Source organism: Pseudomassariella vexata (genome assembly GCF_002105095.1).
Source record: "Pseudomassariella vexata strain CBS 129021 chromosome Unknown BCR38scaffold_7, whole genome shotgun sequence".
Taxonomy (NCBI): Eukaryota; Fungi; Ascomycota; class Sordariomycetes; order Amphisphaeriales; family Pseudomassariaceae; genus Pseudomassariella; species Pseudomassariella vexata.
The window spans coordinates 557,885-689,137 of record NW_024467962.1 but is presented as its reverse complement, the minus strand read 5'-3'; the positions used below and the strand labels follow the sequence as shown (position 1 = coordinate 689,137).

The following is a 131,253-nucleotide window of genomic DNA, read 5'->3' as shown; positions in this document are numbered from 1 at the left end:
CCCAGCTGTTTTTCTTGAACCGCGATAGCATCGCGCATTGCAGCAAAACACCTCGTTGACCTTTCGCTTCCTTTGATCCGCCCGCCACCCCCTTGTCCTATCAATTAGGACTCTCCTGCCTACTGGCCGATACTCAACCCAGCTTCAGTCATCATGTTCAAGCTCGCACGCAGCCGGGCTGCTACTTCGGCGCTTCGATCAGCCGCGAAGGTACTTACCGCATTAAGCTATCATCTCGATATGCCTCGTAGCAGTGGCTGACTTTGTTTCTGAAATTACAGCCGCAAATCACATCCACCCTTAGATTCCCGGGCATTGCCCAACAGCAGCGGAGAAGCCTGAGCATCCACGAGTATCTGTCGGCCGATCTTCTGCGCAAGGTATAGATAACATGACCCCCGGTCTGCTTTTTCGGTACACGGCTCTAATATGCTTCTCTGCAGTATGGCATCGACGTCCCCAAGGGCGCAAACGCATCGTCGCCTGCCGAAGCCGAGAAGATCGCCAAGGACATTGGAAACGATGACATGGTCATCAAGGCGCAGGTCCTTGCTGGTGGCCGTGGAAAGGGTAGCTTCGACAACGGCTTGAAGGGTGGTGTGCGTGTCATCTACTCACCCACCGAGGCCAAGATGTTCGCCGAGCAGATGATCGGCCACAAACTCGTAACCAAGCAGACTGGTGCGGCCGGCCGCCTCTGCAACTCCGTCTACATCTGCGAGCGCAAGTTCGCCCGCAGAGAATTCTACCTCGCCGTCTTGATGGACCGAGCCTCCCAGGGACCCGTCATCGTATCTTCATCTCAGGGTGGTATGGACATCGAGGGCGTCGCTAAGGACAACCCCGATGCCATTAACACGACCTATATCGATATTAACACCGGTGTGACGGATGAGATTGCGCGCGACATCGCCACCAAGCTTGGCTTTAGCGAGCAGTGCATCGAGGACGGCAAGGACACCATCCAGAAGCTGTACCAAATCTTCCTCGAGAAGGATGCCACTCAGATTGAGATCAACCCCCTCTCCGAGACCTCGGACCACAAGGTTATGTGCATGGACGCCAAGTTCGGTTTCGATGACAACGCCGACTTCCGCCAGAAGGAGATCTTCTCGTGGCGCGACACCACTCAGGAGGATGCTCAGGAAGTACGTGCTGCTGAATCCGGACTCAACTTCATCAAGCTAGATGGTGATATTGGCTGCTTGGTCAATGGTGCCGGTCTTGCCATGGCCACCATGGACATCATCAAGCTGAACGGCGGCCAGCCCGCAAACTTCTTGGACGTTGGTGGCGGTGCCACTCCCGCGGCCATCAAGGAGGCCTTTGAGCTCATCACCAGCGACCCCAAGGTCACTGCCATTTTCGTCAACATTTTTGGTGGTATCGTGCGATGCGATGCTATTGCCCACGGCCTCGTTAACACCGTCAAGGCACTGAACCTGAAGATTCCCATCATTGCCAGACTCCAAGGAACCAACATGGAGCAGGCACACCAGCTCATCAACGACTCGGGAATGAAGATCTTCTCCATCGATGACCTCCAGAGTGCAGCTGAGCGAGCTGTGCAACTTTCCAAGGTTGTGAAGATGGGTAAGCCTGCACATAATCTACGGCACGGTGACTATTGGCTAACAACGACACAGCGCGGGATATTGACGTCGGCGTCGAGTTCAGCTTGGGTATCTAAGGATGGCAATAGACTTGGTTGACTGTACTAACGTTTCCAGAAACGAACTCCTAGGATGTGCGATTAGGGAGGCTGTGACATAGAGATCAGCGGCAGCCTGTGCTCATTGCATGCATGCATTTGGTTTCGTTCTTGCATTGTGCGCAATGAACAGCATTACATACCCCTTTAACTGACTTTGTTCCCAGCCTCGTGATCTCTACACTTTCGTGTTGGCCCTCCTCATGTTTCATTTTCGTTTTGCTGCCATCTCAATGCAATCTTCCCATGATTTAATTGGCAGAGGGTTCAACACCTTCTCATTGCCTTTTTCCAAGATCCAAATCGATATGCCCAGAATCCCTTGGATGATGACGTCCCAATGCTCCCCGGCAGTTGAGTGCTGACTTCTATTCGTACCATTGCAATTCATCTTCACCCCTAAGCGACAGCCCAGCTTCCGCACCGCCGCACCAAGACGTACTGGACCATGACACACTCATCAGTCCGATTCCAAGCCGCAAATACTGTCCGGCCGATTCCCCATGCGATGATTCCCGCCGTCCAAGCCCCAGCAGCAAGAAATGAAATTAACAACATCCAGTCGACCCCAGCAACGACAACCCTCCGTACACGGCCGCTCCCCAAGAACCCCTTCCATTTCCGCATCACAACCAGCCCGATCGCCCTCGCCCTATCCCACGGTTCCACAACATTAGTCACAGCAGTCCCCCCACGCACCATCGTCGTATGCTCACTACCTCCCTCCGCCACACACGAAAGGTCCTTCGGAACAACACCATACCAGCGCTGAGATAATTGCCAATCTTCCTGTTCCCTTGCGCGGTCCAGCTCGGCTTGGGTGGGTTGCCGCGGTATGAACGGGGTTCTGGGCGGTGGCACGGCAGTGGTGCTGTGGATGAAGACGCCGAAGGGGCGTTTACGTGGGTTGAGGATGAGTTCGTGCCAGTAGATTCTCGCGGGGTAGGGGGTGTAGGTGTTGATTGTTGGCCAGGTTGAGGTTGTGGGGGTGGTGGTATTAGTGGTGGCCATGGTAGGTGGGTTTTGCGGAGACTAGGGTGCAGGTTTGGTTATGAGGGCGAAGCTCGTGGTGGTGGTGGTTGGAAGGTTGGTGCGCCGGCAGAGTCTGGATTGGATCTTACTGCAAAGTTCGCGAGGGCAGGATATGATTGTCACAAGATAATTTCACAACAGTGATACTGGTTATCGATCTTGGACGTGGTTGTGGCGGTTGGAGAGTTGGCATGCCGGCTGCCCAATTTGAGGGCAGGATACGATTGTTACAAGATGATTTCACAATGGCGACTTGCGTGTCACGATGTTGACACTTTGGACAGTTGGGTGGTGGACGTTACTGTTAGTCTGGAAGTGAGCATTGCAAAGGCAGAGAACCGAAAAATGCCAGTCTGTGGTGAATATCGCCCATATTACTACCATTTGCGCGTAGTTATCCTCCAAAACATGACCGGACAGTCGCTTTCTCAACGTGAGACCTGACTGAGCTGGACCGTTGAAGGCTGACAATGGAAAAGGGGGAAACAAACACTAGGGACATGGTAGAGTGGGCGACTTTCATCTCTCTCATATTGACTGTAGCTATCGGTTTTAGAACAGTGCTGAAAGAATCATAGGACACACATGACCCCAGGACTGAGCTTGACATGGTCATTTTGAAGGTCTCGTGTACTACTCGCAATGTTTGGAACCAACATTATGCAAGATGATGATTTTGCACATTTTCTCCGTAGTGCCCTTTCTTTGTTCAGGGGCCAGCATTATATCCATGTGTCAGTCAGGTAAGATCTTGGGACAAAGGCGAACAATGGGCAGCATCGTTCCCTTGCTCAGATGGACTAGGTCGTCATTCGCTTTCCTAAACAGGCCAGCCATATACGTAGTACACGCGGGTCAGGCTTGCCATTATTCAAGTTTCAACTATGGACCAGGAAAGACCACTGCCTCGTGAAGAATTGCAGGTGCAATTGCACACCAGCTCGAGACTTCCGAACGTATCCGTGACACGCAACACAACACCTCTGCTCGGTGGTAATGCAGTTTTCCTGAAAATCAATACGTACGTTAGTTCCAAAGTAGCAAAGGTGCCCGACCTCGGAGTGAACGGGGTCCATACGGGTGCCTCGAAAAAAAAACAAGGTTGCCGGCCCGTCTGTCAAACTTTGCAACTGCCGTGACATGCCATCCTATGCAAGTCGGCACCGCGCTGCATTCCTAACTGCGGGATGTCCTGCATCGTTGAGGCGTATACCCGCAAATGAAACATCTCGCAGCTAGCGGCTCGAGAATACCACGGTGGTGGTTACGGCTACTACCTCGCAGCGGCGGAGCTACATCTTACTCATATTTACCCGGTGTAAGTCACATTCGACCCCAATACCTAGGTATGTTCTGCAACGACGTATGCGCTTTCCAGCCCCCCACGACTTCGCCTCGCGCTACTCCTTTGCTATAGAATGCAACTTGGAGTCGCTGTGGTTGCACAGTGGACGCGCGTTTCCGTGTTCAAAAGCTTGACAGCTTCCTAGGTTTTTGCTCCGTAAGACTTTGACTAGCCCAATTCAACCGACGGCAGCCAATGATCGCGAGGCGGCGCGTTGCGTTACCGTCATCGTCCGCGTTGGTCGGCATTGATGCAGGAGCCGCGTTCCGGGCTGCTAATAATAAATTCCTGGATAACCAACGACATACAGTTCATTTCGTCAAGTATGCTAGTGCAACCCAATGTCCACATCATAGCCACATTGTGTAGAGGCTTCGTGGGGTGGATAGGAATGGATCGTCGCGACCGAACAGATAGGAACCTGTCACGGTTTATCGCCCCCGTGGTCCAAGTCAGCTTTCTGCGTTGTGCGGGACGAATACGCACATGTTACCGCCCGCAACATCCGCAGGCGGCCGCATCTCTCTTTATTAACTGCAGTTGGGGCTCTGGCGCTTTTCGGGGTGCGTACGCACATCTAACCTAGAACTTGAGGGAGAAGTGGTTGGACATCAGCATGTGGGCGCGATTAAATCGCTTCCGACATGGGTGAGTAAGTTGTTTGCTGTTCGACACGAATTGGTTTTTCATCTGGGGACTATACAATAGTACAAAGTCACAACTATATAAGGTATTTCCTACTGCAGCAGGCGATCAACCCAGCTCTTCCGCCTCTAGTTCTCCTACTGGTATTTACAAGTGCTCCAAGTTCTTACGCTTTGCGGGCTCTCCGCAACCTAACACGCAAAGGTCCCAGTCATCTCCCACCTTCATGCAATAGCTTCAGCTATACATTGAAAGTATCTCTCCTAACAACAATCCAACATGTCACCAAGATCAGACCTGCAAACCTGGTGGCGATCACAGTTCGTCCAACCAACCTCAGAACCCGCCGTAGCCGTGTGCCCGTGTGCGTCTTGCTTCAGCGGCGTAGGCTATACAGCAGCAGTACGAAACGCGTCGCTTGAATCTGCAAACAATGATTACAGGACTGATAAATAGGTCTTTATAGTCCAGAACCATCACCCCCAAGCAATACCTCAAGATCTCTCGTTTGAACCGGCGGCTGAGCATTGACAGCCTGGACTCGGATATGGTGCCGCTTCGCACGGCTGCTCAGTCCACGCCAAGGTGCAGTTCGGAAGAATAGGTTGAAGGTCTTGACCCAACCGACTTGGTCATGGAGATCAGACTCTGCGACGTTCGTACACATATGCGAAGAGAAAGGTCGCCAGACAGGAGGAAGTCACATGTGCGGGCTGGTGCTTAAGGGGTTTTCTCTTCAGGGCCAACTGATACCTTGAGCTGCTTGCGTAAGTAGGAACGAGCCAGGGAACAGAACTAGGCGTTACGGTTAGAATTCAACCCAGGTTGGGAAGGGCACTGAGGTGGAGCTTGGGGAAGTTGGGAAATCACTGCCGGCCGGGTTAGGGGAAATACTCCGGGAATGCCCCACTATCCCGGACATAGCTCCGATTGCCCCCCTCGCTTATCGGCTTCGTTGCATCATAGTCTGCGGGATGGTCGAATAGTGACATGTTTGTATCATCTGTACTATCTCTAGATTGGAGTCCTAGAAACCAATGCGTGTTTTGCAACTTCCTCAATTGCATTGCATTTGTCTTTGGAATTACTGCTTCTTCTAGCGCCTTTAGTTGCGTCAGTAGATTCAAAATCAGCATCGGCCGACTGATGTCATACCGACGAAAAGTTGGTGAACGTGGCTGCAGACCATACGCGAGCGTCCTTCGCGTAGTTCACCTCTACGGTTTGTCTGACCCGTTCGTAGGCACACGCTGCTGAAATGGCACCAACTGTTGATCCCGCTATCATCGAGGCGCTGGGTCTTGACCCGGCTGCTACCAAGATTGCATCCCATGGAGGATCCGGTTTCGCATCAACGTCCAAGCTGTCGTCTAAGGTCAACGGACAGGATGTGAACTACTTTGTAAAAACTGGGACTGGCGCGGATGCGGAACTGATGTTCAAAGGCAGGCCAGCTACTAAAGCAGACGGAACAGCTTAGCTAACTGTCTGCCAGGAGAACATGTTTCACTCAACGCTATCCACTCGGCAGTCCCAAATTTCTGCCCAAAGTCTCACGCACATGGCTCCTTGAGAGACTCTCCCAACATATTCTTTCTGGTAACAGAATTTCTCGACCTTGGGTCCTCAGAATCAGGAGGATCGGGCCAGTCCTTCGCTCAGAAGCTGGCTAAACTACACACTACCCCAGCCCCAATACCAGAAGGCTTCAACACCCCGATGTTCGGGTTCCCAGTAACTACTTGCTGCGGCTCTACCCCCCAAGACAACTCGTGGAACTCCTCATGGTCAGACTTCTACGCCAACAACCGGCTGCGCAGCGTCCTCCACGCGGGCATCAAATCAAACGGCCCAGACGTCGAGCTTTCCAACGCCACCGAGAAGACTGCGAGTGTCGTCGTTCCACATCTGCTGGGAGAGGACCGGCTTCGAGGGGTAAAGCCGGTGGTTATCCAAGGCGATCTATGGAGCGGTAACCACAGCCGGGGCCGGATCGCGGGGAAAGGGGGCGCGGAGGAGGTGGTGTATGACCCCTCTTGCGTCTACGGCCATTCTGAGTACGAGCTTGGGATCATGAAGATGTTTGGTGGGTTTCGTAGTGATTTCTGGAAGGAGTACGAGGATTTGGTGCCGAAAGCTGAGCCCAAAGCTGAGTGGGAGGATCGGGTGGCGCTCTATGAGTTGTAGGTGAATTTTGGCTCGCGAAATTTGATAGATGGCTGACCGCAGATGAAGGTATCACTATCTAAATCACTGGGCGCTGTTTGGTGGGGGTTACCGAAGCGGGGCGTTGGGGATCATGAAGAAGCTCATTGCGAAGTATGGCAATGCGTGATAGCGATTACCCGAGTACTGAGTTGCAACGCTTCTAGATGTATCCTTACCAGAAATTCTATATACTCAAGGCAGCGAAGGAAGCACGAGGGACTGCAGCTGTGCACGACAGAGAGCCCGGCTGAGATGCGACGAAACATATATTCATCACAATGAAACATTGCTCATGACTTCATGAACTCAACATAAGTGACTATGTTCCATCCGTACAGTGACTGTTATCTCGTGGGAGGTTGATACCCCGCCATCAAAGAATTGTTCGGGGAAGTGAGATCGCACGTGTGGTAGTAATGGCCAGATCGCATACCAACACCGCATACCAACACCCATTTTTATTCCACTGACGTCCTTCGTGACACCTCCCACCTCTTCCCCCGTACTTGTTCTCAGGCCTGCCCCAAGTGGGTAAGAGCTCGTACGGCAGCAGAATGAATGTTACGAAACAACCTGAATGCAAGTAGCGTATCGTGAGACCCTTCTAGCTGTCTCATATGACTCTGCTGGCCGTCGCCCACCAACGAATGGAGATTGGTCTGGCGGTTCGCCGGGACCATACTTTTTTAATCCTTGAGGCGAGCTGTTTGGGGCACCTACAAATGGACTACGTGTAGTACGTGCAGAGAAGAAATCACGTTTGAGCATGATAGATAATGTTGCAGGTCGCTAGAAGTAATTTCGCTAAATGGGTTCAAATGTAGATGAACGAAACTCGCCAGATTAGGTGGATGGTTTCAGTGAGATACAGACTATTAGAATTATCATAAAATTCTCGTACCAGAACCTCTCCGGTGGAGAGGATCGCTAATCTAGCCGGAAACAGCATTCCTGCTCTGGGGGGGCCGACATGATAGCGTTTCACTTCACTGCTTCGCGTTAAATTAAGATTGAGTACTTGAGTACCTGACCCAGCCATATTCATGTCCTATGCAAGCCTCCTAACCGGCTACTGGAAATATGACCGTGGGGGAATCAGCATCGAGTCTTCTCTCTTCATGGAGTCGTATTGTGCGGTGAGGCGTAGAACCTTCACCCACGAAACGGATGTGTACACTACTCTCATCGAAAGAATGATCAGTAAATATGCGTACCAGCTGGTCAACAATCCCTGGAAACGTGCAGGTATCGAGGCCCGCAGGTTACAAAAGTATATATCCAATAGCCGAGAGAGTGGAAGGGCGTCCTCCCACGAAGAACGGCAAGTCTTTTTGAAAACTTGGCCGCACTTTCGAAGTTCATCAATGATCTTTTCAGCCTATAGTATTAGTATTCGACTCCTAATGTATCCTGAGATCGGGGGAGGGGAGGGGATTGGGGGTTTTGAGAGAAAAGCCTTAGAGTCCTGGTTAGGGAAGTAATTGCGAATAAACCCCTGCCCCCCCTAGTCCCCCCCTAGTCCGTCTACAGCAAAAAAATATTTTTCAGGGATTTACTTTCCGTACGGTTAGGAAATCCCTTACTCGACACTTGTAAAGCCTCTCTGGTCGGTTGATGCATCGAAGGGGGCTTCCGCCCTGGTGTGCTTATGGACGAGTAGGCCGCTCCTACCCCTTGAATGGCGGTTTTACAGAGAGCCTCAAGTTGTTACGCTTCTTTCTTATAATTTACCTGTTATGTGATCCCCAGCGAGGCTGAGCGCAGGCGGGCTTGCCGTCCATGCCGTGATGTTCAGCCGGGAGTCTCCGGGTGGGTCTGCACTATATCGGCCCCGCTTAGGCGCTATCGCCGATTTCTCAACCTCCACCCTCCTCCCAAAACAATTCTATCGACCTGGCGCATCTGAAGAACTCCCCAAAAGACCAAGCTTTTTCAAGTCTACATCATGGAAGACCAGAAAGCGGTCATTGTAGGAATCAGCGGTGCATCAAGCAGCGGCAAGACGACGCTCGCGCGCCTGCTCCGTGACATTTTCCCTAAAACCTTCATCCTGCACGAGGACGATTTCTACAGGTCTGAGAATGAGTAATAGCACCATTCCTCACCAAGCAATCACATCGTGTGTGCTTAAATATCATGCCAGGCTTCCCACGAGAGACGGCCTCCTCGACTGGGACTGCGCCGGCTCTCTCAACATTCCCGACATGACGAAAGCGCTGTCGCACATCCGCGCCAACGGAACGTTCCCAGTTAGTCTGACAACCACCCCGTCGCGCACCGAGCACGGCTGTGGCGTGCCGCTTTGGGAGTGTCCTTCGCTGACTGGAGATTGTGTTTTTGTGCAGCCGTTTGTCGACTCCAAGGAGGACCAGAATTCGGTGGGCGCGTGTCCTGTGTCGGATGCTAAGATCGCGGAGATGAAAGCCAAGGTCCGGGACTGGGTGCAGCCCGGCCAGTCAGGGTACGAGGTACTAGGTGATGGAAAGGAGGGAAGCGGGTTGAGGATATGTCTACTTGATGGGTTCCTGCTGTACTCCCTGGAGATGCAGAGCGTCATGGATCTGCTCGATGTGAAAATGTTCTTGTTGGTGAGTCGAGCCAAGGCGACGCAGCGGAGGGAGGCGCGGGATGGTTATGTCACCCTCGAGGGCTTCTGGAAGGACCCCGAGGGGTATGTGGATAAGATTGTGTGGCCGAATTATGCGGACGCGCATGCGTGGTTGTTTGAGAAGGGGGACGTTGAGGGGACGTTGAATGAGAGGGTGTTGACGGAACGCGGGATATTGGCGCAGACGGGAAAGGGGTTGGATATTGATATGGAGATAACGTTTGAGTGGACCGTGGAGACGTTGATGAAGCAGCTTGAGGCATTGGGAAAGAGATGATGGGAATCTGTGTGCGATTACGCTTCATCGTGCATGGCTGGCATACATCGCCTTGGCTGCTCAACTTGTCGTTCAGCACCATCACCACTTGTCACGGCGCTTCACTGAAAGCTACAGTGTTGTCTAGTTACTTGGAATCCCCTTTTCAATCCTCATGGGTGCATTCATTCGGCGACCATCTATCTTCACTCCAGCAACGTAAGTTCCAACACTCAAGATCTCCCACCACCAATCATGCTTTCGTCTGTAATTCCAACCATCACACTATACTTTGGATTAACCCGATTACGCACGACGGAAGACCACTCTTACAGTACCACTTACCCATTACCTACCAACATGAAGTCCTAACACGCACTTTCTCTCTCCCTCGCCGCCCTGTTCACCAACATCGCGGCCTCCCCTCGCTCCTCAACCTCCCTCTCAGACACCCTCCTCAATGTGCCACCCTGGTCCCAGCATCTTCAGCCCAGGTAGCTGATCCGGCTCCCTATACGTGGAACACACCGAAAATCCTGGATTCGCCCTCATCGTGCTGACCAAAAACAGCCACTGAAAGCGTGACAAGCCCGGCAACGGCAAAACACGCCAAGTTTACCGAGAACGCCGAGATCCTACGTTGTAACAATTGTCTCGAGAAGGGTGTCTGCCACGCGTGCAAACTGACCAAATTCGCCCACCTCGAGAACAACGACGACGGCAACCCCTTTCACTCGTGCACTGTAGTTCAGTCCGCACCTGGACCCGCCAGCCTCAAACCCCGGGTTCGTGGCAGATCCCCACAGAGCGCATCTCGCAGCTCGCGTGGGTGCCGCTCATTTCGGCAGTGGAGGGGAAGGTCGGGGTGGGGTTGCCTTGTGGCGGTCGTGATGGCCTAGAAGGATATCCATCCTTGTTGGACGGCGGTTATTGTGGAGACTAACCGTGCTTACCCACAATTGCAATGCGGTCCCATTTGCAATGAATTCCCCCTCCCCAACACGACTTCTCAACTTCACTTGCAATCTCTTAATAACCACAACTTATTTTGCAATGGAGCTGGAGACAGAACCCGATGATATTGAGCAGCGCATTAGGCGTGCTGCTTCTTTCGTTAATGAAGGCAATACACAAGCCGCTGCGGCCTTGCGCTACGGCATCCACCCTTCCACCCTCTCTCGCCGCCTCAATGGCACCGAATCGCACAAGAAAAGCGCTGAAAAGCAGCAGAAATTACTGCCAGAGCAAGAGCGCGTTATTGTGGACTGGATACTTCACGAAGAGCAATGTGGCCGCGCCCCTTCGAAGCGTTACGTGGCCGCTTTCGCTACGGAGATCCTGAAGGCGCAAGGAGACCCTACGCCTGTTGGTCCTACATGGATCCAGGGCTTCATATCACGGAATCCCGAGATCCATACCAAAATTGGGCGCCGTGTGAAGGCATCTCTGATAGGTACGACCAACTCGACGAAGACAGGTGACTTCTACCCTCTCGTCGATCAAATGCGCCATCAGTTCCCCATTCAGCCGGCCAACGAGTACAATATGGACGAGAAAGGTGTGCAAGAGGGCGAAGACGTACAGGGTACCGTCGTAGGGCACTCGGCTGATCGGCGCACACACGCTGCGAAGTCTGGTGCCACTACACCCCCGCAAAAGCCACCGCTAGTTTATGTCTACACCCCTAAGAAGGCCCAAGACCTTGTAAATCAGTTACGGGTTCTAGAAGACCGTGATGGGCCCGTTTCGAGGGACATTCGGGTCCTCCTCTCTAAGGCGGCCCGGACAATCTCGCGGTACTCCGCTGAGATAGCCAAACTACGTATGGAGAAGGAGCAACTATCAATGGAATTAGAGAGATATGCCCCGGGCGTCCGACAAGCTGTGGGACCTGACCCTAATGGCGTCTTCCATAGCCCCACAGCCATACGTAGTGCGCAAGACAAGCGTGAGGAGCAAATGCGGCCTATGCCATCCGATGAGCTGTTAGGAACTGATGCTTTTCTTGAAAGCCAGCCGCCCCCGAAAAAAAGAGCTCGGAAGAATGCATCTATAATTAGAGAACCCCCAAAATGAGTGTGTTATGCTGTGCAATGCAAGGGTGAGGTGTCGTCGGGTTTTTGGCGTTCGGTGTTGCAAATGGGGTTGAGCACGGTTAAGGAAGTAGGGAATATGCTGGACGGGGCGATTTTGAAGAACCGGTTGTGAAGGAGATGAGGCAGAAGACGGGGGGAAAGGGGGCCGTGACACTTGCAGCCTAGTGGACGTGGGAGGGGTGTGCGGCGCCGGCTTTCGGGGAGAAGTGGAAGGTGGATGGTTGGAGGCCAGTTTCAGTTTATGAAGAAGAAGGACGTGCGGTTTGGAGTATATTATGGGCGACGTGACATTATAAGATATCATCATCACCGAATGTCATCGCTATCCTAAACATATGTTGGTATGTGATTTCTCCTAGTTCTCGGCTCTAGTCTTCACGATTGACTACAGGATGTTGTCCAACCTCATCTGGAAACGGCTTCCTTCCACAGACAACGTAACTAAGTGAAATGTTAATAACAGCACCATGGTTGAATGAGGGCAGACGATGGTGAACTTACAACGGCCAAGTAATATGAATTTTTTGATCATGAATGTTGCCCTGAACCAGTGACACTATCTGCTGAACAGCATCAGGCGACATGCCTAATCCCTCGTCCCCCAGCATCTTCGGAGACATGGCCTGTACCGCCTCGGTAGATATAACTTCGGCAATTTCCCCCATTTCCTTCCGTCTTCGACCAGCAGGCCACGGATTGCCCGGAACTTTGATCTTCTTCTCGACGACGTCGACGAAGCCTATCTGCATGAGGTATTCCTTGTATTTCCGCGAGACTTCGATGTCGCGCCCTCTAGCGGCAGCGCCAGCTTTGATCAGGAAATTCCACTTATGCAGCGCTGTCCCCCGGTGCGAGTAGTCGTCCGAGTCGTAGTCGACCTCGGAATCTTGGTCTACACGTCGACGTGTTAGTTTCAGACGTTTGCGGCACGCCGGAGTGTACCGTCTCTCCACCTACACTCGATCCAACCACCGGGCCTGAGGGAGTCGTATGCCTTTCTCATGACAGAACGGTGGTCATTGAAACACGTAAACATTAGCCGCAAGTGCACAAAGTCGAATGGTCCTTCCAACGTCCACTCTTCTTCGACGTCTTCCCGGATAAACTCGAGGTTTGGGAGCTGCCCATTCATGTCCGGCTGGATCAGGCTGAGATCAGTGCCAATGACCTTGGCCTGGGGGTTCAGTTCGGCAAATTCGATCGCCCAGATGCCTATGCTCAACGGTCAGATACCGAGTGAGTTCCATAGGTACCGCAACAGGGAATGGACAAGCCGCTCACCTGTTCCAGTTCCAATATCGAGCACTCGAGATGGCTTGTCAACTGGAGCCCAATGCAGAGTATCGTTCATCACCATGCGCCATAATGAATGCCCCAGGTCCAATCGATCCTGCTCGACCGCATCATTTGGCAAGTCATACTTGTGTTGCTTGTACGCCTGGAAAGTCCGACCATGTTCGCTATACGACAACGGATCCGGAATCGTACTGCCCTTCTCGTGGGGATAATGGCCAACCGAGTCCACCTGGTCCTCGATATGTAGCGGTGGTGACATGTTGGGTAAGCTGTCGATATTTGAGAGAACCGGCTGCGAGGACCTTGCGAACTGAGGAAGTTGACTTGTCGACAATCCACTATCAACAACTAGTGGATACTGAGGGGTACTGAACTGGCTATGGAGCTCAGCGGGCCACATGTAGGCCGCCGAGGCCATGTCCTGGTCAAAAGACTCGGGATCCAGCATGGCTCCATCTGGGTCCACGAGATGGCCTTGGCCGGACTATGGTACGACGTTAGTTTCTATTTTTTTTTCTCATGAATCATTGGTGGGTGGGTTCGCCAGCAAAAGTACGACGTACACCAGTTGCTTGTGGGCCGAAGGGGAAGGGATGGCCTTCCATCGTATGACGCTCTGCTACAACTTGACTGTTTCCATACACGACTGATCGAGTCGCACTTCTAATAAGTGCAAAACTGAGGGGTAACGGACATCAATCTTTCTTACGTTATCTTGGTTGCCATGAAGTTTATGTTCGGGTTGCTTAAAGGGGTAGGATCTGCGGGAATTTCCGTTTTATCCAATATGACTGGAAAGCAGTTGCCACTGGCCGCTGCGAACTTGCTTACCTGGCGCTGCTTGGAGCTACCTCGCGATATTGAGCCAATCAGCCGATTTCCAGAATTTCAACCCAGTGTGCTTGGGATTTCAAAATCTGACCGACTTCTTTCCACAAGTGCGGGTGTTGAGAACGCGAACCTGGCCGCTTCGACGGCTCTCAAGACTTATATCGATGGAGAGGAACTCGGCGCTGTCTTGGTCGGACGATGGAACTGACGTTAAATTAGGAATGAGAAGAGAACCTCGAGACTCACTTCCAATAAAACTGCTAAACAATGCGTTTCGAAACCCAGTCTTGGAAAGCAGTGTTTTTTTCGAATTTGAACTGCTGGGCTTGAAAATACCATTTATATAGCATCCTTTACGGGCTCAAGCCTTGGGCGGGCCAATCTCATCTTCAATAATGAATAACCACAATCGTTCCTCACGCTGTCGATCAGCGATGAATCTGTTGAAATCTGCCAGATTAGTACCAGGCATCTCCGTGATACTAGGATAGCCTGCGAACCAGGAGACATCGCGACAGATGCTCCAGGTCGCAGTCTGACACTCGGTGCCTGCCAAGGATGAAGTTATGCAATGGCTTAGCAACTTCGGCATGCGGTGCGTCCTTCAGGATGGCGCGTGTCTGTGCCCAGCTCACAAAGTGTCCTGCTGTTGGGAACGAGATATTGACAGCGCCTCGTGGTTACAGGGACCCCGAGGTGAAGGTGGCGGCTCCGGTGTTGTTGTCCTGAGCGAGACCGGTTCGAGGCGTTGCCGTGCCGCAAACCTAGCGCGGGTTCTGGGCCGTACCAGGGTTTCGAACCAGGCGGTCCTATATTGTTGCATGCTGTGATTTTTCGTCATCAGCCATTTGTATCTCTTTCCCCGCCGGAAAAGTAAAGGGCTTAAATCAGGTCAAATGGATAGAGCACCGCATCGTCATCATTCAGATAAGTCAAGACAAGCTTGTCCTTTAACAAGCGCTTCAACCAATCATCCCACTTGACTGCCGCGTCCACTCTCTCGAGCTTGGCTGTTTTCCAAAGTCCGTTCCAGTGGAAGATGTATACGCTGTGCCAAGCCCTGCGCGCATCGCGGAAGGCAGGGAAAATCTGACCAAACCTGTGGGAGCATAATTCAGAAGTGCGCCCTCGTCTGCCCAACGAGGGTAATCGTACACTGTCGGGAGAATGATGCTGTCGACATAGACATTGTCTGAAGCGAGCTGGGCGTTGAGCGTCAGGTCGGGGAAGCGGGCTTCGATCTCTGGGGCTGAGTTGAACTCAAGGATGGTTCGTAGGCTACTGTAAATCCTACCAGAAGGGCTGAAGGGAGGATATGAATCATGTTGAGAGCAACCTCAGGTAAGCCTTGGAATATGAACGAATGTCGGGCTGCAGCTTGCATATGAGGTATTGCCGGCTGTCTTGCCGATTTCGTATACAATGGCTCAGGATGCTGAAATTCTTCCGCAACCCCAGCATAATAGTGATGTTTATGGTCCGGCAATATTGTCTCTATCTTTAGATGTGTCACCCTGAGTCTCACTACATTGGTACAAACTGAGTCTCCGAACAAGTTTGTAAGCCAGATTGTTTGACGGTAGATCGTCCATCCAAGCCTTGAGTCAAGCTGCACCGCGTTCGGTCTTGATTCCTCTACAATATGAGCAGGAAAAATATACTCCCACAAGAACAGTCTTTTGGAATGGGAACGAACTCGCCGGCAAACTGGCAGATGATCGTCTATACCTCACTGCATCCCGGTTGTAACACATGTCTGATATTAAGGATCCCAGTTATCCCGAGTCATGAACCCGGGGGAAAAAAGAACAAGCACTCGACCCCGCGCTTTTGATATAAATTGCTTAGTTCTTGCGTTGAGTGGATCGGGAGGCCTTGGCCGACGAATCCTCACGCCCACGTGTGCGAGTACGCTCAAGTCCAACCCTAGAGACCCTAGCAGCTTAGACAAGTTCATCGGCTCCCACTCTTCTGTCAAGTGCGGTTATCCCAAGCAAATTTCTTTCTTCATAAACTGTAGAGAAACTTGTTCGAGTATTGCATTGTTCATTTCGCTTTGTGCTGTTCCTATAAGTGCTAGTTAGGTTTTGTTCAACCCCCCGGAACCTTCAAGCCATATGAAAATGTTAAAGGGAGTTGGCTATATTTCCGAGAGCCGCCTCCCAGAGGCAGGCATCGGGGGAACCCGAAAGCACTTCTCAAAGCTTCAGTTCAAGGGACCCTATCTGCTAGCCTGCAGAGGATCTAGATTTTAAAGCGGGAAGAAATCATCTCCTTCCACAGCTCAGGCAGAAAGCGTTAGGATTCCATCGCATTAATCAAGGGGACAAGCTGAGAACTTGCAAGGTTAAATAAGGGATGGTTTTATTGCACAGGCTCTGCTTATCTTCCTCACTGATGAACCTGATGCTGCACGAACTGATAATATTTCACCTTGGCGAATAGTCCACGTAGGGTTTCCCGAAGCTCCTGATCTTTTCTCAAGGCAATGCGACCGGTTAGACATGAGCTGTTTGGCGGCAGCCTTGATACTCCGTCGCTCGTTATATTATGGGCCCGGACGAGGGTGGCAAATGTGCCCAGTTCAGCTAAGCCATCATATCGCTCTAGGTGCCCATACGAGTTCAGATAAATGTTGGGAATAGCAACTGGTTCTCACAGTCGAGGGCAGAGATCAAAACCAATTCCCTAACTGCAATCGAGAGATCCTGCGAGCCCAACTCCCAAGCAACCAGAGCACCTTCTCGAAGTTCCCAGGAGTAAAGCTCGCCGAGGTATCGAGCAGATTTGTTGACTTCATGCCCTCCACCATTTTCAACCTCCTAAGCTGCATGTGCCACCTAAAGGTGTGAACGAGCTCAAAGTTTGATCTCTCAACACCCGTTATTGTAATGCCCCTTCACTAGGGTCTAGTTAAGCTACGTCGTTAAATATAGACTGACCCTCACACAGACAACTATGATAAAACCCAGAATACGCTCACCCAAGCATCCGAGCGGCTTTAAGAATGCATGTAGCCGACGACCAACGTCTCTCGGAAGTTGTTTGATGCCCATCTGATAGCAATTAACCACTCGTGGAGCCATGAGCAACGATGCGGCGTAAATAATGACTTAGGCAGGTTGTTAACTAAGAAACTTCTTGGGATGACGTTCCCTACATGCAACCTTCAGGCTAAGTATCTACTTCTTCAAATGCCAGGGGAGCTGTCCAAAGAAGAGATGATGTCGACCCTTGTCGAATTGTCAGAATACATCTAAGCCAAGGCCTTCTCGAACTCATATGCTGAAATTGAGACGAAAGAGGAGCATACAACTACTCAACTGGTCATGTCATCAGTTTTCGAATTGCCACGAGGCTAGCTACATGGGGCCTTTTCTTGCCATCGACGCTGCCAACATCGAAATCCAGAGTTTGTTAGGACCTGTCACAAACAGAAAGGATATCAGACATAATCTTATAGTCTCGGGTTGAGGGTTGTCAGGGGCTAGGGCAAGGGGCAGCCAACAAAAAAGGTATAAGAGAAAAGGGTGAGGTTTTCATTCCCAACGGTGCTCGAACACACAACCTCCCGATTCCACAAACCGAATCAGCAAAACCAACAAATCATATATATTTATACTTGAAAAATGCACGCCATGCTCGACGTATTAGATATAGGTCCTCTACTATAGAGCACACCGTTTATAGGGTATTTACTTGTGGTACTCTCGTTCCTCATCGCTTCTGGGCTATTTCTGAGGACTTGACCATCAAGGTGATGCAATTCTGGCCGCAGAATCTTTGACATTAGGCCAAGACAGAGCTGTCCGCTGTAGAAATTGTTCTCTACATCGCCATCTTTCCAGCCGCCGCATCTCTACATGACGCTTCTCGCCCTGTTCAGATAGTTCCCTCCCTCTCAACCCTGGATCACGGCAAATAACATACCTTGCCATTTTTAAGAACGCCCCAGACCAGCTGCCATCATATCAAATAGATTGTTAAGCTCTGATGAGATGCTGCAAGCCCCTAAGCACGATCCACATGGTCCAGACACGACAAAACGAACTTCTACAACACACCATCATCTTCTGACGAGAGTACGCAAGACCTAGGAACGAATCTTTTTGGGTTTAAATCTACGATACAATGTGCATCGGCTTTCTACTTCCAATGTTCCCCTGGGAAACCTTTCCCTTAGGAGTCTCGTCAATATCACGATCGGCAATTCTTGGTAGCATTGGAGGGAAGCCCGAAGTCAGGAGCGAATGTTAAAACTTGTATGCCTCTGTTCACCTCTCCTATTTCCCCTACCGCCACTAGGATACGCAACCAGAAAGTCTAATCCAACCGCCTCCCTTGTGTATCATTTTGGCGAACGGCGCCCGACCTCTTTAGACCGTGCCTTCGCTGTCTGGCCTGATCCATTCCAATGCCACGAAGCACATCCATCTCAAAACCAAATCATGACTCTCATGATCCGTGTGTTCCCCGCGCCATGGTCCAAGGTCCAGCCTTGGTCATTGCACAGAGGGGCACATCCGGACCAAACCAAAGGCGCTTCCGCGACCGCGGTGGACCTACTCCTATCTCAAAGTTAGTGTAGTCCCGGGTTGAGACTTCGTGCTTTAGGATTACAGTCGCTGTCTTGGAAGATCATTTCGTGTGCAATAATGGGTTAATTGCAGTCAATGAAAGTACGGAATGATCCTTGATTGCACTCGATCTATTTAGCCTCGCGCTTTAGCACCATAATACCGCAGTCTCAAACAGTGGCATGTATTGACATCTCAGCTAGACTGCCGATGGAGCCAGTGAAGTCCGTGATACTGACTGAGTCTATGAAGCAGGGACAACCGAAACTTTCGTTATCTGTAGCATCAACTAAACATATATGTACGCGAATGAAAATTGTAGATTACTAAACGCGTAGTGTGGAGAAGTGGGTACGTTGTTGCGGTGCCCAACCCATGTGTTGTGCTGCTGCGCCTGAACTCCGTTTGAATACTCATCATCTATCACTGCCAGGTATTGGATACTGTGGCAGCGGTTGAGCAAGACGCTGGTACAGTGTACGTGTGGTTGGGATCTGCCTCCCAGGTAACACTTGAATCCGAGTTCACAACGATGTACTTGTACTGTAATAACACGGGTTAGCAACGCTGCTTTTGGGGGTGCTAAGCATCGAGAGCAACGTCTCTCCAGCAGTGGCCAAATTAAATCTTGCCGTTTAAAGAGACCAGAAACAGGGAGATAGGCAAACAAAGAAAAGGAGAAATGCGTACTTGAATCACCACGCCAGCTTGCAAATTTATGGTTGCTTTCCAGAGAGGGTTGCTGGAGGTGTACGATGAAGCACTCAGCGCAACGGCGTTATCAGTGTTCCAGGAGCCGAGAGCCGCAATGTTTCCAACAATTTTGACGGTCTGTCCAAAATTGGTTGACTTGAGCTCATTGAATGTAACTGCGACTGAAGTCGGCGTTGTGCATGCTGATGTCGTAGTCGTAGTTGTCGGCCTTGTGGTAGTGGTTGTGGCCGTCGTAGTGCCGGTCCCGCTTGTGATGGGTGTCTGGCTGGAGGGAAAAGTTGTCGATGTCGCCGTCGAATATGTGCCGACGATCGAAGTTGCGGAACAAGTTCCTGGTACCGAGGTTGCCGCAGCATTCCCGTCTGCCCAACCTATGGGGACGATCCCGGCACGTCTGGCCACGCAAGTCAACAGAGAAGCGTAGCTCCAGGTGAGGTCACGAGCGCTTAGAGGCGTTCCATTATTACGATCGTACTGCTCAGCCAAAGACCCATTCGAAGACGCATATGTTGCGACGGTGTTGACAAACCCTTCCTAGATTGATAAACTTAGTCAGCACTAGATTGGTCCTGTAATGCACGGATAGGGCGGCGATGTCAAAATCCATTTGACAGCAACATAGAATCCATGAGATGCGGAGGCTTATTACACTTGAGAGCACTTACAGCGTATGTTGAGACTGCATTGTACAGTGTCGTGTACGTCGAAGATCCCGACGCGTACGTTCCCGTCGCGGTCCCAGAAGACAAGGCTTGAAAGAATGCGAGGGACGTGGAAGTTACTTCGATTGACCCTTGTTGATTCCACACGTACAATGCATCATATAGCTGTTCAGCTGCCGCCAGTGTGTTGAGGTACCAACTTGAAACAAGTCAGTCATTGAGTTGGGGAAGCTTCAGGGACGTACTCACGGATTTCCGTTGTAGTAGGTGTCCTCGGGATATCTTCCCACTGCGACGGCACTACCAGCTGCTATTCCAGAATTGATGGTGTAAATTGATCGGAACGAGTCCACAACCACCTTGTGGGAGGCAAGAGCGCGGTCGCTGCAGGGCTGGAACGAGGCCGCATCGCAGCCCAGAGCTGGGTCGAAGCCATGGATTGAACTCAGGATGACATTTGCATCTTTGGCGGATCGCCCATTATTCACGTTGATGTTGGCAAGCGTATAGCCACTAGAAGATGACCAGAATGTTTGGAGGAAGCAGAGAACTTGGGGTGCTATCGCATCGCAGTAGCTGCAAGAGCTGCCAAGGGCCTCGGCCAGATTGCTTCCTTCGACCAATGCTCGATGTTGAGCAGCGACAGTGAAAAAGGAGCTTCCGTTGACCTCTTCCCATAGATCGAATCCAGTCTAGGCCAGTTAGCTCGGACATTCTTATTCTTGGTTTGATACAAAACCCACTTGGTTCCAGTACTGTGCAACATATGCGAGGTCGTTCCGAATGACGGGCCACACCACCGTGCTTGCTGTTGATGTGTAGCCGTTCGCTATGAGCCACTTGGAGTACGTGATCATCGCAGTTGCTCTCAATGCTGGCCCATCTCGCTGAGGACGGCCCCAGGCGTCAGTATAGGCACTAAAGTCATCGTTGTACTTGGGCTCTCCTAGACCACTGCCGTCAGACAGTGAACCCGATGGGTTCGATACCGTCTGAAGACGAGCTTGGCCGGCGATGTAGTTCTCAATTTCGGTCTGTAAGGTTGCATCGTAGCTGTTCACGAAGCGATCCACTATCGCCTTGAACACGAGAGCGGCATCCCGAGTCCAGTGATAATAGTAGTCAGGATCAGATTGAGAAGGGCTGGCGATGACCAGACCTGAACCGACTCCTGAGGCGTGACATCCGGATGGCCCAATGTTGCACAGCAGTTGCTCAAGTGCAATGGGCTCTTCGGCAGCCACGAAGGAGTCGACATCTCTCTTCAGGATTTCAGCCTGAGACCTCACCCTAGATGCATCCGGGCGGCCCAGGACAACCTGGAAGGCAAAACTGCCGAGAAGAAAGAGGGAGGAAAAGGCATGCATGATGGGCTGGGCGAGGGCGGTGCCGTTGATGCTGGCAACATCGGGGGTTCCCCGCGCGACCTCCATCTTGACTTATATAGACACAACTCCTGATGGGAGACGAATGGTCAACTTTGCACCCACTATACGTCGTTCGGTTCTTTCCGCCAATAAACTGACAAGCTGGGGTATACGGCCGTGGTAGACGCAAAGGGCCGAAAGGACGTGAGGGGTAAACCCCGGCATATCCTTGATAGAGACTGGTTGACGCCTGGGTGGTTGCCGAAACGGAAATCTCTCGAGAAATACACCATCCAATATAGATCCGCTACTTTGTCAAGCAAGCTCCTCGGAAGTCTTATGACATTTTTGGCACTAGACAAGCGCCCGCCTGCCCCCTGGCACACCTGGAACTTGAGGAATACTACAGTGCAGGCGGAGTGTGGTCGGAGTGGTCACGGTTCTGACAGGCCATTTTGGTTAGTCCATCGTGAATCGGGCCGCTTAGCAAACAAGACCGATTATATACGACGTGCATTCCAATTGTTCGGCATGTTCAAGAAAGGAAAGCAGTGCCCGCGTTGGTTGGATGCGGGGAAGGTACAGGGGTAGAGCTGGGATTCCCCACAGCTGGCCCCAGACTGATGCAGCCCGCCATGCAACTTCCTTACTCGCGGTGCTACTACATAAGTCTGGTCTGCGGAATTGGGAGCAGGCACATACTACAGGTACGACAGGGCTACTCTCCAATTCTGGTAACGCAGGTTGATCGCGATAATGTTGGGGAGGCTCTAGATAAGTATAGACGAGTGCATTGCTCAGTATCTGGTCCTCTCTGCTGCTGCTTTCGGAAGAAGAGATCGAAGGCAGAATTCTTTGGCCGAACCGAAGATCTACTGAAGAGAGAGGGCCGATATCAAGGTGATGGTTGAACACATGAATTCAAAAATGCGGCATCTCGTGTGGATGGAGACGAGAATGCACCACTGTTCACTCGTGATGATGCTTGGGGGGTGTGGGTGACTTGATTCCTCTTCTTTACGCAATCTTATTGCTCACAGAATTACTAGGTTTGTTCGTGCCTTCGAGACGAAGTTGAATACTGTTGTGCGGACCCATTCATACGTGACGGACGATAGTGTGGACTCGGCATCCATGACGCACTGCACAATTTGGGAAGCTGCTCGAGTTCACACAGACAACGAGTTGCCGCAGAGAAGAGTGCTCAGCAGAGACTCGCTACCATCCAGCGGTTGCTGTCCAACGTTCCAGTCGAGGTAAATGCTAGTAATAGCGAGGGACAAACACCACTTATTCTGGCAATCCGACTGTGCGAGGAGGCTATAGCCGAATGCTTACTTGCGTACTATGACATCGATGTAAACTACGAAGACAAGTTTGATGGTGCTCTCATATGGGCAATGTTTCGCGAACAGGATAAAGTGGTTGAGCTCGTACTGCGCTGCGACGACATCAGCTTGACGACGCCGGATCGATACGGATGGGTTCCCGTCGAGAGTCGAAAGCACGACGGGATCCCCTAACAGCCAGCGCCTTGTCATGCTGGACGATTAGTGCGTGATGTACATCTACCGCGCAGAAGAACTGGAACTGGAATACGACGTGAATTTACCGACACGCGGTCTCTCGGTTTCGGTCAACCAGGACTCGAAGCTCCTCATGAGCTTGCAGGACGGTACCTTGCAGCTGCGCGATCTTGCGACCGGGAAATTGGAACGGAGATCAGAATAAGTGGTACCTGCTGAGAAGTGATTTGGGGGTGTGAAAGATACGCTTTTGGTGAGAGGGAATCAAGGTTCGGAGAAATCATGAAGTGATGCCGCTTGCTTGGCCGTGGCAGCCGTGGCTAATGCGAGCTTTCTTCATAGGCGGCGAAATCAGCATTTAGGACAGAGATGCGGGATGACTAGTCGGACACATGGATGGGCATCCTCCGTGGACTAACAGTGTCGCCTGGAGTCCAACTGATCAGTACTTGTTTGCTTCGGGTGGTGACGATGGAAATCTGAAGATGTGAGTTCCCAGTCTTGGAACTGTGGTCCTCCGGACTTGGACTCTACTCGTTTTTGATGGCTGAAATATGGGTGTCAGCTGGAATTGTAAAGAGGGCCTTCGTGATAGAAAGGGATTCAGTGACATGGTCAATTGGCATTTCGTGTTCGAAGAGGAAGCTTCTGAGTAGTTTCTGCATATCATAATCTAGCCAAAGCCTGAGTCAATACCCAGAGGAAGGGGGGTGCGCATCCTGCTTTGGCTCCAAATGACAAGTTCGACAAGCTATGTTATCTGCAAGGGAAGGCAACCCATGATATTTAAAGACAAATTTTGTAGACTCGAATGGCCCGAAGGACGTGGCGCAGTAGGATAAATCAAGACCAAGACGCGTGAGGCGAGAAAGGGGGGCGTCTGGGCCTGCCGCTACTTGGGTACCTACTGATTGCTCTCGTCGCATCTTACATTTGGGTGCAAACTGTTGATGTACGGCATCTCTTTTTGGGAGAGCATCTAGCATTTGGGTGTAAATTGTTGATCCAAGGTTTCTCTACTAACTAAGTGTTGCTCAATAGTTCTAATTATTTCACTAGCTGGATATATAGACTGGGGTTATGACGATAGTGAAGCAACTTCTTTGTGTATTCGACTCTGCCTAGAACACTGTGCCGTGCCAAAGCCTCGTGATCTCTAAGCGTAGGCAAAGTTTTGTCCTTGTTTGCTGAGGAAGGCTTGCAATGCCTCGGTCACAACTCTGGAATAAGGAGGTTCCAGACTGGTGCGATAATATTGTAACAAGCTCAAGCATAACAGCCATCCTCTGAGAAGTTTCGGCAAATCGGCCGGACGCTGGGCAACTCTCGGTCCTTCTACAAGCTATGTTGCTGACTTGAATGTAACAGTATAGCGGCGACTTGCGGATGACACAACTTGCAGCGCACAAGGGAAAAAACAGATGCCGAGACATGCAAAAGTAGCATGCAATAATGCCTAGCATAGTGCGACACCTTCAAGTGATGGATCACTGCACGTAACTACTTTAAATCATATTCAATCCAAATACGGCGAGCCGGTGCCAAGTCTACGCGAGTGCTATTATGATGTAGGCATGCCATGGTTATCCTCAACCTCAACGATCAATGATCTCGGTGAAAGGTACGGAATATGGCGCCTTCGGGTCCTCTGTTCCACGCAGGCTCAAGCTCTTGCGAGCGAACCTGGCTTCCCAAAAGGTCGATTGGTCTGGGATCTGTCGATTGGAAATGTACATCATAGAAAGAAGGTTGATGGCTCCATGAAGTGATTCGAGCTGCCGTGGCGATCGACTCTGAACTCCCGGAGGAGCAGAGGACTGTCAGGCACAGATCCGGGAATTGTGATGAAGAGGAAAGAAAAAAACCTGAGAAAATTCGTAGGAGCAGAAAATTGATGTAGGCACTCAGAGTGGGTCCGTGCTGAGTAACACACGTGACTTAGCTCTTTTAGTGGGCATGCAATGCTGACCACCCTACACGAGTGGATGAACTGATTTCGAGACGACCGTCGCGACCCAACTTCAATGCTTCAATTGATTGTCGCGGCAAACCTTAGATCAACCATCTATCTCAACGTCGCTGTACAACAACACTTAACATGAATGCGGTAGCGCTTGAGGAGACGAATCGTCTCCGGGTTTCCCTGGGCATGAAACCCTTGCCCGTTCCAGGCGCACCCGGTCCCCAATTCAAAGAGGCGACTCCTCCCTCGGACGACGGAGAGGAGGCGGCAAGCACATTGGAAACGCGCCAAGCAGCCGCCTACGACAACTACATGAAAGTGAAGGACGCGGAGGACGAGAAGAAGCGACGCGAAGAGAAGAAGGCGGCCATCAAGAAAGCGCGCGATGCATCGAAACGTTTCGAACGCCTGGAAGGCAAGGGGCTCGGCGAGGCTGACGACGAGGTCGATGTCGATGCCAAGTCATGGCTGAAGAGCCAGAAGAAGCGCCAAAAGCAAATCGACAAGGTACGAAAGATGGAGGAGGAAATGGCTGCTGCTGAGGCGGCTGCGGTAGCAGCGGTGCAGTACACATCCAAGGATCTGGCTGGTGTCAAGGTCGCCCACGAGATTACGTCTTTCGAAGACGGAGACGAGCAGATATTGGTTCTGAAAGACTCAAATGTGGTTGGGGAAGATGATGAAGAAGGCGATGAGCTTGAGAACGTCGAGCTACGTGAACGGGAGAAGCTGAATGAGCGACTCGAGCTCAAGAAGAAGAAGCCGGCGTACGACCCACATGTTGTGGAAGAAACTGGCGAGATTAACATCTTGTCGCAGTACGACGAAGAGATCAGCGGAAAGAAGAGCAAGAAATTCACCCTAAATGCCCAAGGAACCGGTAGCGCAGAAATCGACGCGATTGGCGGGCAGCCGCAAAACCGCAAATTGCAAATGATCAACCTCGACATCTTCCAAGACGACCAACCTGCCTCAGATTATCTGGATTACACGGGTGTGAAGGTCAAGAAGCCGAAGAAGAAGTCCAAGTCCACGAGGCAACGCCCTATTGACGAAGATGATATACTTCCGCTGGAAGCAGAACCGCAAGATCAGTATATGGATATTGATTCAGGTGCTGGCTTTGTCATCGGTAAGAAGCGGCGGGTTGAGGACACCGGATTCGTCGATGATGAGGATCTTCAAGCGACACTAGCTGTTCAAAGACGGGATGTGTTAAAGAAGCGGAAGAGGACGCGGCCCGAGGACATTGCGCGGCAGCTCAAAGAAGAGGCAGATACGCTTGTTGCAAAGAACGAGGCTGAAGAAGCTCAAAAGGGTGGTCTCGTTATTGACGAGATTTCTGAATTTGTCTCGGGTCTTAAGAGAGAAGACATAGAAAAACGCAAACCTCGCACGTCCAAGACACCCAACCCTGAAACTGGCAAAGCCATGGACGCCGATTCCGATGAGGATGAACAAATGAAGGACGCTGATGAAGTGGAGGAACGCCAGCACGAGATTTCGACCCTAGCGGATATCGGAACCGCCGGGGTAGAAGAAGAGAAGACCATCGCATCTGGTATCGGCGCCACGCTGAAACTTCTAAGGGAACGTAATTTGCTTAAGGAAAGTGACTCTGGTGAAAAGAACGAAAAGTTGCGTCAACAGGCAGCCTTCCTAGCAGAAAAGAAGCGCAGACAAGAGGAGATCGAGCAACTGGCTCGCGACCAACGTGAGCGAGATCGCACGAGCGGCAAGCTCGACAGGATGTCGGTCCGTGAAAGAGAGGAGTGGGCGCGACAGCAGAACAACATGCGTGATCAACAGACCTCCCGACAGATGGTGGATCTTTTCAATAAGAGCTACAAACCCAACGTGGAACTCAAGTACCATGACGAGCATGGCCGCTCACTAGACAAGAAGGAGGCATTCAAGCATCTCAGTCACCAATTCCACGGCAAGGGAAGTGGTAAGGGCAAGACCGACAAATACTTGAAGAAGATGGAGGATGAGAAACGCCGCGAAGCTCAGAGTATGCTTGACGTTAGCCAGGATGTGGGTATGAGCTCTGCGACTGCTCAGCAGACCAAGAAACGGAAGGAGGCTGGAGTACGACTGGCCTAGATGGCTTTGATCAGGGCTACCCAAAGGTGCTTACCCCCCGAACTGTACTACAAACCACAGTATTAATAATGAAATGCTGACACCAAGTCTCAAGCTTCTTCCTGTGCCACTGTTTGCGACCTTGCACCATCCCATCACTCTTCCCTTTTGCAAGTTCTGCCGAATAAGTATGAAGTCATACTTCGACTTTTATTGATTTGTTTCTTGGTCGTCCACATCATGGCTTTTGACTACTACGATGCGTTTATCCTTGGTCTTCCCCGGAAGTCTTGCCAAGCAACCAGGACAGCATGCATCTGGCTGTCCTTGATATGGCATGCTTGAAGTCCCAGACAAGCTTCGAAACGGGTGGCTAGAATGGCTTCAACTAAACTGGGTATCTTTAAACCTGATGTAAGTTCTTGATGCGCTGAATGACATAGGTATCATCGGCTACGTCTCTATTTCACAGTTAGAGGGTGGATGTTCTCTGCTAGAGCTGCAGATATTCAACCACAGCTCATGCAAACTCGAGTCCACGAGTGAACCACATTAGCTCAGCTGTCACCCAAGGTTGTTGTCAACTTCATCAATGTCACTTTGACTATGCAAAGATGCATAGGTCCCAAAAATCCATGAACTCATCGCAACGAAGAGTTGAGGCACGCTGGATAGTTCAGTAGTAAGACCATGTCTTTCAGCTCTGCAAACACCATCCGTTCGAACCTTGCATCGTGCAGTATTCGGATATGATCAAAACGGTACATTAGAAAAGGAATTTAGTTCTTGGGTCAATGGTGGCCCTCTATAAACAGTCAAATGGGGGGAAGGGCCGCGGAGAGGTTTGTATTCTTTTTTATTTTGTGTTTTGTCTGTTCCTCCTTTTTCTTTTCTTATGGGTTGTATCTTCGAAACCAAGAATGTTTCTTCAACGCTGAATCATTGATGAAGTCTTCCAATTTCCACCCAGTTCCGTCTAGATGGCATTGGGATAATGTTATAATTTGCCGGCGAGTACGGCCTGCAACAAATTTATAAGTGCACCGGATGGGCCTTGTCGATTACCACCAAATTGGTATTGCGAAAAAGGAGGAAGGTGCTTCTTTCTGGATGAGCACAATCTACGACTACTCATTTACATCACAATGATATCGGGAAAAAAAGAAGGAAGGTACACTGGGTCGATTACAGGTCGGTGGAAGAACTACCTTTGCCATTTTCTTCCACTGTAGTTTCACATCCGGTTCTCAATACAGCCTACACCATCTATATCTTTGACCCGATTTGACTTGGAAGACACCTATGATACCTACACCTAAGTCAGTATCGCCCCCGACTGCAGGGCAATATCTACTTCGAGATATGGCAGTTCAGCCCAACTCTACACCTAGTTGCGTGATGTGTTCCAATGATGGAATAACTTCATTACCTCTGTTATCTTCAGTGTCTCCGTTACCTTTATCGTCACCTTCAGTGCCTCCGTTACCTTCATCGCCTCCGATACCTTCATCAACCGATTTAGCTCTGCCCCCATCTTACGAGCGAAGCAACAAACCCGAAGGAGCCAACACAGCAGTCACGCAACCTAGCGCTCCCATTGTTACCCGATTCCCGCACGTCCTCAACCTGTACGCAAAGAAAGCTGATTACAAACAATTCGGCTTCCTCGCCGAAACCAAGGGAAAGCCTCTATATGCTGTAACACGGCACTGGGGTTGGAGTAGCAACCCGCCCTTAGTTCTGCACAGCGGCCCGGACCCCAAGTCCCCCGCCCTGGCAGCCGCGGACAGATCATTTTTCACTTGGAACTCAAAAGTCATCCTCAAACCACTCCCCAGCTCCCCAAGAAAGGGCGACACGGAGAAGGTGAACGTACTGTCGCCCGACCTGGCTTGCGAATTCTCCATCCATGTCAATGCTCCTGGAGAAGTGGGTGGAAAAGTGGGAAGAGGCACAGGCCGCGAGCGCTTCGTTTGGCGTCGCTCATTGGGCCTCGAATTCCAAGCGCTGGCTGGTTGGGCGTGGGGGTGGACGCTCTTCCGCGTTAACAGCGGCGGAAGCGACGCGGCGCAGAGCACGGGTGATTCCTTGGGCGGGAAGGAAATCGTTGCCGTGGTGGCGGCGTGTCCACTTGATTCAGCCAGGTCTAAGAAAGCCAAGTTTGAGTTTCTAGGCACCGGGAAGGGGGAACTAGGGGAGCGGTGGGCCATGATAGCACTCATGAGTGGGTTGAGGATTTTGAAAGTAGACCGACTTGCCATTCAAGCAATCTCCAAACGTCAGAATGACGCGGCCGTAGGCGTGGGCGTGGGCGCGGGCGCGGGCGTGGACGCAGGCGTGGGCGCGACTGCTGGGATTAACATACAGGACTCTGCGAGAGGCGGAATCACGGGATGATGGATCGGCCTTCAATGATGAGTTCCTCCAGGCGCAGTTCTGCGGCTATGTATTCCTCACACATGCCATGGCCTTCCATGGCAATGAGCTCGTCCGGCATATGATTTCTTGAGCAGTGTTGAGTTGGTTTTCACACAGATTGTTTGAGAGCTGGAAGCTGGTGTAAGCGAGATAGATTGCATTTGTGGTAACATTGAATAGAAGCAGTTCATAGCTGTCACTTGCCCTAAATGGGTTCTGCGCTCTGCATAAGTACTGAAGCCATCAAGGTGTTCGAGAGGCAGCTTTGAACTAGGTTCGAATACGGGTATATCTTTCTGCTGTCTTGATGTTCTTACTGCGTCAAAGTCGGCCATTCAGCCAGTGGAGATGTCGTTTTGACAGGCTAACGAGGATTTGAGTATGTAGATCATACTACTCATTTCTCATTGTGCAGAGGCAAGTGTTGTTTGCTTCGTTAGGAAGCGTAATTCACATTTCACAGCTAACTCAAGGCCAGGTAGGTTTCAGTGTAGTGTTCCATCATACAGCTTGATCTCATATGTGACAACTAACGTACAGGCATCTGTGAAGACTTTAATGACTACTGGGACAGGGCAAAACCCACTCCTTTCACCGAATGAAGTTCCGGCAACTAGCTCACATGGAACTCAGAATGTGTAACTCTTGACACACTTTTGAGCTCTGGTTTGGCAGCCCATGAAATACCCGATGCTGGAGATCATCGGAGATCATCACAGTAAATACGACACGCCTGGAGGTCAGAACAATAGTGGTATCATGCAACGACAAAATCGGATCACAAAATATTTGGAAAAAGGTATTTTGTAAAGAGAGACTTTATACCTACCCAACGCCAGCGCCCCCCAAAAAGAGACAGGAAGACCTATTTACCTCTTCAGTGTTTTTGCTTTCATCTTCTACTCCTCCTCATCATCACTAACATCATCCGGGTCATCAAACAAAAGCCCCACATTCACACTCTCCCTGAGCGATAAAGGCGACGGCTTCCAACTCGGCACAACAAGCCCCGGGCGAGAAGCACATCATTGAAGTCGCAACCGATCTGTCCAAGGTGCTTTATACCGCGGTTCCTGCGGGGGGCCGGGAGGACAGTCGGGCTCATCAGACTATGCAAACTCGACGATTGGGGTGCGGGGTGGAGACACAACGGGGCTGGTTCCGGTTTAATGTAACGAGGCGGAAAGGAGCACTGAAGGAAGGAGAAAAAGAAGAAGAAGGGGGCTTTCTCGAACCGGGCGCGGAGTTCGCGGCCAGAGGCGCCGGGGCGGGTTTGGACAGGTGCGGTAGGACATGATGTTGAAGGTTCGACTTTGGCTGCGTTCGAAATTGGGACTTCCTGTTTCTGCATTAATACACGCAGCTACTAGGGTAACTGCAGGTGTATACCTATGGATACGTTCATCTCCTTTAATAGAATATAGTTCCACTGTTTTATTATGTTTGTGATTAGGTGCAATTACTACTGTGTTTAGTTCTCGTATAGGATTATTCCAATAAGATATTCAAAAAGTTATAGCATATTCTACCGGCTGAAGTCTTTGGAATTCATTAGTGAGTCTATGTCAACTGTCAAAGTTGTTGCTGTTGTGTCGGATGGGAGAGTTGGCATTGGGTGGGACGGGGATTGTCTTTAAACATGCCTGTTGGGTTAATCAGTCTGTAGTTGGAACAATAGTTTAATAATCTTTGTGATTTACCATGGTGATTTCACATGGTTTTTTCATCACAAGGACCCCTTTTCATGGCCGTGCCGGTCATTGTGTCCATTGAGTGTGCCTTATTATATGATGTGTTCTTTGTTGGGTAAGGAGGTCTAGGCATCGTATCGTCACTTGGTACAAAGAGACTCAATCATTGCCAGACCCTAAAGCCGCTGCACTTCCCAGCGTCAACGAGTGTCACCGGAAGTTGCTGTCACAGCCTCAGCGAATCGCAAACCCTGCATGTTCAACATGCTGGCCAAGCTGAGTACTATTTGGATGAAGAGCGTGGATTTTGTGTCTCGCGGCTGCAGCCCACGAGGTGAGCATAGGCTCAACTGCTTTAGTCGCACATACCACAAGCAGCTAAGACTTGGCTTGACGAGATATCGCGAGCGCTTGGTCCGCTGCCCACCGCCCATCGGCTGTTCTGAGGCTTCGATGTCGAAGATGCCCCGCGTCAGAGTGAAACGCGCTTGGTGCCGAAGTCGACAACGGGTAATGCACGAGCAAGTCGTCATCGGGGGGGAGGGGAGGGGGGGCCAAGAGCGCATCTTTTTCAAGTCATCTAGTCCGGCGGCCAGCAAGGCAGGGTTTTTGGTCTTGTCCATCACGTTCAAACGCATGCTAACAAAGAATCCACTGGCCCGGAACGCACAAAACGCCAAACATGTATGCCCATACCCAAGCGGCGAGACAGATTCTCGAACCTGAGCCACATGGGCTATTAATAATATGTGACTTTTTCAATATACAATTGCTCTGTCATAGATGGTGGTCAGATGCCATCCCAAACGCCTTGACTCCTAGTCAATGCACATCCATCCCCTCCTCCCATATATTAGCCCTCAATCCAGACTTTTGTACAACAAGAGCTTTTCAATCCTCGTCTGCATGTCCAATTCGTCAAAGTTGCACAGGTGATATCGCGCGCGACTCAATCGACAGCCTGCATCTTAGGCGCCCGATCCTTGTTCGCGCCCGCGTCACCATGGACTAACATATTCGCGTACGTTTTCGTGGACTCGCGATGCCGTGAGGTAATGTAGTACGTCAGGACCAAGATCGTGACCATGGTGGCTATCCAGAGGATGATGAGTAGCCCGGAGCGCCGCGGGCGCGGGCCGTTGAAGTAGGGCGAGTAGATCTTGGAGGTTTTGGGCGCCATTGTTGTTCGCGATGTTAATCAGCTGCGAGTGATATGCAGTACGATGGTGAGACGTTGGCATAAGATTTCACAGAGAACTGAAGCGACTGGAAAATGGGTTGGCCGTTGCGAAAGCTAGGCTTGTGTGATGTTCAGATGTTCAATTTAGAGCTGGAGCCTTGAGGTACTTACGGAGGTCGGCTGGGTTAGGGTAGAAAGTTGGCAGCGATGAGGCGCGCTCTTGGCAGAATCCTAGCCAGGCCCCGCTTGTCGCTAATGTAACGGTAACTTGCCCCTAATCAATCTCAACTGCAGATGGTGGTTCTCATCGAACGCCGTCACCAGCACGTTAGGAACTTTTATCATCCGTATTGAGTCGCCTGGCGTGTCACTCAATCGACTTCAAGACAGGCATTCGGTCCATGTGCATTATTTTCGAAACAAATACCGGAATTACTCGAGATAGGTCGAGTAGGTACTAGTACGCTTTGCTTGAAGTCTTCATCCCGAAGTCCATCTCGCAAGTCACAGCCCACTGCGCCTGGCAGCTAATTACACCAATCTCAATCACGACAGCTTATGACGACTAAACTGCAGCCCCAATTGCGGAGCCCGAAGTAGGCAACAAGAAGTTACCCGTGCCAATTATGCCGCTGCTTCCCCTCGCTCCTGTCACCAGGCTGATATCAACACTCTTGAAGCTGCTGTTGGTCCACACGGTACTGGAGTCCCAGCTGTTTCCACTGCTGGTCTGTCCACTCAGAGACACCTGGCTGGCCTGCGCGGTCGTCTTCTTGTTGACGGCCGCGATGTTGGCCTTTAGGGTCGAGATTGCTGTTAAATGGATTAGTCAGTTGGACCCCGTCTTTCTCGCTTCTCGTGAGTAGGTGTTAGACGACATACCTGTCTTGACGTTGAAGCCAACGTCGGTGTTGGACCATGCGGTGTTGCGGCTGAACGTGAAGGATCCGGTTTGCGAGTCTAAGATGACCCAAGTCAGCGATTGCCATTCCTGGGCTCGTTTGCGAGAGCAAATGCCAGTTGATGACCTTCAGTCTCCAGAGGGTCAGCTTACTGTCCGTGAAGCCCTTGGCGGCATTTCCGAAGGCGATACAGTTGGTAACTATGCGAAAAAAGGGGGTCAACTCTTTTCAGAAAACGCGGGCCTGGAAGAACAGGAAGGTTTCTCGAAACACATACTGTTGTGGTTCGCCGGGCCAATATCCCCGGCATCGCCGCCACCGAGCTTAAACCCATTACCATCACCTTGGAAGTCGGAGAAACCCCATCGATTGAATCCATTGGCCCAGGATATGGTGTCCACGATAGTCACCTTGGACTTGAACTCCCTGTTTACTTCTCGTCAGTTCATCCGATTCTGGTCAGAACTTTCGGCAAGTCCCAGAGGACAACATACCAAAGATCTAACCCATCGTCCACATTATCCCAAAGTCTGGCATTCCGGATGATGTTCCCCTCACCCGTACCCTCCTTAAGCGCAAACCCATCAGCACTCTCGCCGTTCTTCCGCGGGTCGCGGTTACGGTACGAGTCCAGGTACACGACCTCGTTGTATTCGGCAGCGCCCTGGATCTGGAACCCGGACTCGTAGTTGTCGTGCGTGCTAATGAGCTCGTAGTAGTTGTGGCCCGAGTCGCGCGAGTAGACTCCATACGGTCCGTTGATGATCTCGAGCTTGTAGAACTTCCAGTAGTTGGCCTCGGCGATGTGCAGCACGCCCCGGCTGCCGTCCGGCACGGAGGCGTCCAGGTCCGCCGGCGTGTAGGGCAACGCCTCGCCGTCGATGATGACCTTCTCCGAGCCGTACGCTGTCAGCGTAATGGGCGCCGAGGCCGTGCCGCTCTTGGTGATCTGGATATTGGTCGTGGGCTTGTAGGTACCCGCACGCAGGTAGATAGTGTCGCCTGCCGCTGCTGCGGTGACGGCTTCTTGGATGTCGCCGAAGGGGCTGGCGAGGGTGCCGGTCCCGGAGCCGCTTGGAGAGACGTAATACTCTGCCGCGAAGGCGGCTGGCAGGCCTGCCAACAGGAAGACTTTGGTATACATGATAAAGACTGATTATTTACTTAACTATATTGTGGCTGGAAACAAGCAGGGACCGAGGAAATGGGATGCTTGTGAGGCGGTGCAAACAACATTCTTTCACCCATTGTGTCAAGAAGTCCATCGACTTATACTTAAACAGCTCTGCCAGACCATTTTCTTGGATTCGTCCACCTTGGATCCATCCATTCCGCCAAGACTGGCACAATTTGTAGAAGATGAGGTTATGGCGGAATGTATTTTCGTACCCCACGCACAACCTAGTTCGCGTTGCCGGAATGGACTCTTTCCATTCGTGGAAGAGTTCATCCTTGCGGCCCGGCTGCAACACCGCCAGATAGACTAACCTACGGGCGGTTCCTCCGATTAATGGGAATTCCGGGCAAGACCTCACTGCTCCTACTGGTGGTCCTACGTTCCGTGTACTTTGCCTCCGTGATATCATTTTGGGCCAAGCTTTCGGGATTCAGAGCGCGGCATAATGGCTGGACCCTCGTGCTTGCTGGCAGTCACTTTGACTAACACATGCCAAGCTTGAACTAAGCTACTTGAGTATACAACCCTGCAGGGGATCCTCACGGGTCGTAGGGGTCTGGCTTATACGGGAATCAAACGATACCAGTTGAGGTTGGGTCTCTTCTAGAAAAGAAAAGGTGCTTCAAATTCTTCAAACAAGAGCTCAGGCTGGGTTTGCTGAAGGACGTTGTTCATATAATTGTAAGAAGCGTTCAGGTTGAATTTCCAAAGAAAAATGTCCTTTTCTCCTAGCACGTATACTCTACTCATTGCCAATTTTGACAGCAAGGAAAGTTTCGGAGACCACCACACGAGAGAAAACATCTTGCAATCAAATGAGTTCGGGCCGTTCAATTGTTGCCGATTACCCTCGTAGAATTGCGGGTTCTTCATTACATTGCACAGGTCCTCGATGATGTTGTTTTCGTTTTCGGGGACCACTCGCTGGGGACATTGCTCTTCCGTTGATGGAGCTCGGTGAAAGTTCACATCAGGTTGTCGGGCAGGGTGGCCAGTGAGAAGAGGTTGTTTAGGATGCAGAGCTTGGAGCTAGGCCGTCACCATATGGTTTATACTCCATCTCCAGTAAACCTTCAAGTATTCATCGCTGTGTTTCAACTTTCCAACGATGTGACATGAAACCCGTTCTGGCTGCTATCATTATAACGGTGAAATCTTTTTCATCTGTCCTGTCGGCGACTGGAGTAGCCCAATCCCCCAGCTATATCTTGACCGAATGTTGAATTATTCGGCATTTCTAAACGCGTGTGTGGATCGAGGAAAAGGGGCTATGGGACCAAGTCAGAAATAAAACCGAACTGTTATGGGACATCCACCGCGACTTGTCTCTCTTACGTTAGTGCTAGCTTGAGAAAATCCCCTGAAACGTTGCCGACCAACTTCGTGATATTGCTATAGTATTGTTAACTCTATGTAAGCGGGTTTTCTTACCTGCTCTGGGAGGTTTCATGAAATCTGTTCCATGTTTGGTGCCTTAATCCTCACGGATGTATTTCATGTCGCTTTGATCCAACTGGGTTACCTTAAATTAAGGGGTAACCCAGGGTTTACGTAACGTGTAATGTATGCAGGACTAGACTGTAGGAAACAGTTTGTCTAGTCTCAATCAAAATACGTAACATTTATTCGACTATGGTGCGCTGCAGTCCACACCGTCAACCGCGAGGTTGGGCCTGCCATCCTATCGACATTGCTTTGGGCAGGAACAGAGGCTGGAGTACATGCACTGCGTCTGAATCGATGCCGCGTTGCGAGCCCGAGCCAGGTGGGCTGTGAGGCTGGCCATGAATATGAATAGAAGACAGCCTATTCAGGAGATTGTTATATTGTCGGACTTGCTGGTCGAAGTAGGAGCGCAACGCGAGGAAGCATTTGTGCATCTTATATTCGGAGATTGGGCGCCGCAGCACTCACTGGGTCCAGCGGGCGCTGTGCCTGGATGCCATGATCAATCAGAACAAGACCCAAAGAAGTCAGTTGCCACGGCGCATTGTGAAGCTACGGCTATGTTATTGTTTACGGAACGGGGCGTCTACAAGTACCGTACGTTTTTATTTGCCGCTTAGAGCCAAATCACTGTATTGTGCAGATCAGCTTGCTTACAAAATATTGATTCGCAGTACTTGCCTAGACTCAAGCTGATTTTTCGATCTTGTCAAAGATTCGTCACAAGGCAGTTTTCCATGGCTGCGTAAGTTGCGAGGAAGCAACGGACAATTAGAAACCACCACATGGGGCGCCCACTTACTTTCATTATGGGGTCCGAAAATAATTCCACAATGCTCTTGCGGCGTTGTAATAGTCGTCATAGTAGCTTTAAAAGGCTTATGAGGATTCTGGAAGTATTTTGGATCCATATAATGCTTTTACCAGATCAGGTAGGTGGTGGATGAAGTTCTTCGCATCAACTATGACGAAGTAGCATCAGCAAATCGTCAAAAAGCCAAGAGCGACGGTCGCATCAATTATGCCCATCACATACGGCACGCCGCACACGGGGACGGGTTGTGGCAATATGTGTGGTTATGCTCGCGGCTTGAACAGTGACAACTTCAGGGGCTTGGGATTACTTCGAACGTATGTCGTACCGCAACCGCCTTCTTAGATGTGGCGGATGGGATAGACGTCGCCGGACTCAGTATCAAGCTTGATTTTCGACCTGGAAAGAGCATTACATCTTCCATCGAGACATGCTTGGTTTTCTTATTTCTTTGATAGCAAAAGACTAATATCACGGTAAGTTGGAATTATTGTTCATACTTCAGTAGCCATGGGGTTAGGTATATTGTGAAGACATACGTGGAGTCATTTCCCGCATGCAAATACCAACAGGGCTTTGACGGCATCCAACAGGATTATCATTCGTACTCACTAGTGCTATTTACACTAATAACCAGCAGCGCCTTGGCCCTCCCAGAGTATTCCACGAACCTTTAACCCATAAACACAAATTTATAACGCCGACCGTGATCCCGCCTATATCAGTCACAACTGGACGCTGGCACCAATACCATTCCCAACGTACCAAAGAGATTCCTTCCAATTACCCAACCGAATATCTACAGTCGCCTGAGCATCGAGCTTAAGCTTGCCGCCGAGTGCCTTCTTGACTTTATCATATCCAATCGAGCCCGCCGACCACTTGACCGCTAACCTGGGGGTCACCGATTTTCCAGGCGGGGCCTGAAAGGGTAACTCGTGAAATATGGTGCCGATGGGCTCCGTGTGGTTGTAATATGCTGTGGCGTTGACCCGATCTATGTACAATGTGTTGTAGTGTAGGGGGGAGACCAATATGAACGTCGCGGTCGACGAGATGAAGTGAAAAGTTGCATCTCGAATAAAATGGGCCTTCTCATCAGGGGTATCGCCCGGAAGGTCTAGCTTCGGAGCAGGAACAGTGAAACTAAGGTTGGACAGAGCCTTGTTCAGGAGACGTTGGCCTGGGATGCTGTCTCGGTGGGGTTTGACCGTGATAGTCGTGTTGTAGCCCGAGATGTATTGCGAGATGAGATCTCGGCCAATTCGTTGACCTTTGTCGCCGCTAATAGAGGGGTTCCATTTGACGGTCACGAGTATGCCCGTGTTGACACCCCTGGCGACGTCGATATCCTCCACAGTCGCTTCTCCGAGGACGGAATCGTTGTGTAAGACGTGGACGTTGAAAAAGGGTACATGAGCACTATACACGGTAGGATTGGAAACATTAACCAGGGCCTGTAGTGTGATAGATGATGACGAGGTGTTCAGAATGCGGAGTGATCGAATTTGGGGAGAAATGCCGTCAAGCGGCCCCTTGCCCTTGCCGTTGGAGAAAGCTAGAGCAAAGTCAGCATGATGGCATGCTCAGTCAGCGAGAGGATAGCAGAAAACTGAGATTAAGCAATCCATCAAAAAATATGGGTTGCCTGAGAGTGTGACTAACAAGATCAAGATAGTTAATACGGACGTTTTACTGGGATGGTGCCCTCTGCAGGCACATCCTTCAGAACCAGTTGTCCTAGTGCCGTCTCCACTTTTACATCGACGCTGGCCTTAATATCCAAGCGCACTGGCTTGCCACCGAATAGGAGGGTCTGAACCACATCCGAGAAGACATCACCATCAGTCACGTTCAATGGCGCATCGTTGATCCGGGACTCAATCTTGAGAGAAGCCTCTTGCCCTTTGTTTGCCTCCACCCTGGTTGAGTTCGCATGCTGCCATTTTCTCAGGTTCAATTCCCCGAATTTCTGCGACTTGTAGAAGACATCGGCAAATGCGCGGACCTTGGTCACGTTGATGGCAAAGTTCATCTCTCGAGGTAGACCAGCAGTGACCAGAATGTTGCCGGAAACTTTGGGGGTAGCTTCCGGGTCTTCGGGACTGGCGAAAGGATCTGGCAAAGTGAACTGTACATCCGTCAACGAGAAGTTTCGGATAAGGCCATCGAGTGACCGCCCGGGGAAGGGGACTGGTAGTGTGACGCTAGACAAAATATCTGCAATCCAACGTGGCGTGCTGCCGTCGGGCTGGCTGCTGCCTCGTACGAATAATGTCGCAGGTTCACCGTGCATATACTGCTCCAACAACAAATCCAGCGGCGAAGACCGCGAGTTGGGACAGGCATGAGTGAGTGAATCTGGGAGTTCTCGAACCAGTCCATGTACATCCACTTCAACTTCGGCCCGAGGTTTCACCAAAACCTCGCTAGTGACTGCATCGGCAACGATGATGTACGGATCATCTGCGTCGCACCCGGGAACCAAGATTTCAAAGGCGAGTTCAGGGACGTCGAGTTGCACTGGGTATTCGTTGTAGGCCGCGAGGGAAACATCGGCGACCATCGATTTCTTGTTTCCGGGAGCCGGCACATCCTCCACATTAAGGCGTGTGATGTTATATTGTGGCATGGCGGGTACTTTTTTTGCTGCCCATATATCAGTAAGTTGTAGCAAGCAGATGGGCAACAGAGTCTCTGGATTTTCCTAGATGAAAACTTTCTTTCCAAAAACAAGTGAAGCAAAGGAGCGGTAGAGGTATTGACCTTCAAAAACGAGAGATTCCTCCACTGTGTGAGTTCCCAGGGGAATGAGACCTGACTTGAGTGAGAGGTCGGCTTTGCCCTCCAAACGCAATTTGTCTAAAAGTCCTTCCAACCATTCATTCGCGATAGACCGTATGCCCTCCACATTGCCAGGTGTGACTTCTGTCACAAAGTCAAGGTCGGTCGTGTACCCATCGCGTAAACTAAGGACCAAAGGAGGGATGCCGGCTGTCCCTAGCAGAATATTGTCATAGTCCGGGAGGTAGACGGCAACCTGCGTTCCTTCTGTGCCCAGTTGATTAGCAACCCAGGTGGCGGCTCGTCCGACCCTCCTCACATGATCGTTCTCGACCCTGGACCCGTCGAGGCGGAAGTTTGCTTGTATCCTCGCTCTGACACCGTTGGTGGTGATAGACTCGAGTGAAAGATTGGTGGGTTCGACAACAGCCGCCTGCTTGGCGTATTCTTGCACTGCATCGGGAACAATGAATGCCAGCGCTATGATGGCGATAACTATTATGCCTAGAATGCCCATTGCAATGAATGATGCCCATCTCCGCGATTTCTTGGAAGGGTGTGTAGACAGTACATCGCTGTGGCGCGACCGAATGGAGGCGGCGACAGCTTCGTGATCCGGTTGATCCTGCTCGCCATCGTATCGCGGAGTATCGGCTGAGCTCGAAAGTAGGGGGGTGGAATCGCCAGAGTTATTTGATCGGTTGACTGGCGCCTTTCCCTTTGGCGCTGTTTCTCCTGCCAGCAAGGGCGATGATTCGTCATCGGACATGATGATGTTTGATGAGTGTTTGATGGCAGGATTGAGTAAAAAGTAGGAAAGAAGTGGGATTACGGCAAGACAGTAGCTGGTATCGGCGGCTCGGATGTTTCGGCAGCAATTCACACTGAAGTACTTGATATTGCCGACGGGCACGGTAGATAATTTAGGCAGGGAGTAGGTTGGAGGAATCCATCCGCGTTATTAACAGCATGTGATGGAAACTTGGTTGGAGCAAGCACTTTGTGGTCACCATGATGAGATAGCCACTCAGCTGATCGACTGACGACCGGCCCAGTCTTAGTGACAACGTTCGAAGGGCAGTTGCGGCAGTCTCGATTCAACCTTACCTTCATTGGAATAGTGCAAATCTGGGGAAGTCTAGCCCGTGCTGCCCTTGCAGCTCTTGCAACTCCGACGCATCACAGGTTTTTTAATGTGCTCGGGGGTTCAGGTGTGTTTATCAACATGTCACAGAGTGGGTGCAGTTGGGAGAAAAAGACAGTGCATGATTCTACTCGTAATTCTACTTGCAGTTCTGTGAAACCCAACCCGTCTCTGTAACTTAGAGAGACTTTTCCAGTTACTGCTTGTAAGAATAAAGCAATTCACAATTGTTTCCCGGAAGGTACCAATCAGATGCAAGCAAAGGCTTCCCAACTATTTTGTGTCCACACCAGCTCAAACCCATTTCATCAGCGCCGATTCATCATCTAATTAGTACACATTTAGATTGACTCATCATATCTCAATTCACTAGTTCCTGTCTCAAATATCGAACCCTTCTCACAACACGGACTTTGTCAATCGCCCACGAACGTCTGGGCTCCTCCAACGGACACAGCTGCAGCCGCCTCGCCAAAATGTGGTCTGCATCTTTCCGCCTCGCCAAAGGCGCTTTTGGTGGTGTCCAAACAAGGGGATATGCCTTGATGCAATCGAGTGCACCTCTAGGTAAAGCGACGTACAAACCTCGACACCTCATGTCAATCAGCGATCTCACCAGGGATGAATTCTCTCAATTGATCAGAAATGCCAGCAGGCGCAAGCAGCAAGTGAAGGATGGGAGACTTGCTCCCGATTTCAGGGGCCAGCTGTCGAATCAGACGGTCGCCATGATGTTCAGCAAGCGCAGCACCAGGACTCGAGTCTCTACGGAATCCGCTGTGGCCATGATGGGTGGACATCCAATGTTTCTTGGGAAGGACGACATTCAACTCGGTGTATGGCTACCCTAGCACTTGTTGCAAATTGAGCATGCTAACCTCGAGGCAGGTGAACGAGTCCCTTCATGACACGTCGAAAATAATTTCGTCTATGACCTCCTGCATGGTAGCCCGAGTCGGCCCTCATTCGGACGTCACGGAGCTGGCCAAATACTCTTCCGTCCCCGTCATCAATGCCTTGTCTGATGATTTCCATCCGTTGCAGACTATCGCAGATTTCCTTACAATCCACGAGACAGTGACTTTCCCTGACCGTCACCGTGATGCAGTGATACCACCAGGCCTCAAAATAGCATGGATTGGAGACGCCAACAACGTGTTATTCGATCTGGCCATCGCCTGTGTAAAGATGGGCGTCACTATCTCTGTCGCCACCCCGCCGGGCTACGAAATCCCCAAAGCAATGGAGGCGTTGATCGAGGCACAAGCCAAGGGCGTCGAATCGCCCGGAAAGTTGGAGCAGACCACAGTTCCTGAGCAAGCTGTTAAGGATGCCGATATTCTGGTCACCGACACTTGGATCTCCATGGGCCAAGAGGCTGAAACCAAGAAGCGGCTGAAGGACTTTGAGGGCTTTCAAATTACAAAGGAGCTTGCTCGGAGGGGCGGCGCGAAGCCCGATTGGTTATTCATGCACTGCCTCCCTCGGCATCCTGAGGAGGTCGACGACGAGGTGTTCTATGGCACGCGATCGGTCGTATTCCAGGAGGGCGAGAACCGTTTGTGGGCTGCGATTGGTGAGGAAACTAGTTTGTCTTATTGCGACCGAGCGGTGTGCTAATCCGATCTACAGCTGCTCTCGAAGCATTCGTCGTGAACAAGGGCAACATCGTGTAAGTGCCGGGACTGGTATTCCAGATTGTCCTATGTCGACACCAACACATTGAAAACCGGAACATGCCATATCAGGCATCAAAATGGACCACACTATCTTGCCCAGTGTAGCATGCCTATTATTCTCTTACAATACGGCTCGCATTGGGACGAGAGCGGAAACCGGAGGTCACGTCCGGCGTCAGTCTGGACTAATCTTAGTTTAAAATTTGTCAATTCATGTTGCGATGAATGCAAAATGAAAATTACGTTTATCTCATCACGATTGCTATTATCCCAATGTGCGCAATCTTTGAAGTGCAGCTACTCCATGCCAAAGTGATGTAGTTTGCACTAGATGTGGTGTTTACAAACAAATTTTGCCCAAACCGGCCGCCAACGCCAAAGATTGAGGGAAACACCACGTCTAACCGGGAGGCAACTGGCTGGCGTCGACCACCTCGTCAGCTTCCTTCACGTGGGTATCCTCATCTCCAGGCCCGTACAACGGAGAGCGGGGCAATGCCATCAGACCAGTCCGCGTCGATTCCAAGATGCCAAAAGGAGAAATGAGCTTCAGGAACGAGTCGATTCTAACGGGTTTCGCAGATCTAGACACGCCAGATTTAGCATGCAGGCATCCAGTGGAGACAAAACGTATACTTACATCTCAACAATACAGCTGTTGGTGCTGATATCCAGCATCTTGCCACCGAACTGGTGAGCAAAGAAGGTAAGAGACTTCAGATGCTCATGCTTGTGCCGAAGCGCTTGGCTTGCAACAAGCTTGCTCGGATGGAAGTCCTCAGCAATATCTCCTAGGGTGCGGTCCGACCCCTCGTGGCCACCCTCGGTCTCCTCAACAGCGGTGATCTCACGATGGTGCGCTAGTAGCTCCTCGAAGTATTCAGGTCCGAGAATGTTGATCTTGGCAAGCAGAAGTTCTCGCTGCACAAGAGCAGCATTTGTGTAGTCCAGCACAGCCCACACAGGCACCAGATCCTCCAATTGTCTTCGGGCTTGCTCGACGACGCCGTCCTGGCCGGTGAGCACGATGGTCATCCGGGACAAGTCATCAACCTCGGTATTGCAGACGACCAAAGAGTCAATGTTGAAGCCGCGAGCTGCAAGAATACCAGAGACTCGAGAAAGCACACCAGGCTCGTTCTGGACCAAGCAGTTGAGGACGTGGCGCTTGGGTGGGGCAGTGGAAGGTGTCGGGGTTTCGTAGAGGATGTTTGACACGGCAGCTTGAGCTGACCATGATGATGGCGCATCACTGACAGGGAGAGGAGCTGAGCGACGGCGCAGAGCCTTATAGGCAATGGCTGAGATTGCGCTGCTGCTCGAACTCCATCTCGCGGAGATTTGGGGTGTTGATGACAGAGCAGCTGCGGCGATGGTTCGGTAGGATGCCGATGTGGCCTGAGAAAGAGCGCGGGAGGCCATTTTTCTGATCGTCAACGAGAACCCGAGAGCCCTCTGACCAGAACCGGCAATCCTCAAGTCCGTACGGTGTGTTGAGCAGGCTCAATTGGTGAAAATCTACCCAGCGTCTTGACTCAATCGAAATTTTTGGAGCGAAGTCCGCGCCGGGCGTTACTCGGTAAGATTACGAATAGGTCAGGTACGATTGCCTGGGCTAGAATGCATCGCTGCGATGTCGGGGTTCCCACCTACCCCGGATCGGATGGGGAAATACGTTCTGCCATTGACCGACTCAAGTCGAGAGTGGGTCCGGGAGCAGCTGGGGAAACGATATCGACAACGGAACTTCAAATCTTTCAGCCCGATCGACCCTTCTCTTCTGAGGCAGCAACTGGGATTTTGTAGCCTCACTAGCGCAAACTTCATTCATCTTTGTGAAAGAGGACTTCGAGGCTCAGCCCACCACTCTGAAGAATCCCTTCAGGCACACTACTCTTAACACATTCCTTTCACAGACTTATGAGTATTCATATTCGATCTACGCAACAGCTATCCGCCATGGACGACGCTGAGCGGCGCACTGCGAAGCGTTCGCGATTTGACCAGACAGAGCCAGAGCCGCGTCGCTCTCGTTTCGACCGACGATCTCGCTCACCTCCAGCGCGTAAATCCGAGTCAGGTCGCGATCGCAGTCCCTTGGTTAAAGATGCCGATAGCTCTGCAGATGCAAAGCGTGCATCCAATGTAGACGCGGCTGCAGCTGCCGGTTGGTCCATTCTTCATCCGAAACTCTTTGTCGCAAGTTGCTGACCATGTTCTCTAGCTGCCGCCGCTGCCCGAATCAATGCCCAGATCCAAGCGAAGAAGGGTATACAGCACGTCGATGTCCCGCCCATCAAGTCCACGTCGTCTGAGTCGCCGGGTCCTAGCGCTACGAGCGCGACACCTGCTGCTAACATCAATGGCGATATATATGTCGCGGACGGCGACTACATCAAGGACATCGAAGTGAACGATCTGCGCAACCGATACCTGCTCACTAAAGGATCTACTCAAAAGATGGTAAATACCCTTGGTTAATTCCTACTGATCCATTTCAGACTTCTCTCCCACTGGTTACATCTACGTGTGCGGACAGTTCTGCTTACCTTGGAAGCATACTAGCTCGCACGCGAAACCCCTCTGTGGCATCTGCTGACCTCCACTGCTTGATCTAGATTAAAGAAGAAACCGGAGCTGGTACGATATATCTTTACGTTTTAACTATTTTCGTTCCATGTGTAGAGAGCATAGGTTGACTTTGAAAGATGTCACGACTCGAGGCAGCTATTATCCCGACAAGAGTATGGCCACGGCCGCGGTAGGTGTCTCTGTCTGAACATTGTTCATCTCGGGACCTTCTACTGAACCTAACATAGAACCCTCCCCTGTACCTCCACGTAACGAGCACCTCGAAGACCGGACTCGAGACAGCCGTCGAGAAGATCGAAGAGATGATGAAGCAGGAGCTTCCAAACCTTGTGGACGAACGACGATTCCGACGCCGAGACCAAGAGCAGGTGGAACGTGATGAGTTTGGACGACGCAAATGGCCAGAGGCAAAGATTCCGATCGATCTCGAGCCTGTTCAGGGATTCAACCTGCGCGCGCAGGTTGTTGGACATGGCGGCTCTTACGTGAAGCATATCCAACAAGAGACCGGCTGTCGAGTGCAGATCAAAGGTCGTGGCTCTGGCTACCTAGAGGCCGCGACCAATCGGGAGAGCGATGAAGACATGTACTTGCATGTCGCGTAAGTCTGAACTCGCTCGTCGAGTAAGAAGCAGGCTAACTGTATGCAGTGGGCCTGATCCTAACATGGTCGAAAAGGCGAAGGAGCTTTGTGAAGATCTTCTGACAAATGTCAAGGAGCAGTATGAAGACTTCAAGTCCAGACCCCCTCGCCAGCACTATGGTGGGCACGGTGGCGGATACCACAACAACCACGAGAGATCCAACAGCAGTGCCGGTTCATACGGAGGCTATGGTGGATACAACAATTCGTCGGCCCCTCCTGCCACCACCGTATCACCGGCTCCCGGGGGAGCTGGTAGTCCTACTAACCCGGCTGACCAGTATGCTCAATATGCTCAATACTACGGTGGTCAAGACCCGTATGCGGCATACGGAGGCTACGCAGCGTAAGTGGATTACTAGACCGGACCCTTTCAGTCGCTAACATGGGTTTCTAGTTACATGCAATACTACCAGCAGTACTATGCCGCTGCCCAGGCGCAACAGCAAGGATCACCTGCACCCCCTGGTGCTTCCACATCACCACCTCCTCCTCCGAGTGAAGCACCTCCTCCGCCACCGCCATCCGGCCCACCTCCTGGAGCCAGTGGCTACGGTGCCGTAAGTTTGGTACCAAGCCGAGATTGGTATCGTTCCAAGCTGACCTCTTAATCGCTTCAGGTTCCGCCCCCTCCTGGACTTTAGTCGAAAATATGAACAAGATTGTTCATTGAGTAGTAGTTACGGAAGATGAGATGTGAGCACGAGGTGAAGTTGGTGGGGTTTACCAAAACCGACTTGGTTGCTGCTGATTAGGAGGCCTGTGGGTGGAAGGATGACACCATCTGAATCTAGACGAGCTTTGCTGGCACAAGCCCGGAACTTCGCTTGTAAAACATGGCGAACGAGAGATGATCTGCTCTTGGTGGGAATGGTAACATTGAAAGAGACTAGTCCATGCATAATGCTCGAGATCATGGACTCGATATTGAAGGAGGATCTGAACGACCTCTGCAAGATTGTTGCAGCGCTGAATATTAACTTGCATTTGCTAGGGTATATAATCCTTAAAGCGACTTTAAAGTGTGAAAGTGCCTTCACGGCCGCTGGCCACTGATATCTGAGAATCCGTTGGTGATTAGGTCTCATGAGGCAGACGGAGTGACTGCAGCTTCGCATAGGATGCGAAGGTCAGAATTCGCGGCGGCCCAAGCGCTCCACCGGATCTGGAAATGCTATTAAGGCCTCGAGTGCCAAACTATGGCAGCCATAACTGACCGTAGAAAATCAAGCTAATTGCGGGCAATCTACATTTGCTAGGAGCAAAGTGATCGTCTATGAGGAGGCTGTTGTCGATGTTCCGAAGCCCTAAGCTGTTCTGGGTGGAAGTCAAGACGAATACATCGATCTCATACTGTCAATGGCGCTGAGACTGTGACAGAGTATTGGTGTTTCTCCAGAATCCTGAGAATCCTGGACTCTAGGAGTTTAACTATGCTATTCTAAGTTGAATTGCAGATAGAGTGGTCGGTGTATACGTCCGGGGGAGGTCTAAATACTTCAGTGACCTGATTCTTTTCCTTTAACCTTGCTAAGTGAGTTTCAATCATAAGAAATAGTCGGAACTCAAACTCGGTCACATTAGGTGCCGTTATGACCTTGTTGAGTTGCAGGACAACAGACCCCATTTAGATAGATGAGACGAAGCATTTTACCCCTGACCCAAGAACCAGGGTAGGTTCGGTCAAGCCTCACATGCACTTGGCGGGGTAAACCCTTGAAGAAGACCGTTGTTACTAATCCAGCGGAACGTGGGACAAACACTCCAATCGATAGTCATCCATTCTGCATCGTTCCATCTTCACATCACGTTTGCCTACAAACTTGGAGATCGCAACTTGGAGGTCGCAGACGAGCAGCGTTTCGAGGGGACTTCGTCAAATCGTAGGTGCCTCTTTCAGGACGCAGCTCACCATCTTCTCGAAATTTCAGCTTCTTGCGAGAACCTCGTTTCCTGTTCGCGCGGTCGCCGCAACGAAACATACAGTCACATACATCATCCGTCTATCATATTAGCCGACCAACCCAACGAACTTTCTTCCACCACGACACCATTTCCTCATATACTCAAACACCAAAGGCCAAAATGTCACAGAACCTCAACCCGCGCCAATCCTCCACCCGCCACACCGGTCCTTCCTCACAGCACCAAACCACAACCCCCTCCGCAACGCAAACACAAACCCAAATATCCAGCCAACGGGAAGCCCCGATCCTCCGCCTGCGCGGCGGCCCCGCCCCGTCACGCAACCGCGTCCAATGGGCTGAAGGAACAGTCGACAACGAGGGTCTGAACCGGAAGAAGTCGAAGGTGTGCTGTATTTACCACCGACCGCGGGAGGTGGGGGAGTCGAGTTCGGAGTCGTCTTCTTCTGATTCGGATGCTTCTTCTTCCGAATCGGATTCAGGGGCAGCGGGGAGGAGAAGGGCAGGGCATGGTGAGGATTGTCGGAATCATGGACATGGACACAATCATGGGATTAGAGGACGGGATGGAGATGGCGGAGGGAGGAAGCAAAAGAAACCCAGTCGGAGGACAAGCCCGAATGCGTATGAGAAGCAGCCGAAACCGCGGCCGAGTAACGGGGATGCGGGTGGGAGTGGTGGTGGTGGTGGTGGGCCGATGAGAGCGTAAGGGTTGTGCCAGCTGCGGTTAGGAAGAGCAAAATTTACTCCGCACGCTGTCTTTTGGGACGAACACAGCTTGTGGTCGGTCCATCATGGCCAGGGAGGGGGACTCTTGGGGCTAGAGAAAAAGGAATCCTACGATCGCCTGTGAGGCGAAGCGAACGAGCTGAGACAATGATGCATTTGAAAAAGAGAAAGAACCGCAGAGCTGGCGGGCTGGTAGATCGCGAAGGAATAATCATTTATTATACCCCATCTTCAGCGACCTTGGAGCTGAAGACAAACACGACAATCATGACACAATATACTCTTCTCCGCATTAAAGACCACGGTGCATGTGCATAGATTCGTTTCACGACTATGTGTGCAAAAGCCGCTGCATGAAAATTCCATCGCGGCTACGCTACGTACGTACTTTTCCCATACGATACTCTGACATATTCAAGTTTTGCCCTCGGGCCCATGTCCGGCAACGATTCCATTCTTGCTTGCCACGCGACTCAAGTCAACTCAACGCAAACCTCTCTCCCTAGCTTCTCCGTTGTAGGTAAAGTAGGTATCAAACTTTCTCGCAAGTGCAAATATATGTAAGTCTGTTGTTTCGCTTTCCGGACGCCCAGGATCATCAAAGTCTTTTGTTACCCGCCTTGCGATCCAAGTCGAGATCCGTTTCTAAATTACCTCCATCCCCTCGCTGCTGAGTAAGCTCCTGGTTCTAATCGCCCACCTGGTTTGCCTTTTTGCGAAATCAAGTTTCCTCTTCTGCTGTCTCGTCTTATAAATACATTGGGCTTGCATTCGTCTGGCACACCACTGATTTGCAAACGCTCCTAATCTTACAATCGTAAGAGGCCAGACCTCAGATCCGTTTTGGGGGTTATGTCGTCTGGGCCGAACTACCTCAGGGTAGTTGGTTTCAAGCCATCGGCTCAACCTGATCCATTAGGAGACACGGGCGATACTGGTGAGGGCATCACCAAGCTGGGGACCTGCTTCCTCATCAGACCTCTTGTGCGCTGTTCAGGACGCGGAACGCCCTGGATGGCCCTTGGCTCCTTCATCAATGACGGGTCGAGTTTGGCTGGGATACGTGTCGTGACCGCCCGGTAATCGCCCGGGAATTTGGAATTCGGCACGGGTACGGATGCCGTTCTCCACATATGCTCGCTCGTGTCGGTTAAATAACTCTGCATTTTCGGCTGCTTTGAAGGAAGCGAGCTTGGTACGCCATGGGATGCCCTGATAGTAGAGAGACGTGAAAGTCCAGAGGCGAGGCCCGGCTTTCCTCGAGCTTTCTTCGCCAATATGATCTCGTCGAAGAGCCGGATTTCTGGTGCCGAAGCTGGCTGCATCTCTCGCTCATGGACGAACTCGTTGAATGCTGTACACGGTTAGACGTCACATACATCTAGACATTCCGATGTCAACATACCTTGTGTCTCCTTCATCATGGTGGCATAGTCTTGCTGATCATATGGCAAGCTCTTGATAAAGGCATTCATGTCGAAGGCGTACATTTGACGGTTGTTTCTCTGGTCCCTCGAAGGCCGCCCCATGTGCTTTCGATAGGTGTAGAGAAGACTGGCAAGACAGCGGACAAAAGCAGCTCGGACCTTCTCGGCATTGAACGCGCTAGGGCATACGAGCGAGACACAGCCGAGGCAGCGACCATGCGAGACGCCGCTGCAACTACTGCATTTGTAGATGCCATCGCCTTCTGCATGCTCTTCGCAGACTGAACAAACGGACACGTTGTCGTGGGAGGTAAAGTTGAAGCAGTGTCCCTCAACCCATACCGTCGTCTCGGTATTTCGCACCGGTTGGATCAGCATGTTGGGCATTACGGTCGAAGCTGCGATGGTGGACTGGGCGTACGTGGACGGAGCATAGCCACCGTACGATGACTTGGATTCAACCGAGAAGGCTGAAATAGAAAGGTTGGCTTGATGGCCATTCAAGAACGGCACGTTGGGACGGTGAGCCGGTCCATGACCGAATGAAGAGCTTCTACGGCCCTTGTCGTCAGCGAGGTTGCCAGAGCGCTTTTCACGAAGAGTAGCGGACAGAGCGAAGCCAGAATCATTCTTTGAGATGGGGGTTGACGGCAATGGCGGAAAGTTCATCGAGACTGGCGATACGGACGATGGAGGACTGGTCTTGCTAGACCGACTAGTTGTAGGGCGTTCTGAAAGGTCCGGCTTGGCGTGTGCGAAGGCGTTGAATAATGGCACTTTGGACGCAGTAGTTGGATCGGGCTCTGCGAAATTCGCCGAGTTCTGTGCAACCCATTTCCCTAGGCTGCTCGGTGTGGTCCTCTCATTGAAGATGGTGTCGTTCTCCGCGGAGAACGCTTCATACGGAAACGCCTCCATTGCATAAGGTGGTGGGCCGGTGGGAACACCGTAGCGAAGGCTGTGAGGGGCACTAATCTGCAAGAGTGACATGAGCTTGCGTCGATGCTGCTTGGGAAGGCGAACAGGCTGAGCTGTTGCATCAATGGTGTCCTTATCAAGGTCGACAAGGACGTAGTCGTCTTCGGGTAATTCTATGTTGTCATACCTCCGCTCGATGCCGACGATATACGGGCAGGGTGCGTCCAGAGCCGAGAGCAATCTGGCAGGGAGGATAGGAATGAAAATGCTTGCCCATTTCAATGGGTATAACAAACTGGCGAGAGCGTGAGAAGCGAGATGTAGCATGGCAGTGTGAGAGGAGAGGAGGATGATTCGGGATTCCGACATGGCGTACTCGAACAGTGCAACGATGTTCTCTAGCGAGAGTGACCTGAAGAGGGCGTATAGATCCGTGTTTCGAGATCCCGGAAGCTCATTGAGGGCTTCCTTCCGTGCATACAGTCGCAATTCGCGCACGCCGATTTCAACCTGCGTCTTGGAGCCCAGTGGGCTGAAGGCCTCAGTACACAGGTTGACAACGTAACGCTCCAATGGTTGCCATCGCCCAACACGGGGGGAGCTTGGGGGCACACGCAGTATGGCACCGTCCGTCATGGGCACGACTACCGCCCGGAGCCAGTCCTTCCAGAAAGTTATTCTCGATGAATCTCGCCCCAGAATGCCGTATGCTCGTGGTGTCCAGAGTCCACTCTCCCCTGCAGTGAGGCCGTCGATCTTAGATGCGGCACCATGTCTCAGGGGGCGAAGCATCTCGGTCATGAGGCTGATCTTCTCCTCCACAGCGCTGATTTGTTCATCCAGTGTCTCTCGAGCTGCGGAGCCAGACGGAATCGTGGGAAGCTTAGCAAGCAACTGTGAAAGATGTGCCCTCTCAGCTGCGAGCCTGACCCCCAAGCTAGCCGCCAGCTCTCGTTCCTCCTCGGTCATGTGGCCCTGTCTCCACTCTTCACATCTCCTTTCAATGTCCTCGGCTAAATCTGCAGTGATAGCAGTCCATACGATGACGGTGATACCGTAAATCTTAGAGTTGTCGTCCGATGTCATTGTGAAACCATGCCATGTAGACCTTGGCCTGTCGTCTGAAGACACAATCTGGATGTCATTGGGGAATGCGAACATGGGCACGTAGTCCGGGAACTTCCCTCGCCTAGCAAGGTCCTCGGTGGCATCTCGTGGGGGATATCTGTCTAGTAACTCTGGCTCGAAACGTCGTTTTAAGGGATGCATGTCCGGATCGAGATTAAGAGGCTCGGGTGGTGGGATTACTGAGTTATAATTGCTAAGTCGTTTTGCGGTCCTTATCGAAGCTGCAGGCACCGTTAGCGCGGAACCCCATCGTACTTTGCGTAACTGTGACGTTTGTCCTAGGACAGGGGCGCTTGTCGGGCCCCAAGAAAACCTGGGGAATGGGAAAAGTACAAAAAGGGGACATACCGGCTTTGGGAGCTATTGTTGGCTGTCTCCGTACGCTGTTCATGTCCTTGAAGCTTATCTTTCGCCGTATACTACCTCGGATGCTGCCCCGGATGCTCTTCAGCGGACTCATTCTTCCAGTGGGCGAAGCCTCTGCCTTGATTCTCTCGGCTCTTGGATTCACCATGGGAGGCCGTGACTGCGTCTTGGCTCCTGCGGTGAAGCTCAAATCTTCGAGGAAGTTTTCCCTTTCTGCGGCAAATTTGACGAGTGCCTTGTCGAAATCGAAATCGCCCTGGAAGCCCCCTAAAATGCCCTCAGGAACGCCATTTCCACTTCCAGTAGGAGGCGGACTCGGTCGGATGGTAGCGCTGCTTCTGTTGCTCCTGGTATTGCCATCCACCTCGTCCAGAGTGCTCATGGACGTTTTCGGAACCCGGGGGCCACCGGAGCCTTGGCGCGAGTGACGAGCAACCGCCTTTGGCGGCGGGCTTGCGACCGACTCTCGGTTGCTGTTCCTTTTCTTGTTGTACGAGTCTTCGGGTTCGGCGTCTTCGTCGATGACCGAGTCGACCTGTGTCGGGGCGGATTGGACTGGAAAATCCTGGTACGCGATCGTCTCTATGCCCGCGATCCAGAAGTAGTCGGCGAGCGGAGCCGACGAGTTGTCCATGACATGTCAAGTCGAGAGGGCTTCACCCTCCCCTAAACCGGAAACACCGCTGTTCTTGGACGATAACGAGGGCTGCCAGCGCAGTGTGCTGCTACTTGCGAAGCTGGCCTGTGGATATTTTTGCTGGTCTAGAGCTTTTATCAATGCCAGGGGATTTTATGAATGCAAGTCGAGTGCTTCTTTACGTCTCCGCGAATCGGGTCGCCGAATGTTGGTGCGATGAGTCCGATACTTGCCGCAGCGCAATTGCAGCGATAATGGAGGACGTGGGTCGGTGAGGAGGAGTAAACCGCCTGTCTGTCGCTGCAAAGACCAAAGAAAAAGTACGTCGGCAGCACAGCCAGAGAGAAAGAGAGCGAGGGAAAAAATCGCACAGGACCCTCCGAAAGCGACGATCAATTGAAAGTACGAGGTATTAGACTGCCGAAGGGGGTCATGGGGATAAACGTCGATGGCCGCCACCTGGTTTATCTCTTTTGGGGTGTCTGGTGTCTGGTCTGGCGTTCAATTTTTGGGCCCAGCAGTAGCCGTGTTGTGCCTTTAGCGCCGAGAGCGCCCAAGAGTTGTGCTTCTTTCGATCATGTAAAATTTGGAGCCTGGTACCTAGGTAGCGGACCTCCTTGCAGTTGCAGGGAATACCTAGTTCGTCTCCATACAACTTCACTCTGCCAGTTCTGCTCGGGCGCTGTCAGGAATCTCACGTATTTACGTCTTGTCACTACGTAGAAAGGGACCAGGGGCAAACTAGTTTAGGGTCATATGGCAAGTGATGTACAAAGTCGAAAGATGCACTCTTGTCTCAATTGGTTGCTAGCGGACGGGGCTGGATGGGGCCTGCAAGAATGATGATGGAGGACCCTACACCACGGTACGGTACCTACGCTACAGCAGTTCAGATGAGCAACAGTGGTCATCTACGTGCCCAGGTGTACGATGGTACCGTGGCCAATGTGTTTGAGTTTGCGCTACATCAGGCCCACGCAGGTACAGTCCCGGGAACAATATCTGACACAATGAAACCCAATCCATGAATGGAGGTAGTCCCTGTTCGTTACTTGAGTACCTCACCTCGGCTTGAGAGTGACTTGTCCTATCAACATTTCACAAAAGACGAGATCTCCAAACTTCAGGCTCTGTTGCGGACACGGTGGAGCTACAGTGTTTCCAAGTTACCTGTGCTCTCTATCTCTCCAGGTGCCACCCATCCAGACTAAACTTGACTGATCGTTATCGAGTATGACAAGATCCTGAGATGGAAATAAAGTTATTAAATTCGGACAACTTCTCCGTTAGGAACTTGGGCTTTGCTGCACGCCAGGGCGATATGGGCGACATGGTTTGGCCTCAACAAGTTGATATCTGAAACGTAGAGACACGGTTGTCCGCCTGTGTATCTGCAGTGGCGTAGCCAGCCGTGATTCCGGCTCGCGAGTATCGTTGCAGAGGACGTGCTGCAAGGTACAGCGCACAACTTGGGAGGCATGTCTGGTGCAACCCTACCACCGGAAACGTGGCACACGTTTGAATCACGTTGAACGGGTTGGCAAGAGCTGGTTATTCCAATCAATTCCAACGTTATGTACCCATTGGTTGGGCACTATTGTTCCACGATGGGTGTCCTTCTTGGGTATGTACCATCCCTCTCCCTAGCGCGGGAGTCAAGTCAGGATTCCCAATATGTATGGCAAACAGGTTCACGAGCCGCGGTCGAAGACCAAACCCACAGACACTCGCGACTATGCGTAGCTATCCCTGGATTCTAGTGCATATCCACCACTATCGACTTCCCTGGATTTGCCCCGTCCGTAGGCGATTGGACTGGGTAACACGGCCTTTTGAGAATTGAGAAAAAGGGTTGGACGTCGGTGAATCGGTGAGATTCCCCAAATCCATTCCCGTTTCCCCAAACAGGACAAGGACGAGTTGACTAGAAATCCAAAATCTACGCCTTCGCATTACTCTTGGAAATCATTTCGCCGTAGTCCCGGCGGCTTAAATAAAGTAACCCGATTTTTCGTTTCGGGACAAGAGGAGTTTTTGGCCGTTTATCCACCGATGGTGGTGGAAACGGCGGCCTTGAGAGCAGTGTGTATCGTAGACATGTAGTTCAAAGTCTTACCCCTGATCGCTATGCAAGCACACATTACCACACCACTATACTAGACACGTTGATGCTTCAATGAGCCCTTGCATCCAAGCCACCATATGTAAAAGAAAAGGGGTACAGGATCGTGCAGGAGAAAAAAACGGCGGTTATCAGCGTCTGGAGCGGATGGTGGCAGGTTCCTGCAGTAAGTCTTCTCGTATCTCTTTTTGTCATCACTGATGCTGCGTTGTAATAACGTTCAAGTCGCAATGGCGTCTACAGCTTTGGAAAGTACCAATGGCCCCCAAATGCACTCCCTCTCTCCCCGTCCCCTCCCAGAAGACACACGACATGGGTGCTGAGAGCCAGATATCTCTTCTGGGAAGGGATGACCAACGATGGATCACCACCCTGTCGTGGTTTCCCCGCCATAAGACCCGCATGGGATCATTTTCTATCGCAGGTCATGTCATGCTTGGCAGTCTAAACATATGTCCCACAGGAAAAATTCACGCCACAGAGGCACACGGATCTGTGAAAGCTGGGAGATGGAAAGGATATCGAGTACGAATTCTGGTTGCAATCTCTTTCAAGCTCAATGGTCATACTGTGCATAGGCATTGCTTGAGGAAGTCGGGGATGGGGGTCGTTCTGCATTTTCTCGTACCTGGACATTGAGACACTCTTCCCTGGATATAACCGGTTATACCCGCATCGAGTCATTGACCCAAATTGTGAGCAATGCAACTGGAACAACTTTGAATCAAGCCTCCCTCCCATCAACTATAATCAGGGACTTGAAACACCGTATCCCAGAGCCGTCATGAATCAATCAGATCATGCATGAAACTTCTCTCTCAAAAGCAAGCACCTCAACAAATAACAAGCGAAGCATTGAAGCTGTAGTAAGATTTGGTAGTGAAGCCGTACTCCAGCATTCCATGCAGGGATGAATCATGGCGATTGTCCGGTATAACTCTGCTATGCGTAGAGCATACAAGGGGAACCGGCCAATCTGTCACGTCAGCAGCCCATTCCAGCGTTGCAACGCAAACCCAATGACACGGCACGCACTTGCATCACTGGCTTCCTGCTTGTAATATGGCCAATGCTATAATATTGAATGTCATTCCAGGCAAGTCTCTCGAAACCTCGAACCGAAGCTAGCTATGAAGTAAGCCGGCAAGCTGAATATGCTTAGGTAGTCAACCTTCACGGATCCAGGGGTAGCAGCAAGCTACAATCGCTTGTTATGGCATTGTGCTTTCTAGGAACGTCCATGCCCAAAATGAGGGAGGCGTTTGATTAAAGGCTCTTATGAGGCTAGATGCTGAAACAGGTAAGCCTTCTTCCAATAGAGAGACCAATGGGAATTTCAGACGTTAGGCTTAAGCCTTGCTTGACCCAACAGCCGAGCCAGCTCAGGCAGGACTTTGGGCTACTTTGCATTGATACATAAATAGGCATCATATCACGGGTATACCAGCCAAACTGAGAATGATAATGCACCCGGGGAATTTTTTTGTTCTGTTGAGGACGTTTCTTCTGATACTAAGGAGTGCGAGATGCTCTTGGAAGATTCCGCGCAGGGTCAATACGAAGTATGAGTTGCAATTGACCGAGTACTAATCGCCTTTGGCAAAATGTCAATTTCATAAAGAACAAGGATTATCATGTTCTAGCGTCTATTTAAGTACTATTCTAGCTCATGGTAACTAGAGCCATAAGGATTATCAAACATCTTCCTTCTGGTACGTCTTCTGAAGGACCCGTTTTAAAGCCTAACTGATGCTCGGACAAAAAGACACTGTGATGTAATAAAGTCTCGGACTGGCCGAAGTTCGCGACGTCTTGGCTATTTAACAATGCGCGTCTCGCTTTTTGGACACGCGGTTGGTAGAGTCTTCATTTCGTAAAAGTCGTCAGTTCGTAATGAACCACATAATTTCGTGGTTGGTTATATAGAACATCGAAGCCCACTTTTTCAGTCTCTTCAGAGACAGAAGTCAGCATGCTTTGTTATGATGCCGGGCCTAGATAGCATATCCCCTTCAGCTTCTCCTAGGCACACGCGCACAGTATGTGACAACAATGCCCAAGTCTCCAATGGTGAACACAAGTAGCATGTAGTGTTCATCGTCCATATTGAATCCGTCACCTCAATGGCCTAGTTCCCAGCTTCCCCGTAGACAAGAACCCATGATTGCCCATCTCCGTCCTCCAACCAATTCCCATCTTACCAAACACAATCCTCCCATCCTTCTCTTCCACCACCTCTTCCTTACCGCTCTCCTGAACCACAAAGAAAACCTGCTCCACCTCGCCCGGATGCAAAACAGGTTTCTTGCTCCCCGTGACCACCCAATTTGCATCCCTATACTGAAGCCCCTGCTCCAAATCCAGCCCCACGCGGTTCAACTGCATGACTTCTTCACTACAGTTCTCCAGCTGCGCCTCCATGACCCACCTCCTCGGCAGTGGCGGCTTTGCAGCATCGATTTCCTTGTCATCAGTCTGGGGGAGGTATGGCAGTGACCCGACTTTGGTCCGCACAATCAGGCTCCCTTTGCAGATGAATTGGTACAGCTTCCGGAAGGTGCGCGAGCGCCCGCTCGTCTCCGTCGCTTCGTAGTAGCTAACCGTCACCGCCAGCACATGGTTGCCCTCTTCCTTGAGGTCGAAGTTAACAATTTTTTGTAATGTCTTCCCGGCCTCCAGGTCGATGCCCTTGCCATCATCGACGCCTGGGCCTAAGTCGAGCTTCTGCACCACCGCCGAGCCAGGTGTCTTCATCTCGGCTTCTATCCGCACATCGCGGGTGAACTTCTTCTTGCCGGCTGCTGATGCTGCTGCTAGGGAGACGGGAGGCGGTTGGGCGGCGGCGGCAGGCAGAGCACCGCTACCACCTGGGGAGATGGACATGAAGGGCGTCGTTTCGGGTACATCATGGTTTGCGCAAAGGGTACAGCTGAATGTTTCGCCGACGTAGGCAGAGCCAAATGAGGGCGGGAGGTTGAGGATGGGCGTGAGGACGAAGGGATCTGGATTTGTGTCGCCGGTAGATTGGTAGGCGAGGGATGCCGCAATGGGCTGTGCGGGAGTGCCCGATAGCCAGGTGGGATTCGGAAGTACGTGTTGGGTCACGAGAGATGGTCTGGACAGTCTAGCGTCGCGTAGCGTTAGATGCTTGAAGGTGACTAAGACGAGGAGGTGGGTAGCTTCGCATTTACCGCAAGACTTTCAATGACACGGAATGCGGTTCCTTGACCGGATCTATAGACGGGTATCGTTGGTGGCTCATCGTTGCAGAACCATTGGTTGTGGGCTCTTCAAGGCCTGTGAATAGGCTCTATAATCAGGCGTCGAGGTAAAGATAAGCTGTCATCGAATGTCCAGGGTCGGAAGATCGGTGGTTGCATCTGGAAGTGGGATGACGTGCCGAAGAGCTAAGCTTTATCGATAAAACTTTCTCGGGCTATTTTAAGATCTGGGGAGAACTTCAGTCTCGTGGTCTTCTAATTGTCAAATATTCCACTTCAAGACACTGCTGGCCTGTTCGTCATATGCTGAGCATCAATCTCATCCCAAAGACTGAAATACGACTCAAGAGGCAAGGGAAGAATAGAAGGAAGCAGGATCCAATACTACGAAATAAGCTGTCTTGGTTACTGCTATTGCATAAACTATACTGGTACCGCTCAGTGGGCCTGTTCCGCTCTACCAAGATTGCGAATCACCCAGTACATGGATACTTTAAGACGGACCTACCTTTATTGGTCCTGTCGACAAAGGTCCTGGCGTGGCATCGTAATTAAATATTTTCATACCAGCTCTCATGCAAAAGCTCCTGACAAGAGTGAGCTAATGCACTTTACTAGGGCCCGAGAGCCCTTGCCGCAAAGTATTCGCCTTGGGGACGCCACAGTGTCGCCGGTAGTCTCAGCGAGGTTCCTAGGAGTCTGGTTCGACCGCAAACTGACGTGGCACGCCCATGTTGAGCGTGTTAAAACAAAAATGGCAACTCAAAAGCTAGCCCTGACAAAGCTAGTCAATATGTCGTGGGGCTGCGATCTTATACGGGCGAGGCTGTTATATACGGTGGTTATCCGTAGCGCAATCGCCTTCGGGGCGACTGCGTGGCATACTATAAGTGAGGAACCGGCAGGGCCAGCTAAGAGCCTGATGGGGATACAGAACGAGTGCCTCCGGGTAGTCTGTGGCGCCCACAAAGCGACGCCGGTTCGCCACCTGGAAGCAGAAGCAGCAATCCCGCCACTAGACCTCTATCTTAGTGCCCGGGCTGCTAAGTTTGAAGAACGGCTACGGCTTAGCGGGAAGAGAAATCTGCTTCGCAGCGCGAGCGCTAAAGCGTCACATATACTCCGGCAGGATAGGCCGGCGAAGAGGAAGCAGGCGTCGCAGCTACTCCGACCGGCAGGGTACACTATGGAGAAGGAGGCCCGGGGCTCCGAGTGGATGAGTGAGGAAAAGGAGGTCCCGGCTGCCCTCCTCGGCCACTGGAGGAAGAGATGGCTCACCGGAACAGAGCATCACGATCGCCAGCGACGCGCTATCGCTGAGGAACCGGAGGGCCCTTCGATGCAGATACCGAAAGGGGGCAGGTATTTCGGCCTGAACCGACTGGAGGCGTCTACGCTGTGCCAGATCAGGACGGAAAAAATAGGACTAGCAGCCTTCTTATTCAAGACAGGGGCTTTTGGCGTGTACTCGCCGCTATGCCGCTGTGGCGACGCCCCTGAGACGGCAGAGCACGTAATCCTCTTTTGCGGGCTGTTGGAAGGACCGAGGGAACGATTACGGGCCGCCATCGCACCACGGCCACTATACTCTCGCAGAGACCTCGCAACGGCAACAGGAGAACCAGTAGTTAGTGGGACTATTGTAAGGTGGCTGCTAGGGACGGGTCGGACAGCTTCAAGGCCCAGATAGCATCGATCTTCTCAGGGGGGACTTTGTTGGTAGGTTGAGAACCAACGTAGTATGGTAGTGGACGCAACGCAGTCGCCAATAGGGCGAACCGACGACGCAGCGTATGTATTTAGTCCAGCCATTAGGGCACGGTTTGACATACGGGAGTACTAGCAGAGGTACCGGGGGCTTCGAGCCTACGGCGTATTTAATAATAAAAAAATAATAATAATTAAATATTGAATCAAGAGACTTGTATCGAAGATCTAGGGTGGCCGCTGAAATTATCCTACTTTCTTGATGGTATAGCTTGAGGGAGATCATGCAAAGTGGACTGCCTGGCTGGAAATGTGGCACACAACAAAACAAGTTCAGCGACTCGGCTGAACCTGAACAAGACGCGAAGATGCCAACCTAGCGTTTGAGCTTCAGGGTTTCATTTCAGGACCAATTCGGTAGTTCTCGTTATCTGCAACTGATGTGGTATGCCTTCCCCAAATCCACTACTGAACCTATCATATGGCAACTCTGATCAAATCAGCGCAGAGAAAATCACGGATTGCGCGGCGACCTGTTTCTGTAGTTGAGAGTTAGCAAAATGGCGACGGTAATTATGAGCTCTCGTTCTACCGCTATTCTCGACCTTTCATGGGATTCAGCATACATGTAGTCACCACGGTAACAGAAGGGGATTGTACTGTTGCTGAAGTTGGTAAGGCGGGGAGGTCAACTTGTTTGGCTGTGTAGCTGTACATGTACACCACAACTTCTGATATCATCCCTCACGGACTGAAGCTCGGGGCATCGGACGTAATTGAGATTGATGAGTTTGTTCATGGCATGTTTACCTGCTCATTGTACCCACTTGTATACGCAGCCACTGAGTTTGCAGACTGCTGAATGTTTTCTCAACGGTGCTTCTCAGACCTACACACCATATGCAACTTTGGTAGAGCATTGTAGAAACCCAAGTGCCATCTTATCGTTGATGTAGAAAGAGTGAGCTGGAGGGTGGTTGTTTCTGAACAGATCATCGGTATGACAAGACTAAGTTGATAATCCGCTTCATGTAGACCTCAGTGAAACCAGCTATGCGCAATGGCAACCGGGGCTTTACAATTTCTCTCGCTCTGGTAATGGTATCTTATCTCTTACTTGCTGGAAATAACTTGACCAAACGTGTGAAGATGGTAGCACTTGCATTTATGTTCAACGCGTAGAGCATGTTAGTGAGGTGAATATACAAGCTTCAGAGACCTCAAGATAATATCACCCAATCCGGGTATTGACTTATCATTCGTCCGCTTGACCAAGCCTCCAAGCCTTCATACGCTGGGCGTGCTGGTTCCTGGGTGAATCCAAACTTACAAATCCACTCAAGGTAGCCTTGGACACCACATCATCCCGATTCGCTCGGGGGCATCTCGCTCGAACCGACATGTAGCATTTCACATGATATGGGCCCTATAGACATTCTTACATAGAAAAGGAGAAGAAGAGAGAGCGTGGCAAGCCCATGAGTTCGATTTCTCTCTTCTCCTTCAACCTCCCCACAAGTAACTTCCCATTGCCAACTTGCCGAGTGTGAACCCATTCTCTTCACAATAACCTCCCGACGCCATCTCACCAACTAACTCATCAACCACAGTCACCATGCAGGTAAGTCTCCAACAGAACCTCCCATCCAGCCATCTACCCCCTTCAACCCAACGGTCTCATAACACACACCTAGTTCACCACCGCCCCCATCACGGCCCTCTTACTAGTCCTCGCCATCCCAATGGCTCTCGCCGCCCCCCCAGCCTGGAAACCCTCGTACACCATCCGCTGCAACGACACCAAATTCACCAACCCCCACAAGCCTTGCGATATCAAGAACCTGGGCTGCAGCAAGAACGGCAGCCTGCTTGTGTTCCCCGGGCAGTCCAAGACCTGCTACACATTTTGCCACTGCGAAATGCGGAATAGGACTGTGGTGGTACCACGGTCGGCTGGGCTGGTTACGCTGTGGTGAAGTTGCTGCACTCAGCTTTAAACATGGACCTTTGGCTGATTGACCACTTCCTGATGTGGCTGGCATTGTGATGAATCACGATGTTCTTAGCTACGGATATCTATATCTCTTAGTTCGTCGTAGTGGCGTTGGGGGAGGAGATCCAGGGAACATAGTGGATACCGTGATATTGGATATAGGATTTCTTGTCATATATTGTGTGGAGGGCTACCCGAATAGTTGCTCGAGGACATTAGACTTCGCCTCCTGCCTAACATCAAGGTGATGCCTCAGGACATTGTTGACTTACGTACAAATGAAATCATCAGCAAGTTTCCTTGTCGTGGCTTTGGAAACCCCCGGAGTATTATCAGCAACCACAAGCTTCAGAACTTGAGTGGTGTAAAACATCAAGGCAATGGATTTGATAGACGCTCATTCCACCTACAGTGCCCACAGGCATTCCAAGTAACAAGTTTCCGGAAATTGTGCTTATGCATTAGTTACTTCGTGCACACAAGTATAGCCAACACATAATCTACGCTCTTACACATCGTACGACATCACTTTATCCACCAAGCCGTCAAAAGCTGGACCCAGCCGGAGGAGCACCAGCAGCAACCCCCTCCCTCTCCCTCCTCCTGGTTTTCTCCAACTTCTTCATCCCCTTCATACTCTTCCTCGGCCTCGCCTTAAGCGAAGCCTTCGAAACCTTGGGCTTGTTCAACAACCACCCATTCATCGGCTTCCGACACCCCACAAACTTGCCTTCGGGAGTGTACACATCAACAATCGGCCAATTGAGCTCGCCCTCCTCTCTTGGCGGCAGGGGCAGCTTCTTTTTCTTCGGAACCTGGGCCATGGCCTCAAGTCGTTCAATTGGCGAGAGATCGATTTCAAAGTCCGGCTGCTCGGCGGTGGGTTCGGGTTTGGCATACAGCTCTCGTGTTCGCACTTGCGCGACTACTTCTACCCACCCTACGCCCTCGATTAAGATATCGGTTGCGAGAACGCGGTATGGCAGCCGGTCAATGTGCATGTTGACTGCGGCCCTGGATGTAATGGGGCCAGAGCGCTCCTTGGTGACGTCCCACTTGAGCGGAAAGGAGCCCGCGAGCTTGATCTTCTCTCCTGTTCCTGGAACGGCGATGTTCTCCACGCGGACCTCGCTGTTTTGTTCTTGGATACCGATGGCTTTCTCCGTGCCTGTGAGATGCGCCTCCAGCGGTGTAAAGGAATAAGACAGGATGATGGGTCCTGGAACTCTGGGTGTAAGTCGGATGAATCCACCTAGAAGGATGGATTGCCCTTGTTTGATGACCTGTTGTTCTGGTATTATGCGAGAACGCATGACCAGGGACTGGCGGTGCTCCTCCTTGACGTACTGATCTAGCCCCGTCCGCTCAACTCCTGGCAGATCGATCAGCTCTCCCCTGTCATTTCCGAAAGGAACACGGATCGGAGAAGCAGTGGTACCAGGCAAGTCAGACACCAGTGGCATTTCCGGGTATTGGGCTTCTGGTTGTGCGGGAGGTAGAAGGGAGTCTTCATCCAGAGCCTGGTCGTCCAGCTTCGCAATTAATCTATCATCTGTGTCGTCGCTCTCCGTCGTTGTCTCAGCCGACGGTGTCTCAGCCAGCGATGTCGCCTTGCTTTCCTTGCCGTACATGTCGATGGTGATTTGATGCTTGGTCGGGTCCCAATCCATGCGACCTTTGGGAAAGACAGACTCGAACAATTGGCTCTTGCCAACATTGACCTTGCCAACCATCCACCCGGCTCCACCTCGTTTCCAGATATCCTCCTTGAGCTCCTTCGTCCACCAGCTTCTCTTGGCACTCACACATTTGATGTTTCCTAGTCGAAGGTCCCGTCCTGAGCGCCCAAGAGCATCTCGCAGAACTTCTCTCAAATATGGTACCAATCGATCCACTTGGTCTTTAGTAGGGGCCAGTAGATCCGAGCGGGTGATTATGAAGCTCATTTCTGTCTTCTGTCCGTGGTAGAACTTGCCCTTCTGTGAGCGACGATTCTTAGTTCGTATGGGCATGAGGTCCAGGAGTTGATGAATCTGGGGTAGTATAGACATGGGGAAGTCGGCAGAGTCGAGAATGTGATAGACGTGGTTGTATTTGTAAGGGGACTCGGCCAGTGTGTCCCTGATCGAGTCCATAGTCGGGTGGTAGATGGAGACTCCCGTCTGGTGGTGAAGTAGGTTGTGGCATCGATCACAGAGAGGGACTTTCAGGGGTGCTTCCTGGTCTTCACTATGTCAATTCCTGAACTTGAATAATTGGTATTCAGAGGCTGCGTACATTCAGGCCCGGGTTCATAAGCTAGACTGGGAGCAATATCCTCCATGTCAAGGCCAAGTTTCTCTAACTCAGCCGGGTCCATCCTCTTCAGGATGTCCTGATAATCGTCATCTTCCTTACGTGTTCTCCGGCGTCTAGGCTCTTCAAGCCCCAGATACAGTCGAACCGCTTTCCTACCCAAGTCGAAATAACCCGGCTGATCTTCAAACGAAGCCTGTGATAGAGCGCCGCAACCTGTGCATTGCGCCGGCAGCTTGCGAATTGGTTTCTTATCGGGAATGATCTTCTGGTGAATGACAGCGTCACCCGGTGGCGTCCAGGTTATCTCGGTTTCTGCTTGCGACTGCAAGCTTCGTTTCTGAGACCATGGTTTTAACGTGCATGCTTCACATGTTACGGGTCGAACCCTGAAACTGAGGTTTCGAGCACCGAGTGCCGGACATAGAAACACTGGTAACTGCACGTCAAGAGTCGCGGGCCGCTCAGAAATCCGGAGCGCGGTGCTGAGCCATCGCGAAGGTAGCGTGCGATGCATCGTATCAACTTCACAACGGTTTGCGACAGAAAGTCGAAGCTGTTAAGCTGCCAAATAGAATCTTGAAAAAGTTCTGGGCTATCAAGGTTGATAGGAAGCGCCAAGATGCACTAGCAGGGATTCGTCAGGTTGGGGGTGCACCTTGCATGATGGATGAATCTTCGGGCCGCTACAACTAGGGTCTCGAAATTTATCGAATTGACCTCATCGACCACGATAGTAAAGCCACTGCCAGCGCCGGAGCGAGCGTTGAAGCTCGCAATTAGTCAAAATGGTGAATCCAGGCAAGCGCATGCACATATTAAAAGCCGTACGTTTCATGGACATCCAAACAACGCACAAAGCTAACAATTTTGCAGAAGGTAGTAACGACGACCTAACTGCGAAGCCCTATTCTAACGAGTGCATCAGTTGCTGGAATTACGCCATGGCCCCGGTGCAGCGATTCTACCTCCCGAGATCACACGGATACATCTAGACTTTGCCCTGCGCTGGAATGATGGACATATGGGACCAAGGTGCGACAGCATTGTTTCCCAGCGGCACCCGCATTCGCTAAGAGAGTTATAGGAAATTCTGGAAGACATGTCTACCTCGCCTAAAATTCTGGAACCCAGCAGTTCCGATGCTAGTCAATCGATCGACAAACCAGACCGGCCCGGCGCTCATGTCCATCTACTTCCGCCAGAGCGCCGCCAAAGCGACGAAAAACTTGACGCCGCTCGTGCAGCAACCACACTCGAGTACAACCAACGAGTGCCCCGCGCCGCCCCCCGAGGAGGAGGAGCGCGTCGTCACTATCGACATGAAGCACCAGCACTCAGATGCGATATTGACCGAGTTTCTGCAGAAGACAGGCGCGACGCTGGTGCATCCGACGCCCGACGAGCAGATGGAGATGCAACAGGTCGAGGAGCTCCAGGAGAAGGGTGCGGTGGATAGGGCTATTGTGAAGAAGTATCTCGATGAGAAGAGGAGGGAGGAGAAGCTGTTGTTGCAGGCCAGACAGGAGGCTGAGGCTATCAAGTTGGCCAATCAATAGTCGGGGTTCACGTGGAAAAGGGGTACGGGGATGGCTTGTATAAATGTGTACAGTACGGTAGGGCCGCGTGTATGACCACGGGCGGCTGCGTAAAATGTGTACAAAAACGGCTCAATGGAGATATATGAGTAATCTCAAAACATGTTCAAAGGGCACCGATGTGGATGGTCCAGTTTGTTTCATCATCGGGAACATGCCCAGATACGAGTTTGGATGGGAGACGAGATGCATTGCGAAGTGCGTCGTAACATCATACTTCTAACAGAAGTGGATGAGTGTGATAAACGAACCGTCATGGTCGAGTGTGGGCGTGCTTGTTCCAGAACCACCGCGAAAAGGGACACATCGCCGATTGAATATAGGATGGTCTTGTGGGTGGTGCGGAAGTTGAGATTGTGCAGTTGGTGATTGAAACCAGGGATGTGCATGGTTGCCAACGGGCCACTGGGAGGAATCTGATTTGGTATTGGAGGAGCGATATGCATTGGTGGAGGTCACTTTATGATGCGGAAGGTGTGGTATGGCATGCAGTGGTGCAGATCGACCGGTATTGAAGCCATGAAGTCACGATATCAATTGGTCAGCGATACAGTCAAGTTATCAGGCACAATGGATCCCGGGTCACGTCGGCGGTCAGCGTGGGTGGCGGCTGCTCGGGTCAAGGCGTCTTATATGCCAATTAGCAACCTCTTTTCAAGGTCATCCAAGTAAGATCCTAACCGGCAGTCTATGAAATCCCTTGAGAGTGAATATTTTGTAGGTCGAGGGTTTGTGGCCGGTCGAAACCCTTGCCTGAGCTTTTGCAAGTTTTACGATTTCTTTTATATTTGCAAGCTGCTCTCTTTGAGTACGCATCATTTTTTTTAGTACTGTCCTCATTCAACTATTTATGCCTTGCAGCTAGTTTTCTACGGTTGCAATGCTTCCACTGGTAGCTGGCGGAGTTTAGGATTGTGAAGCAGTTTGGAACCCTGACAATCACAACTGCATGGCCCGAATGGCTGTTGTTTCTTCGTGTTATCTAGTTGCTGTCGGTAATATATACCTGCTTAGGCTGGATCTCTTCCATTGTAGGCATGAAAACAGGTAGAAAACCTAGCATAGCTTACCAACTGTACCCGAAAACGATGCCAAAATCAAGCACAGTTATGACACAATTGAAATTGGATTCTAGCATCCACCGAGTTAGTTCCCGCATACAGTCAAAGGCTAGATTCCGTCACTTTAACTTACAGCCACTCGTAGTCTTCACTATCTGTCCTGAGTTGGGCCACATGGGTCAACTTCTTTATAAATGAGCATTCAGGGCACCCGGTTATTCTAGACGTGTCGCGTACTCAAATCATATATATAAGAGATTGTATCGCCGTTAGTATCCTATTAACTACTATCCACACTTTTGAATAGGGATTTAGAGGACCGGGTTTGCGTACCTCTGAGACTGCGAATGGCAGATTTTCCAGCTCGGCGTGGAATACGCCATGGATTTCTGCCATCGAAACAGTGCCAGGGATAACCTGAACCTATAAATGGCACGTTAGTATCCTCCATTCTAAGCTATAAATATGAAGCGATTTGGAGGTACCATACCTAGGAGAGAGGGAGGTGCGAGATTATTTATCATCCCCTCCACCCTGTTATAGAAGCTCCAGAGTCAATCTCACAGTATTTGAGGTAGAAGTAAGCTGCTATTCTGGGAAAAACTACGTAAATGGTAAATACGAGCGGTGGTCCGTTATTGAGAGCGTCATTCCAAGCAATTTGCGTGAATCATGAATAATGGAATCAATTCTCAACTTGACAAGTGTAATATTGCCTCTGGTAGAAATATGAAGATTCGTAAATAGGGTGGAGGTGACAACATTGGATTCAGTGTAGAGAGAACCTACCCGTTACCTGCCCCTGGAGCTATCGATAAGGCCATTGGCGTCGATGGCTCTTGACGCAATCCAGCATTTAGTGGCCAGCCCACCATTCCGTTTGTACAAATCTCCATTACCGCAACATCGTTGTCAACAACCACAACAACGCCATACGAATCAGTTCTCTACCACAACATTCCCTACCACCAGCTTTCCAGCTCTCGCAATGACAGAGACGGTCCAAGCCCCTGAAGATGCGGCGGCCGCGCGCGCAGCCGAGCAAGTGCGTCTGCGCAAAGAACGCCGCGAAGCCAAAATCAAGGCTGGCGGCGCCTCGCGACTCAACAAAATCACAGGTCTGGGCGGCGGTGTAGCACGAGGTGAGCCAGATTACACCACTAGCACCTCCTCTATCTACCTATATCTCTTGTGTCTAACGATACTTCGCAGATCCTCAACCACAGCCCCAAACTCAAGCCCCGACACCTCCCCCCCCGCAACCCACACCACAGTCCAATCATGAAGACCCCGACGAAGTCGACATATCACAGCACTACTACGATCCGCGCACCACAGGACGTGCACTGCCTGCCGAGCCCTCGCTCTCTGAGGCCCAGCTGCGCCAGATGATGCTCGGTTTTGAACCGCCACCAGGATCCAGCCCCAACGCTGGAGCCCAACGAAACCCATTTGCGAGACCCGGCAGCGGCGGTGGCGGTTCCAATATGGCAGGTGTGGAGGACGATCCCATGATGAAGATGATGCAGCAAATGATGGGTGGCGCTGCCGGAGCGGGAGGAAACCCTTTTGTAGGCACCGGCATGGAAGGACTATTCGGCGGCGCCGGTGGCTTAGATGGGATGCAGCAAGCGCAGCAGGCGGTAACGGACAAACCAGCTAACATCTGGCGGATCGTGCACGCCGTGTTTGCGCTGGGACTGGGACTGTACGTCGCGCTGAGCACGACGTTCACGGGCACGAAAACGGAGAGGGAGGCGTTGTCCATCAGCGCCACACTATCAGGCCACAGCATCGAGCAGACGAGGGCGTACTTCTTTTACTTGTTTACGTCGGTCGAGGCGGTGCTGCTGACATCGCGATTTTTCCTCGACAAGAACCGCGCGCCGCCTAGTGGGGTGATCTGGAGTATTACCGGGTTCTTGCCGGGTCAGTTCAAGAGCGGCGTGAGACATGCGCTTAAGTATGGTCAGATTCTGAGCACGGTTCGGAGCGATGCGCTGGTCTGTGTTTTCGTGCTGGGGGTTTGCTGCTGGCTGAGATCATGAAGCAGACAGCGCAGTGGGGGGAGGGAGTGACGGGCAACTATGGAATGGGACAATAACGAGCATTATGAACGCTTACGCCCGGTACTATTCAGCGTCGATAATATTAACAGGACTCGGGGACTCGGTAGAAGCTGAGGGAAGCTGATTCTCCAGCTGGGGCTATATTTCCTATGCTCTTGACGTTACGGTGGGCAAAGGCGAACTATATACCACTTTAGATTGTGAAGGGAAGGCTGGGAAATAATAGGTATGCTACCAGACGTGGCCCTTGGAGGGAACCCTATGAGGCCCAATGCAACGAGTTAACTCCCACAGACTCCCATCGCATGTGAAGTTGCAGGCTTCTAATTCGCCACATAGTCAATTTCTCTTCTTTGTGTCCTATCTCCTTCCGGAGGGGGCACTTGTGCGGATGCCGCCCACTTATGGCTGCTATAGTCCACATACTATGGAGAGAAGTACATTAATGCTCAGGATTTACCCATAACAGAATTTAATTTCTCAAATCTTGCTCCCAACTTTTTGGGCATGGTCTGTTGCCGGACGAGATCAACTACTTCGTCCCTGGAGCTTGAAAAATTTCGCGTTATTATGTAAATAAATCCATGCTATTTAAGAGGAACTGCCACAAACTTGCTCAAGTAAATTTGTGGCTGCTGGTTTTTGGCCTAATTAGTACGGATATTATTTTTCAAACAACTTGAACTATCAGTCCCAATAAATCACTGGAATCACAACCTCGCTACCAGGAGCTTGTGGACAAGTATTACATACAGATTCTTGGGACCCCTTAATCCTATGCAGATATTACAACCACAAGCCCATGTAAACCAGTTTGAATGCCATAACTTTGCAGGTGCCACTCCGTTCCTCTCCATGGCCAGTTCCAATTACCAGTTCCAATTACCAGTCCAAGTACACCCATCATACAGACGCCCCTGTCAAAAGCCAGGCCCTAATGTCTTATGCCTCTAAAACGGTCCCAAGCACATTCCCCAGTACCCCCCGGACCCTTTTCCGATCTTCCAAAGCGCAAGTGAAAACAACCGCAGTACTGGCAGCAAACACGACCGTCTCGCGCCACTGCTTATCCCATGCGTACCGCCTTGGAAGCACCGTAGCCATGGCCCGAGGTGCAACGAAGAGCGCCATGTCCTTCCGCCGGCCCGCAGCCTCGAGTAGAATACTCCATCCGCAAAGGAAACAGCCAGATCCTACACATATGCCGTCATCGATCTTATTACATGCAGTACTGTTCCTGCCGATTAAATGAGGACCGACCCGTGTCCGGGCTAGACAAACGCCATAGTAGAAGAGCATGATGAACGATCCCAAAAATGCGGACGATCTACACGCCGATAAGAGGGCCGTCTTGAGACCTTTCGCGTTGGGATGCCGTACCACGAGGAGCAGGTTCAGCGGCAGGTACATGGCCATGGACCATTTGCAAGAGCGGTAGCATCTCGAAAGAGCATGGTATTCGCATGAAGGTCCGCATCCCATGTGGACAATTTCGCAGGGGAAAGGGATGGCCTTTGCTGGGTCGCCCCATTGGAGCGGCCACTTATACTCTAGGCACATGCCCTGTAGAAGTGGTGCTTGGCCGGTATCCTCCTGGTACCGTATCTCGCCTGTTCGAAAGCGCTTCAGCGCCTCGATAAGACGGGTATCTACGGCGGCGGCTGAGCTAATCCATTTGTCGTACGCTCTGGGCAAACTCGAAGGGGAGTATACCCAAGCCCACATTATAAGCGAACATGATATTGCGAATATGGCTGGATCCGTCAGGTTGGATATGGCCGATTCGACCTGGGGTTATTGTCAGTGCTGGAAACATCTGTCTTGAGCAAATATGCATACTCTCGTCCATCGTCCAGAGGCCAACCGACGACCACGTCTTCGTGCCCACAATCCGCCCACAATGACATCGAGGGCCCGCGTGACGGCAAATAGCGACAGGTCTAGCGTACGGCCAGCGTACCTAGTAGTATGATGTATAGTTCCCGGAGTTAGCTCTGATTTGACAGGATTTGTCTCTTCGAATCGTTCACTCCGCCTCGATTGCAGCAACTTAAGACCTAAACAAGCCGCGACGAAAGTTGCAATCCATCTCGAGAGCCTATGACGCCCGTTAATGATGATCTCGAAGGATAGTATCGAAATAAAAATTTGGAATCTTGAGACTGGCCAAGCCACAAGCAAGTGTGACCAGCCGGATTTACTCACCTTCGCCGGGTCAGTCCCGGGATCTGGCCACCATGTCGGGATAATATACGTCGAAAGAGTATCTGAAACCGACGTTGTCAGTACGGTAAACGGCGAGAGACCAGTAGCAACTACTGGGGCACATTACGCACATCTAACAAGGTACTGCCTCCTACGAGAGCAGCGCAGAACGTAGGGAATCGTTGCAATGCCAGCCCACCGCGAAGGATGCGTCGCAGGGATACCAGGAAAGACTCGCGGGGTAGTTTGGGGATGGTGGTGTTGCTGGCATCCCTGCTCCTCCTAGTGACAAGTTGCAGTACCAGCGTGAGGAGCCTCGGCGCGACCACCGACGCGTATCCGAGTGCATAAGCACGAAGTAGAGGCCGCAAAACGGGTGGTATTGCTTCATCCCATTTGGGCCTACTTCTGGTGGACCCAGGTTGCAGAGAAGATGTCGTCATTGCGACGGGGCCAGAAGCAGTTGCCGCGCAGCGATTGGAGTTGACAAGCGGTTCGAAGCGGTTCGACAGAAAATGAGATGCAAAAGTCGAAGTGTTACCCCATCTCATGCAGTATGATCTAGAGATTTACCAGATACCCCTGAATCGACAAGGCATAACACGATGGGCCGTGGCCAGCTTCTGGGGAGATAGCAGCAGAAATTGCCGAGGTAAGATCAAGCTAATTCGTGATGTTTGGTTTGCGATTTCCGTTCCATTAATTGGGACTGCATCAAGTCCGGTTCCTTTACTAATCGAAGTGCTTGATCTCCTCAGATCCGCATAGTTCCGCTGTGAGGACAGGATAACGCAGTATAGTGTTGGATTGTATCGAGATCGCCCCTTGTGAGCCGAGAGACCGGGATGAATGGAATAGAAAGGGGTGGTAGGATGACGCGCGGTGAAAACGAGAACTCCAAAACTTGTAACATGAACTGCCGCGGATCGCAAAGAATGTGGTATTAAGATGCCAGTGGCCGAGAGTACAGAGCGTGCAAAACAAGAAAAAGCTCGTTTCCTCAGGGGGCTGATGAGTTGATGAGAGCAGATATTAATTGACGGGTTGCGCGTGCTGTAAAGATTATGCGTAATGTACTGAAAGCCTAGGTGCAAGTCAACATATCGGCAGGCCTTGAAAATTGCCGCCTCGAAGAACGCAGGATTTGAGAAACCCGAGGGATCAGGGCGCAAAAGGACGATACCCCGGATAAGCCTGTCGGTACGTTTTGCCATTCCCTGCAAGTTTGACATTGGCCCCGGAGGATGTCAGTTCCTTACGTAGTATCTATTCATGCACAAGATGGACAACCTTCTTTTTAGAATTTGAAGCATCGAAGAAGAACAAGCGAAGAACGATAAGGGTGTTTGGGGGGCTCTGCGGTCGAACGCGTTGAAGCAGCTTCAGTAACACAAATTTCTCAAGCCTGCAAGACTAGAAACAACGGGCAGCTATCGAAAAAGGCACTTAAATCTAGCCCAGTGTCTGTGGCACCGCGAAGAGCTCAATCAGAGCTCCGCACCAGGTGCTTTTCTTGCTTGACAATGCCCAGGCGTCTTTGGCCTTTGCTAGCCTTCCTGTCTTGATTCGTCAAAGTATGAGGTGGCAGGACAAGAAGACGACAGCCACTCGGAGGGAGAGTCGAGAGCCATGTTGAAGTTTGACATGTGAAAGTTAATGAACAGGGTGGGCAAGAAAAGTGTCCACCATTTCTGACTCTTGCATGCCAAGGTGAGAATCTGCAGCAAAGCACAGGCAGTCAGTATGCAATCATCGGGGATGCGAGCTTATTAGGAAAATGCGATGACAAAAGGCCGGATATTTCTCGTCAATCTCGAGCTGACATTGTAGCTCGATATGCTGCTGAGCGGAGTCGCCCAACGAAAATCGTTGAATTGCCAATGACTATACCGCTCTAGGCATTATTCCGTTTGATCGTCGCGAGGGTGAATTTTGAGTTGCCATCTCTGGGCGGCGGTATTACCGCTGTTCATTGTCATGCTTATTGTCATGCTTAGGCTCTATCCGACTCTCAGCACAAAGTAAAAAGCCAGCCGGTATGGTGGCCATAATCCAAGTAACACTCTTCCACCGCCTTTTGCTGTGTATTGAGTCTGCTACTTCGTACACGAATTACACTACCTGACACGACTAAAAGCCAGCTTCGTTAGAGCGATAGTGGCCGATTAGCTCCCGATTGCCCGATTACTTTCAAAGTATTCCTCCGTCGGGCCTTCCACCACCGGCCCCTCACTTTTTAATCTAAGTAGCATTCTACAAGCGTTGTGGCTTATTGTTGAGCTGCAGGTGACCACGGACCTTGGCCTGCTGCCAGGCCCTGGGAGGAGCGCGCGGAGTTATCAGGGTGCCTTCGGTATCCTCCAGCAAATGGCCTCGAGGTCTGAATGCGCACTTGCCATTCTTGATTTCATCACTCACCACTTTCCCAACTAACATTGACGGGGTGATCGTCACCTTTCTTCCGGAACTGACCCGGCACACCACGATAGAGGCATCAACTCCACTACCCCAACTTTTTCTTATCCAAGACACCCCTGCTTAGGGCGTGTGGACACCGGAACGGGCGCGGCACGCGGGCACCACAGCACTCAGTCTGCGGCCCTGAGCCCTGTCGGCAAGTTGGGCCGGCGACCATCTTTCCTCACCCATCCTCAATGTCGACCACACTGGCATTTTACACCAGGGCGACTATAATGCTCCAGCCCAGCCAAGTGCAGTAGTCTGCGACAAGATATCCACTCCCATTATCGGAATTACTCGCTCGACAAGAGCTTGCCGGGCTGTGACGACGTTAGCCACCGCCCTCGTCCACCGCTCCTCCAGCTGCCATTACTTTAGCTGCGTGCCATCCCCACGGGGCAGGAGCACATGCAAATTTCGCTCTCAGCTACTCACACCACCATTACCACCCCACCAAGACTCATATTTTCCCCAAAAGTCAATAGCAACGGCTCAATCCAGGCCCGCGTTGCGTTGGAAAACGTCGGCGAGAAATACCACCTGTAATTCTTGCGAGAACTGGATGCTACCGTTATTCCAACGCGTCGCCGCCTCTGATCTCAGACGCAAGAGCGTGGATATCCCTCACGTTCGAACAGGCCCCTACCATAACACTATATCTCTCGATCCATCTTGGTTCTTTCCACCGAGCTCCGTCTAGCCACCCCGCTACAAAAAGCACCCATGCTTGCCATACAGCGTCCCAGGATGGGTTCGTCGCAGCCGCCTGACGGCAATGGGCCATTTGGTTGTACGTCTTGGAGACTCGAATGCTTTTCTGCACACGCATGGACTGACTGTTACTTAGATTCCTTCATGCCCGATGATTCTCTCTTCCTCGAACCGCCCGAACCTGCTCCAGGGGAGCCTCTACTCACCCTCGAGGACGACCGAGCTCTAACCAGCTTCTTCGACCAAATCACCTCGAATCAATATAGCGACATGTCATTCGGCGAGGGTCTCAACTTCAGCGATGCATGGCACGGACTTCCCCCTCAGTTCATGGGAACGGCGACATCGTATGGACACCACCCTCCGCAGCCTATGTCCTCCTCTATACTGGACTTCGCCGACACCAACTTCAACTTCCAATTCGGGTCCACCTCGATGCCTCCCCCACCGCCGCCGCAGCCCCAACGACAGGCACCGCCACCTCCAATACATTCTCCAATCGAACAGGGCACATCCGCCGACGCTGCCGCGGTTTTGACTACCCTTCACAACGGTCACCATACACAGCGGTCCAACAGTATCAACCATGGGCCTCTTCATTCTTCGCAGCCGATGAGACCTCCTTCGAGCCACTCCATAACACAGCCGCGGAATCATTTTACGCCAGAACGGAGTAGTCCTGCTCACTTGGCAACCATTAGGGCACCAGTGCCACTTCCTGAGCAACACGATGAGAACCTCTTCGCCGACATGGCTTTCGGTACACCTCGGGCGACAAGCAGCCATAGAGGAAACCAAAACCCCGACGATGTGCGGTGGGGTACTGACACGAGTTTTACCCCCGGCCAGGGCTATGCCCCTGTATCCGACAAAGAGACGACTGAGGCCCTTGCCAATGAACGGCTGAAATACATGGAATGCCTCAAGCTGAGCAACAGTGCGGCTAACACCCGACCAGCCAGTCCTACGGTTAACGGGGACCATTCCCCTGTTAATGCGCGAGCCGGGAAGGCCAACGGCCACGCAAAGATGCCCAGTTTCTCCGAGGCACCTCGAAGACGCCGAAAGAGCAAGGCCAAGGGCGATGCCGAAGATGATGACGAAGACTCCGCTTCACCGCCGCCGAAAGTCGCCAGGAAGCGAAAGTCTAAGGTGAACTTAAGCGGAGCCGACGACACAGCATCCGTAAACGAAACCCCCGGGAAGAGGCGCAAGTCTAATGCCAACGGCTCCAAACCTCCTCGAGAGAATCTCTCGGATGAGCAGAAGCGCCAGAACCACATTCTTAGCGAGCAGAAGAGACGAACCTTGATCAAAGAGGGTTTCGAGGATCTTCAAGAGATCATCCCGAATCTCAAGAACGGAGGATACAGCAAGAGCGCTATGCTCCAACTTGCCGGCGAATGGCTGGATGACTTGATAAAGGGTAATGAGTTATTGTCACGGTAATCCAGGGATGCCAGTACCCAAAAGGCTCGCAGAGGGGCATCATTTTGATGTGTCTGTATCTGGTTGAGACTTGGGGTTTGTCTGCGACTCGGTCCTCATTGTTTTTCAACAGGAGTTTCCATGGAGGTAGGACGAATGGTTTGGCGAATTAGGGAAAGGTGGTAAATATGGGCAGGCCTTTTGCTGGGAAATTGCGGCGCATTCCTGGTTCACGATACCTTTGGGAGCTATACGGGTGGGATCTTGGGGCCGACATATAAATGTAGCCCAGGCATGGTGTTGGGGTAAGGCAGGACTGACTGATTGACTGATTGACTCTGTTGTAAATTTGCAAGACATTGTAGCTGCTAGATAGCTTATATACTTATACTAATTCAACCCCTTCTGAAGCTGTTGAATATGGAAAGAGCTATACATCAGGGAGTCCCTGTTTGGGGTGAGTTGATGAGCTACATCAACTGAACACGAGGAAATCTCGCAAAATTTACTACTATATTGAGACCGTCTGACACTGAGTTGTTTCTTATCTTGTAACGTACATCTTGGAGAGTCCAAGTTCACGATTCACACCATTTCCAAGTGTAGTATAATCTATATTCATATCCATGTCCACATCATTCCCAATCGGTTATTACTTCCAAACCATAACACCGTGATTGGATCGGGGTATCATGCCCGGCATTTTGTTTTGTTCATTCCCTGTCGTTATTCTCTTCGAAAAGGCTATTCGTTCTCACGAATCCCCCAAGACGTGGAAACGCTCGTGAGCCGACACCGCAAAAGCTGGGATCGAGTGTCCGCAGACGAGACACTTACGCGATCCACCCTCAGCCTCCCACGCCATTGTACAATCCTCTGCCTCGCTGTCCGGAAACGCGGGGTCCTCATCCTCACCTCCATCTTCGTCGAAACGCATATCCGTATACACGTTTGCCGCCGGGCCTGATGATGGAGTCTGCTGCTGCTGCTGCTTCTTCTTCTCGTCGCGACCGTCAATGCTGACCGGCGTTTCACCAGGCGCAACGAGTGTAGGCGACAATGTACCCTCGTCATAAACCTTCCACTCCCTTAACTTAGCATCCTGCGTCCGGAACATAACTGCTATATCCCTCCCGCTCCCTATGCCAGTCTCATTGCCGGTAAGCACGATATTCGTAGCGCAAATATTAATAAGTGCCAAATTCCAGCCATTACGCTCGGAATGCAGACGGGTGAACAGAGGGAGGACGGCCTCATGGACGAGCCGTTGGGCTATCTGCTTCAAGTCGCCTTGGAGGTTGAACACGAAATTTGGCAGGTATTGGCTTTTGGAGCTGCGGGTGAAGCTCTCTTTTGCTTGCTCTCCGTTTGGACCCGGTCCTGGTGGCTTTACGCGTGTCGATAGACACAGCGTCTTGGGATGGGCGAGCCATTTTTTGCCGCCGGGTTGTTCGGCGGAGGGGTCGTCGTCGACTAGGTCGTGACGCATTCTCTCAAGGAGGGAGATTGAGAGGTCACGTAGCTCGGGTAAGAGTTCCTGCGGGGTGTTTATTGGATTGGATACATATGTGTCTTCGATGCTGATCTGTGTCGGCACGTCCTGCGCCTCTTTGACCTCCATTTCGTCGACGCCGTGGAGCAAGCTCCATAGCTTCGCGCCGATGCCGCGCTCTGTGCCGGGCCGGTGGATGATTTTCTCTAGGAGCTCTGGTGACATGTCTGGGAATGCTAAGACCTCGTGTGTTGTGAACTTGGGGTGTTCCTCGTCATGGGGGACATGTTCTGCTGTTTGATAAATCGTCTTGGAAAGGATATGGTTTTCTATGAGAAGTGAAGTCTTGGATCCCAAGCCAGGGATTTTTCGTATCTGGTGGGAGTCCATGAACCCCTGAACGTCCTCATCTCGAAGACCTAGTAACGTGGTTTGATTTTTGGGCTTATGCACGCTGCCCGCCAACTTGGCCAGGACTTTGTTCGTAGACACTCCACAAGTTGAGGTGTAACCGAAGGCTTCGAGTTGGAGCCGCAGGTATCCTGCGAGATGAGACGCAAGCATCAAACGAACATAGAGCAGATTTGAAAAGCTTGCGACCTCCTTGGGATACAATTCCGGATAGGTGCACCCCAAGACACTATTGGCGCTGAACTGAAATCCCCTTTCCGGATCCAGCCGCTCCAGCTGAAAGAAGGACTCCGCTAACGCATTCGGGTTGAGTATCTGCTGATTATACTCAATAATGTCGGTCATATCCAAAAATACCTCGTCCAGTCCCAATCGTTCCACTTTGTTGTTCCAGGAGTGCGAACGCAAGAACAACCAAAGCTTCTTGGATGCAACCCGAAAGCGCGTCAGGTCCTCGCCATTCATCAGCACGAGGTCAGGACATAGCTTCTGCGCCTCCGAGATCAGCATCAGCTTTTTAACGCCTCGGGCCCTGGCGACATAGTTGCAGGTCGCGAGGATGCTCTTTTGCTTTATGCCCAGTGGCAACGACCTCAGAGCCGGGTTTTCGTTCTCGAAGACGCTGGCGTAGAAGCAGTCATAGTCCTAAGATTGTTCCAGTCAGTCATATCATTGTATGCACCAGGGGTTGTTGCATCATTATTACTCAGCAGTTCCATACTTTATGAGATTAGATACTTAAGTAAACGGTTGCGTCCTTACAAAATGCAATATGATCCTGTCGTCTCTCCGCTTAGGAATCTTGGGGGCTTTTGGTTTCTGAGGCGGCACCAACAGTCCCCGTCTCGACATGGTTTTCGTAGTGAGGCTTGGTCCAATCTTAACCCGTCTGCTCAGGACTGTGGTTGTTACGACCCAAGGATCTCTAATAACACCATTTCACTTTGGCGCCTGCTCCTGCCGCAGCGACCATGATGACTTTCGTGCTGCCCATGGGGATGCCTGAAGTGTCAGAACAGCCCATTGGAGAGTGCCAAGTCTCAGGAAAGGTGGGCTTTAGCTACTGTGCACTCGCACGGATTGGCACTGAGCGATCTGAGTGGGGTTTCCCACTACGGCCAGGCACACGCCATCGCGGAGCCACAATTGGCCTGCAAAATTTAATGTTCCAAATCTGGTTTCCTAAAATCCCAAGCACCTCGTTCCATTGAGATCAACAACATTCGGCAATGCGCATTCCTGAAGACATTTTCTTCTAGCAGTACACTTGGCGATGTCAGCCGTCTCTGTTTTAAGCAACCTGGAGAAGGTCGTATTGCAGTATCTTCCGGTTTCCGAGACCTCCCGATCCCAACCCAGCACGACCCAACCGTTCGGTAAGCGACAGGTTGGTTCGCTGGGCCAACGTACGTGATTTCGTTTCGAAGCAGGCCACACGGTGAGATAAATTTGGCATTCCAAGCTTCCGAATAAAAATAGCTTAGTCCACCGTTTACTTACTCGCGGCGGAGGAAGTGGGCCAAAACTCTGTTTTTAGCCTTGACGAGTAAGTATTCGGCGTGCGTAAGAATATAGATGGCAACATTTTGGACCAGTTTCAGAGTGGATGTCGATAGAAAAGTGCTCAATTACGGACATCAATCAGTGCTTGCTTGACAAGATACAAAGTACGAGGCCATGATCCATAGCTCACGTGTCCATATGATTCTAACCGGTTGCTGCCAAAACTTTTCCTGCAGGAATTTTCGGCTCCATTTTGACCTTCCCAAGGTAGCATGGAAGGGGGGTAGTGGAAGGCTGAGCTGAGCTGCGCAATAGACGGGTGCTCATGAAATTCCTGAAGCTGAGGGTATTACATCCATTCCATTCCATTCCATCGTACTTTGGGCGAGTCAATAGCACACTCGTCGATTCAGATTACGCGGCAGACGAGCTAGTAGCTGTCGTTCAGCCAGACGGTTCAACGATCACTAGTGGGACAAATGGACACTCGTATCGTTTGTCCTCGTATAATCCGACAACCTGGCTTGTTTACTCTCTCGGGGTTCTAGCTCAACTTGGATGCTAGCTCGCATTCTCGAGTAGTCTGTCTTTTTTGATCACCTCCGAGGCGGCATCCTTTTGCGAACTATAATCCCTATCTCGAACGACTCATATTTCCAGCAATACGCCATCGTCGCCCAAGTGCGGGGATTTCACTGTTGGTCGCCAATGGGCAGCAGATTAGACGCCGTGTGCCCAAGGCCGCATACGCGGTGAGGACCAGACAGCCGAGCTGGCAGGGCAGCTGATTGGCGCAGTGCGACCAGGATGATGATACGTTGTGGCAGAAAACCTCGGCGCTTGCGCCTTCGAGTCGCATCCCTCCTCACTTACATGGGTGCCTTTTTATAGCCAACTAACGGCTGACTTGCCACCCAGCACGTTTTGTACGGTCTCGTACTCCCCCCGTCGAGTGGACCAACCCTGGCTCTTCCGATGGCCTAGTGTCCAATATAACATATGCCCAGCAGCAGCCACGTCCTATGGACGTTGTTTCTACACATATCATCCTGCCCCCATCTTGCTTCTTGCTGGCTTCTCGCGTCTAAAATGTTTCTTCACGCTGCATCTCGCATTAGTGCAACACTTTTTGCCGCCTGACCTGGACCCAGCCTGCTTCATCCCTCTCCTCTTTCCTATCGGACAACTACTTGAACAAGTCAACTCTGGTCTGATAGATATAGCCGCCGCACCCTCCTCTCTTCTCTGTGCCTCAATTGCTATCTTTTCTACACTCTCGTGTGATACATCCCGGCTGGCTGGGAGGTTGCCTGAAAGTCCTCGTCTGCTGGTGGCACAGGCCGAGTGGCAATAATCAACAAGCTTTCTTGCGATCCTTTCATCCTATACTCTGATCAGGCTCACGTTTATCGGCCCCATCTCTCACCGTAAGCATGTCGGCTTCCGGCTCCACCAAGAGGCCCCGGCTATCTCTTCAAATCAAGCCAAACACGGGAACTAGTGGCCGGCCGGCGAAGAACTCAATTGCCCGCAGTGATCCAAAGTCACCGACGGCATTCAACACTCTTTCCAATGTCTACGTCACAGCCATCGAGAGATCGACGCCGGTTCAAGCCACCCCCTTGACAGCCATCAACCTCGGCGAGTCTTCTCTGAAGCTACAGTCAAACCACGACGCTCTAAAAGACATGAAACAGAGGATACAAACTCCACAGGCCGCCAAATATCCCGACACGCCGCTTACGGCTAACCCAGCATCACCTATGCAAATGGAATGGATGTTCCCGAGCACCATGACAGCGACGCCGCCTCTTTCGGCAGGGCCGGTCGATCCATCGGGTTCGAAAGTGTTTTCATTTGCGCCCAACGATGTACCGAGTCAAGTGGTCCCGACATCTCCGGCCCAGTCTCGCCGTCGTGTCACATATGTTCCTCTGGCGCCAGGCTCCAAAGCGCCGTATATCCATCCTCGAACATTGCACAGTATCTTGCGCAACTCACCACTACCCCCATCAAGTGCCAAAAGCCCGGTCTCGCCCAGGAGGCAATCTCTTCGATTGCAGGAAAAAGCAGCCCGCCGCGTCGGCTATGAAAGCCCACTAGAGCAAACCATTACGACCGAAAAGTACACCAAGTCACACATCGACCTGCTTGTCGAAGAGGCCTCGCCATGGTCAGCTTCACCAATTGTGGAGGACTCGGACATGATGTTGGACCTCACCATGGCCTACACTGGTGATGAAACTCGCGATGGTGGGCAAACACCTGGGCCTTTTGAAGAGATGCGTAGAAGGATGGCCGGGCTGGGGACAGAAACACTTGTGTCGTCGCCGAGGCCAGGAGGCATCAGGAAACACAAAAAGAAAGAGAAGAAGCGACGATGGGTGTGGACCATCGGCCAAGATGGTGAAGAAGACGAAGGTGGCGCCATTGCTGCCATCCGAGCCGCAGCCGATGCCAGTACACCCAAGGTCTCCGTGCCTAAGATCTCAGTACCTCTGAAGGCTGCCACACCTCGGTCTGCTTCGGTGCCGAAGCTTTCAATGTCCATGAAGGCGACCACGCTGGAACCTATGACGGCGGTCCAGATCAGCGTCGAGCATGCGGACTCGGAGTCGAAGAACACCAGGATGGACGTTGACGTTGACATGTCCGATACCAGCAGCGTCTTCACGACGAGCAGGGCCACGACACCGTTTAGCGTCGACTTGGACCATGCGAAGACGCCGACGGCCATGTTTGCCAACTCGGTACTCGCCAAGGTGGAACGGCTTGGGTCGGTGGATTTATTCAATTCGGAGACTGGGAGTAGGAGGGACACGCCTATCCCACCTGATTTGCTGACGAGCTGAAGTTCTTTATTAATAAGTTGGATTATTAATGGACGGTCAAAGATTGAGAACATTTCCGACCAGACAGAATACTATAAGTGCCCAGACAAGTGGAGAGAGAACTCACGACCATGGACACGTCATGATTTTATATGCATACCGCGAGGCACAAAGGGAGCATTGGGGGTAGGTCAGGGTAGGAGGATTGATACCATCTGTAGAATAGTTTCAGTGTGAGGATATGCATCGAGCAAACTAGAACTTGAATGAGACATGCCGAATATGAACAACCTTAAATAATTTTCATAGTCCCAATGAAGCGTTTCGAGATTGGGCCATCGAGTAGCGTGAGCGAGCAGTATATGGAACAGATACCCGAGATTTGAATTCGAGATTGTGCAAATCTCGTGGTCTAGTCTGACACAAGAAAGGTGATGCCAGGAGCCTCACCGCCGGGGTCTGGACCTTACGAATGAACACCAATCAACAGATCGGCAAACCCTGTTCCCGATAAGCGCCGTCACATTGGAAATGGGCGTTGAGAATCGCCAATGGAAAGAACAAACGCCTTGACAAGATGTGTAGGGCACTGATGACGCAAACTGCTCATCCTTGTTGTAGATCGCCCTAATTCTCAACATCCCACCTGCACTAGCAGCAACATTGAGCGAGCTCCTAGCCCAAAACTGCATACTTTTCAGCTGAACACCAACCCGGTCAAAGCAAACTGATCAAAATCGACGATCGATCGCACTTCTTTCCAGACTACTGTAGTTTTATCTGCTCAAATTGTCAGTCATGCAATCTTGGTCATGCAACGTTTTATTATTCAGTTTCATTTCCCGGGGAAAGCTGTGTCACCCGCTCGTCCATTCAAGCTGTGAAATGAGGGACACAGACACTCATGCGGGATGCCCTTGGGTGCAATGTAGGAGACAGCAAACTTATAATGAACGCATGTTGTTTCTTGTTGAGAGCTGAATTACCCCACATTGTCCCAGCTTAACCAACCTGCTCATGTTCCACAAGCGTCTTGGAGGCCGGAGCATTTCAGTGCTGCAAAAGCTGCAGGTGCCTTGATATTCATTTAGCAGGAGCTACCACCACCTACGTCATTACCTGCCTTGGATGATATACAAACACGTCTGGCAGTAGCTGAATGATGCAATACCGGCAGGTTGGGCAGCTCTCCCAATTAATTTCAAGGGAGGAGAAGCTTATATCTATTGATTCTTATGAAGCTTGAATCACCTACACCTCTCTCTCCGATTGACCTACCCTTTTGGTAGCATCCGTTCCCACGATCCATTCTCTGCCCCCATCCCCCACCTCGAGCGACTGGTCCTACTGGTCGCCCTACCCTTACAATAATCAGCTATACCCTTGTCAAATCGCTTAGGTCTTCCTCTCATTGGCACCGTGCACAATGACAGATCAAGAGCAAAGGGCGCCCGGTGGCCATTATTCTGGTCGGAATCGCATTCCTAACATTCAGCAATTCGTGGCCAGTCTCGATAGGGACAAGAAGGAGCGAGATGCAAAGATCGATGCGTCTGGCCAGGGCGGGGGCCAGAAGGTCGCACAACCGCAGGTTCAGCAGAAGAACAGTACAAACCGGAAAACTGTGACGGATCCTGTTACAGGGAAGGAGGTCGAGATCGAGGATGTTGATATTGATTTTGAAAAGGCTGCAGACGAGCCATCGGTGAGTATAAAGTTGTGATCTTGCCATAAACCCCAACTAAGATGTCTTCTAGCTGTCTGTACCCAATGCCAACTTGGGCAAAGATACTACGGTCAAAACAGATGTTACACAGTCGGGCGAGGAGTACAAACGCAACCAGGACATTACTGCGCCCCCGGATCCAGTTGCGACCGGATCAACGTCAGATGTTCCTATCCATGGCGAGAAGACAAATATCCTGTTCCACCCAACGCCTTCTGTCACCTACGATCCCATGTACAATATGATCGAGAAGCGAGCAACAATACTTTGTGCCGCCGTGTTCTTGGTCATCATTTCCGTTGGGAAGATCTTTGGAGGCCGGCTGCTTGGCTTGATCCCACTGGCCATTTGCGTCTCTTCTGGAATTTTCTTATGGATGAAAGATGTGGTGAGACAGGGTAGGGATATCGAATGGTCGAGCGAGCAGAAACGTGGGGAGATGGCAACCGCCAACTTGATCCCGGAATCCGTCGAGTGGATGAACACACTCCTCGGGATCGTTTGGGGCCTCATCAATCCAGAGATGTTCGCCGCTGTGGCCGATACTCTTGAGGACGTTATGCAGGCCTCGGTACCTGGCGTCATTGAAAACGTTAAAGTTGCCGATATCTCTCAGGGCAACAACCCGATCCGCATCCTGAGTCTCCGTGCTCTTCCCGACGATCACATGAAGGATATCAAAGATGAGATGCATAAGAACAACGAGAAAATTAAGGACCCGCAGGAACTTGCTGCGGACGAAGAAGGTGGCGATTATTACAACCTCGAGTGCTCATTTGCATATCATGCCAAACCCAGCAATGGCTCTGTTTCTGCTAAGGCCGCGAACATGGGCATGCAACTGGTTTTTTACCTTGGTGTGAAGGGGCTATTTGGTGTACCCCTTCCGATCTGGGTCGAGTTGATCGGGCTTGTTGGAACCATACGTTTGAGATTGCAAATGTCTCCAGAACCGCCATTCCTCAAGGCTGTCACGTTCACCCTCATGGGCGTACCGAAGGTCCAGGCTGGTTGCACCCCAATGATAGAACGCGGGGTGAACATTCTGAATCTTCCGCTCATCTCCAACTTCGTCAACTGGGCAATCAAGACAGCCGCGAGCATGTATGTCGCTCCCAAATCGATGACGCTCGACTTGGGCAAGATGCTGCAAGGAGACGATATCCAGAAGGAGACCAACTCTCTGGGAGTAATCTTCATTCGCATTCGCAAGGCTGTCGGGCTCTCGAAGCAAGATCGTCGTGGGTCGAACGGCGGTGGGTCAGATCCCTACATCACAGTCAGCTTCTCCAAATTTGGAAAGCCAATGTATTGTACGCGAGTCATCCAGGATGATCTTAATCCTATTTTCGAAGAGACTTGTGCTCTTATGGTTACGTCAGATCTCATTAAAGCAGACGAGCAACTGTCCATGGAGTTGTGGGACAGTGACCGTTCCAGCGCCGATGATGTTGTAGGCAAGGTTGAGCTGTCGTTGCAGAAACTCATCCAGCATCCTGGGAAGATATACCAACAGGTTTCAAAGCTGAAAGGAGTGAAAGCGGAGAGCGAGATGCCCGGAGAACTCCACTGGGAAGTTGGTTTCTACGGCAAGACTCAATTCCGCGCCGCACTCCGTACTGATGGCAAGGACGTCAATCTGCCCAAGGAGCTTCGTGATGCTAAGGAACTGCAAGATGATAAGGGCACTGTGGATAACGCTGAGGAAGATGCTGTCACGCATACCCCTCCCGATCCGTTGTGGCCTTCTGGCATCCTGAGTATTGTCGTCCACCAAATTGTCAATCTGGAACTTGCAAACACCCAAGGCTCCAAGGGCGGTAAGAGGAAGGGCGGAAAGGAATACGAACCTGCAAGAGATGCTGGTGAGATCAAGGAAGAGTCGAGCAAGAGTCTTCCCAGTGCTTACTGCACTATTCTACTCAACGACGAATTGGCGTATAAAACCCGAACGAAGGTGGTCTCCTCTAAACCAATTTACAACGCAGGTACTGAGCGTTTCGTACGAGACTGGAAGTCGGCTGTTGTTACAATTTCAGTTCGTGATTCGAGAAACCGAGAACATGATCCAATCATTGGTGTTGTTCCGCTCAAACTGAGTGACATCTTGCAGACAGCCTCTCAGGTATATACTGTTCTAAAAAGGTATTTTATAACAGAAGCTAACATGATATGCTAGACAACTCGATGGTATCCCTTGGATGGTGGTATTGGCTTTGGACGCATCCGCGTCTCCCTTCTTTTCCGCTCCGTCGAACTTCAATTGCCGCCCCCTCAGCTGGGCTGGGACGTTGGAACATTCGAGTTCACCTCAGACCAGATCACTTCTACATATTCCGACAAGGGCAAGATTAAGTTGCGACTAAGAACTGGTGGCAGCTCTGTGAGTTTGAAGCGCGAACAGTGCACTGTGGAGGTCGGCAATGTAACATGGAACATCACTGGTGATGAGAAGCACAACAAGCCACGACTCCCTGTTCGATACCGCTACCGCTCACCGGTGTTCTTTGAATACCATTTCAGTGGAAAGCGTCATACAGATATTTTCTCCGCAGTATGGCTGCAGGAACTTGTTGACGGCGAAGAAAAGGATTTCGACCTTCCTATATGGCGGTGTAATAATGGGATGCGTCTATCCCAAAATTACATCACCGAGGACAACTTCCACGATATCCCTGACATGGAGATGGAAGTAATCGGTCGCCTGCGGTTCCGCGGCCGCTTCAAGGCCGGCACTGACCGTGACCACCTCCGCTTCGTCACGGATAACGATTCGAGAGAAACCATTGAGACTTGGGAGGCCTGCTTTGCCGAAGGCGTGCGTCATGAGGAGGTGTCTAATGAGATACCTCCGGTCATTCAAAAATTGCACGACGACTCCTTGACCCAGGGCCGTGACGTTCTCGCCACCGCCAGTGAAGAAGACAAGCAGCGCTGGCTCGCCAAAGACGGCACCGACTGGTCCAGCGCCTTCGGCTCTGACCCTGCCCGCCTAACACCCGGCGTCAGTGGCTATGACGAGGAACCAGACTACGAGTATTCAGACGATGATTCAGAAGATGCTAGCGCCGATTCTCCGACCCAGGGCGTGCGACACCAGGTTACCGACCTGGGTATCAATGATGGGTCAACGAGCAACGTCGCCGTTGACGGTAGTTCCGCCCCACGTGGAAGTGGTGACTCGGAACTAACTACATCTACCACTACTGGAAGTTCCAGGTCGAGCAGTACTAAGAGCAGTAAGAACCCCGTGAACCAATACAAGGAGTACAAGTCACGGAGTCGCGATCTGCACCGTCAGCAGAGAGGGCTCATGCAGTGGAGGCCGATGCGTACTATGGCTTTTGCGAAGGATGAGGCCAAGTATGCGATACGACGCATGACGAAGATGGGGGCGCTAGACGGAAGACAGCCGGATGTGGAGACTGAAGTTTGAGGTTTGGCAAGTTCATGACGGATGGTAATACATAATGATCGGTCATTTCGTTGCTGTGTCTTTCCTCAAGGACGTTATGAAGATGCGAAATTTTAATTCTTGGTCTTTCACGCACGGTATGGAAGATTGGTCGGTTGACTGATCGATTGGCAAAACGAATGGTTACAGGGAACAGGGCTTCTTGCTTGTACACGTAGTGTAAAATAGGTAGGATGACATACGCAGAATGAGATATCGAATGAGTAATATACCATGCTTATCACCTAATCTCGTGAGTTGTGTATCAGCTGCAGAGAGGGAAAAAGAAATTGATAATATTAAAGTTTTGTGAACCTGAATTCGACCATTATTAGAATGTAGTAGTGAACTGCTACGATACTGAAGAAAAGTGAAGGGGAAGTTGCTTATCGCGTCCTCGGGCTGAAGAGAGCACAGTGTTGTAAGATACGATTTTTGAAGCGGTATAGCGCATATACGACGATCAGTAGTTGGTTGTATTTATGTTGCAGAAAGTACTAGCATTCTGATAGGCGCCCTGTTCAATCCAGCAGGCAACAGCAGGCTTTAGGATAGAGCGGCCGATATAGTAAGTGATATAGCAGAGAGGAATCTCGACTTGTTCTTATCCTATATCACCAACCGTACTTCCAGCTATCTGGATTGAGGCACTTTATTAGAGGAAAGGTGGTGGGGTTTGTAAGGAAACCGAGTAGTAGAGGCATTCAATGTGATTATCTATTTAGATACTTGGGTCTAATATGTTTCCCTGAGAGTGTGAGATACAAGTTGATACATACTTGCTTTAATAAGGAGACCAATAGTTGACCACTCCAGTAGGAAGGATTCAACACACATCAAAATGATAATGCGCTAGGGACAACTTGACCAACATCTGTACTGTATCTTATATTACCATTATCACAATTAGTTGTAGTCGGTTGCTCATGTATTAAATCGGTTTTACGATGTCCACTAACCTGGCCCCTTCACACCCATCCAATGTGCTCGGATTCATCTAGCATGCTGCAACAGCCCCTAATTGTCCAGGTGCATGGCGAAAGCCCCGCCCTTCAGACCATCTCCTAGATCCTAACCAGCTCCGGTGCGTACTTCATTATTGGTGCGCTTAATGGCGTAACTTCGCACCGACAAATATCCACGACGGTCAGTGTGCGTGTGTGTTTCTGATGTACGCCCTAAATTCGCACATGTCCACATTTGCGATGAATATGCGCCTTCCGGAGGCAATTTCCCACTTTTCCTCCGGGCTAACGTATACTCTTAGCGAGCATGCAGACTGATACTCCTGACCAGGAATTAGATGTCGTAAACCAACAAGAATACGTCTAGCTGCGTACAGTCCGCTCAACGCTAGTTGAAGTTCAAGTGGAGTTGTCGCATAGAGACCTAAGTGACATTGCGGAGGCGTGGTTCTCTATTGTGTTTGCGTAGTGGATAATGCTCTATTACTCGTCCCGAAATCACAGGTAGGTCCTGATATCAGACTTGCCATCAGTTACAACCAAGGGTGATCTGATGGTTTTGTCATCTCGAGGCGAAGATAGCATTGTGCGAGTTGAGTTGCTGTCCCAGGGTTCAAGCGCCTCCGCAATTGCCACAACAATCTGCATGGACGTCATTGTGAACTCCATAGCGCTCAGTGTGAGGGACATTGCCGGTTGATGTAATTATAGTCGAAGGCAGACAGTACGCCAACCAGGTGGGTGACTGTAGCGAGTACTACCAGGACGTGGAAGATCTGGTGAGACGACCCGTATAAGTCGAATTTGCCCGGTTTCAAACGTTCAGGAAATCTTGTCTAAACGTTGTCAGTACGCTTTGTGGAATACCAGCCTGGATGGCCCACTCTAGTGTAATATCAGTTGAAGACTTACGGCATATACAACCGCGCCTAGCAAAAACAGGCCTCCTTCGATAAGATAATACAGTAACCCAGACTGTAGCAGCATCTGCGGAAAGCCAAACATATAGATACCATGGGCGATAGGTGCAAACCCGGATAAGCCAGTACACACGAGAGTCAGGAGGCGAAAAGTGCGCCAGCGGCTGCCTTGGAACTTTGGGTGCAGCATAACGAACAGCGAGAGAGCACCGAGTCCGCCGATCTAAACAAAGCAGAATTTGAGCACACTTTTCTAATAGAAGCAGGTTGTGGCAGTATACCTACCATTCCCCAATAAATGTTTCGTTGTAAGTTTTCACACCAGAAACCTACATATATACCGGAGACGAAAGAACCCAGAATCAGGAGAATGATTCCAGAAAAGTCTAACCGCAGCCATATCGACTCGACTTTCTCAGAGTGACTGATAAGGGTATGATACGCAGCAGAAAGCCCGAAACACGCAGTTGCGGTCAAGAGAAAGAAGGCAAGGACGAAGTAGTCTCCGGCAGTGACTCTGGAATACCTGCGGTGGAGAGGCTCGAGTATGTAAGACTCTCCAAGAAGGAAAGCTACCGAAGGCAACAGGTGAGAATGGATGTTGACTAATTCATTATGTACGTAGAACCAGCTTCGCAAGCAAGTCTTGGCTGACTCGGAGACTGGTCGATAGCCGTGTCTAATGAATTGATTGTCTCTGTACCATTCTGGTAACTCGTTAAAAGAAAGCAGACAGAAATGATGGTTTGAGTGGATAGTTCTGGTTGCAGAAAATGGCTCGAAATGTCTCTCTTCTTTATCCCCGGAGTCGGGGCTTCTCGTCTCAGTCTCATAGGGCATTTTCGATTGCCTTCGAGAGAGAGATTAGGAGGATACCGTTTGAAAGAAGCATAGGGGGAATGTGTGGAGAGAATCATCAACTAGACTGGATATGCGATATTTAATTCTTTGTAGTTACTTCTCAATAACCGAAATCAACTGGTCCTATTCTGGAAGAACTGAGAAAGGACGACCATAATGAACCAGGATATTGTCGAGTTTTCCCGCAATTCCGACCGGTTCGGTCTTGGAGAGGGGGGTCGGATCCACCAGTGATTGCTTATGAAGAAGACTCGGCCGAGCTCATACAGCATCCTTCTGCGAAACGACCAAGTGTTGAGTATCTTGTAATTGACAATGCCATGTCGTCGAACGATTGCGAATAGATATGCTATGGCCATGGGTTAAGCGTTGGTTCAGCACGAACATTCTTCTCAATGGCTTGTGATCAGCTTGGATGTCTATTACCGGCCAGACCAAATAAAACGATCAAACGCAAGAAACAAAGGAGGACAGAAGCACGACTTCTGATCATTAGTGATGTGCCAACCTGACCACTCATTCCCTCCATTGTCCATGTTCATGCAGTTGTTCACACCATTGTTGGGGAACTTTGGCTAAACAAGTATGTACGGAGTAGTCACCAGTTGATCACTTGCTGGCAGTCGAGGTTCGGATGCACAACAGCAGGTACGTAAAATGTGTGGGTCGGAATTAGAGCAATGGCTTGGAGAGCTCGGGTTCACTGGTCACGGGCCTGTGCCACATGTATGTGATGATGAGGGCCTGTGCACCACGGACCACGGACCGTTCACTGGGTTGGGGTGGCTTGCAGCTCATCTTACAAGCAGGTTGAGTGGCCAGATGATGACCAGGGTTGCTTGTCAACATCATTTCTACACACTTTCCCACGGTCGAATCACCACCAACGGCTCGTGTGCTGTGATCTACATCTCCTTTTTGTCCATTTTGCGCACTTCGGAGGGTGTCCGGCGATGGCATAAATTCTTCTTTGTCTTTGTGGTAATATTCAAGCTCCATCGTTGCTTCTGACACAGTATTCCGTAAATATGAACGGACACTTTGCTTCTGTGGGCGACGAGTCGACAAAGGCCGACTACGAACATGGCGTCCAAGTCATTGATGAGGACAAGGAGTTCAAGTTTGTGTCCCCACGCCATGCGCAAAGCATCGTGGACGACGTGCTATAATACTGACACGTCATCATCATAGCCCCAAAATCAACGCGTATCTGCAAGCAACCAATGTAGCTGACGCTGGCTTCAATTACCACCTCATCTCCGTCTTTGGCTCCCAGTCGACCGGCAAGTCAACACTGCTCAACAACCTCTTTGGTACCGACTTCAATGTTATGTCCGAGACGGAACGTCGACAGACCACCAAAGGAATATGGATGTCAAAGAACAAGAAAGGGTCCATGGCCGACAATATTCTTGTCATGGACGTCGAGGGAACCGACGGCCGAGAACGCGGTGAGGATCAAGACTTCGAAAGAAAGAGTGCACTCTTTGCGCTGGCCACAAGTGAGGTTCTGATCGTGAACATCTGGGAACACCAGGTGGGCTTGTACCAAGGAGCCAATATGGGGTTGTTGAAGACGGTCTTCGAAGTCAACATGATGCTGTTTCTTAAGGACAAGCAGTAAGTCTTGGTGGTGAACTCCTGCTTATCCGAAGGCAACTGACAGGTTGGACACAGGTCAAACCCTCGATCACTTCTCTTCTTCGTGATCCGCGATCACATCGGTCATACTCCGCTTTCAAACCTGCGAAACACTTTAATACAAGATTTAGCCAAGATCTGGTCATCCATCTCGAAGCCTCCCGGCCTCGAGAACTCGCGCATAGAAGACTACTTTGATTTTGCTTTCTCCGCCTTGCCCCACAAGATATTACAGCCGGAGCAGTTTGTGGCCGAGGTCGGCAAGCTAGGCCAGCGATTCGTCACAGCAAGTCGAAGTGGAAAGCCGCAAGGCGAGCATGGTGATCACGAATTTGACGGGGGCATTCTCCTGCCTGAATATCACAGAAGGATTCCTGCCGATGGCTTTTCTATCTATACCGAAGGCGTTTGGGACCAAATTGTCAACAACAAAGATCTCGATCTGCCAACCCAACAAGAGTTGCTGGCACAGTTTCGATGCGACGAGATTGCCCGCGAGTGTCTCGTGGCATTCGACGAAGTCATCTCTCCCTTGGAGGAAAAGCAAGCTGAAAGCGCTCGCGTTGGCAAGCCGTTTGTGCTTCCGAAGCTGGGTGCCACGGGTAGCGCGGCTCGGGAGAAGTGTTTGAAAAACTTCGAGACGTCAGCCAGCAGATACCACAAGGGCGTGTACAAGCGGAAGCATACCGAGCTAGAAACGAAGCTCGACCAACGCTTAAAAGCTCTCTACCATGGTCAATTGTCCGCTGCTCACAAGTCGGGTGTGGCCACTTTCAGCGAAGCCGTTTCGGGCGCCGTGAAGGCGGGCCAAAAGTCAGGAGGCTCCTATGAGTTTGCAGAAATCGTTGACACGGAGAAGCAGAAAACACTGGAGTTCTTTAAGAAAGAAGCACAAAGTCTGGCCATTGCGAACGTGCCCTGGACCAATTTCAAAGCACAGTTCCTTCTTTTCGGCAAAGAACTAGATGAAGTTAGTGCAAGGCTGAGAAAGGACGAAATGCGGAGATTGGCTACCAGAGTCGAACGCTGGGTCAGGTCGCGACTTGGGGATGCTGTGGGTCTAGAATTCAACAAACTCGGTTCTGGCAGAGGTGGCTCCGGAGCCCCCGAGACAGGCGAGAAACCCGCAACCGAGAAGGATTTGTGGGATCGAATCTGGAACGTGTTCATCACCATCGTTGGGGAGGCTGAAGGTCGCTTTGCCGATAGAGCGAAGAGCTTCGAGGCAAGTCAAGACGAGGTGGATGTCGGCTTGTGGCGGCTACGTCGCAAGAGCTGGGTCGCGTTGAGAGAAAAGATCGAGGAAGAGGTCATGGAAGGCAACATCCTGCTCAAGCTTCGCGAGAACTTCGAGGACAAGTTCCGATACGACGAAGCTGGAGTTCCGCGGATATGGCGCCCAGCGGACGACATAGAGGGTATTTACACCAAGGCGCGGGAGTCGACTTTGACACTTATTCCTCTCCTGTCCAGATTCAGGCTGGCAGCTACCTACGCCGCGCCTGATCTGCCCGACTTCGTTGGTCACCAACCTCGAGGTGTTGAAGCGGGGGATGAAGATGACCTCACTCCCATCGGCGGGGTCGACGAAGAGGACGGCAAGAGCCTGGAAGAGGAAATGACGGTCCTCAGTGAGGGAAAGCGCCAAGATCTTGTGGTCAGATTCAAGAAGACTGCAGATGGTGTGTACGTTGAGGCCAAGCGCAGCGCCATCGGTGGAGTCGCTCAGGTGCCACTGTACTTCTACGGATTACTTTTGGCACTTGGATGGAACGAGATTATCACCGGTGAGTTTTCTCTATTTGATGCTAAGGACCCATCCATCCATCATCCATGTTAACTTGTTGCAGTGCTTCGAAACCCGATGCTCTTCCTCCTCATGATCATCCTTGCTGGAGGAACTTACGTTGCCTACACTCTGAACCTCCTGGGCCCAATGATGCAAATGAGCAGTGCTGCTTGGGGCCAGGGACTAGAGATTGGAAAGCAGAAGCTCCGTGAGTTCCTGGAGAGCAACGAGACTGCCAGACAAGCCATCGCCATGCCTTCGCGTAGAGATAGCGACAACATCAGCATGGACACATTGGATAGTCGAGGAAAGAAAGCATCACGAGCCGCCGCCGATGACGATGACGACATTTGATATCATGAGTTGAGAAAAGGAAGCAGGACGGGGGCACAGGACAGGACACAGGATAGAGTATATCTTCATTAGTATCATGACACATCCCATTCGGAATGGACTGCGTTCGAGACACTGGGTGCATACTACATGTCATACTCATACTGTCGTGAAAGCTAAAACGCTTCGAGTCCGGCAGGGGTACCAAACCAGGTGCCAAGCTCATCTGCATCCTTTTCCCTACTGCTGTCGGTGAAGAAACTCGTCAAGGAACTCATTCCCTCATCTTCGTCCGCCGGCCAATCTACTTTAACACCACCCTTGCCTTCGAGCATGTCCTTTGCTGTGCCCCAACTAAACCTGCATTCTGGCCCCCAGCCAAAAACGGGGTGCATATTTCTCCTCAACCACGACGTACAACGAGCATCAGACGGGTATCCTGAACCCCAAGTCTTACTCTCGCCCTTTTTGCCTCCGTTCTCGTCTCCCGTCTCCTCATCCCCGGCCCGAGCCTCATACAGCACCTCGAGAGCCGCATCGCGCGTCACCTTGGCGCACACGCTCGCCGCGCTGACGCAAGGGTATAGACTATCCGCCTTCTTGGCGACAGTGATTTTGGCCGCAGGAAACACACGCTCGAGCTTCTTCTGGTACGCGGCCGGCTGCCCAATGGTATCCACATATATTTCTTGGATGTTGACCCCCCGTGCAAAGACCCCCTCGATCAATTCGATCGTCGCGTCCATCGCCTGGGCATTTAAATTGTACATGGATGTCGGCTTCAGCATGTTGGCGCCAATGTCGCGTGCCGACAGCGCGGAAACGGCCCAGCCGCTCGAGGAGTGGAGGTCGGATCCTGATGTGCAGAGAGTCTCCATTAGCGAGCTGCGCACGGCGGGCGTAAGGACCTTGCTGTCGTCGAAGTGGTGTGCCATTTTGAGTAATGGGTCGGAGAGTGGGAGCGGGAGGTAGAAGATGCCGTAGACCATGGGGCCTAGGACGGGGCCGCGGCCGGCTTCGTCGACGCCGAGGCAGCAGGGTAGCCCTGGGGTGGAGGATGAGTCTTCGGTTTGGGAGGGGAGGAGGGAGGGGGGTACGGGGCTGAAGTGGGTGTAGGAGTTGCCGGTGAGGAGGGCGGATCGGTTGATGGATGGCGGGACGAAGACGTCGGAGGTGGGGGTTTCGAGGGCAATGGCGTCGTCGTCCATTGGGGAGTCTTCCATCTTGGTGGAATAGGTGCGGTTGTGTGTCCTAGAAGGGCTGGTTGGATGTCTGTTTCAAGAACAAATACAGTTATTCGGCGTTGTACTTCTGAGGTAACTTCAATTGCGATCTCGAACTATGCAGTCGAGGAAGGAACTATTGGTGTACTTCGTAAAGTGGTTTGTAGTATGACGCGTCTGGTGCCTTCCGCACGCGTCTGCGCCTGAATTGGAAGCGGCGGCCAATCAACTCCTTAGAGGCATACCAACACCTGGAAATAAACACCGTGCGGCTCCACCCCGACTTGCACACTTCCACGCGTCTTCCACCTCCATCTTGTGATACATCATCACATTCTGGCTTTTTTGGCTCAACTTTCTAATTTTTGTCTATCTCCACACAGATACAGAGCTCGGGCGACTCTCATACCATTGATTATGGCACCCGTGCGACAGGCGCAGCGCCGCAACCCGTCGTCGCAAGGCGATCATGTCTACGCCCTAGGGAAGGTTGGAAGGTACGAACAAGCTGTCCAAGAAGGATATGGACGTCGGATGTGCGTGTACTGACATCGCGACAGGAGAACTGGTGTGACCCTGGAGGATACTGGCGTGCGCGACGAGTATGGCATGGGCCCAGCCGACGGCTTGTTTTCTTCGCCAGAAAAGGAAACCAATGGATGGAATCAGACGGCGTCCGACGACGAGCAGGACATGGATATTGACGAAAGTATGGGCAACTACACTTGCGAGTTTGGGTATCGACTTACACGTCACAGGTTCTCAAGTAATGGGCCCCCAGACTATAGCCAAGCTACGACGAGAACGGCTTTCTATCCCACGCGCGCGCTCACCAATGAAGACGAACCTCAATTCGCCGGCTATACATAACCTACGTCTCGCGCCCTCGTCTTCGCCAACCCGAGGCTCTATCGTCCATGAACCCGAAGCTCATCGAGCCACGTCGGTTAAGCGCCGCCTCGACTTCTCTGCGGATCAGCAGATGAAGCCTCCTATGAATGGATATTCGAAAACTGTCGGCTCCAAATCTCAAAATGGCAGGGTGGTCAATGGACATGACGAGGAGGACTCGGACGACGATGAGGTTCTACAAGGGCGTAGCGCAAACCCACCAGAGGTGGAGGAAGAAGATGAGGAGGAGGAGGAGGAAGAGGAATCTATGCAAGTTCTGGATCCAGGCGGCGACGATGAGGATGTCGAGCCTCCCGTGCAAGATGACGAGCCATCTGTGGAAATGGAAGCCGAAGAGTCAGAAGCGGAGGAGGAGGAAGAGGAGGAAGTCAAGCAGCCCAGAAAGAGGAGTCGCAAGCCCAAAGCAAAGGAGGTGGAAATCTCAGCTGTCGAGAGAGCTACGCCAGAACCCGATGAGGTTGAGGACGAAGAGCCGGTGACAAAAAAGCGAGGCCGATCGGCAAAGAATGCATCAAAGGAGGTACCGGAACCTACCTCCGAATCTTCGAAACATCGACCATCTCGAAGGAGTTCGTTGAGTGAAGATAACGATGTATCTGAGGAAAGGGAGGCAAAACGACCGCGTACCGAAAAAAAACCCAAAGCGAGCAAGGTCGCGGCATCGAAAGCACCAGCTACGAAGGGCAAACCAGGGCGCAAGCGTAAATCATCTGCTATTGGAGTCGACTCCCCACAAGTCCAACGTGGTCCTCCGCCACCGAGGGCGCGAGGGCTCGTCTCTTTGAAAGCAGATCGAGCTGCTACGAAAACAACACGTTCTGGAAGAGTTTCATTCCAACCTTTGCAGTTCTGGAAGGGCGAGCGTGTCGAGTACGACACCGAAAACGAGGAGACTATCGAAGACAAGGGCCGTTGCCGTCATATCAAGATTGGCGCTAGTATCAAGGAGATTCGCCGTATTGAGGAGGAAGAGGCGTCCAATAAACCCAAGAAACGCCGAGGCAAACCAGCTAGCGGCCGGTCGCGACGACGTGTTTCTGAAGCGGACGAGGATGACGAAGATCGAGAGGACTGGGAGATTGACCCTGGACAGGTAGCAGGCGAAGTCATATACTGGCGTCGGGAACATGAACTCAACCCGCCACAAGAAGAGGATCAAGTCGAGGTTGAGGATCAAGAGCTCGCCATTTCGCATAACGCGGTCCAGATGAAGGACATCAAGGACGCAACTTTCCGATTTGCCAAGACTTTGACCATGCCCTTTTTTGGGACTGGTATCGTCGACTTGCCGCCTCACTCGGAGAAACGGCCAAAGAATGCTCGGAAGATGCAGATGGTCTTCTTCGTGCATTATGGCAGTGTTGTGGTTACCATCGCCCAAACTGTATTTCGAATTACGAAAGGAGGTCATTGGTTCGTGCCAAGAGGTAAGTCGATATTGGCTCCCGTGTGTCTTGAGAACAAACAAGCTCATCCTTGCAGGAAATCACTACAGCATTGAGAACGATCGAGACCGACCAGCAAGAATCTTCTTCGCCCAGGGGTGCGAGCTACTGGTGCCCGCAGAGAGTCAGGAGATGTAGCAAGTCCCTGACGCAGGTCAACACAGGCAACCGACAGTGAACGACGTGGCGGATAGGGTCCGCAGATGGATGGACCAGAGCGTGTGAGTTTCTGTGAGAATACCTGGACTGTTGCATCGCAAGCTGAGTGGCGTTTTTGGAACCCAGACGAGAAGATACCAAGTTAACGATCCCATCGCGTCAATGACTTTTGTCTGAATATCAAATACAAGTCAATTTTTGGTCAATTCTGATTGGCCTCGGCGATGATTGGTTGAGGTGCTCCTCGACGTGCATTGGGCTGCGGCAGAGTCATGCGGCAGACTTAGCAGAGCCTGATCCAACTCCAAGTCCTTTGATCTTTCGTTTCCTTTTTTACTCTCCTGGCTCGAAGCGCCGTACCTTTTTGCACCGTTGGCCTTCATCGTGCTATCGGAAATTACGAGCTACGAGCGAGTATTGCACGTACCTAGTACTTGCAAGATTCCAAACCACGGATATACGGTACGTATTGACAAATCACGGCTACCGGCCTTCCAAAGGCGAAGAGTCTATCTGCGGACGCAACCAAGCCACGGAAACTTGGCAATGCCCGGAGGCATTACGGCAACGGCAGAATCTCATCTACACCTCCATCTCATGTGCCGGCGTCGTCACGACCAAGACAATCGCCTCCCGCAGACGGGTTCCCCTAGCCCCTTAGACCGGTGATGGCGGCTACGATATCTACTAACACGATCGTGAACGGCGTATGTCAACTTGTCAGAGCCGCTCGCAACCGTCCTTCGTACAAGAATGCCGTTCACCAGGCCAACGGGCTGTTCCATTGGCCGTGGAAGTGTAACGCCAGCTGCAAACATGTATATATTGAGAAGGGTATATGTATATCAGGCCACATGTACCAACCATTGTGCCTCATTCCGCTCCCAGATATACAAATTCGTGACTCGTCTAATACTCATTATTAAGGATCTTCTTCAACCGTGTCATTTCCTTCTCAAAGACATCGATCTTGCCCTGGCTCGCCTCGAGCTTCGAAAGCAGGTAGTTAATCCTGCCCGTCGTCTGCGAGGGCTGCTTGGGCATTTCTGCCAGTAAAGCAAGCTCAGTTTCCACCTTGTCGATGCTCTTCGTCTCGACCTTGGTCAGTTCTGTCAGAACAGCCAGGTCCATCTTGGCTGAGAGTACCGGATCCCGCGTCAGCTGCGCAAAAGCTGCCTGGTAAACGGGCTTGCCGGGAATGATCTTCTGTGGACGACCATTGTGGGTCTTTACAGTGATCAGCTCGGCATTGGCAAGGCCCTCGAGCGCAGACTCGCCATCCGATGCCGTGGTTGACGAGGCGAAGGTGTGGGAGAGAAGCACCTCATTGTATCGCAGACTTGTTCTAGAAGCGAGCGCTTTGATGAGATACCATGCCTGTTCGACCGACCAGTGCTTGCCGCCGTCACCAGTCTTGCCGTTGCCCGAAAGCAGGTACATCTTGAGAATCTCCGAGGCTGATTGTTCCGTGATTTCAGCAACTGCCAGCTTTGGGCTTTGTCCTGTCTTGAGACGCCGGGCGAAGAAATCGAGGTCCGTCAGTCGCCCCCCGAGAGTGCCGATGACTTTGTCTAATTCGCCAAGGTTATGATTGCGTCTGTATTGCTCCTTCTTCTCCGCAGGCGTCTCGTCCGCGTCATCGTCGTCATCCTGGGGGATGGTGTTATTATCACTCTCCAGCTGACTGATCACATAGCGCTTCGCCACCTCGGGCGACAGATCTCCCAGCGAGACTTGTCGGAAAACACGGTCCGGAAGCGACTTGGACAATGACTTCGAGTAGGAGGTGTCACTTGTCAGGAAAATGACGTGGGCCACGTTGGACTGAACAAGAGCCGCGGCCCATTCGCCAATCTTGTCGTAAACGATGGTGTTGCCTTCATTCTTGTACAAAAAATTGTCGATGACGACAATCGGTCGCTTCTCCGGATGCGCTCCCAGGTATGCGTCCGGAGGAAGGGACGTATCGATGTCGTGCTTCTTCCGGCCGGCAACACCGATTTCACTCAGCGCAGAGCCCGTTGTCTGCAGGATCTTCTGGAGCTGGGACTCCAGAGTTTCGGAAAAGCCAGCTTTGACGCCGGTGGTGCTTTGCACAGCCAGGTCGACCATGCTGCTCATGCTGTTCGCCCACGAAAATATGGGTCTATAGCCAACACTTGCAGCCATTTTCTTGATGGTCGCAGATTCGCCCCTAGCCTCGACGATGGGTCTGCAGTCGAGCACCAACACGTTCCGCTTGCCTTTCAAGGCTTGGTCCAGCACGAGCTCTTTCTTACCCGATCCTCGAGGTCCCTGGACCACAATAAAGGTTTCCGCGGTTTCCATGAGCCATTTTCGAATCTGATCGATCAGGTCTTTTCGGTGTGTCCAAACTGCACTCAGACCAGCCTGCTCCGCCTTGTGGCGTCTGAACGTGAAGATATCAGAAGTCTGCCGGCGGAGCCATCGGTAGAGCCGACTGTTGTTGAGGCGAAACCGTTGCGTGACATGGGCCTTGACAAAGTACTCTCTTATCGGGTCGAAAATGACGACAGTGAGACCTGTCAGCAGAGCCACAAGGATGGGGATGAAGATCCTGCTATGGTTATTGATATAATTCCAAACATGATGCGGTTTCAACCGCTGCTCGTATGACATGCGCAGCTTGGTCCCGTTTCTGCCACCACCACGGGCGGGCGTAACAATGAAGCCATGCAAACAATTCCTTGCTCGTATGGCGTCCCGGACAAAGGCAAAGTCAACATAGGCAAACCGGGGGAGCACCTTGGAGTCGAAGGGCTGTGAAGTGATTTCGGCGATCTTTCCATATTTACGGAACATGCTGTAGAGGTCTTCTTGCGACAGTTCAACGGCATCTTCTCCTGGAACCTTGGGTACGAACTCGACCCTGATGCGACCGTAGGGGAACCTGTGTAGGTCTTCCAGCCACGGCACACCTTCCACCAGACCTACTTGTACACTACTGAACGGATTGAAGAAGGGTCTGACGGGGGTTTTCTCAAGACGATCAGATATCTTGGTCTCGATCTCAGCTGCGGACATGTCAGCAGGATGCGTGAACTTGACAAAAGCTCCGCCATCCTTCAGTCTTGGCAAGATCTCGGTAATTTTGAGCGGTATGGAGTCGGGCATAGCACGTTTGACCACGGTCATGGGATCCATAATGCCCAAGGTCGAGTTGTGGAAGCGCCTCAGCAGCTCCGACAAGTCCTCGTCTGGACTTTGCCATGGTGCCCGAAGCAGGCTTGCGAGCTTGAGAGGAAATATGTCTAGTTCAACGCTCAGCACAGCTAGATCAAGCCAACCGGAAAGGAATTTTGCATACTGTCGACCCAGATGATAGATTCATTTGAGGCAGCGGATATGTGACCGCTTTTGCCATATCCGGCTGTGGTGCTTTTCCAAGCTGTTGGGCTGCAGCGTGCGGAGGCTAGAGTCGGATGTTTGAAAGTCGCCCGCGATCCCCGCATCCTGTGAGTTCGAAGACCAGCCAGGCCACTTGGGCCGAGGCCAACGCATCTGCTTATCATTGCTCGAAACCTTGGGAGTTCATAGTTCAAGGAGGCAGAAAGTCTTGAGAAGACGGGTAAGAGTGAATGCACAAGTTGAGTCGCAGCTGAACTCGCTTCTCACGGCTGATTGCAGTTTCTGGATGAGGTCATTGGCTTGTAATGAATGGTCAGCCACAACAAAGTGTCCCACACACGCAAGCCACAACGTTGGGTTTGGTGAAAGCTTCACTTTGACGTTTTGCGACGGGACAGCGTCGTTCGGGGAACTGGCGCAACTGAGATTGATCGTAATCTTTTGCACATGCGAGAACTCTAGGTTGTGATACCTGTTCTTCTATGTTGACAATCCCTCCTGCCTAACCCGGAGGATATCGACGCCCGGCGATCTGCAAGCTTTGCATAGCATCCCACGCGATTGGCCCAGCAACTGCTTCGCGGCGTCACATCCCAAGACACGGAATCAGAGCGCTTCTCGACCAGCGTATTACCCCTCGCCTGTCTCCCCCGCTTCATCGAGTGTCACTAGAGTCTTCAATCGCTTCCTTCCAGAAACCCACTACCTGTGAAGTGTTCCAATTGCATACAATCCCCCATATCTACCGTTCTTGAGACGAAAGTCGCAACGATGGGTTGGCTATGGGCATCATCGCCAACCGCCAGGGCTCTCGACAGCGACAAACCCACCTCGCCAGCTCCAACTTCGAGTCCGGCTCCAGACTCGCCTCCTGTGGCCACCAGAGCCCCAGAGTCCGACTACAGTGACCCCGAGATAGCCAAGTTCATCGCTCAAGTCCAAGCAGAGTTCGGCAGCGCCAGCAGCAGCAAACCAACCGAGCCTTCTCGACCAGCGGCAGCTCCTGCCCTTGAACCCCCCAAGCCAGCAGCCACAGTGTTGGCTCCCAAACCCACATCCACAACCTCAACCTCTTCATGGGCCTCACTCTGGGGTTCCGCCCAACACTCCTCCTCAGTCGCCGAACAGCCCAGCACACCTAGCACCTCCCACACCGCAACCCCCCTTCAAACTCTCGACCCCATCTCCGAATCCACCCTCCCAACGACCATGTCCTGCCGGCAAGCCTTCGACGCCGCCTTCTACTGCCAAAGCGTCGGGTCGCAATTCCACGCCATCTACCGCCAAGGCGAAGTACGTGGATGCAGCGAACTCTGGGACGACTTTTGGTTCTGCATGCGCACACGCGGCTACAGCGGTAAAATCAAAGAAGAAGCCATCAAGGACCACTACCGCCGCAAGGAGCTGTCCAAGTACTACGGTCCGGGGAAACCCAGCAGCACCGACGTCTGGGAGAGCCGCGAGGAAAAAGTGCCCTGGGATTCGGAGTTTCGCCAATCGTACCCGCGCCAGCCCGATGTGTCTGATGAGGAATGGAGGATTATGGAGATTGAGAGGCGGAGGAGGGCGCAAGAGGAGTTGGATAGGGAGGCTGGGGGTCGGCTTCGGGAATAGATGTATTAGACAATATGTCTTGATAAATGTTCTGATTCACACGGTGCTACACGAAGAACGATGTAAAAACACGATACCAGGCCGTAGACCTATCTACTTGAGTAGACCATTTTCTCCTCTAATGCCAAAAATTACAATTCAAATACACCAGCACGAACTCTGGACTACCACAAGCATTTAAAAGCCCTGTCTTGTGAAGAATGTTGAACATATTAAGTCACATTTTCCTGGATACTAATCACGACACATTTTATACGAGTGACTTGAAATCGGGAGCTGTTGGTATGTCATTTGAAATAAAGACGGCGAGGTTTATTAACTTTTTTCCATTGTTCGTGCGGATGGACCTTTCCTAAATACATCCATCCATGCTTCGTAAAATCTGAACTTTTGTCCTGTATCATCATTATGTATGAGAATCTAGTGCAAAGCCATTTGCCCCAAACCACCGGGCAATATGTCAACTGTCACTCCTAGAAACGCCGAAGGAAAACAGAGGGTATTGATGTCGTTGCGAATCCATTTAGTCGACCTCCTCGACAGTCGGGCCATCGTCCGAAGCCCCAGGGGGACCACCGGCACCGGCGCCCGGGAATCCACCAGCGCCACCGGGCATGCCACCTGGCATACCACCTGGGGCGCCTGCGGAACCGTAGAACTTCATCATGATGGGGTTGGCAATAGCCTCCAACTCCTTTTGGTGCTCCTCGTACTCCTCACGAGTGGCTTGCTGGGACTCGTCCAACCAAGCAACGACCTTGTCAATCTCGGTCTTGAGGGTCTCCTTGTCGGCAGCGTCAAGCTTCTCGTCGACCTTGGAGTCTGCAAGAGTGTTTCGCAGAGAGTAGGCATATGACTCGAGACCGTTCTTGGCCGCGATACGGCGACCCTCAGCCTCATCCTCCTCCTTGTACTTCTCAGCCTCTGAAAGCATGCGCTCAATCTCCTCCTTGGACAGGCGGCCCTTGTCGTTAGTGATGACAATCTTGTTGGACTTTCCGGTGCCCTTCTCGACAGCGGAAACGTTCATGATACCGTTGGCATCAAGATCGAATGTAACCTCAATTTGAGGCACACCACGAGGCGCAGGCGGGATACCGGTAAGCTCAAATTTACCCATAAGGTTGTTGTCCTTGGTGCGTTGACGCTCACCCTCGTAGACCTGAATGAGCACACCGGGCTGGTTGTCGGAGAAGGTAGAGAAAACCTCGGACTTCTTGGTGGGGATGGTGGTGTTGCGGGGAATGAGCTTGGTCATCATGCCACCAGCGGTCTCGATACCGAGAGACAGCGGCGCAACATCGAGAAGCAGAATCTCGTTGGTCGACTTGGAGCTAGTATCTCCACTAAGGATAGCAGCTTGGACGGCAGCACCATAGGCAACAGCCTCATCGGGGTTGATGGACTTGTTGGGCTCCTTGCCGTTGAAGTAGTCGGTGATAAGCTTCTGGACACGGGGAATACGCGTGGAACCACCGACCAGGACGATCTCGTGGACTTGGGACTTGTCAATCTTGGCATCGGCCAAGACGCGATCAACAGGCTGGAGGGTGGATCGGAAGAGGTCCTGGCACAGCTCCTCAAATCGGGCACGCGTGATGGAAGTGTAGAAGTCCACACCTTCGAACAACGAGTCGATCTCAATTGAGGTCTGAGCCGACGAGGAAAGAGTGCGCTTGGCTCGCTCGCAAGCAGTGCGGAGACGGCGGAGAGCACGTGCGTTGGAGGATAGATCCTTCTTGTGTTTACGCTTGAACTCGTTGACAAAGTGGTTAACGAGACGGTTGTCGAAGTCCTCACCACCCAAGTGAGTGTCACCGGCAGTGGACTTAACCTCGAAGATACCCTCCTCAATGGTCAGGAGCGAGACATCGAAGGTACCACCACCCAAGTCGAAGATAAGGACGTTTCGCTCACCCTCGACCTTCTTGTCGAGACCGTAGGCAATGGCAGCGGCGGTGGGTTCGTTGATAATTCGGAGAACATTCAGGCCCGAGATGAGACCCGCATCCTTGGTAGCTTGACGCTGGGAATCGTTGAAGTAAGCAGGGACAGTGATGACGGCGTTGTTGACAGTGCCACCAAGATATGCCTCGGCAGTCTCGCGCATCTTGATCAGCACCATAGAGGAAATCTCCTCGGGTGTGAACTGCTTAGTCTCTCCCTTGTATTCGACCTCGATCACAGGCTTAGAGCCCTTGTCGATAACCTTGAAGGGGAAGTGCTTCATGTCGGCCTGGACCTCCTGGTCGGCGAACTTGCGGCCGATCAGACGCTTAGCATCGAAGACCGTGTTTGACGGGTTCATGGCGACTTGGTTCTTGGCGGCATCTCCGATCAGACGCTCCGTGTCGGTGAAAGCGACGAAGGAGGGTGTGGTACGGTTGCCTTGGTCGTTGGCAATGATTTCTATAATAGAGTGTTAGTGCACTGGTGAGAAAGTATTGGTAATTGACCAGAATCGATGTAACTCGTTGGTGAAATCACCGGGGATAAAGTCAGTGGCATTGAAAAGGCTGCACTTACCAATTCTGTCATCACGGTACACGCCTACACAAGAGTAGGTCGTGCCCAGATCGATACCGACAGCGGCGACCATGGTGACGGTTGTATGTGGAAGGAAGGTTTAGGAATCAGGAGACGTTGCGTAAACAACAGTGGAATGCGAATGGTTGTGTTTCTGATGTGTCAATAATCTCAACAGAGAACTTCAGAAATTCGCTCTATTGTAGGGGAATGTTGATTGATTGTAGTTTGCAATGTGATGTGATCTGGGAAAGAAATTAATGTTGGTAGGAGTTGCAAAAGAGTGTTGAAATATATGCAGAGTTGTTTGGTGGGGCTAGAAATGGACGGAATCGCATAGAAGCCTTTGGGGAAGGCGCCTTTCCAGAGAGTGCGCGCCGCTTCCAGCAGCTTCAGGCTTGATCCAAGCTTCCCAAAAACCAGGCAAAAGAACGCGCTCTTACTAAAAATGGACTTTACACTACTAATGTTGCCTTACGCCGTCAAGAGCTCCCTGGAACTGGCTACTACCGTCTAGAAAACTTCAGTTTGTCGGGTTCCTGGTTTTCCGTGTTATAGTGGAACACGACTGGTTAGATGTAATGCCCTTGCCGCTCTTACTCTGCCTCCAGTCACATAACTGGGAAATGTGACTTTATGCATAATTATGCACAGCGCCCAGAAACCGGACTCAGAAACGCCACTCAGAAACGCTGTAAATTGTTTAGATAATACGGAGTCGTAATATTACGGAGGCCGCAATTAGACCACACATTCAGAGCGCCGTCCGATGCATATTACACGTCTCTAGGCTCAGAGGCTTAGGCGGAAGCCTAAGGAGAGTACATACGAATTGTCGACGGGAAAGGTAGCTTTTATACGCTTAACGTATATAGCGGTTAGAATAGACTTCATAGTTAATCTATCCCGCCCGGCTTCTACAGTATATTAGTACTCACGGGATATTAAGATAATGCTAATTTCATATCGTGGGAAAGAATCAGCTTTGTTCAACACTACATTTCCCCTGCTAGCTTGTGCTTATACTTAAAAGTCGCATCTTATGTATATAGAAATGGATATATTAAACGGATTAAATAGTTACCTTGATGTATTATCTAATTAACGTGTTATATGATGAATAGTTCATTACGGAGACAAGTAAAATGTGAGGATTAGCTTCAGGTTATAGCTTAGGTGGGCGTGGTCTAAAAGCGGCGTTGCTCAGGTACGTACTCCTAAAATCTGCGGTGGAGTAAAAGCCATCTTCCGGGTTCTATGGAGCTCTCACAGGTGCATCTTTGCGGTTCTCTCGTAAACGTCACCGCGGGGCAACTGACATCACCCAAGTATCCGATACATGGATTACCCGCAAAATTACCAATAGTCTTAAGTAGCTTAACTTCTAAAACTCGACAGCCCCGCCCCCACTATATTTCAAAGACGACATGGAACTTTTGGAATGGGAAGCGCCTTGATAAGCATGAAATTTGCACAGCACAGGGCAACCAGGCGCTCATGGAAATTTACTCATGAAACTGGCTGGCCAGCCAGTCAGCCCGCTAGGAAATCTTCTTAATTGCCCGACAACAACCGTTGCATCTGTCGAGGGCAGTTCTGCCTGGTTTCATGAGTATCTATCTACATGTAGGAATTGATCTGCATTGCTGACGCCTCCCATGTGACTGGAGGGCCATCACTTCCCACCATCCTATGTACATAACTATGGACGTAAGACACTCGTCTTCATTCTTTCTGAACACTCAGGGCTGGTTATGGTAGGAGGTCCCATTTTCGGACGGGTGACAGGTGGGTTCGATTCCTACCCCGGCTGCATAGCGTAGTCTTTTCGTCGACTATTGGTCTCTCCATTCGTCTCACATTCCTCCGTGGACTTTGCTGTTGGGCGGCATTATACATACCTTGGCAGGCGACAGCATGAGACGGGCATAGAACTAGTCATCAACATCTGCGTCGCACACGTCATTCCCGACAGGAAACGTCGTAGTTGTAATCCGCCAAGTCCTCACCAACTGCTTAATTTCAGAAATGGAAGACTAGTCACTTCTTGTCTCGAATTTTGCAATTCAACCTTCACAGTTCTAATCGCAATCTTTAGCTGCTCAAGTACAGGTAGGTGATGGGCAATTACTCAAGTCTGCATCAGAGATTTCCGCTGTAATGCATAGAAGGTGCTTTTCGTGGAGGAAATATACTAAAGTAATACACTTCTATGGCTTGCCTGTTTGCCACTGATGCTCTGATGGATGGATCAAAGGTGACTTGGGTGTTAGCTCTGCCAGACCCGTGTATCGTGTATAGCAGCTAGAAACTCGGAATGGTCCATACAAAGTATATTTGACTTGCATCAATACGTGTTCAGCAGCTGCCGGCTGCTTTCCACTTTCCATCTGATTATTTATCCGAACAGCCGTCCACTTGGCAACAACAGTAACAACAACATCCAGAGTCCGTAAACAGCCTTCCATCCAACGTGATATGACACTGCTTCGGAACTCGATCGCAGCAAAAAAGCGAACATCTTATGTACAAACAATTGAAATGCAGCATTATATTTACCCCGCGCCCCCACCTAGCTGCAGTTGTGGGCTGATGTGAAGTTCCGTGGTCTGAGGTGTCAATTGCATATATATCATGAGTGAGGGGTACCAATTTCAACCGTTCGAGCAACAACCTTCTAGTACACCTTGACTTCAGACATTGAACCCAACGCATTACCCTAAACCTCTCGATATCACGGAAATATTATCAAGATGCTGTTCACGGAAAGCCATGTGGATGTGCAGACAAAGGCGGACGGGAAAGAGTCTACTATGAGTGAGCGTTCCCGAGGATGCTGCATCTAGCTGTATACTGACATGGCTCCAGGAATCTTTCTTTTCCATCCGACGATCCCGCAGTACCCCAATGCGTATGCTTTTCAAAATATGCGCTTGCTCCAAATCATTGACATGTACTGAATACATATTCCCTAGACGGTTCCCCGCTGTTGCAGTGTTCAGCGAGATCTACCAGGGTGAGCTACGCCGGATCCTCTGGAGGATATTCACCCAGGACGAAGCTGACCTCCTGCAGTCACTGGTCCGGTTGCAAGATTTGCTCGCCAGATTGCCGGCCAAGGATACATCGTCGCTGCCCCTTCATCATACCATGACTTTACCGGTCCTGAGCCGCTGGCGTACGATGATGAGGGTACAAACAATGGAAACGACTGGAAGATCAAGAAGGTACATTCTCTCGCCTTTTGGCCACTTAAAGCTCGCAACCTTTCATATCAACGGGTCACTCGATTCACATTTTCAGGAAGGCTAACGTACGGCTCTCCAGACCCTCCAGTCATACGACGAAGACTCCCACAAGACCGTGGACTACCTGCTGAGCCTTCCCACCTGTTCCGGACGCGTAGGGGTTACCGGGATGTGCTTGGGAGGTCACCTGTCTCTTCGAGCATCCGTAAGTCAACCTACAATCAGCTCCTATCTCCCTGCAGCTGCAGACTTAACATGAGAAAAACCAAAAGCTCGACCCCCGCGTAAGCGCCTGCGTCGCCTTCTTCGGCACCGACATCCACAGCCGCACCCTAGGCCCGTACGACAAAGCCAACACGTCGACCGAGGCCCCGCCCAACAGCAACCACACGCTGGACCGGCTCCACGAGATCAAGGGCGAAGTCGCCATGATCTTCGGCATCAAGGACACCCATGTGCCGGGCCCCGGCCGCGACCTAATCCGCCAGAAGCTGCGAGATGCCGGCACCGTCTTTAGTTTCTACGAGTTCGCCTGGGCCCAGCATGCCTTTGTCCGTGATGAGTTGAGCAAGGGCCGCTATGATCCCGCCATCACCAAGATTTGCTTCGAGGTCTTGCTTGAGCTTTTTGGGAGAACGTTGAAGACGGATTTGGGGACCAGGGATGACACACCTGAGAAGATTGAGCATGTCTGCTAAGTGACTATATATAGACTCGACTTATCTGCATCAATGTCAGATATATGTTAAAGCTTATTACGCCAAGCCTGTAGCCCGGGGAGACACACCGTGCGCTCTGTTTGTTACGGTCTAGGTTCGCCTGGGTGGACGTAGACTGGTTAGATAGCTTGCAGCTCCAAGTCAATACTAGGCCGGCCTGGAACAGATGATGTTGTCCCACCGTTTTCCCAAGTTACCGATGTGACCAGATCTATTCCAATGAACCCAAATTCCTGCTACCATTGTCGCTAAGAAATCAACTAACCAATAGCATATTCATGAATGATATTGCCCCAGGACGTCTGGTAAGCAATGCTTTCATCCATCTTAGCGGTGCAGGAGATAAAGAAACTTGTCGCCATCCCGCTAGGTAGGGTATCTAGTCGAAACATAAAACCCAACTCTGTCATCCCGGTAGATCCTATATACCGTACGGGCTTCTCCAGCCCTGCCTGCATATGCTAGAAGCAACACAAGAAAACAAGACCTAACAACATTCTCTCAAAACCTATCTCCCTCTTCTCCGCTCTCTCCACCTCCTTACCGAGGATAATAATAAGCCTTATGCACCTGTAAAGCACCCTCAGCACAGTACCCCATCCCCATCCACACGAGATAGCGGACTCAGCATACGGCTCAGTTGACATCGAGTCACGCATGGGCTAGGACAAGGATGATGAAGTTGTCTGTTTGAAATCGCGAGTGGTGGGGAAGATGTTGAATCGAATTTGATACGGTGGTTTCCCTCTCATTTATTTTGGGTATAGGTAGCCCCTTAACACGGGTTCAAGCACAGTGTTCCATGTCCTAGGAGGCTTCTTCTATTTAGTATTAGACAGCAAAGGCTGAAAGTTCTACTGCGCAGTAGTCCAAGTTGGCATTGGTGCTGTCGGAAGCACAATGAGTGAAATGCCAATTCATCACCTGCCCAACTAACTATCTTAGCCTGGCTCGTCTGTCCCAACCAAAACTATTCCCCTTCGCAAATTCCCGACTGCATGACCAGCTTCGCCCTCGGCACATTTAATATAAACCAATACCAGAATCCATTCACACAGCCACGCACTTCGAGTAATCCATGCTTCTTCCCAGTCAAATCAGTTTTATTGCTCTTCAAGCACTATATAATCAAGCCTTGTCGGGTATCTTTGCCAACATCATAAAAGCCATATCCCAAGGGTATCATTACTGAATTTCTGCTGCGCCATAACCATGCAACAACCAAACGAGTTGATTCCATAACGCAATGCAATGCCGGTATGCAAGTAAACGCATGGAATGGAACAATCGGCACGCCGGCCTTTCAAGCCACACCCTTCCGAAGTTTCGAGTAACTCTCTCCTCACTGCGCCCAAGACACCCTCAGATTCCGCCTGGGCCTCCCAGAACGGTTACCCCTCGCCGAAATCGTAGAACCTCCTAGCACCGAATCTCTTTGCCACGGCTGCTGCCTATTCGGAATGGGAGCCAACGGTGTCGTCGTCTGTCTTCTCCCCAGAGAACCGAGTAGAAGCTGTGGCCTGGCACCGGGCGTGGGTGCGTAGGGCAGTTTGTCCCGCTCCTCCTCCTGCTCTCGCCGCCGACTCTGACTCCGACTCGGACCTCCATTGACGGCTGACCTCCACCTTATTAACACCCCGGTGGCCCGCGTCTCGGCACCACGCTGCTTCGCATCCTGTATCATGCTATCCACGCTCTGGTAACTCCCGTCAGGTAATTGAGTAGGTACCAGCTTATCGGCCGTATGTCCATACCACCCCTCGAAGCCCTGTCTCAGCGCCTTTCGATCCTTCTTCTCGAGGACATTAGCCACGGTGTGCCGGCGGCTCTCTCTCTGCAGCGAGCTAAGGTTCCACCCCTTGAGAGCCTTTGACGCGGCCCCGTCTTGCCAACGGTCTCTTGCTTCAGTTTGCAGTTCCAGATGCTCGGCGTGATATTCTCTCCATCCATCCAGGGCCCTCTGCTTGCGCATGGTGTTATTCCTCTTGTTAAACTGGCTCTTCTTCTGTGCTCGTTCGCGCCAGGCATCAAAGGCCTGGGCGGTGAACTCCCACTCCCGCTCAGCGGTGATTTCTTCGAGTTTGGCGTTCATCATCTCGTAGCGATCGAGGCTTAACTGTAGCTTCTTACGCCATTTTACGAGGTAGCGGGCGCCTAGCTCCTTTCTCACTCGTTGGCGCACTTCTCTGTAGGTCTCGTTCAGTTTCTTCTTGCGTTTCTTCTTCGCCTGTGTTCTCCAGGCGAGGACTAGATCTCGCGTTTTGTAGTAGTAATCGGCACGTGCCCCATATTCTTCGAGTTGCTGCTGTCTTCCAGCGGCTTCTCTTGCTGCTTCGCGCCACATGGGTAACACCTTCGTGACAGAGTTGTAGAAAAAGCAACGAACAGCGTAGCTTTCCATCAACTGTTGGAGAGGAAGCTGATCGTGGTATCGTTCCTGCCAAAGCTCAAAGGCTTCTACTTGCGCTGCGTTATTTCCTGAGGCTTCTCGGGCCTTTGCTAGCCACGCCCGAAAAGGATTGAAAGTGCTGCGGTAATAGTTACCTGCGTGGCTAAACCTTTGAAGCTCTTGCTGCTTAAGCCGGGCATCTTCAGCAGCTGTTCTCCATTGGAAGAACTTTGTGGACAGCCGGGTTTCCACGTAAAATCCCTCAGCTTGCTCTTCAAGTATCACATCGCGATCGGCTTGGTTGAACCAGTGCTCGAACGCCAATCCTTTCCTTTGTCGCAGTCTGCGCTTATTACGGGCAGCGGCTAGCCAAGGTTTGAGGGCACCGATTACGCGAACACGGAACTCTTCTTGTTCGGCCTTTGTCTGCAGTTCTTGAGACTGAGCAAGTCTCCCCAACCACATGTGGAAGGTCCTGGCAAGATGTCGATTGTAATTTTGAGCGAAGAAGTCCACCGATAGGTCGCCCAGGTGGGTTAAACGTCCACGCCACGTATCAATGACCTTCTCCATTGCGAAAGCCTTGACACTCGTCGAATAGGCCGCTGTGTAGTCTAGCCAAGCCGTAAAGAACCGCAGTCGCACTATGTGGCGCCTCGCAAGCATCGTACGCTCGTCATAGGGCGAGTCCGGTATGGATGCTGTCGATGCCAGGGCAAGCTGCTTGGGCGGAAAACTTGGCATTGTTGGTCGCGAACGAAGTTCTTTTGCTTCCACTGGTGGCGGATTCGGCGCTGGTGCTCGTGAAGGAAGTTCTTCTCTTTCCGCTGGTGGAGCAGTGGATGTTTCTGGAGGTGGTTCATCCGCTTCCAGCTCATCCACCATCTCAAATGACTCCTTAAGTAATTCAGGGGAGCTCGGTGACCCCGGCGCCTGCTCATAACGCCGTTGCCTCAGAGCCTCGACCAAAACTTCCAGCTTGGGACGAACACCAAACGCACGGGATTTCAGACCCATCTCGTGAGCTTTCACCGCAAGATCAGCCTTGCTTGCTTCCTCTGCGGCTCGGTTAGACCACTGTGCAAAGAGGCGCGACTTCATCAGATTATGATGCGCCCGGGCTGCAAGCCGTGCCAATCTAGGGTCGTGGTCACTCTCGTCAAATCCCCTCACCGGCGAATCCGGCTGTACTGGCGGTTTCGGAGGTGTTCGCGGTCTTTTGGGCAGTGCTCTCGCGGCCTTCCGCCAACGCACCAAAGCGTTTTTGGTTATCTTGATCTCGTACGTGCGACATGCTATCCTATTCATCCGCTTCGAGTCAAAATTTGCAGCAAACCACCAGTCACCGACCTTAGCCCTGATCCTGTCGGCGCTCAAAATGTCATGAGCGCGGTGTGATGTTTCATCCATGTTCTTCAGATCGACATTCGCTGAATCCCACCAGTTTTGCAATGCTGGCCACACCAATGCGTCGACCTCGGCGTCCCAGGCTGCGGCAATTTGCTCCGAAATGTCGCGGATGCCCGCTGATCTTGTTTGCCATCGGCGGAAACACTCCAGGGTTGAAAACCTGCTGCGATGTCTTTCGAACGCAATTACGCTGTTCTCGAGACGATCGACATTGGGCTCGGAATCTTGCTCAGGACCAGGCTCGTATTGAGGCTCGTCGTTGAAAGTGACGCTGCGGCGAAGCGGTGGACTACCATATCCGTTGGGTAGCTTGTCATCACCACTGCGGGTAATTTGTTCAAGAGGGGGAAGACCAACAGTGCCAGTAGACTGATCATCGTCCTCATAATCCGTATAGTCGTCGGAGTAGTTGGTAGACGGATCCGAAGAGTTATGGGCCTTGTCATACTCAACTGTAATGTTCATCTTGGCCAGGAGAGCATCGAATTTGTCTTTCAGAGTAATTCCAGTACGCATGCCCCCAATCTTGAAGACGAGCTTGGAGAGGTGCTGGTCGTGTTCGGGGTCGATGCCCCTATCCGGGAGGACCTCATTGTATGCCTGGAAGAGCGCATTGGTCGGCAACCTCGAGTTGGCTGGAAGATTTGGGAGAATGATATCCGCCTGTGTAACGATGTCGAACAGAATTTGAAGGTCGAAACTGTCATACTCGTCGTTGCCATCACCTCCTGCGTGGGACGAAGAATTGGCGACATGACGAGGCGGAGGTAATTCCGGGGGGGAATGATCATCGGTTAACACGCTGGTGGCAATGCTGGAGAGGGGACTTGATGGCTCGGAGTCAGAGCCAGAAGCCATGTTGAAGTTGTGGTAAGCATTGTTCGATGGCGCAAGCCCTCAGGTCAATAATCGCGAGATCTGCCGCAGGCATTCGCATTAGCAAAACTTCGAACCAGGAACTATTGAGTGGAATAGACTGACGCCATTGCTGTGGTGGATTGTTGAAGGAATTAGCGATTGGTAGGGAGACCCCTGAAAGTAGCTTGGAAATGCGCAGGACGTCAGTTGTGTCCAAGTTGATACGGATCCATCGGACTACAAAAGTTGGAGGCTGGCAACACGCGATGCGACAGAGCGCGTCCCCGAAGAATAAAAATGTCCCCACCTGAAGTCGCGGGGTCCGCTTCACGAAAGTGACCCGTGCACAAGGAGCTAGGTTACATGCTACAATCCGGATGGCTATCAAATGATGTAACCTAGCACATTGCACATCAGACTGTTTGATTGGGCACATTGAGCAAGTACCATCCATCAACGGCTCGATCCACGGCTAGATGTGACATCCATCCCGCATAGAACGGACATCAACGACAACCTCGCATTATCGAGCTGAAGATGGCGCCTCCACGGACTCGTCCAATCCAGAAGTTCGCTGCAGCCGTTTCACAGTGCTCTCCTGAGGTAAGTGACCGTCATACTCCAGGAAACGGAATAGCATGATATGGATATTGATCCCCAGTTAAGGCAGCGGTATATGGCAAGTGCATTGTCGCCGACTACAATTCAGTGCACAAAGACAAATGCGTCAATGAGTTCATGCGCTTAAAGGACTGTTATCTGGTAAGAACGACGCTTGGAGCACTGTCTCACTTGTTTTTCATATTCATGTACTGACAATCGCCACTAGAAAGCTTCGAAGAAGGCGTGACAAGAATGTAGAAATACCACACCCAAAAAGACGGTCACAGGTTCTATTTGTGGTCTCTGTTGTGCTCATACATCATTTCACGACATCATGGATCTATTTCCGTAACGCTACCTACATCCGGTGCCTTCTATTTTTTTGTTAAGTGGCCCAACTCATAGCTTCAGAAGTCTCAGCAAGAATGTCGCCTTCTGCACTTCTTGCTCCTCCTCGACAATGATGCCGTCCTCCTTCTCCGCAGGGATCTCGCCTTCCAAATGCGTAACCTCATGTTTATCAATGGGTCTGCGCAGCGCCTTCTCGAGCGCCCTGGTCTGACCAACGAACACTTCCCCGATGCCAATGTTGTCAGGGTCGGATAGTACCCTGTACTCCATCTTGACATCGTCCGTAGGCTGGAGCCCAGCCTTCTTGCGGAGTCTCTGTACTCGAGTGATAACTTCCCGTGCAACTCCCTCGTGGGCAAGCTCCGCATATAGCTCAGTGTCCAGAATGGTGAGCACGTCTTGATCCGTGTTGGTTTCAAGGTTCTTGGAGGTGTCGTCCTCCTTCAGACCTCGCTTGACGACAAGGTCGCCTTCTTCCAGCCGAATACCATCTACAATAATGAACTTCTCTTCCGTGTACTTGCGTACTTCGTCGCTCGTCACGTTTGGCAACGCCTTCTTCACCCTCACCATGTCCTTCTTGAGCTTCTTACCCAGTACTGGCCAATCAGCTGTTACGCTGTATTGGACGTTGTACTTTGTTTCGTCCGTGGTCAAGACGAGATCTCGCACGTTCAACTCCTCGGTGATGTAGGTCTCGAGTGACTTCACGTCATCAAGATATTCTTGGCTACGATGGAGGACAACGAGCGTCTTCAACGGCGTCTTGAGGCCGATAGTTCGTCGTTCTCGGGAAATCCGCACCAACTCGATGACCTTCTGCATGCGACTGACTTGGCGTTCGATGACAGGGTCAAAAAGCTCCTCGCGAACGTCGGGGAAAGCAAGGAAATGGACACTGCGAGGATCTGCTGCCTGAAGCTCCTTCGGGATGTGAGGTAGGAGTTTAGAGTAGATCGTCTCGGTGATAAAGGGGGTGAAGGGGGCGAGTCCTCTACACAAAGTAAAGAGCACCTCGAAGAGTGTGTTCAGCGCATGTTTAGTATCGTCGACACCATATTCCCCCTTCAGACGCTTTCGGTTGAATCTGATGTACCAGTTGGTTGTGTTGTCGATGAGCTCCAGCAAGCGGGGTACAACAGTGTACAGGCGGTAAGCTAGAAAACATGGTTAATTACCAGTCCGGAAAACGACCGACAACAAAACAAGTACTCACCTGACATTTCTTGATTGACGAATTGCAACAGACTCTGGCAACTGGCGAGAATCCACCGATCCATAACGTTCTTGTTGGTGCTCTCCAGCTTGGGGTCGGAGACGAAATCGATGTTTTCAACCTTTTTGAGGAGCGCAACCTGACCCTCGAAGAACTTGTAACTGTTCCAAAGTGGGAGCAACACCTTCTGGACGACCTCTTTTACGCCCGACTCCTTGAATCTCAACGGCTCTGCTCTGACGACAGGAGAGTTGATCATGTACAATCGGAGTGCATCAGAACCATATTTCTCCATGACAGTCGCAGGATCGGGGTAGTTCTTTAGCCGCTTTGACATTTTCTTGCCATCTTCTGCCAGTACCATGCCGTTGACGACACAGTTCTTGAACGGCGATACACCGAAAAGATGTGTGCCAAGCACCAGCATGGTGTAAAACCAACCTCTCGTCTGGTCTAGGCCCTCAGCAATGAAGTCGCCTGGGAAGCTGTCATGCAGCTTGTCCTTGTTCTCGAATGGGTAGTGCTGACTGGCGTAGGGCATACTTCCCGACTCGAACCAACAGTCAAAGACGCCCTCTACGCGTCTCAGGGTTCCTTTGCCCATCTTGCTGGGAATGGTGATGTGGTCCACCTTGTCACGGTGAAGATCTGTGAGTTCACCTTCGTATCCACTCAGCTGTTTCAACTCTTCCACACTGCCAATGCACACCCGTTCATCCCCGTCATCGCTGACCCAGAGAGGCAGAGGGGTACCCCAATACCGATTACGGGAAACATTCCAGTCACGCGCGTTGGCGATCCAGTTCGCAAATCGGTTCTCCTTGACGAAACTGGGGACCCAATGTGTCCCTTCGATGTTCTTCAGCATTTGCGGGATGATCTCGGGGATGCGGATGAACCAGGATGGAACGGCGCGGTAGATCAGGGGGGTATCGGATCGCGGACACATAGGGTACGAATGGCGAAGTTGCGAGTCCACCACTAATCGACCGGTGCCTTTCAAGTATTTGATGATGTGCTTATCGGCATCCTTGACATGCATATTCGCAAAGTCACGGACTCTCTCCGTGAAATATCCTCGATCGTCAACCGGATCCGGAGGTGGTCGTGTCTCATTGATGATGCCGGCCGCCAAGGCGACATTGTAATCGTCCTCACCGAATGCCGGCGCTTGGTGGACGATACCGGTACCACTGTCATCGGTGACATACGTGGCATTGAGGACCTGGAAGGCGACATCTTTGAACTCTTCGTAGAGGTAGTCGAATAGGGGCTCGTACTTCCAGCCCAGCATGTCTTTGCCCTTGATCTTCTCCACAACCTTGAATTTGGCCTTCTTGGGGTCCTTGTAGAGAGTAGAGAGCAACTTCTCCATAAGTATGTAGTTGTTTCCTGACTTCTCATCAAGAATCTTGACATACTCGAAATCTGGGTGCACAGCCAAGCCCAAATGAGACGGCAGTGTCCATGGTGTTGTTGTCCACGCAAGAAGGTGAGTCTTCGGGTCGCTCAGGAGAGGGAAAGAGACAACAACAGCAGGATCTGTAACGTCTTGGTAGTTCTGGTTTGCCTCGAAGTTGGACAAAGCTGTCGTCAGACTTGTTGAATAAGGCATAACTTTGTAGCCCTGGTATACCGCACCCTTATCGAACAGTTGCTTGAACACCCACCATGCCGTCTCCATAAAGGTCGGGTCCATGGTCTTCGAGAACATTAGCTTGCGACAACTGCCATATTGCGAATCCAATACTTACCTTGTAGTCATTGTCGAAATCAATCCACCTCCCCAGACGCTCAATGGTATGCCGCCATTCCTCCCGGTACCGCATGACGATAGCTCGGCATTCCTTGTTGTACTTATCCAGTCCCATCTCCATGACCGCGGCTTTTCCAGTGATTCCAAACTTCTTGTCAATCTCGTGTTCAATGGGGAGCCCGTGGGTGTCCCAGCCAAACCGGCGCTCAACATGGTGACCCTTCATGGACCAATACCTGGGTATAATGTCCTTAATGGTCGAGGCGAGCAGATGACCGTAATGCGGGAGTCCGGTCGCGAAAGGCGGGCCATCGTAGAAGGTATAGCGAGGCTTTCCCTGAGACAGCTCCACCTGGCGCTCGAACGCCTTGAGCTCCCGCCATCTTGCAATGACGGCAAGCTCCTCCTTTGGGAAGTCAATGGACATTGCGAGTGATTCGACGGACAATCGGACGAGAGTCTGGACGAGCTCAGGGCCGTCAGGCGCTCTTGGGAATTCTGGGAATGCTGTGTTCTTGCCAGAACGAAGTCTCGAAGTCAGGTCACTTCGAAATTCTGAGGACTGGATGGCGGGGTTGTTTTTTGAGTCAAGTGCACAGAATTGAGTCAACGGCGAGTAGCGCCGCTAACAGCAAGGCCACCAATGAAATGATCTTGGTAGCTCCACAGCAATGGAGGGGTTGAGTCGGAGTCGGATCTGCCAGCCTTGTCCATCTTGATTGGTCTCGCCTGTGCTTTGTGCCTTGACTGCAGGGATAATTGACTGGATCTAGAGCGTCAACGAAGTGATGCGGGCGGGCCTTTTTCTAAAGTTACAAGGGGCAACTGAGGCAAGTGAGCCCGCTAGCAGTCCCGCTTCTTGGATCCCATGCGATTCCCCAAGTTCGTAACCTTGTTGTAAATAAACATCACTGCCCGACGACAACATCTCTTGACAGAATACTTGGCTGCAACAAATCATAGACGGGTGAATTATGTTTTGACTCCAATATTCTCACGGTCTCTTCCATTTCTGCTTCCGCGCATGTTGCTTTACAGCTGTCATCCGAGCTACAACTGAATTATTCCCACGGCCCATCACCCCCGCGGTTCTAGGTTCATCCCTTTGTCGACCGTCTGTTCCGTACAGACGAACTCTACCGGACCCGCGCACACCTTTTCCATGACGATATAGTCATCTGCAACCATGTCATTCTTATTCGGGCGAGGGAGGACGAGGACAAACACAATTGATCTTTCCAAGCAAGCCAGGGACCATGTTCTCAAGCTGGATGGTGTAGGAGGCGCCGCCAAGGTCAGTCTCGCTCTTGAACCTCTAATTCCACCCATGGCCCGGCTAACCCACTCTGTATAGGCCGAAGAACTTGCCAAAGTCCTCAGTCAGATGAAGCTCATATTGCAAGGAACACCAGGTATGTGGGTTGGATCCGATTGCGCTGAGGCGGTCTGACAATGCGACCCGCAGAATCCGACAGCACACCCGACCAAGTATACCAGCTAGTCCAAGGCCTCATCGAGGAAGACTTGCTTCTTTTGCTTGCCCAGAATCTGCATCGCCTGCCTTTCGAGTCCCGCAAAGATACCCAAGTCATCTTCTCGTACGTATTTCGATTTCGCCCGCCAACCGCATCACCAAAGACCGACCCGGTAGCGCTGAGTTACGTGGTGAACAACAAACCACAAGTGTTACTGGAGCTGTGCCGCGGCTATGATCATAAGGAGAGTGCTACACCTGCTGGGTCTGTGTTGCGGGAGGTCTTGAAGAGTGAAGCCGCAGCTGCCATTATCCTATATGATGATGGTGAAGAACCTGGATCGAGTTTGAAAGGAGTAACAGCTATCGAAAGAGAGCGACCGCAAAGTGGAAATGGCGTCTTCTGGAGATTCTTTGACTGGATCGACAAGAGCTCGTTCGAGGTCGCAGCAGATGCCTTCACTACCTTTAGAGTAGGTTCTCGATTGAACATGCCCCGTCTTCACGTTGCTGACAATATTTGAATAGGAACTCCTCACCAAACACAAGGAGCTTGTACCACGTTACCTGGCAGTTAACTTCGAGCTTTTCTTCGAAAAATACAACAATGTACTGGTCCAATCCAACAGCTATGTGACGAAACGTCAGTCGATCAAGTTACTCGGCGAGATATTGCTCGACCGGTCCAACTACAACGTTATGACGGCATATGTAGACCGAGGCGAGCACCTGAAGATTTGCATGAACCTGCTGCGCGACGACCGCAAGATGGTACAGTACGAGGGCTTCCACGTCTTCAAAGTTTTCGTCGCCAACCCCCACAAGTCGGTCGCGGTCCAGAAGATCCTGTTGATGAACCGAGACAAGCTTCTGAATTTCTTAAGCCATTTTCTCGAGGATCGCACTGACGACGAACAATTCATTGATGAGAGAGAGTTTCTGATCAAGCAAATTCGAAATATGCCGCCTACACCTGTTCCACCCACGCGACAGATGCAACAACAGGGTGTCTAGAATGCCCCCAATGATTGGTCGAAACAGCAAGGGGAGAATAAGGAGACGGGATGATTTGTCGTTAGGGAGGATGATAGCCAAATCGAAGGATTTGGAAGAGGGCTACGGCTGGCCTATTCATGACAGGTAGACCTACTAAGCAGCCTTCACGGCAACCAATTGCATGCAGCATGTATCTAGGCGTTCTGGGTACGGCACAAGTACGACGAGAAACGAGATACGGGAGTGGGAGCCTCAAATTTACGATTTCACCTAATATGGATGCTTGCCATTATACTCTGTGATTGACTTTCTTAGACGCTGTGCCTGAGACTTATGCATGCAAGTCTATCTACCCGTAGGACTCATACGTCATGTAACCTCATTGCACATAATATTCCGATGGACCTCTTTTTCATCGGCGTTTAAAATTAACGCCGAAGTGGGAACTTGGACTGGAGTATATCGTCCCTCCATCCCTCCATCTCGGTCATTTTGGCAACTATTCTGAACGCACCTTGGCCTTTATTCTTTTGTTCCTTCCTTGCTCAATTCTCTAGGGTCTACCAAGATCACAAAAGCCGAGAAAAACTGTTTTCACTAGATCTCACCACCAAGTAACCTCGCAACCATGTCCGCCATCTTCAAAGCAGGAAACACGGCAGTCATCACGGGCGGCGCATCCGGCATAGGCCTAGCCCTGGCCAAGAAATGCGCCGGTTACGGCATGAAGGTGATTGTCGCCGACTTGGACCCCAAGACGCTTGCCGCCGTACCTGGCAGTGTGGCCTCTACGATCGAGATGGATGTCGGAAAGGCCGAGGACTGGGTTGGTCTCAAGAGTCGGGTTGAGAAGGATTTTGGAGGTCTGTTCCCTTTTTTTTTTCTTTTGGGGCGGGGAGGAGGGGTTGGGGTTGCACATCTACAGTTCTTTGGTCCATTTGTTTGTGAAGGGACATCTGATATATAGAGCTTCCATCTCACCCATCCCATGCTACGAACATAGGCCCCCAAGTAACTAACAATGCCTCAGGAAAACTCTCCCTCCTCTCCCTCAACGCAGGCATCTCCCGCCCCACCTCCCTCCTAGACCCATCCACGCTCCCCTCCTTCCATAGCATCCTAACCACAAACCTTTTTGGGATCATCAATGGTCTCTCCTCGCTCCTGCCTTTAATACAATCCACCGCTTCCGCTTCCCAGCCCTCCAGCATCATAATCACCGGCTCCAAACAAGGCATCACCAACCCGCCCGGGAACCCCGCCTACAACGCCTCCAAAGCGGCCGTCAAGAGCATCGCCGAGCACCTGAGCTTCGACTTGAGGGAGAAGCCCGAAATAGGCGTACACTTCCTTGTTCCGGGGTGGACATGGACGGGACTGGCAGGGGGTGTGGCTGGTGCTGGAAAGGATACAGTTGGAGGAACAAAGAAGCCCGATGCGGCGTGGTGGCCTGAGGAGGTGGTAGATTACCTGGAGAAGAAGATGGAGGAGGGGAAGTTTTATGTCTTGTGTCCGGATAATGAGGTCACTGAGGAGATGGATAAGAAGCGGATGTTGTGGAATGCGGGCGATGCGGTGGAGGGGCGAAAGCCGTTGAGTCGGTGGAGAGATGAGTATAAGGGCGAGGTTGCCGAATGGATGGCCACGGAGCTATGATGGAATGAGAGGACAGTGACTAGATATAGGGACAACTGAAAAAAAACGAGAATGACAAGCTTCCATGATGCAAATCTAACCGGCTACTTTACGCTTATCGTGTTATTATTACACACACCTTACATCTCCCAAGATAACCAGGAGCTCTTTTCATGGATATCTAAGAAGATTGGGAGAAGCCTCAAAGAACGAACGCCCCTTACGCCTGACCATTCCTACACTGTATTTATTCCTTGATCCCTGAAACACATTACCGTTGCACTTGGGCAGGCTGCTTGGCGAGCATAACACTGACACTCTCCTTCGCATTGACAGTGGACCAGACGCTTTCCTTTCCACCCTTCCGCCACTCATCTCCTGTGGCATCCCCGCCGCCACCCCTCATGGCCTCACCCATGATGATGTCGAGGTCGCGCTTCTGTGAGCTGAGCCAATCCTTCACGAAAGTCGCCGGATCCTCGCTCATTGAAGTTAAGAATGCGTGCTTCGACTTGGAAATGTGAATGGCTTGGATGATGTAGGATAATGCTTCATCCAGATTGGCGGCTTCTCTGAGCATGCTGGCATACCCGGCGTTGTTGAGGAAAGAGAGCATCTTCTCCCGGAGCGGATCATCTACAGCTACCCGAATATCATAGACGGTAGGCTGAGCATCTTTGTGGAACTCCTCATCCACCCGTATGGTGTACGGAAGCTTGACAGGTGGCAACGGTAGGAGGTGTGGCGTGATATATGTGTGCAATTGAGGGATGCTGCCAGTATCCATGTTAAACGCCTACATAAGCCATTAGTTGTTCCATCATTGTTCCAACAATTGTTTAGGCCAACTTACCTTTTTGAGGAGGTCGTCGCAACGGAAGTTGCGCTTCTCTTCGTCTTCCTGCAGACCCATGAACTTAATGTAGTCCCAAATGGCCATGACAATCTCTTGGCGTGTTGCCTCCGACTTGTCGATAATGTCCTCCAGCTCGGGGCTGACGGCGTATCGCTCAGGCTCCTCATGTCGAAACAGGTTGATTGTGATGTTGGTGTTCTCGTCACCACTTCTCTTAAATGTCAGCTCGTCAAAGTCGGCAGCAGCAGGCAGGTTCGACGACGGCCCTGCCCGCTCCGGCTTCTTCCACTCAACACTCTGGTCAACGCCCTTGCGGTTGGCTGGGAAATCGACCGTTAAAGACTTGAAGAAATGCGAGAAGCGGTACTTCAAAGCATTCGTGGTTTTGGATTTCGAGTCGCAATCTTCATCCATCTTGTCACCGTTGCCAGCCTCGCTCGAGTCGTCCTTATCCAGATCATCGTCGTCCTCTAACAAGCGGCCCTCGATCTTGACGCGATACGAAGGCTCCTGGTTCGAACTGAAGTCGAATGTATCCACGTTCAGTCCATTGCCTTGCCAGGCCTGGTCTTCGGCTGTGTTCGTGATCCAGATTCGCAACGTCTTCCACCGCTACATCGAACATGTCAGCACCAGCACCAGCATCAACGTCGTAGTGCCAAATGTCCACCCACCTTGACACCTCGGTTGACCGAATCAACTATGTCCAGTCGCTTGCGCGTCATAGTCGCATCAAGCCGTCTCTCATAGTCGCGTAACGCCCTATACCTCGCGGCGGGCTCGCCAATGATGAAGTCGTCGATGCCATCGGGCAGATTCTTGTCCGTGGGTTTTCTGCTTCGCCGCTTCGCCGCCTCGACCTGATTCACAGCTTGCTGTTGCTGCTGTAAAATCTGCGCTTGAGTCAAGGGAACTTGGTGATGGGGTCCCGAAGACATCATAGGCCCTGTACCGTCGGAAGAGTTAGTATGAATGGTAAGACAAGAACGAATAGGTAGACGGAGCAATGACCTGCGCGACTAGGGAAACAACGGGCGTAGAGAAAATAAAGATATCATGGATCAGCAACGGATACTAATGTGTGGAGCCATCATTTGATGTGTGGGGTATGGTGGTCTGCGGTGTAGGGAAGATAGAGAAGCCAAGCTTCGAACGAGGCACGAGCATGCCTTGTACATTGGCATTGGATAGGTTGGGCGTCACTCAATTATCGACCGCGTTGAGCAACACAACCGTTACAAAGAATACCATTGAACATACCAATGCCTCCGCGTCGTTGGCCAGTAGAATGCGAAGTGCGTGGCGGCACCTGCTGGTACGGCTGACGGTATGCTGGCTGCATGTTGGGGTCAAATGGGGCCGGCGCCCGCGCTATTAGAAGGTTTAAGAGGGGGTTTGTTGCCTGGTGAGACAAGATGCCCGCTGCGTTGGCCGGGTGCAACAATTCTTTGCGTTGAGAAAAATAATTGGGAATCTCGTGAAGGCTCGACGCGTGGTTCGCGCAAATGCCAGTCGGACGTGGCAGCTCCGTGGCTGGGCCTGGAGTCGTTAGTCGCCGCCTTCTCAAGGTGGTCTGTGCGCCCATGAAATTGATGGATTGTTTCTAGTGTCTAAATTGGAAAGCGAGCTCTTTGGTCGCCGAATTAAACCACGAGAGTAGGCCAATTGTTCTCAAACAGCGTATCAGCTTGCATGTTGAATATTTGTCTGACATCTACTAGGCCAATCGCGTAAGACAAAAACGTGTCCAGTGTCTATGTAGTTCACACTGGTAAGTCGAGTCGATCGTCTCCACGGTGATATGATGATGTGAATTGACTCTGCCACGCCTGTCTGACTACTACTGTATACATCTCAAGTATGCAGTGCTAGTGGCAGAGCTACAGTTCCTATTTGTGAGACCTGCCTGCTTTTTCAATACCGGGACCCTTGTCCTCTCAAAATGATGAAGGCCATCAGGGGTCCGTCGCCCCCAGATTCGCTCAAATGGCCCTTTTCACCCACATTGATGTCGTGACATTATATTAGGTATAGCAGCTGGGTATGATGGCGTATGTAAGAAGGTGAATGGGTGCGAGTTCGTCGTCTATGGAGGGCCATGGTGTTTGCCGTCGGCGTCGGGTAGACTGCAGTGCTGTCGCTGCAAAACAGCTGCCACGTTCCATGGTCATGCGTTATATGCCAGGTCTTTGTACCCCTAAAATCACCAGAAAGCTACCAAAGCCTGCTACGCCTCGCTAGAATATGCTGCATATAGAAAATGAACTAGTCCGGGATATGGGACAAGAGGGAGTTGTGAGGTGTCGTGTGATGTGAGCTCCGCTTTCCTTAAAAAGCCGAGCCCAGTCCTTGCTTGGACTGCCGTTTGCTGAACCGATTTCGTTTCGTTGATGAAGTGTCCTCCAGGCTTAATTGGCTCTTAGACAGGTGGTTCCTATGCGACCTATCGTTGATGCCGAAACCTTCCGAGTAACCTCCATTACCGCCGAAGGTACTTGCGGGACTAGACATGGATGATGACATGTCACCAAACCCATTGTCGTTGCTGTAGGATCCTGCGAGGTTTTGTGAAATCGCCATATCCTTGGCTTGCTCTAGGCATTCCAGCCAGTCATCTGCCGTGGGCCGCGAAGAATCGAATGAGTTGGCTGCCTTGGGTTCTTCAAATGTGTAGTGCACGCCGTGCTTCACCCAATTAGCCAGAATCTGTTTTCGGTTGACCAAGTAAGACTTACCGAATCAACACACCATACTGTCTGCCCCTTGGCATCGATCTGGGTTCTCCAAGCACTATCGGGAGCCAGAAGAGATATCTCTTGTTTGGCCTTCTTTTCCTCGCCGCCCGCTGGCGCCAGCACAATCCTCCCGCTGGAAGTAACCATAACAAGCCGTTGCCGCTTCTTGGTTGTGCTGCCACCGAAAAAGCGAGCCAGCTTCCTGTGGCCCTCTCCGTGTTCTCCGTTCTTACCGTGAGGACTGTTGGGTATGGGTGCCGACAGAACCAAAAGGTCACCAAGTCTCAATATTCTCTCGTTGTTCCTTGTCAAGACTGGCGACCATTCTATGTCGAGTTGTGACGGGGGTGGGAGCTCTGTGATGATCCGTCCGGGCGTCCTAGAGGAACCATTCGCGGTATTGCTCGGTTGCGGAAGCCTCAACGCGGAAGCAGTTTGTTGTGATGAGTTCGACATCCCATTGAGCTGAATGATCTTGGGTTCTTGCGATGGCGGCACGTACGGACGCAGGCGGGGCGCTTTTGATCTCCATAGCGTCTTTCCAAAGGGCTGCCCCTCAAAGAACTCGTGGTTCTTGATATGTTCGATGGTAAGCCTCCGCGCCGGGTCAAGAACCAAGCATCGCTCAACAAGATCCCGAGCTGCTGGGGGAAAGCCAGCGGGGAACTCATATTCGAGATTGACAATCTTCTGGAATGTCAAGTACTCAGACCCGGCTTTGAAGGGTGGTCTGCCAGCCAATAGTTGGTAGATGATGCAACCGAATGCCCATAAATCACTTGCCTTGCAGGCATTCTTGTTCGTAAGAAGCTCGGGACTAACATATTCCGCTGTACCGACGAATGATGCTGCCCGGTTGTCGTCCTCATCTTTCCCTTTTCCAAGGGGGTCGACACTCGGTGCAGAAATAGACGCCCTTGGGTCTGTTAATAAGCGCGCTGTTCCGAAATCGGTTATCTTGACATGCAGTTGGTCATCCAGAAGTACGTTCTCCGGCTTGAGATCGCGATGGATGACGCCGCGGGAGTGCATGTACTCGATGGAGTCCAATATCTGCGCCCCAAAGAATCTCGTGCACTCTACGTCGAACGTGCCCGTCTTTTTCAGTACTCCTAGCAACTCGCCTCCGTTGCACAAATCTAGTACATAATACAATGAGCTCTCATCTTGAAATGTGTAGTAGAGTCGGACGATGCCGGGGTGTTCGGTGAGGCGGTTCAAGGTGTCCTTCTCAATGTTGACATACTTGATCTTCCTCTCCTTAATAATGTGCTTCTTCTCGAGAACTTTGATGGCGTATTCCTTTAGCGTTTGCCGGTCTGTGGCGAGGTAGACTGTGCTGTATGATCCCTCGCCTAGTACCCGGCCAAACGAGAAATCGCGTACTCCCTTCTTAACAGGCTTCATGACCGTCTTCCCATTCGCATCCACCTCTTTTCGCATACTGACAGCGGCGCCCTTGTCTTTCCATTCCTCGCTGCTGTTGGACACGGGTAGATCAGGCCCAAGACCCCGGGGTTCAGGGGCAATCGGCACGCCGGGAATTGAGGCATAACCGCCCCCCATGCCCTTGGAGCTCCTTCTGGGAGGAAGTTGCCCTCCCCCAGGCGGCATGGGCCCCTGCCGACCCTGATTGTATGATCTATCCCTGTGGCTCAGCTCTCTCGACGGGGCAGTGGCGGGGTTGGGAGTATACGCTGGGTTTGACCTTGATTCGGTTCTGGTTGGGCCGTTATAGACTGACGTCCTTGAGGGCTCGGTTCTCAGCATATTATACGAATTGGCGGCCAGGTCGCGTTCCGCTGTGGTAAGGATGGCAGACCCAGGCCGGGAGGAGTTTGAGTACGGGAGGGCTCCGCTGTGAGAGTACACAGAGAGTTGGCCCTGCGGATCACCCTGTGCCCCGGGAACAGACATGTTGGACTCGGCAGTATGACTTCTGCTAAGTCGGGAGTTGGGGTCGTACGCAGACGTAGAAGCAACAGTGGCGGTCTTGCTGAGGGGATGTGGGAGGGATTCGCTGGGTTCGGTCGCGTGCTCTTGAGGGTTAGGGGTAGCATCGTCTGGGTTCGCGATTCGCAAGCCACCAAGGGCTCTGGAAAGACTGATGTCGTTATTCATTGCTCCGGCTATGGCGGTAGTGCTGATGATAAAGTCTAAAGTGCTGGGTCGTAGTGTAGGGGGCCTTGAACCAGAGCGGATCTGGGGGTGGCTGCGTCCAGGGTTGAGCCAAGGTGCTCTTTGATGCGATAGTTAGGGCCAGGTCGGAAGGACCAAAAGCAAGCAACGCTGTGCTGTGGTGATTGAAAGAACTGCTTCTCTAGGTGTGGCAGCTTGAGCTTGCTGAAGAGACGACCTCTCTCCCCGGGCTGACAGCTGTAGATGTCCTGCTATGGTACTCCAGCGTCGTCTCCACGAGGTGCAACAGCCAGGGCCAGGGCGGAGTCAACCCTCAATGCCCACCAGATCGCTTGAGACGCCTGGTTGGAGTACCTGTAGGAACCTTATCCGCTAAAGCTAGAGCGGAGCGGTGCGAGGGCATCAGGATGTTGGGCTTCGCGTGCCAAAAGGGCCAAAAGAGAAAAGAAGTGAACAGACAAACTATGAAAGCAATCTGCTATATCTGTATGACACCGCCTCTAATTGCACACGGCACAATAGCCGCAGTCTTGCTGAGATTCCAGAATGTCGGTTTTGGAAAGGCCGATAGACGTAGCAAATGGGGATTGACCTGCAAAGGACACACGGGCCACATAGAGGACGTCTTGAGAAGTAATTTAGTAAGTACGACGGGTACTAAGGTCTAGAAATATTGATTGATTGATAGACCAGACGGAATCAAATTAAAGTTGACGGAAATGACTTGGACACTTGAGTCCAGGCACCACTTGCAAGTGGCTGTAAGATTCATTTTACACAAGCCACTTGAACACGCACGGTAAGGAAAAGTTGAAAACATCAATTCAGCAAGGACACATGGGCACCTCTAGTCCATCTCTTTGTCTGCCTATCGTTGGCGATGCTGTGTGGCCATCAGTCGGGTCTTACCAGAGACGTCATACGAATCCATCGAGGTGCTTCCCAACGTGCATCGCCTCACAGCCCCAGCCGCAAATGACGAAACCTTCGTATGTATTTTTGGGTACCAATTGTCATGTCTCTGCCGTGGACTGTCAGAGTGCAACAGATGTTCCAAATAGTTGCAGTATCAGAATCAACGCTGCGCCAACACTGCATCAGTGCAATTGTCACCAATCATGATTTTAGCCACTGACATATTTTGGCGCAACTCTCGACCAAGAAAGTACCAAACTTGGAAAATATAGACGATACTACTCGTCCTTACGACTATGTAGTTGAATACTGGCCAAGACTGTCCCACTGTGGCGACACCGCTTTTCCTGTCACTTACGAGAAAGTAAGAGAGGATTTCTCAGGAGATCCTGCCAAATGGATATTGCACAGGGCTCTACGGGAAACAGCACTCTTCTCAAGTGGATGTCGGCAACTTGATTCGATGGCCTAGACATCGGGTTTTGCGATGAAATCGAGAATATTTTTGAACTTGGCAGATAAGGGAAGATAGAGATCGCCAATCATGCGACTTGAACGTTCGACAGACATCTTAGAAGACACAGCCTCACAAGTCCCTAATATGCGGTCGGATTTTCTCAACTCTATGGGCAAAGCAATCATGTTCCTGACGAGCAAATTGAGTGCGTAAGTACTTCTAAGTAGCAGCCAGCCTTTGAGAAGCAGGTTTCAGCCTCTAGCCAAACATTTCGTCTTAAGCCCTAGGCGACTGTGTTATCGCTGATTGAGTAATGGGGTTCTTATTGTGATATGCACTGAATGTGTTGATACAAGCGAGCTGAAGCCGATGGATTAATAGGTGAACTCCTCGAGTCATTGTCGAGCAACCATGGGCGGGAGTTGTGATCAGACGAGGTGGCAGGCGCAACCATCTCCTATGCTTTTTCTACCAGTCACAAGGGTAGCAACTACCCAAAACTCCCAAGCAACTGAATATATTTACTGGACAGCAAGTAGCATCGAGGATGGGAACCTAAATGTCGGATGGTTTTAGCTTTTTATCTGTCCTAGACTCCTTTCATTGGGCTTCACACGTCGTCCAAGGTTGTTTTATATCCATCCAGTCTCTATCTCTAAGAGGATATGCAGCAAGATGTTGCGGCTCCCACCAACGAACATCTGTTTGACCATGTCAGAGGTCAAGGACTTTGAACGCCGTCAGCGATTCAAGAAGTATCTTGTAGAACACGAGTCTCGCACTCCCCAGCCTCCACAGCCAATGGCCTCTGGACAGCCCAATCCAAACGCGGAGGATGTCTTTCAGGAACCTGACATCGACAGTGACACGAGGGATACAAAGGACATATCCCCAAGTTCGGAGCAGGGCGAAACTCCCAGACTATTGGCCATACGACCAAAACGACCTCCAAGGACGGATGCTCCGGGAGAGTCCAGCTCCCAATCTGCTGCATCAACACCCTCGCCAGGCCTTGCCTCGAGCATGGGAGGTATACCGCAGTCGCCATTCCCGTCTTGGTCAGGCGATGCGAGGATACTGCCTCCACCGTTCTCGCTGGGTACAAGAGTCGCGCCTGACGAGCACACTTTACCTTCAGTGGGTTCTTGGAAGAGGACACTGACTGTCAATATCATGACTGAAGCTTTCATAGCCGTCGCCCCGTACGAGACCTTCAACGGCCTACGATGACCGGGTCCAAGGACCGGAGCCGCCAATGACACCGCCGAGAAGATCCTCGATGAGGGACCCGCACACTCGACCACGAACCAGTCCTTCGGTTGGTTGAAGAGTGTCCCCTGACCTTGCGAATTCGTAACTAACTGTCTGCTGCAGTCTGCAGCTGGTGCGACGGGAATTGTCCGTTCGGCCGTGAGGTTCGTGGAGTCGTACGTCCAATCGGCACGCGGTATTTCAACACCATCACGTGGACTCCGCTCGACGTCTGGATCACCCACACCCACACCCACACTCGTAGGTAGAGGTGAGGGATGGCAAGGCGGCACCTCAATGGTCGGCGATCCAAGAATCAGGGTCTATGACGATTCGCTGCCTGCATCATCGCAGCCACAGACTCCTCAGCACGTCCCCGAGGCTCGCCATCAGAGTCGGCTTCACGGCGCGTACACAGCGCCCGTTGCACGCGTCGCACCTCGGCCTGGTGGCTACCATTCCAGCACTATTCGAGGTCAGCGAGGCAGAGGTCAAAGCCCTCCGGGATTAGAGACACCGGGGTTTAGAGGTCTATACGGCGGCATTGAGAATGGGGACGATTCCACGTTGTTTGAAGAAGCCTCTCGATTACATGAGGGTCACGGGGAAGATGAGGAGGGCGTCAGACCAGGTCGAAGTGAGGATAATCCAGCTCATACATCGAGCAGCAGACATTGAACTGGAATAAACGGAGCAGAGTTATGGATGCAATCCCAAAATCGATAATCAAGAAGGGTTTGCAATACAGCACTGGCAAAGATGTGGTCCGCACGGGAGTGAGAGCTGGCCATAGATCAGTAGATAGGCAGGGCACATTACAATGGGAACGGGTGGCTCATGTACCCTGCCATAGCCATGCCAAGTGCAAGCTGACGTAGATCGGAAATGAAAATGGAGAGGTACGTATGCTGTTACCACTCTGTTGCTGCGCGCACTGCTGGAGAATACGGGCAGGCTAAAGGAGGAATCGAATGACCGGAAACAGTATCCCCCCAATGATATATTATCGGCTAGTTGCAACAGCTTTTCCGGCCACCTTTTTTTTGACCGTTTTGGTCCTCATCCAGGCAGTTAAAACAGAATCCCTACACTAGCCCCAACAATTGCAGAATGCGGTCTATGGGGTCTACTTATGTGCCAAGATGCTTACTGACCACGGACACGAAGTCATCCAGAGAGGGGATCCAGGTCTCACTTCCCATTGTCCAGCTTCTAACCTGACTAACCGCATTGACCACCTTTTTGCATGCACCCCCATTTTGCAGTGTCTAACTGAACTAACCTAAATACTTCGTCCATATTATTTATATACAGTCGGCTGGTGTAGTTGGTCACTTCGCTGGTAGATAAGTCCCGATTTGAGCCTCACCCACTTGGGTCGGTGACGAGTCGCGCGCTACCCACCTTGTTGACTTCGCCTTACCTAGCGATAATAGGGAGATTGGTGCAGTTTAGGATTACGAGCATCCTAGCCAGTCGACCGTCAAGCACTACGTCGGCGGAATATAACTCGACAGCCGGTCCAGAATTCGAATCGTTAATCCGACCCCTTATCGGACCCCCTCTCGCCGTGATTCTTGCGAGCGTCTAGATCACGTTACGGTCTATCCACTTGAGCGTATGATTGAGATGTATACGCTCGACGAGAACCCCAATTAGCAGATACTACGACTTGTCGC

General features: G+C 51.4%; 43 protein-coding genes across 43 annotated transcripts; 22 read left to right on the top strand and 21 right to left on the bottom strand.

Moving 5' to 3' along the window:
* Positions 1-153: 153 nt before the first annotated feature.
* On the top strand, positions 154-1,690 carry BCR38DRAFT_485153 (ATP-grasp domain-containing protein; the record flags this gene model as incomplete). Its single annotated transcript, XM_040863841.1, has 4 exons — positions 154-210; positions 282-380; positions 444-1,593; positions 1,647-1,690. The coding sequence occupies 4 exons, from the start codon at positions 154-156 to the stop codon at positions 1,688-1,690; spliced, it is 1,350 nt and encodes a 449-aa protein (XP_040715426.1).
* Positions 1,691-2,110: 420 nt separating this feature from the next.
* Positions 2,111-2,722, bottom strand: BCR38DRAFT_485152 (uncharacterized protein; the record flags this gene model as incomplete). Its single annotated transcript, XM_040863840.1, has 1 exon — positions 2,111-2,722. One exon carries the CDS (start codon positions 2,720-2,722, stop codon positions 2,111-2,113), a length of 612 nt encoding a protein of 203 aa, XP_040715425.1.
* A 626-nt stretch (positions 2,723-3,348) lies between these two features.
* Positions 3,349-3,751, top strand: BCR38DRAFT_204075 (uncharacterized protein). Its single transcript, XM_040854115.1, has one exon. The coding sequence runs from the start codon at positions 3,411-3,413 to the stop codon at positions 3,654-3,656; it is 246 nt and encodes an 81-aa protein (XP_040715424.1). The 5' UTR covers positions 3,349-3,410; the 3' UTR covers positions 3,657-3,751.
* Positions 3,752-5,725: 1,974 nt separating this feature from the next.
* On the top strand, positions 5,726-7,234 carry BCR38DRAFT_433712 (fructosamine kinase). Its single transcript, XM_040860270.1, has 3 exons — positions 5,726-6,178; positions 6,229-6,916; positions 6,969-7,234. The coding sequence occupies exons 1-3, from the start codon at positions 5,992-5,994 to the stop codon at positions 7,066-7,068; spliced, it is 975 nt and encodes a 324-aa protein (XP_040715423.1). The 5' UTR covers positions 5,726-5,991; the 3' UTR covers positions 7,069-7,234.
* A 1,652-nt stretch (positions 7,235-8,886) lies between these two features.
* On the top strand, positions 8,887-9,826 carry BCR38DRAFT_343370 (P-loop containing nucleoside triphosphate hydrolase protein; the record flags this gene model as incomplete). The annotated part of the gene is made up of 3 exons (XM_040856029.1): positions 8,887-9,026; positions 9,085-9,190; positions 9,287-9,826. 3 exons carry the CDS (start codon positions 8,887-8,889, stop codon positions 9,824-9,826), a joined length of 786 nt encoding a protein of 261 aa, XP_040715422.1.
* A 2,249-nt stretch (positions 9,827-12,075) lies between these two features.
* On the bottom strand, positions 12,076-13,869 carry BCR38DRAFT_204027 (S-adenosyl-L-methionine-dependent methyltransferase). The gene is made up of 5 exons (XM_040854114.1): positions 13,763-13,869; positions 13,183-13,681; positions 12,859-13,113; positions 12,403-12,793; positions 12,076-12,342 (listed from the first exon to the last, which is right to left on the bottom strand). The coding sequence occupies exons 2-5, from the start codon at positions 13,643-13,645 to the stop codon at positions 12,270-12,272; spliced, it is 1,182 nt and encodes a 393-aa protein (XP_040715421.1). The 5' UTR covers positions 13,646-13,681; positions 13,763-13,869; the 3' UTR covers positions 12,076-12,269.
* A 5,159-nt stretch (positions 13,870-19,028) lies between these two features.
* Positions 19,029-21,348, bottom strand: BCR38DRAFT_409412 (glycoside hydrolase family 15 protein; the record flags this gene model as incomplete). Its single annotated transcript, XM_040858371.1, has 5 exons — positions 19,029-19,148; positions 19,296-19,853; positions 19,985-20,180; positions 20,231-20,673; positions 20,725-21,348. 5 exons carry the CDS (start codon positions 21,346-21,348, stop codon positions 19,029-19,031), a joined length of 1,941 nt encoding a protein of 646 aa, XP_040715420.1.
* A 2,558-nt stretch (positions 21,349-23,906) lies between these two features.
* On the bottom strand, positions 23,907-24,711 carry BCR38DRAFT_433677 (uncharacterized protein). Its single transcript, XM_040860269.1, has one exon. It carries the CDS (start codon positions 24,335-24,337, stop codon positions 23,996-23,998), a length of 342 nt encoding a protein of 113 aa, XP_040715419.1. The 5' UTR covers positions 24,338-24,711; the 3' UTR covers positions 23,907-23,995.
* A 175-nt stretch (positions 24,712-24,886) lies between these two features.
* Positions 24,887-27,376, top strand: BCR38DRAFT_203970 (SART-1 protein). The gene is made up of 2 exons (XM_040854113.1): positions 24,887-26,969; positions 27,038-27,376. Exon 1 carries the CDS (start codon positions 24,973-24,975, stop codon positions 26,941-26,943), a length of 1,971 nt encoding a protein of 656 aa, XP_040715418.1. The 5' UTR covers positions 24,887-24,972; the 3' UTR covers positions 26,944-26,969; positions 27,038-27,376.
* A 1,208-nt stretch (positions 27,377-28,584) lies between these two features.
* Positions 28,585-29,187, top strand: BCR38DRAFT_316269 (uncharacterized protein; the record flags this gene model as incomplete). The annotated part of the gene is made up of 1 exon (XM_040854703.1): positions 28,585-29,187. A coding segment is annotated over one exon (603 nt), but the record flags the coding sequence as incomplete, so codon positions are not given.
* Positions 29,188-32,562: 3,375 nt separating this feature from the next.
* On the bottom strand, positions 32,563-34,257 carry BCR38DRAFT_514683 (pectate lyase L; the record flags this gene model as incomplete). Its single annotated transcript, XM_040865075.1, has 5 exons — positions 32,563-33,024; positions 33,094-33,171; positions 33,266-33,313; positions 33,391-33,539; positions 33,608-34,257. The coding sequence occupies 5 exons, from the start codon at positions 34,255-34,257 to the stop codon at positions 32,777-32,779; spliced, it is 1,173 nt and encodes a 390-aa protein (XP_040715416.1). The 3' UTR covers positions 32,563-32,776.
* A 3,018-nt stretch (positions 34,258-37,275) lies between these two features.
* Positions 37,276-40,103, bottom strand: BCR38DRAFT_342489 (uncharacterized protein; the record flags this gene model as incomplete). The annotated part of the gene is made up of 3 exons (XM_040855951.1): positions 37,276-38,108; positions 38,240-39,199; positions 39,317-40,103. 3 exons carry the CDS (start codon positions 40,101-40,103, stop codon positions 37,276-37,278), a joined length of 2,580 nt encoding a protein of 859 aa, XP_040715415.1.
* Positions 40,104-40,954: 851 nt separating this feature from the next.
* BCR38DRAFT_343996 (Aspartate/ornithine carbamoyltransferase) lies at positions 40,955-42,154 on the top strand (the record flags this gene model as incomplete). The annotated part of the gene is made up of 3 exons (XM_040856074.1): positions 40,955-41,314; positions 41,367-42,054; positions 42,111-42,154. 3 exons carry the CDS (start codon positions 40,955-40,957, stop codon positions 42,152-42,154), a joined length of 1,092 nt encoding a protein of 363 aa, XP_040715414.1.
* Positions 42,155-42,337: 183 nt separating this feature from the next.
* BCR38DRAFT_392351 (uncharacterized protein) lies at positions 42,338-43,735 on the bottom strand. Its single transcript, XM_040857580.1, has 2 exons — positions 42,798-43,735; positions 42,338-42,741 (listed from the first exon to the last, which is right to left on the bottom strand). The coding sequence occupies exons 1-2, from the start codon at positions 43,577-43,579 to the stop codon at positions 42,558-42,560; spliced, it is 966 nt and encodes a 321-aa protein (XP_040715413.1). The 5' UTR covers positions 43,580-43,735; the 3' UTR covers positions 42,338-42,557.
* A 165-nt stretch (positions 43,736-43,900) lies between these two features.
* On the top strand, positions 43,901-46,443 carry BCR38DRAFT_433663 (uncharacterized protein). Its single transcript, XM_040860268.1, has 8 exons — positions 43,901-44,324; positions 44,382-44,620; positions 44,776-44,797; positions 44,866-44,918; positions 44,977-45,350; positions 45,400-45,738; positions 45,790-45,952; positions 46,013-46,443. The coding sequence occupies exons 1-8, from the start codon at positions 44,078-44,080 to the stop codon at positions 46,034-46,036; spliced, it is 1,461 nt and encodes a 486-aa protein (XP_040715412.1). The 5' UTR covers positions 43,901-44,077; the 3' UTR covers positions 46,037-46,443.
* A 723-nt stretch (positions 46,444-47,166) lies between these two features.
* BCR38DRAFT_433660 (phosphatase inhibitor-domain-containing protein) lies at positions 47,167-48,336 on the top strand. Its single transcript, XM_040860267.1, has one exon. The coding sequence runs from the start codon at positions 47,478-47,480 to the stop codon at positions 48,024-48,026; it is 549 nt and encodes a 182-aa protein (XP_040715411.1). The 5' UTR covers positions 47,167-47,477; the 3' UTR covers positions 48,027-48,336.
* Positions 48,337-48,948: 612 nt separating this feature from the next.
* On the bottom strand, positions 48,949-52,519 carry BCR38DRAFT_409403 (AEX-3 domain-containing protein; the record flags this gene model as incomplete). The annotated part of the gene is made up of 3 exons (XM_040858370.1): positions 48,949-49,400; positions 49,452-51,740; positions 51,868-52,519. 3 exons carry the CDS (start codon positions 52,517-52,519, stop codon positions 48,949-48,951), a joined length of 3,393 nt encoding a protein of 1,130 aa, XP_040715410.1.
* Positions 52,520-56,343: 3,824 nt separating this feature from the next.
* BCR38DRAFT_433653 (uncharacterized protein) lies at positions 56,344-58,081 on the bottom strand. Its single transcript, XM_040860265.1, has 2 exons — positions 57,836-58,081; positions 56,344-57,768 (listed from the first exon to the last, which is right to left on the bottom strand). Exons 1-2 carry the CDS (start codon positions 57,904-57,906, stop codon positions 56,760-56,762), a joined length of 1,080 nt encoding a protein of 359 aa, XP_040715409.1. The 5' UTR covers positions 57,907-58,081; the 3' UTR covers positions 56,344-56,759.
* Positions 58,082-62,161: 4,080 nt separating this feature from the next.
* Positions 62,162-64,377, bottom strand: BCR38DRAFT_317768 (uncharacterized protein; the record flags this gene model as incomplete). Its single annotated transcript, XM_040854732.1, has 2 exons — positions 62,162-63,789; positions 63,843-64,377. Coding segments are annotated over 2 exons (2,163 nt in total), but the record flags the coding sequence as incomplete, so codon positions are not given.
* Positions 64,378-64,648: 271 nt separating this feature from the next.
* On the top strand, positions 64,649-65,419 carry BCR38DRAFT_485133 (CI-B8 domain-containing protein; the record flags this gene model as incomplete). Its single annotated transcript, XM_040863839.1, has 3 exons — positions 64,649-64,687; positions 64,789-64,895; positions 64,948-65,419. The coding sequence occupies 3 exons, from the start codon at positions 64,649-64,651 to the stop codon at positions 65,417-65,419; spliced, it is 618 nt and encodes a 205-aa protein (XP_040715407.1).
* A 2,088-nt stretch (positions 65,420-67,507) lies between these two features.
* Positions 67,508-68,567, top strand: BCR38DRAFT_342878 (uncharacterized protein; the record flags this gene model as incomplete). Its single annotated transcript, XM_040855974.1, has 2 exons — positions 67,508-67,661; positions 67,732-68,567. The coding sequence occupies 2 exons, from the start codon at positions 67,508-67,510 to the stop codon at positions 68,565-68,567; spliced, it is 990 nt and encodes a 329-aa protein (XP_040715406.1).
* Positions 68,568-69,530: 963 nt separating this feature from the next.
* Positions 69,531-71,236, bottom strand: BCR38DRAFT_343228 (uncharacterized protein; the record flags this gene model as incomplete). Its single annotated transcript, XM_040856014.1, has 3 exons — positions 69,531-70,376; positions 70,428-70,750; positions 70,921-71,236. 3 exons carry the CDS (start codon positions 71,234-71,236, stop codon positions 69,531-69,533), a joined length of 1,485 nt encoding a protein of 494 aa, XP_040715405.1.
* Positions 71,237-71,273: 37 nt separating this feature from the next.
* Positions 71,274-72,150, bottom strand: BCR38DRAFT_203774 (uncharacterized protein). Its single transcript, XM_040854112.1, has one exon. The coding sequence runs from the start codon at positions 72,023-72,025 to the stop codon at positions 71,363-71,365; it is 663 nt and encodes a 220-aa protein (XP_040715404.1). The 5' UTR covers positions 72,026-72,150; the 3' UTR covers positions 71,274-71,362.
* A 2,915-nt stretch (positions 72,151-75,065) lies between these two features.
* BCR38DRAFT_301822 (uncharacterized protein) lies at positions 75,066-75,356 on the top strand (the record flags this gene model as incomplete). The annotated part of the gene is made up of 1 exon (XM_040854568.1): positions 75,066-75,356. A coding segment is annotated over one exon (291 nt), but the record flags the coding sequence as incomplete, so codon positions are not given.
* Positions 75,357-75,887: 531 nt separating this feature from the next.
* Positions 75,888-78,473, bottom strand: BCR38DRAFT_433635 (uncharacterized protein). The gene is made up of 2 exons (XM_040860264.1): positions 78,058-78,473; positions 75,888-77,940 (listed from the first exon to the last, which is right to left on the bottom strand). The coding sequence occupies exons 1-2, from the start codon at positions 78,145-78,147 to the stop codon at positions 76,147-76,149; spliced, it is 1,884 nt and encodes a 627-aa protein (XP_040715402.1). The 5' UTR covers positions 78,148-78,473; the 3' UTR covers positions 75,888-76,146.
* A 1,758-nt stretch (positions 78,474-80,231) lies between these two features.
* On the top strand, positions 80,232-81,650 carry BCR38DRAFT_343012 (uncharacterized protein; the record flags this gene model as incomplete). The annotated part of the gene is made up of 2 exons (XM_040855990.1): positions 80,232-81,269; positions 81,336-81,650. 2 exons carry the CDS (start codon positions 80,232-80,234, stop codon positions 81,648-81,650), a joined length of 1,353 nt encoding a protein of 450 aa, XP_040715401.1.
* Positions 81,651-83,055: 1,405 nt separating this feature from the next.
* On the top strand, positions 83,056-86,791 carry BCR38DRAFT_409394 (uncharacterized protein; the record flags this gene model as incomplete). The annotated part of the gene is made up of 3 exons (XM_040858369.1): positions 83,056-83,334; positions 83,387-85,480; positions 85,535-86,791. 3 exons carry the CDS (start codon positions 83,056-83,058, stop codon positions 86,789-86,791), a joined length of 3,630 nt encoding a protein of 1,209 aa, XP_040715400.1.
* A 1,657-nt stretch (positions 86,792-88,448) lies between these two features.
* On the bottom strand, positions 88,449-89,534 carry BCR38DRAFT_343059 (mPR-typeG-protein-coupled receptor; the record flags this gene model as incomplete). The annotated part of the gene is made up of 3 exons (XM_040855994.1): positions 88,449-88,610; positions 88,687-88,917; positions 88,980-89,534. 3 exons carry the CDS (start codon positions 89,532-89,534, stop codon positions 88,449-88,451), a joined length of 948 nt encoding a protein of 315 aa, XP_040715399.1.
* A 1,049-nt stretch (positions 89,535-90,583) lies between these two features.
* Positions 90,584-93,339, top strand: BCR38DRAFT_343414 (RHD3/Sey1; the record flags this gene model as incomplete). The annotated part of the gene is made up of 4 exons (XM_040856031.1): positions 90,584-90,675; positions 90,747-91,175; positions 91,233-92,983; positions 93,047-93,339. The coding sequence occupies 4 exons, from the start codon at positions 90,584-90,586 to the stop codon at positions 93,337-93,339; spliced, it is 2,565 nt and encodes an 854-aa protein (XP_040715398.1).
* Positions 93,340-93,494: 155 nt separating this feature from the next.
* Positions 93,495-94,541, bottom strand: BCR38DRAFT_485125 (ribonuclease H-like domain-containing protein; the record flags this gene model as incomplete). The annotated part of the gene is made up of 1 exon (XM_040863838.1): positions 93,495-94,541. The coding sequence occupies one exon, from the start codon at positions 94,539-94,541 to the stop codon at positions 93,495-93,497; it is 1,047 nt and encodes a 348-aa protein (XP_040715397.1).
* Positions 94,542-94,958: 417 nt separating this feature from the next.
* Positions 94,959-97,036, top strand: BCR38DRAFT_485124 (Mif2/CENP-C like-domain-containing protein; the record flags this gene model as incomplete). Its single annotated transcript, XM_040863837.1, has 4 exons — positions 94,959-95,038; positions 95,102-95,250; positions 95,300-96,880; positions 96,936-97,036. The coding sequence occupies 4 exons, from the start codon at positions 94,959-94,961 to the stop codon at positions 97,034-97,036; spliced, it is 1,911 nt and encodes a 636-aa protein (XP_040715396.1).
* Positions 97,037-97,966: 930 nt separating this feature from the next.
* On the bottom strand, positions 97,967-100,222 carry BCR38DRAFT_485123 (RNA12 protein-domain-containing protein; the record flags this gene model as incomplete). Its single annotated transcript, XM_040863836.1, has 1 exon — positions 97,967-100,222. One exon carries the CDS (start codon positions 100,220-100,222, stop codon positions 97,967-97,969), a length of 2,256 nt encoding a protein of 751 aa, XP_040715395.1.
* A 975-nt stretch (positions 100,223-101,197) lies between these two features.
* On the top strand, positions 101,198-102,040 carry BCR38DRAFT_343226 (uncharacterized protein; the record flags this gene model as incomplete). The annotated part of the gene is made up of 2 exons (XM_040856013.1): positions 101,198-101,463; positions 101,569-102,040. The coding sequence occupies 2 exons, from the start codon at positions 101,198-101,200 to the stop codon at positions 102,038-102,040; spliced, it is 738 nt and encodes a 245-aa protein (XP_040715394.1).
* A 523-nt stretch (positions 102,041-102,563) lies between these two features.
* Positions 102,564-104,639, bottom strand: BCR38DRAFT_409387 (heat shock protein; the record flags this gene model as incomplete). The annotated part of the gene is made up of 2 exons (XM_040858368.1): positions 102,564-104,449; positions 104,567-104,639. The coding sequence occupies 2 exons, from the start codon at positions 104,637-104,639 to the stop codon at positions 102,564-102,566; spliced, it is 1,959 nt and encodes a 652-aa protein (XP_040715393.1).
* A 2,680-nt stretch (positions 104,640-107,319) lies between these two features.
* On the top strand, positions 107,320-108,512 carry BCR38DRAFT_343692 (dienelactone hydrolase; the record flags this gene model as incomplete). Its single annotated transcript, XM_040856054.1, has 6 exons — positions 107,320-107,383; positions 107,435-107,477; positions 107,542-107,582; positions 107,642-107,793; positions 107,894-108,019; positions 108,087-108,512. The coding sequence occupies 6 exons, from the start codon at positions 107,320-107,322 to the stop codon at positions 108,510-108,512; spliced, it is 852 nt and encodes a 283-aa protein (XP_040715392.1).
* Positions 108,513-109,535: 1,023 nt separating this feature from the next.
* Positions 109,536-113,458, bottom strand: BCR38DRAFT_474539 (Sfi1 spindle body protein-domain-containing protein). The gene is made up of 2 exons (XM_040862975.1): positions 113,314-113,458; positions 109,536-113,250 (listed from the first exon to the last, which is right to left on the bottom strand). The coding sequence occupies exon 2, from the start codon at positions 113,188-113,190 to the stop codon at positions 109,876-109,878; it is 3,315 nt and encodes a 1,104-aa protein (XP_040715391.1). The 5' UTR covers positions 113,191-113,250; positions 113,314-113,458; the 3' UTR covers positions 109,536-109,875.
* Positions 113,459-113,727: 269 nt separating this feature from the next.
* On the top strand, positions 113,728-114,040 carry BCR38DRAFT_485118 (uncharacterized protein; the record flags this gene model as incomplete). Its single annotated transcript, XM_040863835.1, has 3 exons — positions 113,728-113,793; positions 113,857-113,952; positions 114,020-114,040. 3 exons carry the CDS (start codon positions 113,728-113,730, stop codon positions 114,038-114,040), a joined length of 183 nt encoding a protein of 60 aa, XP_040715390.1.
* Positions 114,041-114,192: 152 nt separating this feature from the next.
* Positions 114,193-117,543, bottom strand: BCR38DRAFT_457786 (tRNA synthetases class I-domain-containing protein; the record flags this gene model as incomplete). The annotated part of the gene is made up of 3 exons (XM_040862075.1): positions 114,193-115,301; positions 115,361-117,062; positions 117,115-117,543. 3 exons carry the CDS (start codon positions 117,541-117,543, stop codon positions 114,193-114,195), a joined length of 3,240 nt encoding a protein of 1,079 aa, XP_040715389.1.
* A 759-nt stretch (positions 117,544-118,302) lies between these two features.
* On the top strand, positions 118,303-119,604 carry BCR38DRAFT_343729 (Mo25-like protein; the record flags this gene model as incomplete). Its single annotated transcript, XM_040856058.1, has 4 exons — positions 118,303-118,410; positions 118,471-118,528; positions 118,582-119,063; positions 119,119-119,604. 4 exons carry the CDS (start codon positions 118,303-118,305, stop codon positions 119,602-119,604), a joined length of 1,134 nt encoding a protein of 377 aa, XP_040715388.1.
* Positions 119,605-119,991: 387 nt separating this feature from the next.
* Positions 119,992-121,314, top strand: BCR38DRAFT_433611 (uncharacterized protein). Its single transcript, XM_040860263.1, has 2 exons — positions 119,992-120,449; positions 120,617-121,314. The coding sequence occupies exons 1-2, from the start codon at positions 120,215-120,217 to the stop codon at positions 121,240-121,242; spliced, it is 861 nt and encodes a 286-aa protein (XP_040715387.1). The 5' UTR covers positions 119,992-120,214; the 3' UTR covers positions 121,243-121,314.
* Positions 121,315-121,367: 53 nt separating this feature from the next.
* On the bottom strand, positions 121,368-123,151 carry BCR38DRAFT_203229 (uncharacterized protein). The gene is made up of 3 exons (XM_040854111.1): positions 122,752-123,151; positions 122,075-122,689; positions 121,368-122,017 (listed from the first exon to the last, which is right to left on the bottom strand). The coding sequence occupies exons 1-3, from the start codon at positions 123,016-123,018 to the stop codon at positions 121,493-121,495; spliced, it is 1,407 nt and encodes a 468-aa protein (XP_040715386.1). The 5' UTR covers positions 123,019-123,151; the 3' UTR covers positions 121,368-121,492.
* Positions 123,152-124,405: 1,254 nt separating this feature from the next.
* On the bottom strand, positions 124,406-126,933 carry BCR38DRAFT_344052 (kinase-like domain-containing protein; the record flags this gene model as incomplete). Its single annotated transcript, XM_040856078.1, has 2 exons — positions 124,406-124,762; positions 124,813-126,933. The coding sequence occupies 2 exons, from the start codon at positions 126,931-126,933 to the stop codon at positions 124,406-124,408; spliced, it is 2,478 nt and encodes an 825-aa protein (XP_040715385.1).
* A 2,101-nt stretch (positions 126,934-129,034) lies between these two features.
* Positions 129,035-130,276, top strand: BCR38DRAFT_514656 (uncharacterized protein; the record flags this gene model as incomplete). The annotated part of the gene is made up of 3 exons (XM_040865073.1): positions 129,035-129,460; positions 129,516-129,641; positions 129,698-130,276. 3 exons carry the CDS (start codon positions 129,035-129,037, stop codon positions 130,250-130,252), a joined length of 1,107 nt encoding a protein of 368 aa, XP_040715384.1. The 3' UTR covers positions 130,253-130,276.
* Between the last annotated feature and the right edge of the window lie 977 nt (positions 130,277-131,253).

What these genes read in the sequence shown, in the direction of transcription:
- BCR38DRAFT_433663 (XM_040860268.1), top strand. Translation starts at nt 44,078, where the DNA reads ATGAGTATTCATATTCGATCTACGCAACAGCTATCCGCCATGGACGAC. An exon ending in TAAAGAAGAAACCGGAGCTG is followed by an intron (nt 44,798 to 44,865) that starts GTACGATATATC and finishes TGACTTTGAAAG; the next exon opens with ATGTCACGACTCGAGGCAGC. An exon ending in GACATGTACTTGCATGTCGC is followed by an intron (nt 45,351 to 45,399) that starts GTAAGTCTGAAC and finishes AACTGTATGCAG; the next exon opens with TGGGCCTGATCCTAACATGG.
- BCR38DRAFT_433677 (XM_040860269.1), bottom strand. Translation starts at nt 24,337, where the DNA reads ATGCTAGGCATTATTGCATGCTACTTTTGCATGTCTCGGCATCTGTTT.
- BCR38DRAFT_433660 (XM_040860267.1), top strand. Translation starts at nt 47,478, where the DNA reads ATGTCACAGAACCTCAACCCGCGCCAATCCTCCACCCGCCACACCGGT.
- BCR38DRAFT_203229 (XM_040854111.1), bottom strand. Translation starts at nt 123,018, where the DNA reads ATGATGTCTTCGGGACCCCATCACCAAGTTCCCTTGACTCAAGCGCAG. An exon ending in CGGTCAACCGAGGTGTCAAG is followed by an intron (nt 122,690 to 122,751) that starts GTGGGTGGACAT and finishes TGTTCGATGTAG; the next exon opens with CGGTGGAAGACGTTGCGAAT. An exon ending in GCGACGACCTCCTCAAAAAG is followed by an intron (nt 122,018 to 122,074) that starts GTAAGTTGGCCT and finishes TGGCTTATGTAG; the next exon opens with GCGTTTAACATGGATACTGG.
- BCR38DRAFT_433653 (XM_040860265.1), bottom strand. Translation starts at nt 57,906, where the DNA reads ATGAGCCACCAACGATACCCGTCTATAGATCCGGTCAAGGAACCGCAT. An exon ending in GTGTCATTGAAAGTCTTGCG is followed by an intron (nt 57,769 to 57,835) that starts GTAAATGCGAAG and finishes ACGCGACGCTAG; the next exon opens with ACTGTCCAGACCATCTCTCG.
- BCR38DRAFT_474539 (XM_040862975.1), bottom strand. Translation starts at nt 113,190, where the DNA reads ATGGCTTCTGGCTCTGACTCCGAGCCATCAAGTCCCCTCTCCAGCATT.
- BCR38DRAFT_433712 (XM_040860270.1), top strand. Translation starts at nt 5,992, where the DNA reads ATGGCACCAACTGTTGATCCCGCTATCATCGAGGCGCTGGGTCTTGAC. An exon ending in TGCGGAACTGATGTTCAAAG is followed by an intron (nt 6,179 to 6,228) that starts GCAGGCCAGCTA and finishes ACTGTCTGCCAG; the next exon opens with GAGAACATGTTTCACTCAAC. An exon ending in CGGGTGGCGCTCTATGAGTT is followed by an intron (nt 6,917 to 6,968) that starts GTAGGTGAATTT and finishes CCGCAGATGAAG; the next exon opens with GTATCACTATCTAAATCACT.
- BCR38DRAFT_204075 (XM_040854115.1), top strand. Translation starts at nt 3,411, where the DNA reads ATGATGATTTTGCACATTTTCTCCGTAGTGCCCTTTCTTTGTTCAGGG.
- BCR38DRAFT_203774 (XM_040854112.1), bottom strand. Translation starts at nt 72,025, where the DNA reads ATGTCAAACTTGCAGGGAATGGCAAAACGTACCGACAGGCTTATCCGG.
- BCR38DRAFT_433611 (XM_040860263.1), top strand. Translation starts at nt 120,215, where the DNA reads ATGTCCGCCATCTTCAAAGCAGGAAACACGGCAGTCATCACGGGCGGC. An exon ending in GGTTGAGAAGGATTTTGGAG is followed by an intron (nt 120,450 to 120,616) that starts GTCTGTTCCCTT and finishes ACAATGCCTCAG; the next exon opens with GAAAACTCTCCCTCCTCTCC.
- BCR38DRAFT_433635 (XM_040860264.1), bottom strand. Translation starts at nt 78,147, where the DNA reads ATGTCGAGACGGGGACTGTTGGTGCCGCCTCAGAAACCAAAAGCCCCC. An exon ending in ACAGGATCATATTGCATTTT is followed by an intron (nt 77,941 to 78,057) that starts GTAAGGACGCAA and finishes GAACAATCTTAG; the next exon opens with GACTATGACTGCTTCTACGC.
- BCR38DRAFT_204027 (XM_040854114.1), bottom strand. Translation starts at nt 13,645, where the DNA reads ATGCTGGATCCCGAGTCTTTTGACCAGGACATGGCCTCGGCGGCCTAC. An exon ending in CGATATTGGAACTGGAACAG is followed by an intron (nt 13,114 to 13,182) that starts GTGAGCGGCTTG and finishes CGTTGAGCATAG; the next exon opens with GCATCTGGGCGATCGAATTT. An exon ending in ATTCATATTACTTGGCCGTT is followed by an intron (nt 12,343 to 12,402) that starts GTAAGTTCACCA and finishes CATTTCACTTAG; the next exon opens with TTACGTTGTCTGTGGAAGGA.
- BCR38DRAFT_392351 (XM_040857580.1), bottom strand. Translation starts at nt 43,579, where the DNA reads ATGGCCTCCCGCGCTCTTTCTCAGGCCACATCGGCATCCTACCGAACC. An exon ending in AACAGCTGTATTGTTGAGAT is followed by an intron (nt 42,742 to 42,797) that starts GTAAGTATACGT and finishes TGGCGTGTCTAG; the next exon opens with ATCTGCGAAACCCGTTAGAA.
- BCR38DRAFT_203970 (XM_040854113.1), top strand. Translation starts at nt 24,973, where the DNA reads ATGAATGCGGTAGCGCTTGAGGAGACGAATCGTCTCCGGGTTTCCCTG.